The 140,348-nt window shown below is 51.2% G+C and overlaps 3 protein-coding genes across 7 annotated transcripts in view; 2 read left to right on the forward strand and 1 right to left on the reverse strand.

The window, feature by feature from the left end:
* Nucleotides 1-1,843: 1,843 nt before the first annotated feature.
* Nucleotides 1,844-77,491, forward strand: Nkd1 (NKD inhibitor of WNT signaling pathway 1). 3 transcript variants are annotated; one of them, XM_050119825.1, is made up of 10 exons: nt 1,844-2,080; nt 2,197-2,229; nt 2,836-2,969; nt 49,394-49,460; nt 58,389-58,495; nt 60,789-60,884; nt 64,556-64,703; nt 65,180-65,264; nt 66,090-66,217; nt 66,782-77,491. In XM_050119825.1, exons 1-10 carry the CDS (start codon nt 2,056-2,058, stop codon nt 67,372-67,374), a joined length of 1,416 nt encoding a protein of 471 aa, XP_049975782.1. In that variant the 5' UTR covers nt 1,844-2,055; the 3' UTR covers nt 67,375-77,491. The 3 variants fall into 3 exon arrangements, with proteins under 3 accessions (XP_049975782.1, XP_049975783.1, XP_049975785.1); XM_050119826.1 differs by lacking the exons at nt 1,844-2,080; nt 2,197-2,229; nt 2,836-2,969 and adding an exon at nt 5,238-5,264; XM_050119828.1 differs by lacking the exons at nt 1,844-2,080; nt 2,197-2,229; nt 2,836-2,969 and adding an exon at nt 41,860-41,878.
* A 19,673-nt stretch (nt 77,492-97,164) lies between these two features.
* Nucleotides 97,165-110,041, reverse strand: Snx20 (sorting nexin 20). 3 transcript variants are annotated; one of them, XM_050119836.1, is made up of 6 exons: nt 109,788-110,041; nt 106,768-106,905; nt 106,519-106,663; nt 102,618-102,759; nt 100,969-101,120; nt 97,165-99,602 (listed from the first exon to the last, which is right to left on the reverse strand). In XM_050119836.1, the coding sequence occupies exons 4-6, from the start codon at nt 102,745-102,747 to the stop codon at nt 98,934-98,936; spliced, it is 951 nt and encodes a 316-aa protein (XP_049975793.1). In that variant the 5' UTR covers nt 102,748-102,759; nt 106,519-106,663; nt 106,768-106,905; nt 109,788-110,041; the 3' UTR covers nt 97,165-98,933. The 3 variants fall into 3 exon arrangements, with proteins under 3 accessions (XP_049975793.1, XP_049975792.1, XP_049975791.1); XM_050119835.1 differs by lacking the exon at nt 106,768-106,905 and having other exon boundaries at nt 102,618-102,756; XM_050119834.1 differs by lacking the exon at nt 106,768-106,905.
* A 5,190-nt stretch (nt 110,042-115,231) lies between these two features.
* The window catches only part of Nod2 (nucleotide binding oligomerization domain containing 2), a 43,424-nt gene continuing 18,307 nt past the window's right edge, over nt 115,232-140,348 (forward strand). The window contains exons 1-4 of the mRNA XM_050119833.1: nt 115,232-115,361; nt 120,801-121,267; nt 128,926-129,028; nt 132,023-133,838. Coding sequence (XP_049975790.1) covers nt 120,809-121,267; nt 128,926-129,028; nt 132,023-133,838 — 2,378 coding nt within the window. The 5' untranslated portion in view covers nt 115,232-115,361; nt 120,801-120,808. The remainder of the gene's footprint in view (nt 115,362-120,800; nt 121,268-128,925; nt 129,029-132,022; nt 133,839-140,348) is intronic.

Below are 140,348 nucleotides of genomic sequence, written 5' to 3' on the forward strand. Positions count from 1 at the left end.
GGGCTACAGTGTGAGCCCTTGACTCAAAACAAGCTAAAAAACCAAAAAAAATATCAACTGTACTATTTTGCTGTTTTATGAGGTCCCAGCCATGCTTGAAGGAGCACATCCTGCAAGAGATTTAGGTGTGTGCTTAGAGGAGCTTTCATTTCCTCCAAACTGGGTGTGAAAACACGGAGAGGGATGAAGATTCTGGAGGGTCACACCGCTCTGGGTTCTCTTGAGACAGGTAGATGCTAAGAGTTGTATTTCACAGTTATAGTAGGCACGAGCCACATGCAAAGCCACTTGCAGCAGTGTGGCTCTTCTGCTTGAGATGTGTGCAACTGTAAAATGCACACCAGACTTTAAAGACAGTGAAAAAAATGTGACAATTTATTAAATATTGATGCTATTTTGGCTATAGTGGGTCAAACTAATTTCACTTGTTTCTTTTTTAATTTTTAAATCACACTGACTTATTTAGCATGTGAGTATGTATGTGGACACTTAAGTGCCACAGCACTCATGCGGAGGTCAGAGGACAATTTTGCAGCAGCTGGGTCTCTCCTGTGACCATATGATCTCTGGGGATGGGACAGATCCCCAGGCTTGGTGGCAAGCACCTTTACCAGCTGAGCCATCTGGCTGAAACACCTGTTTCTTTTAACTTTTCAAAAATTGTGGTGCCTAGGGCTGAAGACATAGCCCAATAGCTGAGTGCTTGCACATCAAGCATGACCAAAATTTTGGGTTTGAGTCCCAGAGCTTCTTCTACGAGGTGACTACTTGTAAGTCTAAAATGACAAACGTAGCTCACCTGTTTCTATTCAGTAGCGCTGCACAGGGAACAAGCAAAAAAGGGTAGAACTAAGTATCCATTGTACAGATCATAAAACTGAGGCCAGCAGCCTAGTCTAGCTTTAATAGCAGAACTGGTTCTTTCCCACGCTCACACGCCAGATACCAGGATGAGCCTTAGCGCACGGCCCCGGTGTGACCAGAAGAGACAGCATTCTCAGGACCACAAAGGTGGGATGGAAGCCTTCAAGTCGCCCTCCCCTTTGCAGAGACCTCCCCAGACAAAACAAACAGGCCCTTGGGGTCTGGAGAACTGCAGGGGGGAGGGGGAACGGAAACTTAGAAAGATCAAAGACCGGGCGGTTCACCGCTCCCGGCCTCACAGCTTGGCAGCTCGCCCCGACTCCAGTTGGGCACTCACGAGCCCATGGGCGAGGAGTTGCTAGCGACAGGAGGACAGCTCGGGGCATCTGGACACTTGTCGTTAACAGGAGTGGGCTGAACCCGCACTGGCCTGCGAGGTGTCTTGGTGATTTCTACCTGACTCCCAAATGAAAGAAAAACAATAACCTTAAAACCTAGAGGAGTCAAAAAAAGGGGGGGCGGGGGTACGTGGCTGGAAATACGGACCACTTTCTGCAGAAGGCCAGGCACGGGAAGTCTGGGAAGAGACACCGTGGGAGAGAAGCAGAGGCGTGCATCCGTGCAGCTAAGGTCACCGGTCGCGACCTCAGTTTCCCCAACTGTGAACTCGAGCTATCTAGTCTCACTCTAACAGCTCCGAGGAAACGCAGAGAAGAGGGAAGTCGCAGTACCACCAGCGAGGGCAGCGCTGCTCCACCACCCAGCAGGCAGAGCCTCCGCCCGGTCCCCATTCCCGCCCCTGGGTCCGCGTAGGGGGCTTGGGGCTCAGCACATCCAAAGCCCCTCCCCACCAAGGCCCCGCCCCGACCACAGACCACGCCCTCTATGGGCCCGCCCCTCGGCAGGCCCCTACTCGCAGGCCCCGCCTCTACCCGCCCCGCAGCGTCCGCCTCGCCTTTGATGGGCCGCGGCCGGCCAATGGGCGCTTGGGGAGGCGCGGGGCCGCGGCGGCGGGCAGGGGGCTCGGCGCGCCCGGGCGTCAGTCCGGCCGCGGCGACGGCGGCAGGAGTGTGTCCCGGCGCCGCCTGGGGCTGCGCTCGGCGCGCGGACTGTGAGGAGGAGGCGAGCGAGGCTGGCGCGGGATCGGCGGCCGGACGCATGGCTTAGGACGCCCCGCCGCCGCGCCCCAGCATGGGGAAACTTCACTCGAAGCCGGGTCAGTGTCCCCCGCCCGCTCGCCGGCCGCGGCCCCGCGTCCTCCCGCCGGTGCTAACTCTCCCTCTCCTTTCTTTCCGGCTCCCGCCGCCGCCGCCGCGCGCGATGTTCCCGCAGCCGCCGTGTGCAAGCGCAGGGAGAGCCCGGAAGGTAGGAGCGCGGGCCACCGGCCCGGGGTGGGGGGGCAGCTCGAGGGAGGTGGCGCGGCCAGCCCAGCCGCTGGATCTCATTACCAGGACTGCCCCAGCCCCCAGCCCCGCCCCGGGAGCGCTCTTTGGGGCCCCTCTGTCCCTTTACTCGTTCCCCATAGCCCAGTGCTCTCACTACTGACCCTAACCCCATCCACTTTGGTGGCGTCTTCTCTTCAGATCCCCAATATCTTGCACCTTCCTTCTGGCCGCCAGTCCCTTCTCTGGAGAACTTGGCCTCTGCGCCCACTGCACCCCCACTCCTGACCCTCAGCTCTTTTCTCCACAGTCCTGACTCCCGCGCTTCTTCCTCCGATCCCCTAACTCCTTCACTCAGGATACTGCGTACTCCTTTTCACCCTCTGAATCCTTGCACTTAGGATCTCGCCGAGCCCCCTTTCTTGGCTACCTTCCTCTTTTAGATTCTGCTCCGTCCGGCGCTTGACCCTCCTGCCAAGTCTTTACTCTCCGGGTTGTGCCTCTCTGTCTCCTTCCCTTCATTCTCAGGTAACTTTTTGCCAGTTGCGGGGGGCCCAGACTCAGGGTCTTCGTGTTCTTCCCGCCTCAGGTGACAGCTTTGCTGTGAGCGCTGCTTGGGCAAGGAAAGGCATCGAGGAGTGGATCGGGAGGCAGCGCTGTCCAGGCAGCGTCTCAGGACCCCGACAGCTGAGATTGGCAGGCACTGTTGGTCGAGGCACTCGGGTATGGCCCCCACTCTGGTCCACCCTTTCAGTTTTGGAGAGGGTCTGCGAACCGCCTCCCCCCAAAACTTTCAGCATCCTGTTGGCACATTGTCTAGGTCCCCAAATCTCTTCTCAGTGTGTCCCACCAGCCCTACTTGTGCCCCCATACTTTGGAGGATCCTTGTCGATCAATCTGGCACAGAGAGTTGCTTGGGGAGGAAGTGCCAGGGAGGAGGTGATACAGGTCCAGTGGGTGGGGAAGCTGTGCTTTGTTGTGTGTGTGCGCGCGCGCGGGGGGAGGCCTCCTCTGGTTTGCTTTTATGGCCAGCTTTTCCACAGGGAGGGGTTAAGACTAGAGGCAGGCAGGAGTGACTGGGTAGAGGGCAGAGCTGTGCTGGCCCAGGATCTGTGGCCACCTCCAACTGTGTCTGTGGCATTCATCAGTGCCATCTGCCATCCGAGTGTAGAGTTTGGAGGCACTGAGACCTGGCTGTTCCCTTAGTGTGGCCCTTAGAGGCGGGAGGGGCGGAGGGTGGGGGATTTCGTATGGTGGTCTGGGTACACCTCTTTCTACACCCAGGGGTGTCTTGAGGCTAGAGTTGTTCTGAGGGAGCAAGTGGGATGGGGGAGTGAGTGAGTCCAGCCCCTGTGTCTGGCCAGGGACTGGTGTTCACAGATGTCCTGTGAGCTCCAGCACTCTGCACAGCGCTCTCAGATGGTCTGCGTGGAACTCTTGCAAGCCGAGGATCAAAGGATGAATCAACTTTTTGATGTGACATTTAATTTTTTTTTTTTTTAAACTTGGAGAGGGAACAGATCGAGCCTCAGGTCTGGTTAGTTCTTTGGTCTTGTTCTTTGGGTGAGGCTGGTGGAGTCTTTGTGCGTGCGTGCGTGCGTGCGTGTGTGTGTGTGTGTGTGTGTGTGTGTGTGTGCGTGCGTGTGTTTGGGTGGTGGCACCTGGCAGCACCATTGCAGGGAGGTGGCATGCTTGTCACCATGTGCGTGTGCTAGCGTGTGTGCGTGCGTGTGCGTGTTCATGCATGCGTATGTGGTGTGTTAAATGCCCTCTCTCTCTGGGATAAGCTCCCTCTCTACTGTGTAGCTCAGGTTTTCTCTTCCCGGCCCTCCAGTTTGCTGGCTGACTGGGACTGGGGCTGCTACCCTAGTAGAAAGGTCAGAACTGGGCCCAGGGGGTGGAGGCACTGCATTTAGAGCCTTTTAACAGAACCACAAACTTCTCCTTCCCCCACCATTCCTAGTTTTTGATGTACTTATTTATCTAAGGACCAATGAAAACAATCCAGTTTAGACATATGAGCAGATGCATTTGCCGCTCAATACAGGCCAACAGAGAGGATTTCCATTAATCAGGTTTTGTGTTTTTTTTTTCAGCCTGTTTATTTTCATAAAGTATTCTTGCAGAATGACATTTATGTAGGCTCTGTCGCTCTCCTCTTTCTGTCTCTCCTCTCTCTCTCTCTTTTTTTTTTCCCTAAACTGCCAGGCAGCTTTTACTCCATGCTAGAGGGGAAACTTGAAATACAGCGAGGGCTTGCTTCAATTGACTTTTATCTTCAAAGCCATAACAAATGTTACCCGCATGTTTTTGGTGGGTCTCCTTGGCATCCAGGCTGGGAGGATGGGAGGGAGGGGGAAGAAGGAGAGGAAAACAAAAGTCTGTCGTTTTTAATTAAATAGTAGTGTTCCCAGCAAGAGGAATGCAAGCCAGTAAAAGTTGCCATTGGGGGAAATGAAGAAGGGGGAGGGGGCCCCTGCTTAAGCCTGTGGCTTTGCTGAAGTCACGGAATTCGTTGCCTGGTTTCTTCCCCCAGCTGAGGACAGCATGGGATGGATGGTGCTTGCTCGCCTTCCTGGCTCACCCCCCTCTCTGAAAAGGAGGGGTCATTAATATTTGTTCAAAGTCCTTTTGAAGATGTAGGGCATAGAGCCATCAGTGTGACATGTGTTGGATAGTTAAGAGGGTGGGCCCAGCCATCAAAGATGTTGAGTGTGGGGGGGAGGTCTCTGCTTCCTTGAGAGTGGATCTTAATAACAGATCTGGATGCCTGGGTTCCAACCTGTGGTGGTCACCATAGTGGGGCCAGGCATCAGCCCTAGAAAAGGAGCGGGCCGAGCCAAAGTGTGGGGTCGCGTTGGTGGTGGCCTGTGAAGCACTTCAGGTGGTCTTTAGGGGGAATGTCTTTAATCTTTATAGGTGTCTATCTTTTTTAATCAGAGAAAAAATAACCAGGACATCAAACACATGATTTCATGGACGTTATCACTTAAGATGAATCAGAGTTGAAAGAGGGAGGTGAGTTCAAAGCCAATACAGGGAAAAATACCGGGTTCAAGTGGTCGTAGTTGGGGGGGGGTGGTAAGAATGAGTGCTGAAATGGCGGGGACAGTGAGGGTGCTGGGCAGGCCAGTGGTGAGTCCATTTCAGTTCTCTCGCTTCCTTGAGTCCCACTGGCATGGGAGGGGTGGCTGGCAGGTCCTTCCATGATATCATCAGGATGTTGATGGGTGTGGACTCCAGCAGTCTGCAGGCTTCCAGGGCTGGCAGCTTCCTATAGCCAGTACCAGGCCTATCTTGGTGAAGGCCTCTGTGTCCGCTTCTCTACTTGTCCTGCCACCAAAGTGGCTGGGGACACATTACTGACTTATCCAACTGACAACATTATTACTGCTGTGAAGTCTACTGTTGCCTGAGCGCCTGTATGTGCCAAGCACATTGCTTCTATTACCTTAATCTCCCCATAACCCTCTGGAGTTGCAGCCAGCTGGGGTAGACTGAGTTGTCTCCCTTTCTAGAGTCAGTGTGTGTGAAGCCTAGAATTGCCTGATTCCCAGCGAGGGGCATAGACAGTTGCCACCATGTCCACATGAACCAGTTGCAGGGGAAGAAGAAGCAAGAGCCCTACCTGCCCCATATCTGGGGCAGGATCTGGGTTGCATGCATCGCCCTAGGGTGTGAGGGTAGCCACGCAAGTGCTCAGCTCAGCCGACCCCCCAACATATCGAAAAACTGAGGTCAGGCTCTGCACTGTAGCTCGTCACCTTGTGCAAGTCACTTTAACTCTCTTTATCTTGATAAGCACATCTGTAAAATGGGCCCAGTCATGTTCTCCTCCGTGTCAGTGGAAGTAGATAAATCTTGGAAAAGCGTAGAGCCCAGGCTGAGAGGGTGATACTTATGGAGGAGCCCTGATGTTTGTGCTCTTTCCCCCTACATCCTTCCATTCTCGGCTCACCTGGGGAGACCCAGGTTAAGGTCTGGGCTTTTGCCTCTCTGGGGATGTTTGATGAGGTACAAGGGACTATAAACTCAAAGGAGAGAGGTGGTGAATGACAGGAAACATAAAGGCACTGTTAACAAAGAACAGTAGACGGAGCCAGTGCATGCTTGAGACACATGTACTGAGCAGCATTAGAGGCTAAAGCACATTCATCTCCAAGAGACAGCAGGCTACAGTAAGAGGCCAACCAGTGGAAATCCTAGGTGAGCGGTGGCTGGATGATGAAGCTCCCTAGGTACCTCTGTCCATACTGTGAGCGTGGGCACACATGCGTGTGTGCATGTGTGTAACTAGATTCAAAACAACCTTTACTCCGTGCACTATGATCCTTTTGTTCTTTTACAGCAAAACTGCTTGCAGAAATAGGTTGGGGGCTTGGAGCCAAGCCAGCCCCCCTATAGATCAAAGGCGGCTGCCAGGCACTTTGGTAATTTGATTAGGGGGCACCTAGCACATTTTGATATTTAGGGAAGATTAGGAGGGTGCAGGCATGCTGCATGGGGCCCTGGTGGGGTTGGGTGATGAGATTGGGGGCTGATCCAGCTGCTGCCTGAATTCTGGATTCCAGGGGAATTACCTTTGAATGATACCAGTTGGCACAATTAAAAGGCCCCATGTCTTCACCATATGGAAAATGTTAGGCCTCCTTACGTGGTTTCAAAGCTATGTGTTGGGAGGTGGACTTGACATTTGAGGTACAGCATAAATTAAATACTTGGTGTTTAAGAATTAAAAGATGATTTGCTTTGAGGCTGGTCAGGGTTTCAGGGAGGCAGCATTGTGCCTTCTTCACGCACAGGCTTCTTGGAGTGGTCTAGGGGAGGGTCTCCTTAGCTGACCCCGCTTCACAGCCCTGAGAACTACCTGGACCTGGGAGAGCCAGCAAAGAGTAGCCTGGAAGGCCTGAGCTGTCCCAGGTGCCAGACATCACTGCTGGTTGCTTCCGGTCTTGCCAGGCGGTGTCATCTGTGAGATGGGAATTCTTGGAGGCCCTTTAACTAGCACCTTTTCTTCCTTTCAAAGTCTTTAAGAAGGAGTCTGGGTTTCCTTGAGCCAGGCCATATGTGCTGTCTGTTTCCTAGAAGCCAGGGGAACCCGTCTCCATTCACAAGCTAGGCAGCCTCGCCTGCACGTGGTAGGAGTAGAACCGGGGGCTGCTACTTCCTTGCTTAGTGGGAGGAGGAGAGGAGATGGGCTGGTGAGTGCGTGCACCCCTGTTTGTTCCAGGAAGCTCACTTCCCCCATCAGTGACCACCTGTCTTCTTGGACACTTGGTCAGAGTTCAACTGTCAGAAACAACGAAGTCAATGTGACTTCTCTCTTGAGGTACATAGCAGGCACTCACTGTGGATGAATACAGAAAGAAAGTTTGCTCACTGTTTTGTCCTTGCTGCCTCCTTCCTCCAGCCAACTTCTCAGACCATCTTTCCCAGTCCACTGTTCTTAGTGGACTTGTAGAGCCAAGCCTTTCTTATAGGCGCTTAGTTGACTAATCACTGTTGACAATGTATTGTTAATATACATTGTGTCACACATTGGGAAATGGTGGGAAGAGGCATGGTCTTCGCCCTTGGGTAACGTCAGAGTAATGAAGGAAGCAAAAGCCTCTGAGTGAGCAGGCGGAGGACTGGAGGACTGCCGGGATGTGTCACGGAAGGGATGGCCGGCACCCTGGGCAGGACTTCACTGCTGTCGCGGCATGCTTGAACACCTGTCCAGGGACAAGTGTATGAGGCTACTACTTTTTCCTTGGAGTTGATCTGTAGTTTGAGGATGGGACCTTGCCCTGCGGTCAAATGGGTTGGTGGCCTCTGGAGCCAGGTCATAGGTGGAGATCCGTGTAAGAGTCAAAAGCTTAGCTGTGTGGTTAGGGAACTGAGGGATGGATGATATTGGTCGCTGAGAGACAGAGAATGTCAACTCAAGGGCTTTGGGGAAAGAAGCTGCTGACAGCCAACCCCAGAGCGAGTGCACGGTGCCATGAGGTGCAGTGAGGCTGAGCTGTGGGAAGAGCTCCCCTGCCCGCGCTTTCCAGACTCAACAAAAGGCAAAGGGACCCTGGGATCAGGGATGGAGCCCTTGGGGAGGTCTATAATGTTGAAGAGTCAAGTGCTCAGGGCTATAAACTCACATGCTGTACAAACGTTGGGGACTATCTGGCTGCTTGTTGGACCCAGGCACTTCCCGTAGCTGCCTCCAGGCTCCCTCTTTCTGGTTCCCACATTCCTCCTGCAGCTCTTGTCTCTCACATTTCCTCCTGTTTTCTTCCCCTTGTTTTCTCCCTTAGCCCTCTCTTCCCGAGAAAGGAAAGAATCCAGTTCCTCATAAACCAAATATCTGCCCTGTCAGAGGGAAGTGAGGCAGGAGCCCAGAACACCCTGGACGAAAGGCCAGAGAGAGCTGAAGGCTTCACTTGTTGGATCTGGAAGCTGGGCTTTGATGTCACCCTGCTCCGTTTATCCTGGGAAGCTGCCTGCCTCCTTGTGGCCTCAGCCTCTCTGCTGGACAGGGGCAAGCTCTCAGGTTGGAGTAGAAGAGAGGCATGCCCACTCCATGAAGGGTAGCCCTCTCCAAAGGGTAGCCCAAGAGTCCAGCCAGGCCGCACCCTGCCAAGCCCAGGTGGGTGGGGAGCCTTTTCTAAACATGCACTTCCAGAGACATAAGTAATTCTTTGATAGATGCCTGGGCAAGCCGAGAGGGATGTTTATCCATGTGGGCACCAGCCACAAGGCTCAGGAGGAAAGCTGTAGGCCCCTCGGCTGAAGTCATCCTCAGCTTCAGCAGGGCATGCAGGAACCCTGCCCAGCCAGTGTGATTCTGTCCGAGGGGCCTGGCCAGGGCCATGTTTGCTTAGTAGCCTTCAGGAATTAGTTTGGGCGACACTGTTCTGGCTTGCTGAGCCATATTGGCTATGGCATGTGACCTTGTGTGCGGCTGATGGCTATTTGAGGGCCTCCGGGCAGGGTGGGCTTTGCTGGAGTATGACGTCAACGGAAAGGCCTTTCCCTCTTTTGAACTTTGACTTCTCCTGCTGAGAAGTGAGATGATGTCATTCTAATTTAGTGTGCGTCCAAGGCCTTCTGTCCCACTGTCCGTGCATCTGCGGTGGATGTGGGATGCACATCATCTGCTCCATGCACTGACCTGGAATGCACATCTGCTCCATGCACTGGCCATAAGTCATTGTCATGAGGCTTCCAGCCTGGGAGAAGGCAAATGAAGCCCGGAGCTCGTGTGGGTGGTTCTTCATTCCACGCTGGCAGTACTTTCTGCTTAGGCTGCTGTGGAAACTGAGGAACAGATTGGCCTTCCCTCAGAGAATGTTTCCTGAGTTCTGTTGAGTAAGAGGGAGGTGTGTGTTGTTTCTTTTGGCTAACGTAACTTGCTTTGACTCCTGGTTCTCTAATATTGAGTAGGAGTAATCGTTCAGTTTTATCAAATGTTGGAGTGTTGATGGGATGCATCACTTACTGGTGTGATGTACAATTTGGGTTTCTGGTGGTGTTCTGTGACAGGATCTTTCTGTGTAGGTTAGACTGGTCTAGAAATCACCATCCTCCTGCCTCAGCTTCTTGATTACTGAGATTACAGTGAACGCCACCACACCTGGCTGGTGTATTATTATTTGTATACTAATCCATATTACTAAACTCCCTAGTGTTCAACTTCTTTGTACTTCTGAAGTAAGTCCATTTATTGTGACATATTATCAAGTGAGCATATTATCAATGTGGGCTCTGCATCTATGGACTCAGCCAACTGAAAATGGAAAATATTTGAAAAAAATGCATCCAAGCTGATGAGGCTTCATTTCTTGTCACCATCCTTTAGACACGACACCCTGATGACTGCATAGCCTTTTATTATATTAGGTCTGTTAGCTGCTTTTCTGTTGCTCTGATAGGATACCCTCACCAAGGCAACTTGTGATTCGGGCTTACGGTTTCAGAGGATTAGAGTCCATGGTGGCAGAGCAAGGGCGTGTCAGCAGAATCAGCTGAGAGCTCACACCTTGATCCACAAGTAGGAGGCAGAGAGAACTAACTCAAAATGGCATGGGCATTTGAAATCTCAAAGCCTGCTCCCAGTGGCACACCTCTTCCAAAAAGGCCACACCTCCTAATCCTTCCCAAACAGCCCTACCAACTGGGGACCAAGCATTCAAACGTAGGAGCCATTCTCATTCAAACCATCAGTTAGGAATTATAAACAATATGAACTTGAATAGAAGTATACCATGCATGTATCTACCATATATGTATAGTCCTTTGTTATATAAGGGACTTGAGCACTGTAAATTTTGGTATTCATGGGTGAGTATAGGAGTGCCCTATACTGTTCCCTATAATACCAAGAGATACAACTGTATTCTTTTTAAATGCAGTTGTACTTGCTATGCAGATGCTGTACTGTGAGCTTTTGAAAATGCAGCTGGGTTTTCTATGCAGATGCTATGTTCTGGGTCTTTTGTACTGGTGTTTCTAAGTTAGATTGGCTCACGCTTAGAAAGTAGATGTTGAGCAGTGAGGATATTCAAGGAAGGTTAGGGGCAGCCTGGAGGCTCTGAGTCTAGAACAGGAACTACCGGGGTGTGAGCTAAGCACCAGAGGTGAGCTGGGGATAGGAGCAGAGAAGGAATGTCAGAGTGGTTGCACGCTTGCTAAGTGTCAGGTAGGAAGCCACAGAGCAGTGGACCGTTTGTTGGAGCTGTTGATGGAGGTCAGTGCTGCCCTGGTCAGCTTCTGTGTGTGCTAGATTTAAAGCACGAGCCATTATACCCAGCCCTGGCTACCTTCTCCCTGTGTTATGGGTAAGGTCTTTGTGCAGAGGGGGAACATGAGGGAGCCTGTGTGAGGTCAGCGTGATGAAAGGAGTCTGTGATGTATGCGGTGGAGGGGGAAGGATGTGAATCCCCGCTGTAAAAATACTTTGAAGGTGAAGAGGAATCAAGTAACAGAACATTTCACGGGCTCTGTGAGGATCCACAGGTCCACATGGGGGTTGGTACAGCACTTGGTTCTCTGGGGGCTGTCCAGGGGACTCTTGAAGAGGCTGCAGGCAGGCAAGGGGCCAGGAGAAACAGAATAGGATGCAGGGTGAGCAAGAGCTGTGGAGGCCCACAGTCTGGGTTCTGATTCTGCCTGCATGCTTTGTCCTTGAGACTTCGGGTTCTAAGCCAGGCCTCCGGGCCAACCAGTGAATGTGGTGGCAACAGGTGCGGTGTAGATAGTTTAAATAAGAATTCCTGAGGTCCCAGAGTTGCGAGCAAGGATGGGAGATACCTGTTGGCTGTCGAAACAAATGGGGTCTGGCACCCCCTGCTGCTAAGGCACAGGTAATGGTAAAGGTTGTAGGCATGGTGATTAACTGAGGTCAGAGTCATTGTATGGGGTGGTGAAGGGTGGGAGGAGCTACTTCACTTTCTCTCTACCTTCCAGGTCCTTCTCTTGGCTGAATTCAGAGGCCACCAGGCAGGGGAGCCCTAGGGAACTGGTGCCTAGAGGTTGGCTTCCCTAGTATGCCACAGAGAAGGCGGGGAGTATGTGAACATGCTGTAGCAGTAGAGGAAGCATCTCTGGGCCTCAGTTTCCACAACAGGGTCTGGGGCAGTAGTGCTGTGTGTCCCCTAGCATGGTTGGGAAGAATCCCGTTGTATACGGGTCTCTTTAAGGGCAGGGGTCTGACTAGAAGTGTGATTGGAGGAGGAGGCGCATGAAGGGGGCTTTGTGGAATGCTGATACTAAGCTCTCAGGGACCCACGGAGCCGATACTAAGCTCTCAGGGACCCACGGAGCTGGAGAAATCACAGGAGTAGGTCACACAGCAGGCTGGGTAGAAGGCCTTGGTGATTGAGTGAACACACACCCTGCCTGAAGAGGGCAGTGCCACTTAGGGCCAACCAACACTTAGCCTCTGGGGAACTCGGTCCTGAGGCTGTCATCTGGTGGTTTAGAGAATTTAGTATTGGATTTTTATGCAGAACCTTCTGAATTTAAAACATTGTGGGCATGGTGGCACACATTTGTGATGCCAGCACCAAGGAGGCTGAGGCAGAGAGGATTGTAAGCTTGAGGTCATCTTGGTTACATATGAGAGCTTATTTCTAAAAAGCCGGTCAACTAGAGAAAATTTTTGGGAACCCTTCCTGTGGATGAGCAGGTAGCTGGATTTGGCCTGTGTACCGTGCCTGTGATGACTTCCGAATTGGCCCTGTGGATACAGGGAGTAGAGGATAAGATGCTGCGCAGGCTGGATGAAGCTTGGAGTTGAGCTCATTGCTTGCAGCCCCTTGTGAGGTCTTTGTGCCTACACCTTGAAGACACTTTCATCATGTGGACAAGGGACCCACTCCTAAGCTGAAACTGCTGGCCTGACAGGAAAAGCTGGGTTTGGATACAAACAGAACAGAGCAGGTAACCCTCTGAACTGGGAAGCCACGGCTTGTTTCTGTGGCAGGACTGTGGGATGGCAGACAGTGAGTACAGTGGAGATGTGGATTGGCTGTTGTTGCTGAGGGCCAGCAATGGCTTGTCTCAGCTCCTCTGTCTTCACATCTGTGGGCTGTCTACAGTATTGGAGTGTGCTGCAGAACAGGATAGGAAAGTCGGGGGCTAATTCTTCAGGTTAGGGAGTGTTACTGAAGCTACAGAGCTCCAAGGAACAAGTAGGAGGTGGCCAGGTGATGGATGAGGGCTTGATGCAAACTGTCCTTCCAGGTGTGCGGTGGGGGGGGGGGTGTTGGTTGGTCACACAAAGTCCTTAGCCTCCTCCTCGAGTCTGATTCTGGTCTCCTAGATGTTAGGTCAGGAGTATGAACCTACAGTGGGTTCTGTGGGACAATCAGGCTTCTGCTGCCAGACCTTCCTGACTCCAGCGTCTGCCTTGTTCCGGCCACGTGGAAGATCAGGGGAAGACTCTCACTGCAGCCCTCCTGTCTCCTCTTTCTGAGGCTGTGTGAGCATCCACTCAACTGTGGAGTTGGAAGGGCTCTCCTTTGACTAACTTCAGAAGGTTGGGCAGAATGCCTCCTTCAGAGGCCTGTCTTATAGGGGCGCCAACACGTGGATTTGAGGTGTTGGTTAGGGTCCATACCTGTGTCCCACAGCTGTCCTCCACCGGGTGTCTTGTTACAGGCCTGTTTTTGACCTTGAATTTTTGTTGATTTGCCCTCTTTCTCCCTGTGGGTTAGACAGTCGCGAGGGTGAAAAGAGGACGAAAGGAAACTTGGGTTGCCTGGGAGCACAGTTGCCCTGTCTAGGGGTGCTGGGGCCAGCTTCCTGCACCGTCTGTGGTTGTGTGTGTCTGGGGTAGTCCTGAGCAATGCCTCTTCTGATGTTTCATGGCTGCTGCCTACATGCATAGCCTCTTGGTCAGCTCAAGTGCCCACCAAGAGGAGGTGGTTGCAGCTTAACTTCTGCCTACAGAGCCGAGGATGTCAGGCCTTGGGCCATGCCACCCATGTCCCCACTGCTTAGTTCGTGCACCCTGATGAGGTAGGTGCTGCTGTGTCCTCTGCCTTAGTCACTTTTTCTGGTCGCTGTGACAGAATGCTAGAGGAGACTAACAAGGGAGGAAGGTTTATTTCTTTTGCAGTTTCAGAGGGTGCAGGTCCTCAGGGCTGCAGACCGAGGGGCAGAGTAGCTCATGTTGAACAGGAAGCAGAGACAAGATATCCCCAAACACCTTCCCCTTCAGGACCTAGTCCTTGCTAGACCCTTCTTTCTTAAGGTTTCAGTGCCTTCCCAAGATAGAGCCACTTCCTAGAGACCGCGACTGTAGAACGTGAGCCACTGGAGACAGCATCTCATATTCGAACAGTTGCATCCCCCCTTCATCTAGTGCCGCTGTTCTCAACCTGTGGGTCACGACCCTCTAGGTGGGGGTCGTATATCAGACATCTTGCATATCAGATATTAACAATACAATCCATAACAGTAGCAAAATTACAGTTGTGAAGCAGCAATGAAATCACTTTATGGTTGGGGGTCACCACAGCATGAGGAACTGTGTTAGAGGGTCACAGCACTGATCTACTGGAAAGACTGAAGCTGAAAGAGCTGGGCCACTTTGCTGACTTGCTTCCGCTCACCTGTCAGGAAAGTAGGACCTCAACTAGAACAGAGCTCAGAATTAGGCTGGTAAACTGTAGAGTTGTCTTAGAGACGTGTCAGTGGGTTCAAAGCTGTGTTACAACTCCATTCCCGAAATCAACTGGTGGCCAGAAAATGAAATAGAAAATTATAAAAATAAAAAACATACCACTTATAGTAAGACTGCTGTTTTGTGTTACTTTTTGTATTGGTTTAGATAAATATATTTATGCCCATATATACATAAGCCTGTTATAATGTAATTCTTACTGTAGATCGTGACCTAAGTGTTGGAAAAACACTGGTGTTTGGTCATTGCTCTAGATTCTAAACGAGGATACCTAGGTTCAAGCCTCAGCTCAGCTCTTACAAACTGTGTGGCCTTGGGTGAGTTCCTTGACCCCTCTTTGTGCTTCTAGTTTCTTTCTTGGCTTCAGAGCCTTTGATTAGATGGGTTCTTTTTGTCTGAGCTCCTCAGGATTGAGTGAGAGCCTTCATGCTGACCCACTCCCTTTTCACTGGAAATGAAGACAATGAGGGACCCCATGGTCTTGTGTTTGAGAGGTCACCGTCTGAGCCTGAAGACATATCTGCCCGGGGAAGCCAGCCTCCTGTTGCTTAGCAGCCTCAGGTATCCATTGGCAATTATTTGACTTCCCTGAGAGTGCCCTGCCAGGGTCCTTAAGCTCAGGCCTAGAGCTGATGCTCTACCTCAGATTTAAGGGAAGGGACCATGGGGACCTGAACACTGGAAATGAGATCTCTGTCAGGGTGCGTTATGGTCTACCATAGAAGAGTGTGTGAGAGGAAAGCTGCGGATAGGCTACTTTTTAAAGAAGCTTGTGTGTGGAGGGTAATGTCCATGAGATGGGGGGGGGCGGGGGGCGGTGTCCATGAGGTGCAGTGGAGTGGGGCAGTGTCTGTGAGATGTAGGGGGATCAGCGTGTGTGAGGTGTAGTGGTTGTCAGTGTTCATGGAGCAGTGTCCGTGAGGTGCAGTGGGGGTTACTCTCTGTGAGGATGGTGCTTCTGAGCATCCTGGGTGCTGACTAAAGCAGAGTCCAGCTGCTGTGGCACATATATGTGCACTTGGGAGACTGAGGCAGGAGAAGCGTGAGTCCAGAGCTAGCCTGGGCAAGACCAAATGAGGAGAGAGGCTGGTGCTGAGCGTAGGGGACCCAGTGGGTGGTCCTATGGGTCTCTGCCGATGGGTCCATCTTCCTCTCCCTGCTCCTGTGGCAGCCTCTTCAGTTTTGATACTTGGCTACTCTGAAGGGCAGCCAGGTCTCTGAACTGGGATGAAGGGAATGTTAAAAGGGCGAGTCGGCAGTACCATTTATTCTGATGGCTTTCCTTGTGCTTAGCGAGCTCTAGGTTATGTGTGCTGTGTGCGAGTATTGTCCAGCTCCTGAGCTCTAATAAGATGTGCTTGATTTGAGAGAACTGACATGCAAAGTTATAGAGCCCCCAGAAGCTAATGCTGCTGCCTGCATTGCTCAGCTCTGATCTGAGGGGCAAGACCTACACTGTGGTGCATCTGGCTGAACTTCACCTTGCATCTCCCTGCCCCATCTCCCCCTCTCCCCCCTGTAAGATATATTCGCAGCAGAAGGTGGTGGAAGGAACGTTCTCTGCACCATCGAAAGGGAGCCCTGGTCCACTCTTCTGTGGACCATCACAGACATGAGAGGCATGGCTGTGCTGTAGCAGGAGAAGCCAGCCTCATTGGCCAAGGGCAGCCATCGTCATGGTTTTCAGTGATCCTGGGCTTCTTTCTAGAAGGGTAGAAGGGAACACTGTGCCTTACGTACAAACACCTAACTCTGGAGCTCCTACATGCTACTTCTTGTGCAGCTCCGAAGTGAGGCTTCTTCCAAGTGTGGACTGGGGGGGCACCTGGCACAGATTTTGCTGTGGGGTGCTGGATGACAAGCCCCTGTCTGGGCTGGAGCAGCAGCCCCCCCTAACTGGGCGGGCATTTACCGAAGGTTAGCCAGGGCTTTCAGATTCCCAAAGCCTTGCTCACAGTGATATTGCTCACCGTTAATTGGCCAGGATTATTTGCATGGGGAAACTAAGCTCATACTTCAGATTCCATGGGCAGTTCTCTGGGGTCTGGGCACTGCATGGCAGGTGGTGGATACTCAAGAACTTCTGGGGCTTGGAGGATCCCCGTAGCTGGGAGAGGAGGTCAGATGTGCAGGGGGCTAGGACTCAGGCTCTGTGCCCTTCAGTGTCAGCTGCTGCTCTGGGTCTTTGTAGAGAGCTTTTGCTTGCTTCTCCCTTGTGCTGTGAACAGAGCCTCACAGTTCGCCTAAACCATGTCTGTAGCTAAAGAAAATATAAATAAAAAATAAGGAGAAAGAAGAGGCAAACTCCCGGAAAGTGATGCATCTCGAGTTCAGATCGCCCACCCCAGTGAAGGGTGGCAGCGTCTCTCTCTGCCTACTTTGGGCTGTCTTCATTTTTAGATTGTCTCCCTCTGGTCAGTGCAGGTTTCCTTCCCCAGCAGTTCAACCTTCTATCTTCAACTGAAAGGTCTAGGAAATTCCAGGCTAGGATTCTACTTTTTTGACCTGGGCCATCTACTTTCCTGCAGAGTTGAGTCACCCCAACCCTTTGTCTCAGCTGAGCCCCTAGGGTGTGTCCATAAGAGAAGTCACCCATGGGAAGGGCTGCACACACTGGTGGATGGGCAGAAGCCTCACCAAGCAAAGAGATGGCTAGCAGCTGGGGTCGGGGCTATCAGGTAAAGTAGCTGAGCTTTGAGAAGAAATATGGCTGGCCATTGGGTTTCAGAAAAGCCTGAGTGGTTTGCCGTTTCCTCTACACAGCCCACAGGAGCCTCCTTCTTTCCCAGCTCCCTGCCTCCGCGTGGGTTCCCAGGGAGTTCCTCCCACCCTGAGTACTGATAGCAGCACTCTGAGGTCCATGTGTCCTCCTTCTTGGATATGTGCTCTTCGTTTTTACTGTAATGCCAGTGTAGCCAGAGTTCTCAGGTCAGAAACTCCGCCTTGATTTCCATGGGATAGAAAAGGCCAAGGATGCATCTTAGTGGTGGAGGGCTTGCCTGGCGTGTGCTAGTCCTGGATTAGATTCCCGGCACTGCCAGCAACACACCCGAGCAGGAAGTGATTTTAATCATGACATTTTCATATATGCATTTATAATTTTTTGAGCCAGGCATGGTAGCACATGCCTTTAATTCCCGTACTTGGGAGGCCAAGGAAGGTGGATTTATGAGTTGGAGGCCAATCTGGTCCACATAACAAGTTCTAGACCAGCCAAGGCTACATAGTGAGACCCTATCTAAATAAATAAATAGAAAATAAAATATTAATAATAAAATAATGCTTTGAGTATTCCCTTCATTACCCTCTCTGGACACCCCCCTCCCCATTATGTCATTTAACTCTTGCCTCCCTGTGTGTGGATCTGCCAGTTCAAGGGGATACAGAGCTTCGGGTGCCTGCAACTTTGGGCTGGGGTTTACACTGTTTCTTTTGGGTAGTGGGGGCAGCCTCCATTTTGTTTCTAGGATTTAGTTAGGTAATATCTATGTCCACATATACTGGAAAATTTCCAGTAAGCTCACCTCTATCCCTTGGGTCTGAAACAACACTTGCAAGGGTCTTGACTAGTGTGTGATATAGGCTCAGAGACTGAGAGAACCTGTCATCTGGGCTCTGTTTCTCTAGCGTGTGTCTTCCACATTGTGCTCCATGCCTTACCTAGTGTCTTAGCTTGAGTTAGGTTAACTGCTTTTACACTGACCTAAGAACCCCTAACTTATTTTATAAGGTTCACCGCCTCTATGACAAAGGCCAGGCCACAGAGGGCAACTTGCCTGTGTATTATTTCCACCTCAGGGGTTCTCTGCTCTCCAGAATCCTTCCAGGCTCCTGAGCCCAGCCGTGGTTCTGCTGCCCACTTGGCTGCCCTCTGTACTAGGGTGGTGGGTATTGTTCCAGCAGAAATGTGAACTGGTGTTTTGCTTTGGGTGTATTAAGACACAAAGTCCCTGTGGTTAACAGCAAATTAATCACCGTGCCCAGGAGGACTGCCTGGGGTAGACATGACTTCATGAGCTTGTCATAACGTCTGCCTTGGCCGTATTTCATTCTCCAAGGTTTCTGACTTTCAGAAAAGGAGCCGCAGATAGAGTTACCAAGTTTTACAGAAATATTTGTACTGGGCAGAGGATTGCTTTATGGTGAGAGCCAGTTATTTCAGGAGACGAGCAAAGAGCCCTTTATTCTCACGTTCTGTGGGAGGAAAATATTATGTTGGAGAGCTTGCTTCTTGGATGGGCCACTGGGGGTGGGGGCAGGCTGCATTTCTAGAGTGGGAGTGGGTGCCAGGAGATGGCATGGGTTGTGGAAGGAGAAGGAGGGTGAACATGCACCCGTGTTCTCTTCTCCCTTCTGGGGGTTTAGGGCTATGCAACGCAAGGGTGTTGGGCAAGGATGGAGATAGGCAGAGCTGGCAGGTGGAACCAGAAACCTGGGGAGGGTGTAGCAGCAGGGAGGCCCCAGATTGAGATCTGGAGGCCTGGTCAGAGCTGGTGCTGCCTTTGTCGGCCATGGACTCTGACTTATCTGTCATCTGAAGACAGCAGCGGTACCTGCCTTGTGGCGTGTCCGCAGGGCTGAGTGTGGCCATCCTTGTGGGTTGCTTTCTTCTTTATTCCACCCATGATGCTGAGGGCAGTGGTTGGGAGGCAGGGGCTGACTTCAACTACCCACACTCCTGAGCCAGCTCACCCCTCCTCTTTTCATTGCCAGGGCCCAAGCAGTGGGAGATTTGAACTCTGGGCTAGCCACCCTTCGGATGTGGAGGCTCACAGTCCTCATTCTGTTGCTCAAGCTAGTTGGTGTCCTGGTTCCCAAAAGGGGCTTTCTCTGTCAGAAATTTGGGGGAAGATCAGCCTGCCATGTACTCAGGATGGCTTTGAGCCCATGCATGAAGACTGCTTGCTCCCCTTCCGATGCGGAAGAGGGGTGCCTGCCAAGAGTTTTGTTTGTGTCTGGAGCAGCCTTGTGCCTGATAAAGACACGGCATCTTTGCTCCCTCCTTGCCCTGGACCATAATGCCTTTCAAGTTGGGTGGTGGGGAGGCTTGATTTCTTTCCTTCTCCTCCCCACCTCCTCCTCGTTAGTTAGAATGTGAGTGAGAGTTTATCTGCTTTTCCGGGTGATCTGTGTCTTCAGCTCTGGAATCTCATCCAAGTTTACAGAATGGAGTCTGTGCCCAGAGCCTTCTGGTAAATATTTTGGGAAGTTGGATTCAACTGGCATCATGGCTGAGGAGTGGGCAGTGGGTGCTGTTCAGGACGAGGTGGTTGAATTTGGACCCTTCTCACAGTGCCTGTGCATAGGCATCTGTCTCGGCTCCACCATGCCTGCTTGTCTGGCTCCAAGAACCCTGCACTGTACAGGACACGCCTGGTCCGTGTTTTCTGAGCATGTGTGCCCTGCCTTATCCTGGGACCTGCTTCCTTCTTCCTTCCTAGGCCACTGGCAGCGTTCCCTCAGCTGCCCTCTCCACTCCAGGGAGCTTTCTGAATGCTCTGCTCATGCGTTCGTGGGTTGTCCAAGTCAAAGGGATATGTGTGAGATACATACCCTCCCAGCCCTCAGTTTCCCCATCAGGAAAACGAAGAGTCATCAGAACTCATCTCTTAATAGTGAGGATAAAAAAAGAAAAGGGAAGTAGGGAACCTCAGGGCCTGGGGATCAGTAGCTTTTAGTAAATACAGCCTTCCTGTGGCATTGGTCCCTGGGCATCTCCTCAAGTCCCTTATGCAAAATGACAAGATATACCTGTAACTTAGGCACACCCTCCTATTCTTTAGCCAGCCCTGACGGTTTGTTATACTCGAGACAGAGGAAATGCCTGAAGCAGTTGTTGCACCATGTTTAGGGAACAATGATAAAAAGCAGTGTGTACATGCTCTCTGGGAAGCAGTTTCCCCAGCGTCTTCCTGGGTTGGTGTCTGGCCGCATTTCAGTTTATCTCTTCCCTGCAGAGTGACGCTGTACATTGCAGAGATGCCCTGCATCCCCCAAGATGCTCCTCACGTCCCTCCCACGGTGGGAGCTATGGACTAGAGTAGGACATGCCAGTTGGGGTTGATGGAGACTCTGTCCAAGGCTCTTGGGTGGCAAAGGTCCTTTAGAATTTGTGTATGGAGAGTTCTGGGGTAGACACACAGCCTAGCTTCAGTAGAGTGGCTGGAACCTGTGGGCCCTACTCACCACAAAGGCCTCCTCTGTCTCGTAGGGGCTGACAGGCATGGGTATATGACTGGCATGGGGTGCAGAGGTGTCCCAAAGCTTTTTTTTTTTTTTTTTGAGAAAGGAAAGATGAGAATTCCTGGTAACAATTTTAAAAAGATTGACTTTTACTGTTTTAATTGTGTGTGTATTCATATGAAGACAGATGTTCCTGGAGACCCAGTGGCTTCAGAGGGTGCTGGGAACTGAACTCACGTCCTCTGTAAGTAAGAGTTGTATGCTATGTGTCCTTAACCACCGAGCCTTCTCTCTAGCCCCTCTCCTGTAGTAACATTTTTTAAAATCACCTTTTCTATAGAGTGACACTTCTTAAATGCAAATATCTGGGTACACTGGCTTTAATGACATCACCATTAATTCCACTTTAAAAAATGTAGCTTCTAGGGAATCCCCTGTGTTCTACTGGACAGGACTGCTCTCTACTATAAATGACTCTCGAAGGGGCAGTGGAGGTTGGTTCTTTAGACTTTAAAAACCTTACTCTCTTAAACTGTACAACACGGCTCTACATGCCATCAGTAAACAGATAGGCTATTGTCTGTGGCATTGACGTTTTGTTGGGGGCGAGGAGCTGAAAGGTCCTTGCATGGGGGAGTGTGGGCAGGGAAAAGCACTGCTCACCACTGTGCCAGCCACCAGCCTCTGTCCCCTGGAGGGCTCCTCTCTGCCTGTCTACGTTCCATCCCGGCCATGTTTACAGTACAGAAAGGCACCAATCAGGTCCTCCTGTGTCTTGGATCTCTCCATTGACTTGAATGAAGAGATCCAACAGGGCCTGCTGCTGTCCTGCCCCTCCCCCGCAGCTCTGCCCCAGCCATGCTGGTTCCACCTGTGCGCCTTTGCACACGCTCTTGTCTTCTTGAGATGCCTCCTGATTTACTTGCCCTGGCCTTTTCCTAATCATCCTGGGGTTTAGCAAGAGCAGCACCCCCAAAGCCCGAGAGAAGTTCCTCCTCGCTAGATCCTTACCACACCCGCTTCTCTGCTTCTGTGTGATGGTCACCACTGGTCACGGGTGGCTTCTCCATAGGACAGCTCAGTTACTGCTCACCTGCAGGACTGTCCACTGTGGTGCTGACAGGTTATTGCCACAAGGGGCAGGAGAATGCTGGGAGTGTAACAGGCATGGCTTTGAACTCAGGGAATGAACTTGCTTTGTTGTCTTACATAAGCGCCATTCCCTCTCCGTGTTCCTGACTGTGAAATACGATGGGAATAGCTTCTGATATTTCTGTGGAATGCTCTTGGGGCTGGCTGTAGCTGAATGGGGAATTGTTTCCCACACCCCATCTTTTGTGTTCTAGCTGAGTAGGAGATGGGTGTCAAGGATCAGTTGGTTGATCTAGGAGAATGGAGACATTTGGGGGCACCAATGTGCCCACCCTCAAGAAAGTTCCTGGCTCTTCACTGACTTGGATGAATTAGAACCATGCTTTGATAGCTTGGATTGTATTAGAACCATGCTATGATACTGGGAAAGAAGTGGGAAGATGCTGACCTGCCCACACGGAATAAGCAGAGAGGACTCTACATTTGCATGTATTTAAACCCAGAGCTTGCTGCCTACTAATAGTGCAAGCTTAGGCAGCTTTACTGTCTTGAGGTCTCAGTTTTCCCATTTGTGAAATGGGGCTGTCAGTGGACCTCTTACTGTGGACACTGATAATGTAAAGTTACTCAGATGGTCATGTAAGCCCCAGGTGCTCAGCAATGTGCCTTTGCCCTATAAACCGTGTTGTTGGCGCAGAAAGATTGATTCTGATCCATGGCATTATTCTGAGCTTTGTCGGGTCAAACCAGAACTCTGCTGGTTTCTGCCCCAAGCCCTCCTTGACAGCTCCACATGGCCCTGAGCAGGGTTAAGGGCCATCCTGAGGGCTTTACAGATGGGCATTCATGGTGGGGTTCAGTTCATGGTAGCTGGAGGGGGGTGGAGGAGACTACTCACATCAGCATAGACAAGGAGGAGGAACTAGTTGGGAACCAGAATGCTGTAATCTGCGAAGGCCTGGCCCAGTGACCTACTTTCTCTATCCAGGCTCCACTCCTAAAGGTTCCACAGCCTCTTCTAAAGTGCTCCCAGCTGAGGAACAAGTGTTTGCAACATGAGCTATAGGGGAACACTTCAGATTCAAGTTATGACACCCCTCCTGGTGGAGGCAATGGTCCAGGGCCCTTCCTATCCTCTGCTGCTCTGTGGGGGTTCACAGGAAAGGGGGCCCATCCAAAGGAACAGCAGGACACTGTTGCCACCAGGCAGGGTAGGGTGAGCAGACACAAACAATGGCTATATGTGCTGTATGTCTGGAGAGGTCCTGGGAGACAGCCTTAAAACATAGAGACACAGTGCACAGACACATGTGTACAAAGTGTGTGTGTGGCTGGGTGATGGCTGGGTCAATACTGTGCTTTCTAAGCCAGCATGAAGACCCGCATTTGAATCCTCAGCGTCCATGTAAAACAACAAAAGGCTAGAGAGACCCCAGGAGTCTTGCTGAATTGCTGAGGTGTGTCTGAAAATAAAATGGGGAGCAATAGAGGAAGAGACTGGAACTCAGGCCTGCACATGCATGTGTACACATGTGTACCATCCCTACAACAAGCATACACATACCACACGAACAGAGAAGCGAAAGGCATTTATGGTCACCCACCCTTTATTTTGTGTACACATTTATTACACAAAAACGTGTTTTTTCACGCTGTTCTGAAGTAGGCATTCTTACTCCCACTCTGCTCTCTGTGGCAGATGGCCTCCTTCCCGGTCATGCGGTGAGTCAGTGGTAGCCCCTGGTCAGGTGTGAACCCTGGGCTGCCAGTGACCCTTCTGTCTCACTGCTGCTTCCCAAACCCCAGCATTGGGGGTCATCGTTTCCTCAGCTGGCAAATGGGTAGACTTGTCCAGCCTGGGTGGACTGCACCTGGAGATAGAGGTGGAGGATAGGAAAGCCGTGTGAGCCACCTGCAAGTCTCGGCTGGGCCAGAAGTGTCCTGGGCCTCCCTAGCTGGACACACACAGCCATCTTTCCTGAGAGACTACATTTAGGAATCCTCAGGGCCTGGCAGACCTTGTCTTGTTTTTAGAGAGGCTCCATTTTGTTTCTGCTGCTACTGTTGCTGCTGCTGCTGGTCACGGCTCGGTGATAGCCTGGTCTCTGCTCTCCAGAACTGTTGATCTTCTCAGAGCTAATTAGGAGCTGGCCTCGCAGGCCTGGCCTTCCCTGGACGGGAGGAGCTTGAAGAGGTGTGCCAGGAGCCCCCCCCCCCCCCGCCCCATCTCTGCCTCCTCAGCAGAGGCCCTTGGAGGGAGGCGCTAGGGTTTTCTTTGGCACTCAGTGAGCAAATGGCTCCATCTCCCTTTTCTTCTTAGCCCTGTAAAAATAAAAAGTTAAAGACCTAAAGTTTGAACTGTAAAACCAAATACATGAAACCAAGCTGTTTCCATGCGGGAGCCACGGACTACGAACACCCAAGTTTGAAACTTCCTCTCCTCTGGATTTATGGAGGCCTCGGAAACTTTTCCCTTTTTCCTTTAAACATCAGATGGGCTCAGGGTGCACTTGAAAAGCATAACCCGGCGTGTCTCACAGCTTGATTTAATGCAGCTGGGTACTGTGAGGACTTCTGAGGGCTGTGATTCAGAGGCCTGCAAAGCTGCTCCACCACTCGTAAGTGGTGTGTGTGTGTGTGTGTGTGTGTGTGTGTGTATTCCTTAGCCAAGCTGTTCCACCACTCAGTAAGTGGGGTGTGTGTGTGTGTGTGTGTGTGTATTCCTTAGCCAAGCTGTTCCACCACTCAGTAAGTGGGGTGTGTGTGTGTGTTCCTTAGCCAAGAAACGTGTTCTGAGATGTATTAGACTCTCACTGCCCCCCCCCCCCCCCCCCCCCCCCCCCCGCTAGTAACCCAGATTCAGGATCTGCAGCTTAGAGATGAGGAGACGGGTTTTCCTGAAGGAGACCTGTCCACACCAAAACATTCATGTGCTTATGGGCCAGAATCAGTTGCTCTACAGAGTGGCCCTGGCCCATACCTGCTGTGGGACATCAGCAGGAGGAGGTCAAGGTGGAGAAGACCGGAAGCAGGACCAGGCTACTGGCCAGTGAGCCCCAGGAATCCACCTGTCTGCTTTACGAGAACCAGGGTTGCATGCCTGTGCCACAGTGCTAACTTTTTACTTGGCTACTTGGGGTTGAATTTTGGTCCTCATGCTCCTGCAGCAAAGGCTCTACAACTGAGCCATCTCTGCTGCTCCTGGAGGTCACTCTTGATCAAGGCAGGCAGAACTGAGCCCTGGGGTTTGGGAAGGCTGCGTGGAGGAGGTGGGGGCTAATTTTATCTAGCAGATTTTTCTTTGGCTGCTTTTTGCCTTGACGTTGTCTCTCCTGCTGAGGACGTGTCTCTTCGCTGGCGCGGTGTTTCTTTCCCTTTGCTCCTGGTTTAGACGAACTAACTAGCACAAATTAACGTTGGCATTACGTTGGCCCAATACATTAGGGTTTTATCACGCACCAGTCCTAAGCAAGTGTGTGGATTGGAAGGTAGCTTTTGGCCTCGGTGACTTCCATTTTGTGGCTCGTTCTGCCTGCTTTTAGCTGCCTGTGTTCTCCCATCTGCTGGGATTCCTGGCTGCCGGGTGCAGGTCTCACTTCTACCCAGGTTCCCTTAGTAGGAATTAATCCCAGCCTCACTTTGATCCAAGAGCTGCTGGGAGACGATGGCCCATCCGAGCTGTCATTTCACGTGAGGGAGCAGTGGTCTTGGGGATGCAGTTATTTCTTCTCAAGATCCAGCTTGGTACTTTCTCCTTTGAAGATGTCTGGACCTCCTTTGTGGCTTCCTCGGGTGCCTGTCTAGCTCTACATTGTAGGAGATTCTGCCGGTTACCACACGGGGTGACATTGCCACTGAGGCCTGCTGATGCTTTTCTGTGGGACTCAGACTTACACTTTGGACGCCCTTACTGGGCACACCATTAGCACAGTGTTTCAGCGCCCGCGACACGGCAAGCCAGAGCCTCGCCGTTAGTTTGAGCCATTACTTTGGTTATGCCTCATCTTGTTAGGAACCCTGTTGATCTCTGGAAATGTAGATACCACTGTGACTCCCTAGGAGATTCCTTTATATCCATGGCCTCATATTTAAGATTAAACAGCTGGGCACGACAGCACGTGCCTATAATCCCAGCAGTAGGAAGACTGAGCCAGAAAGATGGAGAGTTTGACTCAGGCTGACCTGAGCGACATGGTGATACCCTGTCTCCGAATGGGATGGGACGGAGTAGAGTCTTCTAAACCCTGACCATTCAGAACACTGCCCACTGAGAAGTCCTCCCAGGTCTTCCCTGCTCTCCAACCACCTGACTACAGGCAGTCTGTGTGTGGTGGTGCTGCCAGCCATGGACCCTCCGAATTTTGTGTGTGTTGAGTTGGGAACAAATCTTGTTACAGTGACACCGTGACGCATTGCTGTGATGTACTGGCCATCAGTATGCACCACTCACCTGACTTGCCCCTTCCCATGCGTGCTAGAAGAGAGCATGGTACTGGGGTCACATGCTTAGAGACAGACTAGTGTATGCGGAATCGAAGGAGGATAGCTGTGCATAGGCACATTGTAGCAGCCGAGGGCAGGCATGCCCTGGCTCAGCAGCACTGTTTCCCAGGGCGTCCCCTGGCCAGCAGACTTGATGGCAGCACCCATTACTGAGCATCACTGTGTCCTGTTGGGCAGAGCTTGCAACCTGCTGGGTTTTACTGTCCCTGGGAAGGTTCCGTTTGCTCCACAGTTTAGATTTATTTACTTTATGTGTGAGTGTTTTGCCTACATGTATGTCTGTGTTTTGTGTGCATGTCTGGTACCCACAGAGGTCAGAAGAGGGTATCGGATCCCCAGAAGCTGGAGTTATGGATGGTTGTGAGTCACCATGTGTGTGCTGGGAATCATAGCTTGGTCCTCCGCAAGAGCGACAAGTGCTCTTAGCCACAGAGTCACCTCTCCAGCGCCCTGACCCGCATTTTGAAGTGTGGAGTTTAACTTAGAAGTCTGAATTTCGGACTTCTGTGCAAAAACAGGAAAGCTGGTGTCTCTGGCCTTAACAATGGTTTCCCTACCCTCTCCTTCCTGCTACCTTGCTTGAACAGAACCCAGAGCTTGTGCGTGCTAGCCAAGTATTCTCTCACTGAGCTGTATCCCCAGCCTTAGGTGTCTCAGCACGTAGCCCAGGTTGACCTTGAATTAGTGAGTCTTCTACCTCAGCCTCCTGAGTTTGCACCACACACCCTAATCCCTTAAGCTGGTTAGATTTAACTGGAGCTGAGGGCAGCTATGCCTCTGGGCAGGCCTGTGTCCCCAGAGGCATAGTGCCCAGCAGTGTGCTGTTCCACTATTTCTCTCTCTTTCTCCTCTCTCTTTGCTTTCTTTATTTTCCTTCCTCTTTTTTTGTGAATAGTGATGCTTCACATTGGTTGTTTTCAGAGAAATGAGAATGTCTTTCTCCATGGAGCTGAAGAATGCTCTCATGTGCTTCCTGTACAAACACTGAAAAGCTCCCACCTCGTGTGTTTGCGTAACCTGGCTCCTGTAGGATTCAAAGGGAACTTGTCTCATCTGCCCTGTTCCCTAGACACTCTGTCTTGAATACACGATCCCATTAGTCTCTGTGGAAAAGCAGATTCTGTGTGGAAGTAAGTTGAGAAAGATTAGATACAACAACGAACTCAAGTCTCTACTGCAGGACTTCTCAGGGCCTGTACTGTGCCAGTGTGTGTTGTGAATCTCAGACGTGGGTTTTGGTTCAAACTCAGTGTTGCTTCTGTTTAAGCGACTCATTTTCCAAGCTTATCTGGCCTGAGACCCCCTGAAGTAGTTCTGTAGGGTCAGAGTCCTCTCCCTTGGGCCCTGCGTTACTCAACATGCACCCGTGTACTCCGGAGTGCACCTGCTGTGGTACCAGATGCACCGAGAGCTTTGCACCAGGTTCAGCTCTGCTGACCCTTCACCTTCTGTCATCGTACAACTGAGGTTTCTAGTTCTCATCTTATGGGATCTCTGCCACCAACTCAGAGCAATTGGATTGAGAGCGGGGCAAACAGCAAGTACCTGCTCTCTGAGTTTGTGGCTCTGGGTACTATTAGGCTACACAGAGCTATTGAGTCTTTTCTATTTTTAAAAAGCCTTCTTTATTTTATGTGTCTGAATGCTTGATTGTGTGTACCATGTGCCCACAGAAGTCGGAAGGTGTTGACTCCCTTGGAAATGGAGTGACAGATAGTTATGAACCTCCACGTGGGTGCTGGGAATTGAACCCAGGTCCTCTCAAGAGCAACCAGTGCTCTTAACTACTAAGCCATCTCTCCAGTCGGATGAATCATTTTCTACTTCACGATGATGTGATGGCTCTTAGTGACTGTGAGCCTACAGGGACGAATTGGGACCTGGAAAGACAGATTCATTATGTATTGGTGTGAACTCCTTATCCCACCCACATTAATTTGGAGAGGACTGGGCAGAGCAGAAGGTAGGAGGCATGCCTCTCACTTCCCAGCACTCAGGTGCTGCAGAACCAATGCCCAGGGTGGCGGTGGTAGCGGTGGCAACAGGATTATGCAACATATCTGCCTGGCTATTTGGCCGCATCCTAGCCTTGATGTGCATAGCTCCCTGATATGTTTCTGGAAGGCCGGAGTGCATTGCCTGCCCAAGGACGTCTCAGCTAATTAGCCCATTAGAGCCGATGGGTCTCAGATCTCACACTTGGAGCCGTCTGCTAATTATGCCTTGATTGTGATTATAGTTAACTGATGGTGAGCTCTTCCAGGCTGCTCAGTGTGGCCATTCTCAGCTGTGTCCGGAGCCCAGCCAATAGGCAAGCCATTTTTGTTCTGGTAGAGAGAGCCTTGCCCTAGGTTCTTAAGGAGTCCGGACCTTGAAGTGCCCATTTCCAAATTGAGGTCTTGGCAAAGAGCACAGCGGCACATTGTCTTTAGACACCTGTGTGTGGTCGGGGTGGGGGGCTTTCTGTTATTCATTGTGCACACATTCATTCTGGAGGGTTCTGGCAGCTATGCTGAGGGGCTGAGGCCACTCCCTTCATCTTGGGTCAGATGGAAATGTACCAGTTACTCTCTAAATTGAATATGCTCTGGACTTGGTGCAAGCTTGCTGCCCGGTGAAGATCAGGGGACAGAGTGTCCCACTACTGTGCCTCAGGACCCAGGCTGCAGTGACCTGAGGCTAGGCTAAATGCCTAGGCCAGAGGTTGCGGGTGATGAACTTGCTGTCATGGAAGAGTGTCCTCTCTTACTTTGAAGCTGGGCCTCCTGGAACTACTTTAACCAGTAGCAGAAAGTGGAAAAGGGATGCCTGGGGAGACTTGGCAGCATTCTCTTTCATGATCCTGAAGTTCATATGAGAAGTTGAGTGGCCGTGTGAGGAGTTGAGGCATCTTGCTAGAAGAGCTCTGTGGAGGGACTCCAAGGCTGAATGCATCAGGGTTTCAAAGCCCAATTATCTCAACCTTTTAGCTATCCCTGTAGTGAGCCAGAAGCAGAGCGGACCACTGTGGGGTGCCAGTCAAGCTGAGCTCCCAGTGGCTCTCCTGTAACCTGCAGAATTCCTCAGCAGAGCCCAGTAACCTGGAACATCCAGAGATGGCTGCAGGGTCAGGGGAAGCCTCTGAGTGTGAAGTGGATATTGTACATCAGATCCAAAGAGAGGGTGGCTTCAGGTCAGCAGGGAGAAGATGTGTGTGCTGTCTCCTGTCCTGTGCTACAGCATTGCCTCATGAGTAACTGGGAAGACAAGTGTGATCCATGCTTCTGCAGGGCTGTGCCACATGTGACAGGCAAACAGATGTGTGCCAGGGTTTAAGGTCGCCTTTTCTTGTGGTATACACATAGGCAGGATGCAACGGTCTCTCTGATTCAGTGAGCTTATCTTTTAAGTAGGAGATGCTCTAACATCTGTAATCTGAAGCTCTGAAATTAAAAATGCTTCAAAATCTCTCTGTCTCTGTCTCTCTCTCTCTGTCTCTGTCTCTCTCTGTCTCTCTCTCTCTCTCTCTCTCTCTCTCTGTCTCTCTCTCTCTCTCTCTCTCTCTCTCTCTCTCTCTCTCTCTCTCTCTCTGTGTTTCTGTGGATTGGGTAGAGGGAAGAGAGAGAGAATAGGCCAGAGGTTGACCTCAAGTGCTAGTCCTTGGGTACTGTCCAGGTTCATTTGTTTGTTTATTTATTTCCTGTCTGTCTGTCTGTCTACCTATCTATTGTTTATTTATTTTTAAGACAGGTTATTCCATTGACTTGGAGCTGACCAAGCAAGCCAGCAGTAAGCTCTACGGCCTCTCTCTGTCTCCTGCTCCCCAAAACTGGGACTCCAGGTGTGGACCACCATTCCTGGCTTTTCTTTTTAATGTGGGCTTTAGAGGTTGAACTTGGTTTTCATATTTGTGGGGCAAGTAATTTATTAACCATGCTTTCTCCTTATCCCTGAAACTTTTTGAGCACGAACATAATGCCACAATGGAAAATTTCACACCATGTGGGCAAGTTATACTTAAAACATGGGTACCCTAAGAATTTTGGATTATATTCCCTTTAGACTATGTATAGAGCATGTATAAGACAAATGGGCTTTGTGTTTAGATGTGGACCCCCTTCCCAAAATATCTACCTACGTGGATGTAGATATTGCAAAATAAAGAAACAAAAGAGTAAAAAAATGATAAGTTGAGCTGGAGAGATGGCTCAGCGGTGAAGAGCCCTGGCTGTTCTTAGATCCTGAGTTCAATTCCCAGCAACCATATGGTGCTTACAACCATCACTACCATCTGTGGTGAGATCTGGTGCCCTCTTCAGGCCTGCAGGCTTACATGCAGAACACTGTATACAAAATACATAAATCTTTTTTTTTTTTTTATAAGTCTCTTTGAGCTGGAGAGATGGCCCAGCAGTTAAGAATGCTTGTTGCCCACACTGAGTGGCTGAAAACCACTTGCGACTCCAGCTCCAGGGAATCCTCTTCTGTCCTCTTTGGGCACACAGACACACACAGACACACAGACACACACAGACACACACACACACACACACACACACACACACACACACACACGTACACACACAAATTAAAAATATTTAAGAATAAAAAGGTCTCCAACATGCTGGTTCCACTCATTTCAAGTAAGGGATACGCGTTCTGTAGTGACTGTTTGCCCCATAGCTTTCAGGAAAGTTCTTCCATTGTTTCTTGGCCTTTTGGGTGGGATCAACTGAAAGAGTTTTTCTCTTCTGTCAGAAGAGAATGGTAACTGCAGCTGGTACAGCTCTTAATTGTTATGTGACAGGTTGTCCTATTACCACCATTTGTTCTCCCTCGTGTGTACAGACTGGCTGGGGCAGTGTCATCAATCTAGGTTGTGCTGATGTGGGCTGACTGGGCGGCACAGGTCTGATCCAAACTAGAAGGACAATTGTAGATTGGTCTAAATTGAGCTGGGCCCCTCTGGATTGGGCTAAACTGATTTGGATTGATTAGGGTTGGTCAGATCTAGCTGGGGCTGTACTCGTTGATCTGGTTTGGACTGAGCTGGGTTGGTTAGGTCTGGGTTGAACCCATCTGAGCAGAACTGATCACGCTTGGGCTGATCTGAGCTAAACTAGATTGGATTTATTTCCCTTCTGAGGACAGTTGGTAGGTTGGCTGCCTGCTAGCTGGGTTAGAATAGAACCAACTGACCTAGCAAGTTCCCTCTTCTTCCTGTGTGTTCCATAGCATTTCTCATCGCAGTAAGGTCCCAGGTTCTTTATCAAGTTTGTATTACTTCTGTTCCTGTCCCGATGGCAGGTCATGTATTTAAGCAAAGACCCAGATGTGAGGACCCTGCAAAGCAAGTGGAGTCAAAATGTGAGCAAGTGAGGCCACTGACATAGGAGTCACCCCAGGCCTTGGCGCTGGGCAGAATCTTGTTTTGGCAACTTTCCAAATGTGGCTGTGGAAAGTTTATCTGGTTCTCCGTTTTCTTCTCTCTAAAACTGGTACAGTCGAGGTGGAGAGATGGCTCTGCATTTGAGAGCACTTGTTAATCTCCCACAGGACCAGGGTTCAATTCCCAGCACCTGCATGGCAGCTCACAGCCATCTGTAACTCCAGTTCCGGGGGATCCAGTGCCCTCTTCTAGTCTCCATGAATGCCAGGCATGCATATGTTACACAGATATATATGCTAGGCAGAACATTTATAATATAACATTTAAAACAAAACAGAAAACCCGCACTAGTGTAATCATAGAATCCGGGATGTTGCAAGGGTTTCATAAGAAGGCAGGGGTAAGGCATGCAGCAGTGTCTGGCCAGATGAGCGTGTGGCAGATGGGAGCAATTATTCAAACACCAGCCATTGGAGAAGCCATTGTAGGTCACAGGCACATGGATGCATGGTCTCTTCTGGGGCTGCTTGGTGTCTTTTTCCTTCAAGGATAAGCAAAGGTCTGTACTGTCTTAGGTGACTCTGCTGAGTCCTCTGGGACTGGACAGCAAGGACCATCAGTACCTTCTCTTCTGAACACATTGTGTCATAGCCAAGTATCTGAGGACTGAGCTGGTACTGAGCCCCAAATGCCTCGGGACATAGATGAGTCCAGATGTCTCCCTTCATGGGATTCCTTTTCAGGCCTTGGAGAGAGTCCCAGTGGGTAGATGGTGAGAACAGTCACCAGTAAGATCTCACCAGTGACGCCAAGGACCAATAAGAGTCTCTGAAGTCTAGGTGCTGTTACTGAATATTGGGCAGGGGCTGGGTTGGGCTGGTCTTCTCAGGTTGTCTTCTTAGGAGCTGTGTGGAGGGCGGGAGGAGAAAGGAGTGGTACCCAGCAGCTGGGGTCTGTCAGCGTGGAGAGCTGGCCAAAGAATTCTGGCCTGTGCCTGAGAAGAGGCTGCCTTGGAAGTATATCCAGGCCTGGAAGGAGCTGAGAGCTCTGGCCAGCAGGCCTGCCCGGGGACTTGGGTCTGGAATGCTGGGAATGGAAAGCTGGCCTGACTTCTGAGACTGCAGAGCTGGCTCTCTGGAGGCCTCCCTGCCTCCAGAATCCAGCAGCCAAACGTTTACACAGCCAGGCCTGCCCCTTGCCCTCAAGTGCACACCCTGGGCTCTGTGCTCAGCTGGACCCGGACACTGGGCTTTGTGGTTTAGCCCAGCCTTGATGTGAGATGTTTGGCTCTGCAGCTCTGCCTGCCAGGATGTTGGGGTCTGGGACTATGGAAGTTTTCTTTTGCGTGTTCTCTCTCTCTCTCTCTCTCTCTCTCTCTCTCTCTCTCTCTCTCTCTCTCTCTCTGTGTGTGTGTTTTGTGTTTGAGGCAGGGTTTGCCATGTCCAGGCTGGCCTGTAACCCCCACATGCTGAGGGTCTAGCATGTGCTCTCATGCTGGAAGTATTGCTTCCCTTCATTTAGAACTGGTACTCACAGGAGGATGGTAGCAGCTGCCATCAATGGAGACTTGCTTATGCAGTAGACCTTAACCACCCTTCTTTATTGGAGCACACCCCTATTTGAAACCACCCTTTAGTCCCTTCCAGCTTGGCAGAGGTGAGGCGCCTACAGACTGGCACACACTTCCCGCCACATCCCTACAGTGATGCAGGTCATCTTCGACTGGACAGAAGCTGAGGCTGCCAGGCTACCCTGTAGAGCTAGACTCATCTGTGGCTGGCCCTGCCTCAGCCTTGCTACCTCCATGCAAACCTCACACAGCTGTGTAGAATGTTCCCGCTTCCGACCTCTTCAAAAACTGATTCATGTTGGAGTACCGGAATTGCAGTGAATTGCTGAAGATGCCAGCAAGTGGGGCTGCTCAGCCTTGGCCATTCAGTTTAAGAATAGTAGACCCCTGAACCTTGGGCCTGTAGACTTGCTGGGCCCCAACTCAGGGATCTGGATGTTAAACTCCAGGCTGAACTCAGGGCTGAAGTGTTAAAGATAGACCTGCCATCTGCCGAGACTTCTAAGGCCGTGGATGCTCTTGAGCTGGCGCAGTTCAAAGCCATCTTTTAATCACCTTTGTGTTGCCTCTGGCCTCATCTCAGTGATACAGAGAGGGTTTTCCTGTCTTTGGACTGGAGAGGAAAGCCTAACCCATTAAACTTACTCCTTGATGAGCTAAGAATTGCTTCCCATGTATCCTAAACAGAAGGCCTCCCAGCCTTTGCTTGAATACCTCCTGTGGCAGAGAATTCACCACTTGACCATTCTTTCCTTGTTGGACTTTCCTGGTCCCTAGAGCTAGGGATAGAGAATTTTGGTCCCTCCTCCCACTAATCTTCCTTTGCCTCAAGAGACATTGAAAATTGATCTTCTCCCTCTTTAGAGAGTGACCCTGTCCTGTGGAGAAGCCGACTACTGGCTGTTTCCACTCTGTTCATTGGGTTGTCCAGATGATCCTTGGGTTGTCCAGATGATCCTTGGGTCCCCATCTTCATCTTTCTGCCAGCTCTGTGCTCTGGAGGGAGTTACTTAGCCTCCCGGAGTCTTTGCTTCTTCATCTGTGAGATAGAGATGGCGGCTGGGCATGGTGACATACACTTGTAACCTCAACACTGGAAAGGCAGAGGCAGGAGGATCAGGAGTTTGAAGCCAGCCTCTGCTCCTTAGTTTAAGGCAGCCTGTTGTACAAGAAACAGTGTTTCAGACAATAGTGAATGAGTGAGTGAATGAATGAATGAATGAATGGCGATAGCTACAGTTCCAACCCTACACTTTCTGTGACCGTCAAATAGGCTAAGGCATGTAAAGTGCTTTCATGCATTAAATTAAGATTGACACACACCAAGTGTAAGAATCTCAGCTCTTCCCTAGACCAGGGCTTCCCAAATTAGAGAGTGCTATGAGTCACACGAGGGTTCCAAAAAGAGATTCTGACTTGGTAAGTCAGGTGGAGCTTGACGGGTTCCTAGACTGGAGACTGCTAGGCCTCAGACCACACTGAGAGAACAGTGTGCCTTTCTTTGGTCTGAGGTTTTACTTTCCAGGCGATGTCTCTAATCCCATGATAGGAGAATCACCACCTCCTATGCTAGCGCTGTGATAATCTCTGTGTGTGTGCGTGCTCATGCAAATGTGTGCAAAGTCACATGCATGTGGGTGGATGTGTGTGCAGGTGTGCATGCACATGATTGCATGTGTATGTGGAGGCCCAAAGTTGACATCAGATGTTTGCCCAAATTGCTTTTTATTTATAGAGGATCTTGCTGAACCCAGAGCTCACTATACTTATTTTAATAAAGTTTAGCGTGTATTGCTTAGGGGACTAAATTATTGATATTAAAGTAATTTTTATCCCTTTTCCAAGTTGGAAGCAGTCATTTATAGACAGCTGTTCTGCAGTGTGCATGTCTTGATAGATCTGAAAGAGAGTCTCTATAAGGAGAGACATCTTACCACTTTCCCTGGATCTCCTTAATTGCCACTTGACAGAGCCTAGTTATCTGAGGGGGTCAGCTGAGGAGTCACCTATTTCAGCTTTGTCTGCGGGGGATTGTCTTGATTTTTTAATTAACTGGAGGGGGGAGCTCACTGTCACTAGCACCATTCCTGGGCAAGTGGTCCTGGGCCGCTGAGGAAATGCTCGTTAAACATAAGGCGGAGAGCAAGCCTACGAGCAGCATTTCCCCATGGTCTCTGCTTCCAGCTCCTTCCTCAGGTGTCTGGCTGGCTTACCTCAGTGGAGGATTGTGACCCGGAAGTGTAAGCCAAATAAACCTTTCCCTCCCAGTTTGCTTTTGGCCATAGTGTTTTATCATAGTGGCAGGATCTAACTAGAACTATTTCCTTCTGCAGGACTTGGGATGAGTCATGTGACTTAGAGCAGATGGGATCCCAAGGGTCCTGAAGGGTGGTACACTTTCTCAGGGATGGGAAGGAAAACCTCTGCAGGGGAGAAATTCCTGTGAGTGGGTTAGGCTGAGCACTCCAGCATGGGCTGGGAAAGGCACCCTAATATCAGGGGTTATCCCACCTCCTGGGTACCCTGTCCCAGTGCTGACCCTAGCTCCCCAGTTGTTTCTGGGGTCATGGGGCCGCTTTAGCTATACCGGCACTCAGTTCCCAAGGCAACAGTGCACAGCCTCAGGAAGGCCCTGTGCGACTGCCACTGCTGAGCCACTTGAGGTTTTCAGCTGCTCCCAATCTCGGTTTTCTGCTTCTGGTATCCATGACAAAGTTAAGGACAGATGCTATTAATGCCTACGACCTTTGAGCCTGTCCCCATGTGCTGTGACCTCACTGCCAAAAAGAAATCTAAAACTAGCCACTCAGGCTGAGACAGAAGAATTGTAAGTTCAGGGCTAGCCTGGGGAGCTCTGACCTCAAGCATTTCGGAAGCAGGATTCTCAGCCTTGTCTACTCTCCTCTTCAGTCTGCAGAGGAGTGCAGAGGGGGAGCATCCACCTGACTCGGCTAGGAGCAAGGAGCTGGTCTCAGGCTGTAGCCCTGCCAAGCCAGGAAACAGCCAGAGGCTAGCTCAAAGGACCTTGGAGTGGAACCTAGGCTTGGGATACTGGTCTCCATCAGTGGCCTCTGCACCTGTGTTGTTTGCATTCTGCGCAGTGACTTGGCTGCTGCAAGGGACTGAGCTGCTGGAGGCTGGTGGCATCGCCAGCATCGCTGGCCTGTGTTTTGAGTAGGAGCCAGCTGGTGCCTGTCCCTGGCTTCAGGTTGGTAAAAGCTGTCGGAAGGCCAGTGCCTTGTCTCTGCTGCCCTCCCCTGCTATACCCACCCTGACTCGTGAAGCCCGGTCCCCAATTTTTGCCTCTGTCTAGCGAGTTACTGAGGATGGTTTCCTGAACACATAGAGAAAATTCCGTCTTCTGGAGGAAGAAAAGGGTGCTGTCTCCACTGCGTGCTGTGTGTATGCGTGCCTAGGTGTGTGTTTGTGCATGATGTGACAGGCTTGTGAGTCTTGAGGGCTTTAGGCGCTGGGAGGGAGGGAGTATATAAAGAGACTGGGCTTTCCAGAACAGAGGGCTTCAGGGGGACCATGCCCCGACTTCAGGACGGCTTCTCCAGAAGTCTGCAGGAATAAATCAGGAGGTGGCAAGAGGAGAAAGGAAGCTTTTGCACAGAGGGCGGTGACAGAAGTGAGAAGGACAGGCAGATGAGGTGGCGGTGCCAGCCCAGGAAAGGGCCAGAAGTGGTGGACGACACATCCCTAGGTCAGATACCCTACGTGCCGGTCGCTCTTGTGTTCCTATTCCTGTTCATAGCACCTTTCACTGTTGAAGGTGTTCTGCTTAGGGCAGTATAATCATAGGGACTCCTGCCGTGGCTGGGCTGAGTAAAGAAGACCCATGTGCTGGAGGCTGGATCCCCAGGGCAGCCTAGTTCACTAGCAGGAGTGTGAGAACATGAAGGTCATTGGTAACCATGCTCTAGGAGGGAACCTCAGGACCTTAGCCCCCACCCCAACTCACGAGGCTAATGTATTGTTCCCCACTGTTGCCGTCCGCACCTATCAGTAGCTTCGGAATGATGTGGCCCCCTCACCACAGTCTGGACTCTCTACCAGACACGTCCTGCCTACATGATGTCATTCACAGAGTTCATGCTCAAGAACTGTTCAATCAACTATTCCCCCCCCCCTGAAAAAATATAAAAAGACTGACAATGTTTTAAGAAAGTTTATGACTTTGCTAGGTACCTTTGTGGCTACCCTTGGCTGAATGTCGTCCACGGCAGTGAGCTGGATGCACCTATGAGCCATGAACCCTAATAAGCATCTTGCCTTTGTGCTGGGTTATACTGGGCATTTATGACAGTGATGGGAGGTGATGGGTGTGTGTGTTTACAGCAGTGGAGGCCGAGGCTGAGGCTTCAGGCCCTGAAGTGAGGATAGCCGGGGCTGGATGGGAGCTGAGCCCTTCTGCCTGGAAAGCTGAGGCTTTCTCGCCACCCACAGTGAAGGGAAAACTTGGGAGTTCTGGGGCAGTACATCGTGGGCCTGGCAATGTATTGGGAGGGTACAGAAAAACAGAACTCAGCAACCAGGATGGAAAACAAGCTCAAATTGGTTTAAGCAGGAAGAGGGAGATTAGCGGTTCACATTATTGAGATGTCTAAGGGGACCTAGCTTCAGGCATGGTTTGATCCAGGGGCTCAGATGGTGTTGGAACCTGTTTTTTCTTGCTTCACTGAACCCTGATTTCCTGTGTTCATTTTTTACTCAGTAAGGATCTTCCTGTAAGGAAGCAAGTGTTTCCAGCAGTTGAAAATTCCAAGCTCATTATTGCAGATGTCCTGAGAATGCACTGGGTCTCCTTGGTCTGGCTTGGGATACTGCGCAGTTCTCATTGGTTAGGCCACATCATGGTCAGGGGAAGAAGTCAGCCCTGACCACCAGGTGGACAGGGTGGGGGTGGGGGATTAGGATTTCCCTGTTACATGTGTCCAGATGGAGACACAGAACTCTTGTTTTAAATCTGTTCCAAATCTTGCACGGGAACGCCTTACACTAAGCAGTTACGTGTTGTGTCTGAGATGCCCAGCACACTAGGTGGGATCTGGACAGCCCAGGATAGCCATCCAAAGACCGTCAGTAACTCTGGGGACAGGGTACAGACACTGGGAGAGGCTGGACAGGAGCTTCCGACTCACAGATGCTACAATACGTACAGTTAAAAAGAAAGACAAAGCTATGCTTCAGCCTGGGATCCCCCAAAGAATGGCCTGAAGTCCACCCTAGACTTGCAGATGGATGATCTGAGAGAGAAGCCCTGGGAATGATGTACTCAGGAAGGGATGGCCATGTTTAAATGAGGTCTCTAAAGATGAAGGAGGAAGTGTTCCTTCCCGTCTGCCAGCAGAGACTGAGGCCTGGTTTAAGACCCTGCACTTTGCTGTGTAGACTGCCTTGCTGTGACTTCTGTGCCTGGATGCATTCTGTCTGGTTTGTATGAGCCCCAGCAGCTGGCCTTCCAGTGGCCTGTTCACTGCCTGGGAAGTCACCACATGGGGTTAGAGCTCCCCAACTCCACAGATAATTCAGTGGGAACTCCTCTCAGGCCAGGCATTCCAGAAGCAGAACCTGAGGTGAGGATTGTGTCTCTGGTTTCTTAAGGATGTCCCAAGACAGTCACATGAAGGAAGGAAGAGACAAAGGTGCCATTTCTGGGTAGATTCTGGGCTCTGGCTTGGTCCTGTAAGGACTTCTAGACTGTGACATCTCTCTAGAATTTGCCCAGACTTACCATGGGCAGCAGCCTCCTGCGCCTTTCCCGGGCCACCTAGTTCCAAGCCTTCAGACCAGGTACCAGGGGTGGCTCCTGAGGAAACCTTGCAGGGATGGATGCTGGGAGACCTCAGAGAGTCCCATGTACCAAGCCCTCTAGGGTGGGGGGCCAGTCATCCTACCAAAGGCTCTCTCTCTCTCTAGGCCCTGCTGCAGATGTCAGCAGAGGTGTGAGAAGTTCCAAGCGGGGGACCCCTGGATACTTTACATGATCTTTCTGTTGGCTGGGTCTGAACTGGCTGCACGCAGAACCTGCTCATGCCTGTGGATAAGTTGGGGAACTCTTGCCCCTACTTTGGGTCTTTGGGGTTCTAATGGTGGCTCTACTGCTGGAAAGTTGTCTCTTTGAGGCCTATTTTCTTATCTGCCCTCAGGGTCTCCTCCAAGTCCACAAATAGACTGGTAGTGGGAAGGTCACAAAACCCATGTATGCAGCGCACTACTGTCTGGGGGATCCCTAATGGGTCTCCCATTCTGCCTGCTCTGATGCCAGCCTGTGACAAGAGGCTGTGTGGACCTGTATTGCAGTCTCCCCTAGGTCACTCTGGTCCTCAGGGGCCTGGCCTACACAGAAGGGTATGGTCCTTCCCAGGTGCACCTCTTTCTTGCTTCCCCTTGCAGATCCTTAGCCCTTCGCCTGTAAAGGGGGTCGTACTTGCTTATTGGTCTCTCTAGGTTACTAGGGTTAAGAGGTGATGGCTGAAGCTACAGTTGCAAATCTCTTCTGTCCCTGAACCTAAGCAGCCTCCTTCCTTCTCTGCCAGCCACACAGCCTTTTCCAGACTCAGGCCACCAATGGCATGGGACCCTGAGATCCATACAAGGGCAAACAGTGACCTCTTGTAACCCAGGGTGTTCTTCTGTTTTTGGGTTGCCTAGAATGTGACAATGAAATCTGGTGTGTGGTGGTGACTATGCCCTCCTCTTTCTTCACATGCTCCCAGTGATAGCTCAGTTGACATGCTCCATTGGTCTCCTGCCAACCTCTGGAATCCAAGCGCTAGTATAGCTAATGGACCAGCAGTCAGTCCCTAGATTGCTAAGCAGGCGGGGTCTTCAGGACCTCCAGGTGGTCCAGTGCGCGGAAGCATTCTGCACTATGTGGTAGCTGGAGACCCTGTCACCTTGAGCTCATCACTCTTCCAGTTGATTCCTGTAAACCCCACTAGCCACACAGGGACTAGCCATACAGGTTTCTGGCACAGCGCCTTGCCTTTGCTCTGCCACTGGTGGTGTACATCAGGTGACCTGCGTGCCAACTGGCACAGCCTCAGAAAGCATTTTTGGTGCCATCTCTTTAACCTTGATGTATGGGAACATGTGGATAATTTTAGCAGAGGCACTCATGTTCTCTGGGTTCTTGGGCCACTGCTTTTTTCTTGGAGAAAATGTAAAGAATGTTTTCTCAGCCTGTAAACAGAGCTGCGTGGGTTGCTCAGCACGTGCCTGGTGCATGCCTCCTGTCAGGCCTGGTGTAGTATTGCAGATGGTGGGGAGTCCCAGAGAAGACTAAGGAAGCGAGTGGGTTCATGCTTGGGAGGGGCTGCATTTTAAAATAAATTTAATAGTAAATTAATAGTAAAACACCGGAGAGAAGGGCTTTCTAGAGAAAGAGCAAGCCCAGAAAGAGGATGCTGTAGGTGCAGAGAGGCCCAAGTAGGCAATGTGCCACACACCAGAATAACAAGGAGGGGTGTCTGCCATGACTGCAGCGGACAGCGAATGGGGATCAGTGGATGATGTACCATGGGTGGTGCCTGGATAAAGTAGTGGTGGGGAGCAAAGTGCAGAGAACGGTCTCTGTCGTCCTGGTGTCAGTGCTGGGACACACTGGGGATGTGATGGAGGGGAGAGCGTGTGGTGTCAGCCTGTGGCTGGAGGGTGGAGCCTACAGTCTGTGCTGATGGATGGAAGGAAGGAAAAGCTGTAGAAGCCTCAGCTCACTGCCTGGTCTGACCTGGGCAGCAGTGGAGACTTCTGTATTTGAGCACAGGGAAGACCAGGGAAGATGGGCTTGGAGAAGCTGTGGGTTGGTGTGGAATGCATAGGCTTATGGTGCGTCTGACAGAAGCCACATCTTTGTTAATAATAATGAAACTAAAAAAATTAACATTTTAGTGTAAAGGCAGTGCATGATCAGAGAGTGGGGTGAGGGTAGTAACAGTTCTCACAGTACGGAATGTGGAGATGGAGGCACCAGGTGCTCCTGTCTGCTGGGACACATGGGCAATTGCTGCGCTGCCCACTCGTCCCATAGCAGGAAGGGCTCCAGACTGGGTCTCACGTGGGCTCCCTGGCAGCCGGTCTCTCATGTTCGCCTCTGCGTGATCCTTGTGCACCTGTGTGTCAGGCTGCGTAGGCTCTGGGATTCAGATCAGTCCTCAGGCTGAACCTCTTGATTCTACCCAAATGTGGGAAACTGAGGTATACGCCCCCCACTAGTGGAAGGAGGTGTGAGACAATCTTTACCAAGGGCAGAGAGCTCTGGGTAGCCCAGCACAGATGGGCTGGGCTCATTGGCTTGTGGGGAAGCAAAAAGAATCCCCCCCCCCTGTCTCTGTCTCTCTCTGTCTCTCTGTCTCTGTCTCTCTCTGTTTTTGTGATGAAGTTTTTCTATATAGCCCTGTCTGTCCTGGAACTCACTACGTAGACCAAGCTGGCATCAAACTCATAGAGATCTGCCTGCACTCGCTCCAGCTGTGGGGTGCTCAGAAGTGCTCAAGAGCCCTTGGCCACTCCTGTCGTCAGGTGTCAGCCATGCAGCAGCAGGCCAGTGACTGGCCAGGTGACCAGTGTGACAGGCAGTGGCCTGGCAGTGTCAGTGGAACTTAGGGTTTGGGAAGGCAACAGCCTGACCATGTGCCTTTTGGGACAGCACAGATGCCTGATCCCTGAAGACCTCAGAGAAGAGAGGACAGTGGAGCGACAGTGAAGGCCCCAGCCAGGAACTGAGAGGGACAGTCCGTGCTCCAGATGTGAGTTCATTGCTTTATGCACAACTCATTTGCTCGTTACAGCAGTTGGAAACACGGATGAGCAGGCCGAACCTCAGTATCCACAGGGCTCATGTTGGGACAGCATCAGGCCTCAGACCTGGCACTGTGGAGGGTTTAGCTAGAGAGGTACCAGACTCTGCATATCACTAGACGGCTGTCACACTCAGTTTATGTTAGTTCCTAGCATCACTGTGGTCTTGGTCTTATGGTGCTCGTACCCCCATGCCCCAGTGAGCTCCAGGGCTCTACTGTAGAAATGTCTCTGAACTTTGGCCATGCCCATGCCCTGGCTGTTCTGCACAGCCTCTCCTGCCCCAGGACTCCTGTTTCAAACCCTGGGATTCAACACAAGAAAGCATACACACTACCAGTCCTGTTGGTTTGGGCTTATTTTCCCCCCAGCCTTCTTTTCTCCATCCATAGAAATCATATTCTAAGTGTAACTGCTATTTTATGGGAAGAGCCTGGGAGTCCCTGCTGTTTGCCTTGCTCTGTCCCTTCTCTCCCTCCCCTCCTGTTCGAGTGAGCCTTGCCATAGGGGTGGGACTGCGCCCTGTGCTCTTCACATTCTTCCTCTCTCACAGCCTGCCTGTTACTCTTCTGTGGGGTGGGACTGGAGACGGCAGAGTACTGGACATCTGGCATTTTAATGACTGTGTCTGTTCAATGTGAAATGCCCCTCAAAAGCCTCAACTATAACGAGGACTCACATCCATGTTTTCGCTGATCTCATTGCAAGGCCGAGGAGAGGAGGAGGGGGAGAGGATGAGGATATTTAACATACTTCGAGACGTTTGAGTATTAGCCAGCTGCACACCTGTAACTGCAGCTGTTCAATAGCCAAGGCAGGGGGATCACAAGTTTAAGGCTAGCCTGGCAATTGAGACTCTGTCTCAAAATAAAAGGTATAAATATATAAAGAAGACTGGGGATCTCAGTGGCAGAGTGCTTGCCTAGCATGTAGAAGCCCTAGGTTCTATCTGTAGCACCTCAGTGCTCCACTGGGTAGGAGAAGAATATTAAGAGGCTTAGGTAGGAACTGTCTTGAAGGAAGTTGTGCTGATAGTGGCATATAGATTCCAAGGCACACAGATTCCACAGCTTGCAGAGTGGCAGCCTGGGCAGGAGACTTTGTTGATCTGAGCTATGACTGGCTGATGCCAGAAGTGTGCAGAGCCATCTCTGGGGATCGTTTGTGTCCTGTGGGGTCCTCCCAGATGTCTGATGTCCATCTCCCTAGCAGCAGACTAGGCATCCAGGCTGCATGCTTAGTTGTGGGGGCCAGCTGGGGGCGTCGCAAGGAGCACTCTGATTACATCCTAGGCAGATAAAAATAGGAGCAATGCAAGGAATTTTAATCACTGCTCCGTGTCTTTGGAGCCACGGAGGCTGTTCCTTGTGAGCCTAGGCAGAAGGCCAGACCTGCCAGTGCCTCAGAGCTACCTCCCTCCTCTGAGCAGCACAGTTAGGCCAGCTGGGGAGACTGGAGGGGCCACGGGCAAGAGTGGCACAAGCAAGCCTCCCACGGCTCCTGAGCTTGGCCAGAATCTTGGATTCTAGTTATAGTAGGCTCTGGCTTGGTCCTGGGTCTATAAGAATCAGGATTTTATAACAAGGGACAAGTTTAGCCTGAGTGCTGTTGCAAGAGAAGAGATTAATGTGATGGTGGTGGTCGCCCTCCCAGGTTGTGATGCCTGGAGGTGAGGTAGGGGCAGTGTTCCTGGTGCTAAAGTCTATCCAGAAGACATTTATCACATTTGTTAAGCACGTGATGGATGTGTCCAGCCCATGGCCCACAAGATGTAGGCACCCCAGGAAGCTATGAATGCAACTTAACACAAAATGATAAACTTACCTAGAATGCCTAGTTTTTCGCAGGGTTTTTGTTAATACTGTGTCGAGATGTTCAAAGGTTGGACACATATATAATGAATGTAGCAGGCACTATTCCAAGACCAATCAGCCAGGTCCCATCATGTGGAGTTTGCTTTCAGAGAGATGGTTCACAGCCTTTTGTTCACTGGCCTCTCTCTGTGACCTCTGTTTGGGAGCTGGAGCTGAGGCAAGACACAGCCAGAGAGGCAGGTGTCTTTCCTAGCTCCTGAGAGACCCAGGCACTGCGGGAGGCCTGGGTCTGGCAGACTCCTAGAGAAGCTGAGGGCTCTCTGCCTTGCATTCTTGTCTACTTGAGGAGAGAAGCTGCCAGCCTTTGGGAGCAGCCTGCTGAGATCTTGGTTCTGATACTGTTCTAGGGCCCAGTGAGCTTGTGTTCCTCTTACCCCTGGGGAGAGGGTGCTCCAACTTCCTGTCACGGGAGCCAGTGCTTCTGGGAGCCTCGTCTGTTCCCTCAGTCCTTGGATGGTGACTGACTTTGTATCCTGGCCCCTGTGCGTTGCTCATTGTTGACCTGGGTGGGCAGTTCCCAGCACCTATGGCCTGTGGTGCTCATGAGTAGGATGGGTTGAGACTAGAGAAGTCTGGGGAGCTGAGAGGGCGGAGGTCCAGATTCGTGGTGTGTGCTAGACACAGAGAGAGAGGCCCGGGTGGTGAGCAGCCTTGGTTCCCCATCTCTTGTTCCCTGGACGTGCCACAGAAGAGCAATCAGCTGCTGATGGTGTTGGCAGCTAGATGCCCCATGAGTCCTGTAACCAGGAGGTCATAGACTCCTAAGCCTGGAGGACCCCAGCCTTCTCAGCCGTTCCTTCTCTGTGATCTCTAGGACCCTTCTCTCCATCTGTCTGAACTCCAGGTCCGTCTTCTGTGAAGTGGGCCATCATCTGCGGTCTTGTGAAGTCAGGATCTCATTGCCCGGGCGACACGTGGATGTGCAGCTGGCCCTCTGTGGCTGTGGGTTCTACGCCCACCCATTCATCCTGGAGAAGATACACATGGGAAAAACAACCTTTGTATTGAACAAGTACAGACTCTCTTCTTGGCTGTCACTCTCTAAACAGAGTCGTGTGACAGCTGCTTACACAGCTGCACTTGTTGGAACTGAGAGCCGTCCAGAGATGGCTTAGAGACTTCGAGGGAGGTATGGGGCTCCGCAGATACTGTGCTGCTCTATCTAAGCCCTCAGAGCCCTGGGATGTGGATGCCTTTGGAATCAGTCCCAGTGGAGCCCAAGGGACCACTGTCTCATCTCTGAGCGCTCGAAGGATTTTCTCAAGGCTAGGTATTTGACTGAGGTTCTGTATCTCCTTCCTCTCCCAGTGAGTGGCCAGGGCATCCATTCCATACCCTCTCTGGCCTCTTGTGTGCCACATGGTCCCTTATACTGTGACAGTTTTCTAGATGCACACTAGTGGCATCGTATCCCCTGCATGTGTTCCCGTGCTTCTCTGTGGGCTGTGCTCCACGTGGCAAGCAGAGGAGTCCACCACCCCACAGTGAAGACCCATACTACATATATTGGTGGCATTGGGGAATCTCTTGGCCCTAGATGTCAGTGAACTTAAATGGACTCTCAGAGGGGGTAGAGCTGCTGGGAACTAGGTGATTGATTATCAGGATGGACCATGAGGACATTTGAGAGCACACATGAGAAGAGGCTATGGCAGAAAAATGGGAGAGACTGAGATCCAGGTTCTTAACTTTGTGTCAGATGCCACCCGGACATTTTGACCCCTTCTCCTTGCCTCCTCTTTGACATTAAAAAAAAAAAATCTCCCATTTTACAAAGTAGGAAAATGGAGCTGTCAAGTTCAGTGACACTTTTATTGCCACTCAGCTGTGGGGAGGGCTGAGCCCGAGCTGGGCCCACCTGGGCACTGGAGCATGGACTAGCCCTGCCCTGCCTCTGACAGCAGAAGGTGGGGTGTGCTATTAGTGAGGCTGGGCTGTGTCTGCAGAGTTCGTGGAAGAAAGAGTTTGCTGTGCTTTCCTAACTAGGACAGGCTGCTTGGATCTGAGGGTTCTGGGGTGGCCTGGGCTGTGCCCCTCTTCCTGGAATGTCTCAGTCCTGTGCATTCCTGAGTCTACATGGTACCGAGTTCTGTGGGCACCAAGAGTTTGCTTAAAAAATGTGTGGCACCCACATCTGTTACCTCTTAGAGAACAGAAAGATTGACAGAGACCTGCTGGGGCCTTGCGTGGGGGAGACTGAGTTCAGGAGCATGAAGCCCCAACGACAAAGAGGAAAATCCCTAGCCTGCGCCAACACTCCCCAAGGCCCCACTTTGATGTGGTTTTCCGTCCTGGAGGCCTTATAAGGCAGTGTGCCTGTGCCTCTTAGCTCAGGACTAGGCGGGCTGTACACCAGTGACCGGAGAAGTTGCTCTTCCTGGGGCCCAGGGAGGGGTAGAGGCTGGGCTCCCAGGGGCAACAGAGGGACAGAACTGGGACTTTAAAGGCCACGTGTCCTGACAAAATACCAAGCCAGGCCTCTAGTCTTAGTCAGAACTTGGAGTAAGTCTGAGGCCCACAGTCCTGGACCAGAGGAGATGGGGCCTAGGCCCTGGGTCCTAGGAATTAGATAGTCCTTTGTCTAAGCCCCAGATACAGGCCTCCTGCAAGGAGGTGCAGTGGTAAGGGTCGGCCTCTCTCTGGCGTGTAAGAGCTATAGCCTTCATAAGTCTCGAGACTGCTCTGCCTTGGTTTTCTCATCTATAGAGTGGGTACAATAACAGCATACCTCACAGTGGTTGCTGAGGCTGGTCAGTCCCAGCATTTCCAGCACGTACTGACAGTTGTTTGTTGGTGAATACAGAGGAAGCAATGAACAGTCACTGCTGGTTGATCTTCAGCATGGAGGTGAACCCTCCCTTGCTCCTCAAAGTCACTCTGAAACTGCCCTGTGTGCTGTGTGCAAGGCACATGGGAGGCTGAGCTGCACCTTCTAGACTTAGCTTGTGCAGCGAGCTGTGTTTGCACCACCCCTGACTGCCCGAGCCCAGTTCTGTGTCCTCTGTGCCGCATGCCCCATGGGGCTCACTACAGCTGTGAGGTCTGAGTGCGCAGCTTCCCTTCCATAGCACCTATCTGCCCCCTGCAGGAGGAGGCTCCAGGCCCGTGGCCGTGTGGAATGAGCTTATGGCCAGGCTGGACCCAGGACCAAGCCCAAACCACAGAGAAGGAGGAGCTAGCTGCGCTGCTCTGAGTCCCACTGGGTAGATCAGAACCCTTAATCTCTGAGCCACCAGGGCTGATGGCCAGACCCTGTTTTATGCATTGTTTGTTTGAGATAAGGTGTAGCCCAGGCTGGCCTCAAACTTACAGTAGAGAGGGTTCCACTCCCTTCCTTTCTCCTTCCCTTCCAATCCCCTCCCTTTTTGCATTGCTGTGATTGGAGCCCAGGGCCTTGCACAGGCTGGACATGCCGGACAAGCACTCTGAGTACTCTCACTGCTTGCGAGATGGGCAGAGCAGGACTGTTGTGATGGCCAGAGGAGGCTCTCTACCACATGGCAGCACTGCCTGCCGTGAAGAAAGTGTCCAGTGAGTGTTCGCTGTCTCTCCATAGTGTAAGTCCACCCGAGTCCAAATGCTAGGAGAGCCCAGAAGCCAGGGCATGACCCAGGGCTAGCTCCCCATGTTGCATTTCCTGGGTCGAAAGACCATGAACAGTTTATGCCGAGACCCTGGGGTGGCCCAGGGAACACTGCAGTGTGTTGCAGAGCATAGACTGGGTGTGAGCTCACCCTCTGCGGGTGTGCAGGACCCGTCATTCGCAGTGCTGATGGTGGGTGTGCAGTATCAGCAGATAGCTTCCGTGGCTGCACTGTTGGGGTGATATGGTAGTAGCACCAGTAGAAAGTCACAGGACCTCAAAGACCCGTCATTGCCAGCATCCTGGCTGTGGTGCTGTCAGGGCTACTGGGGTCAGTGCCGAGCCCACTCTCTCCTAGAGGACCCAGCGTGAAGGCCTTTGTCCCCTTCAGGCCTGCTGCTGCTCCTGTCACAAGCACTGCCTGCTAGCTTTTCAGGGCTGAAGAGATGGCAGCATTCTTTGTCGCATGAAAGTGGGGCTTTAATTGGCTGCTGGGGTGTCCCCGCCATCTGATGATGCCACCTGTGTGTGTACCTTGCCTGTCACTGCCTCCAGACTCCCTGTCAACTCTGACTCTGTTAACACAAACAGCCAGGTTACAAGCCTGGGAAATGTTCAGTGATTACGATAATTGGCAAGAAGGGGAGTGAAGGAAGCCACCGGGGTTTGAAGTAAATGGGACACAAGAGCAGGAACAGTCACGTTTCAGCCACCTTGAAGGAGTGCCTAGAAAGGTCTAGGCTGCATGCACACAGAGAGCTGTTTGTCTCTAAAGTAAAAGATTAGAAGCCCCACTGTGGCTCTATCCAGTGAGCACCCACGCTACGCAGCATCCTTTGCTATGCCGCGTCGAGGCAGGCCTGGGTGTTCTTTAAGCATCTGAAGTGCCGAGTTTGGGTGGTTGGTATTCTCTGCTGGTGTTGCCAAGGCAAAGGTTTTTGTGGTCACAATGAGGCATCGGTAGCAGCTGGTGTGTTTGGGCTTTTCCAATGTTTGTCATTTGCTGGACTTTAGAGGTGTCATCAGACCAACCATTGTGACTTTAGGAGAGGGAATATGGTGTACCCCTCCCTGACCTCCTCTTTCTTCAAGAGGAGTATTTTCCAGACTGGGCCCTTGGGATGTGTGCCCCACACTGCAATGTATAGAGCAGAGATTCCTATGTTGATAACTGTGGTGAAGGCCCTGAGAAGTCTCACATTAAAAGCTCTTGTTTAACTTTATCTAAATAATCTTAGGTTTCAAAATTCCTGGCTGAGTACCAATAAATAGAGAAGCCATTTTGCAAGATACAGTCTAATCTTTCTGTATCTCTCGCCTGCTGGGGTGAGTCAGACATCTGGGGCTTTAGTCTCTCGACATCTCAGACTTTTCCTAGCCTGTAGGACAGCGAAATTCCCTTTGCCAATATGACAGTCTGCAAACGGCAGCTCGAAAAGGCTGCTAGGAAGGACCCCTGCCACAGTGGTTCCAGACATCATCAGCTTATGGAGGGGGCAGATCAGGCATGCGCCAAGGCCAGGCTAGTGGGAAAACAGGACCATGGGCAAGACGTGGAAGCCCCAGCGAGGATCGCTGGAGTCATGGCATACAAGCCCAGGGCATTAGCCAATGTGTTGGCACTGCGTTTGGCTTTGAGGGCAACAGGGATTTACCAGAGAAGAAGGCAGAGAGGGCCCCACGTTGTCTGGAGGAAGAATCTAGACTGAATGCTTTCTGAGTCTGGCTGTGAAGCTGGCTAGACGGGGAGGGGGCCGCGCAAGGGACGTTGACCTTACCTGACATTCCAGTGGGAGAGTGGGCTTGGTCTCTAGGAGAGGTGGGTCCTATGGGTCCTGGGCAGTTTTCCCCAGGGTGCCGTACACTGAGAAGCCACTTGTGCTATCACATGACTAGGTCTATCCAGTCGGGTTGGTACTTTGTGCTCAGTGTTACCTGTCCAGTCTAGCCAGGTGGTTTCCTGCTGGGCCCTACTGTCTGGTAACCCATTGCTCTGTCTTCCCCAGGAGCTCGTGGGTGACACTTCCAGAGAGGCACTTGGTGAGGAGGACGAGGACGACTTCCAGCTAGAAGGTATGTGGGTCTTAGTAGGCTATCTGTGGTACTAGGGTGGGGCAAAGGCCCACAGAACCCAGAAGGGGTGGGCAGTGAATATGAAAACCTTCCCAGTACCCAGCTCCTGTACTCAGGAGCTACCAGGCTTCTGGCAGGCCATCGCAGGCCTACCCGCCTATGGCGGTGTCAGTGATAATGAGTGAGTGTCCGTTTGGATTCTGCACATAACAGCTCTTTCCCCAAGTCCATCTATGTGGTGCTCTAGCATAGTCATACCCAGCCTGCCTCTGGCCTCTTGCCTCTCTCCTCTGGTCCCTTATGCAAGACCCCTCCTTCCTCCAGTAGAAGTGCCATGCTGTTGAGCTAATGACAGTGGCATGGACCCAGCCTCTAGCCTGCTGGTTTTATTTATTTATTTATTTATTTTTGGCAATGCCCGTGTCCCTATCTGTAAGAGTGGGAGCTAATGCCTGTTGCTGTGGACTGCCCACATGGCTCAGCTGACTTCCCATGACTATGGCAGGCAAAAGCAGAGAAGGCTTCCCTCTGTCTGTCACTCCTTATGGGAAGAGCGCCTTGCCAGTGTTGAGCAGCCCAGGAAAACAAAGACCCTGTCTGATTTTTGAGACCCTTGGAAGAATCCTGGACCCGTTGCCCACTTGGGGCTCTCTGGCTACTCCTGTTGTAGTGGCCCAAGCCCGCCCTAGGGCAGGGATGTGACTGGGCATGGCACACTGTCAAGGACAGAGGCCCCTGAGCCCTGGCCACACAGCCATACACCTGCTGGATCTGGGGCCATGGTATCCCTCTGTGCTCCTGGCTAGGGGAGAAAACTGGTTCCTGAATGTCGTCTTTGTTTTTCTGTTGGCCAAGCTCATTGCCTCTTGGCTGCTAGAGAGCTGTTTAAGGGAGAAAAAGGGCCATGTGAGGCGTGAAGATGAAAAGGAGTCTCTGGCCATCCCCGGAGAGGAGGGCTTTGGCTCCTGGGTTGTTCTGTAAAGCTGCCCCTAATCCTGAGTCTTAGCCGCCTTAACTGGCCAGCTGGGAGCGAAGCAGGAGATTAAGGCTGGCTTGGTGTGCAGGGCTGTGAGCTCCTTTTGAACTTGGGAAAGAACAAAGTAAACATCAGAGGTTCCAAGCTGACTGCAGGCCTGTGTGGCAGGGTGTGGAAAGGAGAGGGACCCTCCTTCTGGGGCTCCAGCAGCAGCCTGGGACGTGAGGGGCAGCCCCTCATTCACTTCCAGCACCCACATGGCCTCTCAGGCTTGTGCCCCGGGTGCAGGTCAGTGCTGGCCTGGTAGGCAGGCCCATGATGCTTCCAAGGGTGGTCTGTCCATCTTGTGCTCCCCCTGATTTACATATGTCTCCTATCCCCAGGATCTTCCTGTTGCCTCTCACCTGAAGCTGCCCCTACCCATCCCAGCCTGCTGGCTCACTTCTGTCTCTGGGCTCCAAGCAGTTTTTCTACCAACCCAGTGCCCACTTGGCATCTGCTGTAGAAAATTAGTCTTGCAGAACCTGAAAGTCCATTGGTTCTTTACCACCTAGTGAGGCGGTCAAGGCTACTAAAGTCTGTGACCCCCCCCCCCAAAACAGAACCCACAGGAGCTTGGTATCTGGGTAAAGATAAAGAGAAGCCTGGGTGATGGGGAGACACTGGGTGCAAGGCGTTTGGTTAGGGATGCCAAATTGAAAACCCTGCTGGCCATCCAAGTGGAGGTGCTGAGGTGGTCAAGCCACCTGGCTGCTGGGGCCTGGAGTTAGGGGACAGTGTACTAGAAGGTACGGGTAAGGGCTTCTCAAGAGGCAGTTCCACTCACCCGTTCAGGGCAGGTCCATCTACAAGGCTGGCTGACAGTGCCTGACGTCTGAGGAGGCCTCTGGGGAGCAACAGGCAGCCACCCTGGCTCCTCTTCCTGCTTGAGTTTCGCCGTAGGCTCAGCAGTCACTCTCCAGCCCCAGCATCTCTAAGCTGTTTCCACGGAGTGAACCTGACCTGGTGTCTTCCCATCTGCTCTCCGTGAAAGTGTGGCATGGACAGTGGAGCGTCTGCCTCTGCTGTGCCAGGGAGGTTTAGCTGTATCTCCAGGGACCGGGTTTGAAAGCTAATCTCCTTCATGGACTTACACATGGGGGAAGGGGTGACGGGCAGCACAAATGGACCATAGCAGCCTCTTACCACTCTCGTTGTACAGTGTCCCTGCCTGTACCCATGATGTCCCCTCAGTTCTGTTCAGGCCTCAGAGCGTGAAGACCCCACAGTACTTGCAGACAGTTGCCTGCTTTCCCCATTGCCTTTCCCCTCAGTCACAAGTATCTCTAAAGTGGAATCAGTGCTGGCATATGGGCCCAGCGGTGGCATGTAGGAGGGGAGTATGCACGTTTGGAGGGAAGCCAGGGAGCGCTTGGGGCTCTGCTGGGCAGATCACTGCTGCTGGGAGGTGGTAGTGGTTCCCTGAAAAGTAAAGGTTCGCAGTGAAGCTCCTCAATCCAGAACCCTAGGCTCTTTGGAAAGCTCAACCAAACTTGCTTGAACTTGAAGCTTTTAAAAATAAAAAAATTCCCAGGATAGGACTGCATAAAAATCTAAACGCTAAAAACCTAAAAGCTGGACTTAGGAATGCAGACAGCACCAGCCGCATGAGGAAATACACACACACACACACACACACACACACACACACACACCCTCTTCTCTGTCCCTCCAAGTCTGAGATGGGTTTTAGGGGAGCATCAGGAACATCTATTCATAAAAGGCTAAGTTAGGGACACCCCCAGTTTCTTTCCCTCAGTTCCTAAACGGTTTTCAGAGAGAGAGGACCACTTGGCCCAACGTTCCTCCTATCCAAATTTGAGCAGTGACACAAAACTCCATCTGTAAGCTCTCTACCCTATGATTGTGGAATGTGCAGTGCTTTCTCAAGTAAGTCATGGCTTCTGAGTCACGGAATCCTGTGTAGAAACACTCATTTTCCTAACCCAGGGAAGCTCCAGGTGTGTGAGATTTAGCTCTAGTTCCGTGGTGGGGGTAGGAAGAGGCTATCAAGAGCGCTCTCTCCTCTCCTCTCCTCTCCTCTCCTCTCCTCTCCTCTCCTCTCCTCTCCTCTCCTCTCCTCTCCTCTCCTCTCCTCTCCTCTCCTCTCCTCTCCTCTCCTCTCCTCTCCTCTCCTCTCCTCTCCCCTCCCCTCCCCTCCCCTCCCCTCCCCTCCCCTCCCCTCCTCTCCTCTCCTGTACAGGGTCCTGCTCCAGTAGCCTGGCGGGGTGGGGGTGGGAGAGCTCAAACTCAGAATCCTGCCATAGCCTCCCGAGACAGGCATTGCCGCCTTGCCCAGCTTTCAGTTCTGCTTTTTAAGCTTCACTCCCAGTGTTGTGAAATGCAAATGGGGACACTCCTACATTGTGTTAGTAAGGACTTAATGAGACAACATGTGTACCCGCCAACCTGACCAGCAGTGCCAGGCTGGCACATCTGTGCATCTCTAGAGCCCTTTCCCTCGTGAGGCCTGTGCCAGTCATCCAAGAAACCATTTGGCCTGGAATGCACACACGATCTTTCTCCTCACGACCGCAGATTTACCCTCCTAATTATTTTTGGCATAGGCTAATATTAAAATCCATGTGCATTCCCCCTGACAGCTGCTGCTGGAGGTTTGGAGGCCCAGAAACATCCTGGCAAAGCCACCCTTAGAGCAGAATATTTGTCACAGATATCTTTGTGCGGACAATCGCAGGGGGTCACGAGCACGGCAGGGCGCGTGTCCAAACTTCAGCACGGAAGCTCCAGCTTGTGCTCAGTCTTCTGTTGTGTCTGCCTGAAAATGTGTTCTCTGTCCAGGTGGAGAGACGCGTGCCACACTCTTGATGGTCATCTCCACTCTTTCCTTACCGAGGTTGGGTCTTTACTGCCTTGCTCATAACCTACTTTCCAATTTGTCACTTTTATCCAAGCTTGCTGTTAACTGGGCTTTTGTGGACTGTGTTCAAATAAACTAGCACTGTCACCTGAGTTTGGATTTGTGCCCATTTTTCAACCATCTCTTTCCACACCAAGCCTCCATGTTTCTCAAGCCAGGATGGACAGCACCTGTCTGTCCTTACCTGTGCCTATGTATAGGACACGGCACAGCTGGTCTCAAGCCTATGAAGACTCCCTCCTCTGCAAGGGTGCATAGATGCACCAGCTCCTGTGGGCAATACAGAGGCAGCAGCTACCAGGACCAGCCTCCAGGAAGTTAGTGTTCTGTCTGTGCAGATACAGAGCCTGCTGCGAGGTTGTCAGAGGGCCCCATATGGGACTCTATAGAATAAATTGCCAGATTGAATCGAAGCAGACCACGCCCTGTCGGCTCCGATGCATTTGTACCAATTAAGAGACAGCGCTCAGCGCTCCTCCTTCCACACCTGCCTGCCTTTTGCTTGAGAAATGTCAGAAGTAGTACGCTGTGTACGTCTCTGGTGTCATGTGCCCGACACTTCTGGAATGGAGCAATACACAGCCTGCTTCTCCAAGTGTCTCCCAGCAACCCCAGATGACCCCTGTAGCCCCGCCACAGGGCAGGAGCCCTAGGTAAACATGCCCCCATGCAGCTTAGGAGGGAGCTACTGCACAAGGAGGGCCCACTTGGTGTCCTAGCCCTTGTCTCCCCCTGCTGTTTGGGTGGCGCCAGCTGTCAGCGCTCAGGCTGGGTGGGCTGTGCCAGGCTGCTCTCTGGGTCACTGCTGTTTGCCAGGGTAAACAGTCCCCAGAAAGTGATGGGGAACTCTCCCAGCATGTGATCCCAGGGGTGCCTCCTGTTGGCCCTGGGGAAGGCCCTAATCACAGCTGCCACCTTTCCCTGGTTCCTAAGTCTCTTCCCTTTCTCTTCTTCCTCCTCCTTCCCTCTTTTAAACTGGGGGAGGGGAGAGGGAAAGAGGCTGTCTTTGATCTCAGTGGAGGAAAGAAGTCTGTTCTGTTCAGGCTTTTGGCTAACACAACAAACAGTGTTTAAAATTTAACTTTGCTTAATTAATTAGTAATTCTGTTTAATGCTGTCTGATCTCCCTCCAAAAGGTATTTTGAAGCTTGAGAAGGGAACTTCAAAGGGAGCCGGGTGAAGATGGTCAAGTAATGCATTTAATCTGGCAGTTGCTGGGGGTGGAGTGCGGCCAGGCTGGAGCTGATGCGTAGAGAGAACGAACCATCGTCTGCAGAATCAGCCAGCCAGCTCTGGTGGCCATGGCCTCCATGTGAGAAGGACAGAAAGCAGCTTCCAAAGAGAAGGAGCCCCACAAACAGCCCCCATGTCCTTCTGGGCTGAGAAGCAATTTTAAGAAAGTAGAAATGTCATTTTTTTTCTCTCTTCTGTGGCCACAATGAATGATTGAGCAGGTTGGGTACCACACAGGGTTTCTAGTTGGCCAAACAGTAAGTCACAGGTAACTCCAGGCTGTGTCCTATTTAACAAGCATATGCCCTGGAAGATATGGAGAACCGCCTTCACCTAAAGCAGTAATACCCAAAGTTCCAAAGAGGACCAGACAGCTCCTATCTTAAGCTGTGTGGAGCATGAGGACTCTTAGGATGTGATTCAGCTCTCGTGTGTGCAGAGAAGCAGCCAGAGACTAGTGAGTGTGGTCTATCTCATTAAGCTTTGCCTAGAAAGCCAGGCTCAGGCCCAGTGGCTTACAAGACACAGTTGGCACCCTGCTCCTTATCACCCAAACATGCTGTTTTTGCCCACCTTTCTCCTGCCGCATTGACAGTGTACCCTGCTGTGACTCTCCCTGGCAGTCGGAATATGCCCAGAGTGCCTCTAAGAGATGTGTCTGGAGCAAGAGGCAGAGAGAGGTCTTGGGCATTAGAGTCCTTTTTGGCAGCTTAGTATCATCCCTGTGTATGTGACTTGGGTGGCCTGTTGTGAGCAGAGTTTGCTGCTGCCTGGCACTTGTGGCAGTGGCCGTAGCCAAGTAGAGATGCTCTGATTAGCTACCTGGTCACAATACCCTTTGCCTTGGTTTGGTTTCAGAGGGGTCATTTGCGAATCCCATGCCAGTTGTCAAAATCCTAGCCCCTCCCTCTGACCCCAGGCCTGCATGGTTTTCTGTGGGTTCTCTGCCTCCTCTTCTGGCACTTGATCAGGGGACAATAGAGGTGAGAGGTCTTCTTTGGTAGGGCACAGAGTGTCGAGGAGTCTTACTGGCCTCACAACCCTGGGGCAGTATGTCTCCAGGGCCTGCTGTTCATTTCTGCCTTGCCCAGGCTGGGAGGCTCTGCATGTTCACTGACATGACCACCTGGGGCTACCCTGGAGGCTTGTTGGGCTAGGACAGCATGAGGGACCTGTGGGGAAGAGAGGACAGCCTACGCCTCTCTGGTCTCTAGGGAGGACACATGAGGATAAAAGGGGGTGCTTTCCACTCCAGGTGGGGAAAAAGGAAGGGGCAGGGAGGTCCCAAAGGAAGACATGCTTTCTAGCATGGCAGCAAGAGCACTCCAGAGAGAACGGAACAGCGGTTCCTTGTCTTTGGGCTTATCAAGTGGAACATGAAAGGCGACATTGAACCTGGAGGTGCTTGTCTGATAACTTCCCTTTGAACTTGAAGTCGGGTTTCGATAAGCCTGGCCAGCTCGCATCAGCGGGACCTCTGCAGAGCCAGGCAGTGGCTTTGAAGATGGAACTCGGCTTTGTTTTGCTTTCTGCTTCCTCTTCTCTCTCTGGGAGGGGGAGGAGCAGGGTTCTGCAGGCTGTGATGTCTCTATAGTTCCTGCAAAGGGGCAGGTTGGGGCAAAGGAGACAGTTCGGACCTGAGCTACCAGCTGGGACTAGGCACAGTCAGCGCTTACCGAGCACCTACCATGGTGTCTGACCAACAGTGTCCTCACAGTTCTCTCCTGGAACTGGCTTGAGGATGCTGTCTGCTGAGGACCAGCATCCCTGGCTCACCAGGAAGGGTGAGGAGACACCACCCTTCCCCCACTGTACAGACTTTCTTAAAGCTGTCTGGGTCGGAAAAGGAGGAGCACCAAATGCCACTCACCTGAGGTGTTCCTGCACAGCCCAGCGGTGTCTGCTGGAGACGTTGGTAGCATCTGAAGCTAAGGCTCAGCAGAGCTCCCTTCTTCAAGGGGTATCAAGAGGGCCACCTGCCCAGGTGCCTGAATGGCATGGCCATACTGCATGCCCTGCCTGGACTCGGGATAGCATCTGTGGCCCAGTGGGCACTGGATAGACTGAGTAGCTGGTGCTTGACTGTCTTTGAGTCCCTGGTGAGTCTCCAGCCTGGTCTTCCTGGATTCAGGGTCCTCTGGAGGAGAATATCTGACCAATAAGATCAGGATGGGACTATTAAGGATGGAATCCAAAGTAGTGGGCCAGTGGCCTGCCTAGCATACAGGAAGCATGCTGGGCCCCTGGAGCCTCTGAGGAGGTGGTCATTCTAGTTTTGTGCTCCTTTGGCTTTACTCTGCGGTAACAGAGCATTTCCACAGTCAGCAGTTGTGATGGCGTTAGAGGGTTGTTGGCTCTCAGGACACTAACGGCTGGAGGCCCCTGTGGATAGTGGCTGCGCCAAGGCAGGGAGAGAGAAAAGAGAGGTTCCCAGGGGACACAACCACTGCTGCAGGCCAGTTTGTAGTTGGCTGTGGTGTCTGAGAGCCTGGAGTATTCTTATGCCGTGGTTTTCCTATCTGGTAAATGGAGCTAATAACAGTAACCGCCTCACAAGGTCCCAGTGAAGATAGAGTCAATGAATGGCCAGTGCCGAGGGCGGTGGGGCCCGGTTACTATGAGAGTCCGTCGCCCATGCGTTGATTGCCGGTTCTGTGGTGCCGTGTGGACTGCTGCAAATAGATACCAGGAAGAGAGCCCTGACTTGGCAAGTAGGAGCAAAGCAAGGGTTGCATGCCCCTCCCCACTGCACCCCCTTCTCGCTGTTGTGCTTAGGTGCTCATTGCAACACTGGGATATGAGAATTGAGCGGGGTGGGGGCAGAGCCCCAGTTTCCTGCCCTGTACCTCATTTTGCCATGATCATGACATTCCCCCAAAAGGTTCAACTGGAACCATCAGCCTAGCTGAGCCATCTCAGCTGCCCTCTGGCAACCTAGCCTTCTTAGGTCAGGAGCTGTACTCAGTTTGTTCCCTTCAAAGTAGTACAGCAGTCACTGTATCAGGACGTTGGGGGACTTTGGGGAGGGAAAAGATGGGAGCATCTTCTAGAAAAGTAAACTGAAGCCCCCTGTGTTACATGGAAAGGGTCAGAGGACTCCTGTGGGGCATTCGGTTACATGGTGAAACCTGTAGTCTGGGTTCTGGGTCTAGGGTGGTAGTGGTGCCAGTGGGCCACAAATTTTACATTCCCTCTCTGCTCCTGAGAGTCAGACGCACAGAAGACCATGCCCTTTTGCAGACGGAAGGACCCCAGGTGAGCAGAGGCCAAGGGCAAGGGTCAGAGTGAGTGCAATCCCTGAAGAGGCCATTGTGTGGTACATGGTATCCTTCACCACATATACATATCCTTCTTCAAACTGTGTTAACTCAGTTCCCATCTCTCTGCCCTGCCCACTATAGCATCTTTGAGGATCCCATGGTCTCAGTATAGGAAGCAGTGAATACAGAAGGCTAAGGTCCCACACCTTGTCCAGTCCCCTAAACACCTCTCCAGGCCCAGCCCTGCTAAGTGGCCGGTTGTCTCTACCAGGTACTCAGTCTGCGGGCTGCTTATCCAGGCTGTAAAGTTGGGACGGAGTAGGAGTCTGAGAGGCTACAGGGAAACCTGAGTAACTGGTGTGGCTACACCAGAGAGGCGTTCTCTGGGGCAGCCTGTGGCATCATCAGGGCCAAAGAATCAAAGGACGTGGAACACAGCCGAGAGGCAGGGCAGGAGGAGCCCGGCACTCTTGGCCTGAGGACAGGGCACAGCCACCCTGATGTCGATTTTCCTCCCCTTTCCCTCTGCCGCCCCACAGTGGCCCTGCCACCCGAGAAGACCGACAGCCTGGGCAGTGGAGATGAGAAGAGGATGGAGAAAGTGAATGACCCTAGTCCCGGCTCCAAGAAGCAGCTGAAGTTTGAAGTAAGTTTGCTTTGGAGGGTTGTGAGTCATGGCGGTGCTCTAGAAGGGGTAAACCGCGGCCCATCTAGAAGGGATGACCTCTTAACTCTTATGTGGGTAGTTGCTTCTGTGGAAGATCCTTGCTGCTGCCTCTGGGCCATAGTATCTCAGTGATGGCCTCCCCACGTGGGTGGTGGCAAGCATACAGTAATAGGACCCTACGACAAGGCGGGGTTGTACATGGGGAGACAGGGCTCTGGTCCTTGGGCCTGTTGCCCTCTTACAGGATCCTCAGATTCTTCAAACCTTCCACTTCACCCCCAGAGGTTGACCTGAGACATATGGGGGCCTCCTCTGGTATAGAGGAATCTTAGACTGGAGGCTCTGGGCAGGGCCCTAATTCTATCTGGACTTCGGTTTCTAAACCACATGGACAACACAAAGGATACCCCCCTCCCATATTGCCCATCCTCCTGCCCTTCTCTGACCCCAGCAGTGCAACAGAATGGGCAGCTGAGTTCCAGGCACCAAGCACAGAGCGAGAGCTCACATTGAGGCTGCGATCGGTGGAGGTTGCTGGCATCCCTCACATCAACGCCTCACTGCTTCCCTGTCCCTCCCTTCCTGAGACCACAGGGCACAGCTCTACTGTTGGCACGAAGCTGTGAGTTCAGGCCAAGACTCTTTACGTTTCAGGCTCCCTGGACTGTGGGGTTAATGAGGATCTGCAGGGTTCTGGAAGCTTTAGGTGCTTCCACCCCACAGAATGTTCCTTGCTCAGAATACTGGGGCCTCCTTCTTTACCCTAGGGCTCATGGAGCCCTGTTGCTCACCAGGAGACCAACAGTGAAATGGGTATGGTTTCTGGTTCCTGCCCTTGCTGATCAAGCAGTGTGGTCAAGGTGACATGCTGGTCACTCTGACAAGTGGCATAGCTAGCGAACCAGTGTGGCACATATGTGCAGGTGTGTATGTGTGCCATGTGTTGTATCACATCAAGTAATTCCTCAGGAGTAGAATGGGCACTTGGCAGGTGTCCAATTAGCATGTCGTGGATGAGGGAAGGCTGGCTTTCGACTCAGCGTGACCTACTTGAGAACCAGAGAGGGAAGCCAGCTTCAGGCAGCAGTGGCTGCAAGTAGAACACCTTGCCTGCCACGCACATTCCAGTTAGCAGGCATTTCCCCTGGTGGTTGTGAGGCCACGCACACTCCAGTTAGCAGGCATTTCCCCTGTGGTGAGGCCACGCACACTCCAGATAGTAGGCATTTCCCCTGGTGGTGGTGAGGCCACGCACACTCCAGTTAGCAGGCATTTCCCCTGGTGGTGGTGAGGCCACGCACACTCCAGTTAGCAGGCATTTCCCCTGGTGGTGAGGCCACACACACTCCAGTTAGCAGGCATTTCTCCTGTGGTGAGGCCACGCACACTCCAGTTAGCGGCATTTCGTCTTGTGGTGAGGCCAAACACACTCCAGTTAGCAGGCATTTCCCCTGGTGGTGGTGAGGCCACGCACACTCCAGTTAGCGGCATTTCTCCTGTGGTGAGGCCACGCACACTCCAGTTAGCGGCATTTCGTCTTGTGGTGAGGCCTGTCTCCGTGCTCTCTGAGCTGGGGCACGGAGTCTGCCATCCTATTGATCAGGTCACCTCTGGGTCTTTGAAGCCTGGCCCTGTAGAGCTGCTCTTGGCAGAGAAGCAGGATAGTTGAGGTGGAAGTATGACAACTGTCCCCATAGCGGCAGGGGACCTGGGAACTCTGAGCTGATGGAGGGCCACATGGGAAGGGACTTAGTGATCTGACAAACTTACAGAACAGAGGACAGATACAATCATTTTCTATATTTTATATGAAAGGAAAATGAAGCCTCAGAAACATAGCGACCTGTCCAGGCTGGTACAACTGTTGGGGCTGTGCCAGGAGGAGTCTGGGCAGACTGGAGTTTCACCTCTTCATGTCCAGCCTGCTGCTGCCCAGTTCAGTAGCCCGTCCTGGGCTCTTGCCTGGCTTCCCATTGGTCACTATTTCCTTCCAGAAACTTCTCTCACCTTTGGTTGAAGTTTAGCCTTGTAAGGCCACAGTCAGACTCCTTGTGTTTCCTTTGTCTTCGAACATTAGAGGTTGTTGGTGCCCTGAGACCTGTATGCCCTGCTTAGGCTCCGGCCTCTTTCCCTGTCTGTCATGTCTTAGCCATTGTTCTTCTGCCTTTCCCAGTGTCGGGGGAATAGCCAGGTGCCCAAGGCCTTAACCACTGGACCCAAGGTAAGGTGATTATGTAGTTGATAAGTAAACAAGCCACTTGTCTTTCTGTAGGAGCTTCAGTGTGATGTTTCTGTGGAGGAGGACAGCCGACAGGAATGGACTTTTACTCTGTATGACTTTGACAACAATGGCAAAGTCACCCGTGAGGTGAGTGTGCTTGCTGCCACTTGGCAGCCCTCAGGCATAGGAGCTGGACTCAGCCTGAGTCTGCTGCCCCCTCCTCCTGCCTGGTGGGGGTAGGGCTAGGGAAGGCTGCTGGGAGTATCCTGAAGGGTGTGCTGGCATCTGTCTGTGAGGATAAGGGCCAGAACGAGTACAGCTGAGCACCTCACAATCCAGGGTTGGGGGCACCCCACTGGGGAGAGGTGGGAGACAGCGGCACAGTTCAAGGCTTTCCCAGAGAGGAATCCCAGGTTCCAACAATCTGTCCCTACTTCCTTCCTCTTGCCGTCCCCAAGCTCTAGCAGCTACCCTTGATTGCTTCAGTGAGCCTCAAAGGCCACACAGGACAAGAGCAAGCAGCGGCTGTGGCTGGTCTCAGTCCTGCCACCATTCAGAGCCTCCTACAACTCCTCCCAAGTTCTTCTCACCTTCTCCATGCCTCTGTCTCTGCAACAGCTGTGTACCAGGCTAAGCACTCAGCAGAGGAGACATAGTCTCAGTTCCCCGTGTGTTGCTCTGACAACCCGATGAAGCAGAACACACCAACAGGACAGGAGGGAGCAGCTTCTTGGAGGGACATCCCAGTGCTAAGCTGGCTCAGCCATGCAGCACGCTGGCCTGGGAGTGTGCCTGCCTAGCTGATCTCTGGTTAAGAACTGAAGGAGATTGGCCCGTGGCCCCTTTGCAGAGTAGTGGGTCGTAGGCCCTGCAAGCAACCCAGATTTCATTCCAGGGGCCAGGAAAGCCAAGGTGGGCTCAGGCTCAGCATGCTTTCCTCTTCCTCCCAGGCCTGCCTACATTGAGGAGGGGTCTGTTAGAGATGGTGCTTGGCACCTGTGTGGAGATGTAAGACCAGGTGGGTGGGCTTTGTGTGGGCCTGCAGTGTCTCCAGAGTAATGAAAGCTTGGCCTCCATATCTCCTTATCCCAGTCAGGTTGGGACAAGTATTGGCTTCTTCACAGCATCTGCAGGAAGTCACCTTTAAGCTCTCTGAGGGGTATGTGGCTTTACAAAGCCCGCCTCTATCCCAAACTGTACCTTGGAGGCCTGAGAACCAGGTGGGAGGAGGAGGCTAACTAATGTTTAACTGTGCATGCAGGATCCTAGCTCATCCTGTTGCAGCTAACAGCAACAGGAATGCATTGACTCATTCACCTGTAATTCAGTTCTGGGGGCTTACTTTAAGTATGCATAGTACAGGCCTTACTCATATCATAGCTGTTCTTCTCTTACTGTACACTCTCTCCATGGCACTGAATGCTCCCCGTTCTAGCCTGGATCTCTTCCTCTCAGGAATTTGTCCCATTCAAAATTTCCATACCCAGCCTAGAGTCAAATCTCACTGGCTTCTCAACCAGCCTAGATGACTAGGCCACCTTTGTCACACACGCCACGGTGAAGGTGGCCAGCTCTTGGTGACTGCCGTCTTCCTTTCTCTCTGTTGTATACATGCTGAGGCACCTCCTGTTCATAGACCCTCCTGCAGAGTCCTTGCAAGAAGCAACAGGGACAGATGCTCCTTTCTCCTTCCTTACTCATGTCCTTGGTGATGAGAGGAAGAAGCCACAAGGAAGGCAGGTGGCCCAGCATAGCCTGAAGCAAGCCTCTGGGCTGTGTCTTCTGAGGAGCCAGGATGCTGACTTTGGGTCGAGAACCCTGCCTGGTGCCTCTCCCGTCTCTAGGCACAAAGCTCCCTTTTGAACCTGCTGTACAAAGCTCTCCCACTCTTCCTCCTAGTGCGAGCACATGGATTTTGGTGTGTCCCGGAAAACAGGCTCCTGCCTCGCTGCGTCTGCTGCCTGGAGCCTGGGTGTGGGCTGAACATGGGAACCTTTGGGCTCTTAATCATAGGAAGCAGTTAGGTCACCTGTGTCAGCAGCCTTCTGCCACTGTACCAAATACTGAGCTACTCGGCTTTAAAAGGCAACAGGCATACTCCAGTGCACAGTCTGTGGTTCTGTTGTTTTGGGCCTGTGGCAAGGCAGCATATTCTGGCAGGTGTGCATGGAAAAACAAAACTGCTCACTTCAGGGCCTGAAAGGAAGAGGAGAGAGAGAGAGAGAGAGAGAGAGAGAGAGAGAGAGAGAGAGAGAGAGAGAGAGAGAGAGAGAAGAAAGGGCCAGGTCCCCCTTAGGAGCATGTCTTCAATGGCCTGAAGGCTCTCCTCAAGGTCTTATCCCCTAAAAACTCTGCCAGCTCCCCATATGCCACCCTGAGACCGCACATTTACTATAATGTCTTTATATAGTATAGTAGCAGCCTGTTCCTGTGTGTCATACCCTGGCTCTTAAGATGGTGGCAAAGCAGCTTCTTCAGTTCAGTGCTGAAGGCACCAAACAGGACCTCCATCATGGCTTTGGAAGATGGTGTAGCTCTAAAGCATGTAGCAGAGCTGTGCAGGGAGCCATGGGAAGGACAGGAAGAGGGGTTCTGTGTGACTTCACCAGAGGGGGACAGCTGAGCATGCCAGGAGGGAGCAGCTGGAATCTGAGTCTCAACCCCCCTCCCCAACCCCCAGTCTGTCTGGTCTTTCCGAAACTTTTGTTAAGAATTAAGTTAGTTGTCGATGTTGACGATTTGGGATATTTCTCAGAAGATTCTGGATTTCTGGCTTCTCTGAGTGGCCTCAGAGTCAGCCTAGCGGCATGTCCACCATGTTTCACGGGGATGCCTATGCCACGATAGACCATTCATGCCTGGCTACAGCATCACTAGGGTCATTCGTTTCTGCCTCAGCCTAAGGGAAGAGAGGAGAAGGCCAAGTCTCTCAGAAGTCATGAAGAATTGCTGGGCAGTAGCTGAGTGTGTCTGGTGGAGAGTGTTTTTAAAGCAAGCGGCTGTCCCCCAGACAGCTGACCACAGATACCCAGAGCACAGAAGTCCCAGTAAGGGGTACTTTTCCCGACTCCAGTCAGAAGTCTCTGAGATCCTCCTCATAGAACCGCTGGAACCTCCATTCAGGCCAGAAATATTTGGTCAGGTTTCTCACCGATCAGTTTGTCTCCGGGGACACTTACCTCATGCTTCAGCAACAGAAACTGATCTTCCTCCATCCTGGAGGCGGGAGTTTAGGGCTCAGGCAGCAGTCCCCATGGCTCTGGTGAACACTCCCTTCCTAGTCTGTGGACAGCTGCCTTCTTCCAGGCAGAGGACAAGTGAGCTGCAAGAGCCACAGAACAGCAGCATCTGTTCCCACACACCTCCCTTCCATCACCTCCATCACTCACTGATCCAGCACAGTGTCCATGGGGATGACTTCAGCAGAGGAATGGTGGGGCCATAATCCAGTCCAGTGTATGGACAGAATCACATTTCTGGGTTTTTCTCTAAGAACAGGGGTGTGTAGCATCACTAGGTGCCTGTTACCAAGGAGGGTTGAGATCTGGCTTTTAAACTCTTCTGCTACCCAGATGAGGCTACTCTGAGAGGTTCCATATCCTGCTGAGGACCCCAGTGGCTCACAGTCACTCTGAGCTCTGAACTCCCTTCCATTTGCTCTCTTACTCCTTATTCTCTCCCTGAATCCACCATTCTGCCTCCAGCTCTGTGGGAAGGAGCTGGGGGCCCTCAGCATAGTGGCGGCCACCAACTCCCAGGTTGCTGGTGGCTGTACATTGCGGCTGAAGTACATGGGGTGTCTGCTTCCTCTCAAACAGGACATCACCAGCTTGCTGCACACCATCTATGAGGTGGTTGACTCCTCTGTGAACCATTCCCCCACAGCAAGCAAGACACTGCGGGTGAAGCTCACTGTGGCCCCCGATGGGAGCCAGAGCAAGAGGAGTGTCCTTTTCAACCATACTGGTGAGAGGTGACAGAGTGGGTACCCGCTTTGGGAAAGACAGGAAGGACCCAAGTCAGCCTGGGAGGGTAGGAGGAGAGGGTGGGAGGAGTCCCAGCTTCCCTGGACAGTTGCTTAGTGTACTTAAGGCCTCGGTGGGTCCTTGAAGGAGAAGGCCCCGGACTGGGCTGGGAGGGTTGCAGATGGAAGGCCCTGGGTGAGCAAAGGCATAGAGATGTAGCAAGAAGCTACAGGGACATGTTGTGCAGAAGATGGCGGTCCAGGCCTTGGAGGGAAGCTTATGAATCTGGAGAGGCCAGTGGGACAGGCACCTAGCCTGATCTTCACTGGGCAAGCCCACCCAAAGTTCACCACAAAGCTATGGTGAAGCATGATGGGTATTTGTTGTTGTTGTTTTGTTTGAGGGCATAGTGCCAGGCAGTCCCAGGCAGAGCAGGAGTAGGTACTGACTAGTATTTCTTGGGCTTCTGGGATTCAGACCTGCAGAGCACGAGGCCCCGAGCAGACACCAAGCCTGCTGAGGAACTTCGTGGCTGGGAGAAGAAGCAGCGAGCCCCTCTCAGGTATGACTTGCACAGGCAGAGGCGGCAGCCTCAGGCCCACGAACATATATTGAGCACCATCTGGATACATACATCTGAAGGACTTTGAGTAGCAGGCTCTATTTTGGGTCTTTTGCAGGGGCCCTGGATCTATTTCAGAAGCACAGATTTACAAATCAGACTCTAAATTTAAAAACAAAACACAGGAAAACAAACAACAACAACAAACAAACCCCTAGCTATAGTCCTTCACTGTATTCCATATAAAAATCCTTCAGATTTTCTGCATGTGATTTGGATTAGCATATATTGGCTGTTCCTGACATGTTATGTACTCTAGATGGGGTTAGGACAGCACCTCGGGACCTAGCACAACTGGTGTTTCTACCAGGTACTATATACACATTCCTTCACAACAGTGAGACAAAAACCTCCCATCCCTTAGGATGGCCTGGCTCTTCAGTGGGCTATGAAAACCTTTCAGAATCGTAGGTAAGGGCTTATAGATCTGCAGCTATCTGTCCTTTTGTCATGTCTGCATGAACAGAGGGAAGGCAGGCTGTTCAGGCAAGTGTGGGGATCGTTCACATCTGGCACTAAAGGATGTAGTTGGAGAAGGACCGGTCCTTGATGTGAACTTGGAACAGACAGAACATTCTAGGATGCTGTTGGGTGGGCAGTGGACTGAGTGGAAGGCTGGCTTGAGATGGGTGGGACTGGGGTACAGATGGGGCAGGTGGTGGGCATCAGGGAAACGAAGGCATAGACCCCTTCTCCCAAGTCACAGAGCTGAGTGAGCTGTGTGTTGGACCTGTGCCTTCCCAGTCAACATACTTTTTGTCACAGGTTCCAGGGTGACAGCCACCTGGAGCAGCCGGGCTGCTACCACCATTGCGTGGATGAGAACATTGAGAGGAGAAACCACTACCTAGACCTGGCGGGGATAGAGAACTACGCGTCTCAGTTTGGGCCTGGTAAGGGACCGCTGGGCGGGGTGTCCACTGAAAACACAGTGCTGGGTAGCGCCTTTGTTCCCTGAGGACTGGGGAGATGTGGAACTTTTTACTGGACATATCAGAGGCTCTTCTCAGAGACAGTTGCATTAAAGATGTTTCCAAAATGAAAGTAGTACTTGGACAAAGTTGGGCTAAACCCAGGAGAATGAGGGGGCTTCAAATCCAGCCAAAGCAGTGGTCCCACCTAGGCCATTCCCGCTCTGGCCCCACATCAGCCACAGCTCCGGTTCCCACTTGGTCCACGACAGTGCTGCACTGCCAGCCTCTGTGCCCCTGGACCTTGTTTCACCCCTGCTCCCTCTGTGTGGAGTGCTTTCTCTGTTCCCTACGCACTTCCCTTTATACACGTAGAATGTATTTGTCCCATCTGTCATCATCTGGCCTCACCTCAGCAGATGGGAAGGTTCCCTTTCCTGTGGAGGGTCGATAGCTCAGACAGAGAGGTGGTGGCACCTGGGGACCCCGGGGCAGCCCAGTGCACACAGTGGGCACTCATGAAGTATCTGTTGGATTGGTTCCTAGGCTCCCCTTCGGTGGCCCAGAAGTCAGAGCTGCCCCCTCGAATCTCCAACCCCACTCGCTCTCGCTCCCACGAGCCAGAAGCTGCCCACATCCCACACCGGAGGCCCCAAGGTGTGGACCCCGGCTCTTTCCACCTCCTTGATACCCCATTTGCCAAGGCATCAGAGCTCCAGCAACGGCTTCGGGGTACTCAGGATGGGAGCAAGCACTTTGTGAGATCCCCCAAGGCCCAGGGCAAGAACATGGGAATGGGCCACGGGGCCAGAGGTGCAAGAAGCAAGCCCCCACTTGTGCCCACCACCCACACTGTGTCCCCCTCTGCCCACTTGGCCACCAGCCCAGCCCTCCTCCCCTCCCTGGCACCCCTGGGGCACAAGAAGCACAAGCATCGACCCAAGGAGAACCAGGCCAGCTGCCGGGGCCTGCAGGCCCCACTGGCTGCAGGAGGCGCCACGGTCATGGGTCGGGAGCAGGTCAGGGAGCTACCTGCTGTGGTGGTGTATGAGAGCCAGGCTGGGCAGGCCGTCCAGAGACATGAGCACCACCACCATCACGAACATCACCACCACTACCACCACTTCTACCAGCCCTAAGCCCCAGCAGGCCACCACATGAAGGACCCACCCCCACGCCTTGAGGCATTATTATTCTATTAATTATTGTTATTATGACAATTATTGTTATTAATAATTATTGTTACTCCACTAATATTTAGCTAGCCTTCATGTAGAAGATATATGGAAACACAGAACTAAACTTTTATTTATATGTTGTGGGGATTATATAGCTCACCCAAGAAGTGACTCTGGGTTTGGAAGGGTCCCTGGGCTACCCCAGCTGCAGGGTCCACGCAGATCTTCCCAAACCACAGGAGCCCTCGGCCCAGCTGCCCCACTTCTGCTCTTCCGGGAGCGCACCCTTGCCTGGCCAAGCTTCAGAGACCCTCAAGAGTTCCGGAGGACAACAGCTGCTACCTCTCAGTGTTATTCCGGTCTGACTTTACCCTTAACCGACTGTCACTTGCTCCGGGGGCTTTTGGTGGACTGCATCGCAGTGCCCTCCCTGCCCTCGTGTTTCCACACCTCAGCCTAGACCCTTAGCTGTGCTCTCTGGAGTTGCTGCCTCACCTTGGCCCACGCCAGCCCCATCCTTTTTTTTTTCTGCCATGCACAATGTGGAAGCGCCCCTCTCCCCCCGTGCGCCCCCCTTTGCTTTTAAAGGATGCACCTGTATTTAAGGATTGTCCTTGGAGCCAGCCTTCTCCTTTTGGAAACTGCTACAGAGAGAAGCAGCCACATAAAGAAGCATGGTTTCCCAAGATGGCACCATTGTATGACGGAGGGTGTGAAACCTGAGTTTGCCATCAGCAGATACACTTTGTGGCTCTCTGGCAACCTTTGTAACTATAGGTAGATGCTGCCTGTCCGTGTCTCTGTATCTTTCTATAAATACACTCTCAGGTATCTTTGCTGGTGTGCAGAAATCACTGTGCTGCTCTGTGGAAGCTCCTGCAACCCAGATGTGCCCCGTGTGCTTCGTGTAAGGTCGCTCGTCCATCAGACTCAGGCAGCCGCCTCCCTCTTATAAGAGGTCATTTATTTGGGTTTGAAGTCTGCAGTTTTGGAGAAACCTGCTTGGGTGTAGAAGCTTAGAGTAGAATAAGGATATCAGATGAGACTGTGGGACAGCATCCTTCACAGAGCAGGATTTTATCAAACAAGAGCTAGAGAAACCAGGAAAGGACCACTGTCAACACTGGAGCAAAGGCTGAGGGGCAGTGGAACCCAGAATGGCACTAAGCTACCCCTACACCTGAAAGGTGAGGGTTGAAAGGCACCTGGAAGCTGTGACCTTCCTTCAGGGAATGTAAGGGGATGTGTGGAACCCCCAGGGGTGAAGTCCTGACTCTCTCCCCTGCCTCTTCCACATCCTTCTGTAGTGGCATCTGGTGACGGTCTTGGGAGCAGGGAGGAGTCTGGGTATGGTCCCTGAGAGAGTCTGACCCCAGAAGGAAATGATCGCAGCTGTCTGCCCTGCCCCTTCGTCTCCCGGGTTTAGCATGGTTGGTAAGCATGGACTTCTGGGGGTAGTCAGCATTAGTTGTTTTTAAGGTGTTCATTTTCCTGGTTGCTGGTCTAAGTCCAGGGCCTGCATCTGAGGCTCAGAGAGGCCGAGAACCTGCGGGAGTCACATGGTAGGTGGCAGCGTTGCGTCCTAGTCGTCAGCATCCCTAACACCGTGAAGGGTGTGAGCCCTGGCTTTTGCTCACGTGTAGTTGTGAGTTTCTGTTTGATTAGAATCCAGCTCACAGGAAGTGACTGTATCCAAACCAAATGGGCAAGGCATTGTGGGAGCTGGCTTTGAGATGACAGGCTCCAATATGAATGAACCAGGGTTTTTGTTCCTGAGTTACTCCGTGTCAGTAGGCCTGAGCTACTGACATTCTGGGTCCAGGACCAGGAGAAAAGAATTTCTAGGAAACAAAAGCCTGATGAGGAGTTGTGAAAGGCTGGGTTTGGATCAGGTAGTCACCCCTGGACCAATCACCATGCCCCACCTGGTATGTGACCACTTGCCACAGGAGGCAGGGTCAGCACTGATAACAGCTGGGGCAGGGAGGAGGGAGAGACAGCCAGAAAACAAAACAAGGAAAAAATAAAAACCCAGTGGACTCCAGGTCCAAAGTTGCCATGAGCAACTGCCTAGGGAGTGGGAGCTGCTGGCTTTAGAACATGGATCCTCAGCCTAGGGAGGGAGAGCCCCCCTTCCTACTAACTTAAAAGTCATCTTATAAAAATAGTACCGTGTTCACCTGTAAAAGCCCATACAAGCTTAGAGTAAAAGGGAACTCACTAGGCTCCATGCCAGCATCCAGATCCAGATGCCCTGCAGGACCGTGGGTGCAGTGTAGTGGTTGGGGCAGAGACTGGCCAGGCTGCAGGGACTCAAGGCCCGACTCCCTTTCCTCAGCACGCATTGTAAGTGAAATACTCCCTCGTGAGCACTATCCAGATGCTGGCTGTCTTCATTACTAGAATAAATGCATTCTATAGAATATATCAAATTTAAATTTTGTTAATTTAAAAAAAAATTCAGAGTTTGAAGCAGTTGTGTAACGGTAACCTTGAACTCCCCATCCAGAAGTTTCAAATACTGACATTTTGCACTATTTCTTTCTGATCTATTTTTAAGAGAGAAAACCCGGCAGTTATGTTCAGTCCCCTCCCCACCTTGTTCTTTTATTTTTATCCAAGGACCAGCATAGCGTTCATTCTTAGGCTCTTTTCTCTGCAGCCCAGTGCGCTTGGGGACCTCCCCCTGAGTCACTGAACTCTCTTCCCCCTAACAGCTGCTCAGCCCTCTCTTGCTCAGGGGCACTGTCACCTCCCGGCAGGCCTGTGGGTTGTCTCTCATCCTTCGCCGTGACATACTGCACAGAGGGTCCTTGTACGTAACTTGTCTCACTGCCTACTCTCGAGACAGAAAGTGGCAGAAGGTGTCAATACAGAGCTGCTGGTTTCAATAGCAAGTGTGGTGTCCGTTTTGAAGCTATTGTAGGTGACCCCTTAAAAGTGGTTATAGCAAATAATTAGGAGGCGCCAGAAGGAGAAAGGAGAGAGGGAGGAAGGTAGAGGAGATGAAGTTGGATCCTTTGTGTGGATGTGACCCAGTTCCCCGGACAGAGCTGCTGCTTCTCTGTCCCCTGAGCTCTGAGCACCCAGCATCCCTGGAGCCTAGAGAAGTATCTCGGTTTGTTTGTTTGATTGATTGATTGATTCAAGGCATCATGGCCTTGAAGCTTTGAGCAGACTGCACTAGCTGTTTGGTGGGAGGGTGGATAGCCACTGTGCTCTCACCTCCCCTTCTTGGGAACACCGCACACCCAGCCATGCCAATTAGGCATTCTGGCAAAGGGCATAGCCAGGACCTGTTTGACCTTCTCCTTTGCCCTGCATTCACATCTCAGATTTCTCAGGTTGCTGCTGGGCCTGAGGATCAAAAGCCAGAGAGGAGAAGAGGGGGGCTACCTGTCAAAAGTCATTCTAACGAGCAGCTCCTGTGTCCCCTGACCTGGGCTATAGATGCCACCCAGCAGCCTCAGCTCTGTGTGAAGGTGCGGGCTGCCAGCCACACCCTAGGGGATTGCACACTCCAAATTCTCCAAAGCAACCTTGCCGTTTACCCAGGTTCACTCTAGCAACCAATTTCCTGGTGTTGGCCTTGGTTTCCTACCATTCCCAGTGCGGCAGCAGGGCTGTGTCTGTAGAGACGGTGGAGATGCATCAGTTACCTGCCTTACTGATACTAGACGCAGGCACAGGCCACCCTTCCCATCATTAAACTCCCCCCACCTCACCTCAGATTTCCCCTTCATTTGGGGCTCTGATCTGCTCTGAGGCAGCAGAACCTTGAAGCCAACCCCCATTTTTCCCACTATATTTTCTTTTGGAGGGATCCCAGTGTCCAGTATGTGGTCCCAGGGAGTGACAGGGTTTAACTTAAACACCCGGCTTCCAGCTGACCCAGTCGGCCCTTTGCTCTCTCCCAGCCTTCCAAGCAATCCTGCAACATGGAGCTAAGAGTTAACTCACTGAGGCCCAGGCCCCTCCTGGTGTGACTTGAGAACAGGCTAGCCTTTCAGTGGATGGAAGCTGCATTCAGAACCACCTGGAGGAAGTTACAGAGGCCAGATGCTGATTTTGGAAGTCTGGGATGTAGCCTGATCATTAAGAGCTCAGGATCCCAGATAGTATCCTATACAGCCAAGGTGATACTCTGGAGTCTTGCAACATCCCCTAGATAACTTCTGGCGGCCTTTTGAGAGAAATATTTGAATCCTAGGACTGAAGAAGCATGTTAAATATAGACTCCCAGGCCCAATCCTCTGGATTAGGGGGGATAGGTGAATTAGGGTTAAGGTACAGGGACCGTGGTTTTTCAGAAGCTCCCACCCCTAGAAGTGGTGTTTCTGGCCCACAGGCCATCCTGAGAATTCTGAGAGCCCGTGTTTTGGCCCTGCCTCAAGGAGTATGTGTATTGGGTGAGATAGGAGGGAGATAAGGAGAGACACCCCCTCCTGTGCTGTAACAGGGACCCCAAAACTCCACAGAACTTAGAATAAGTGACCATAACCTAGGCAAAGGACCAGGCTGGAGGGCTCAGTACCTCTATTTGTACGGGTAAAGTTTCCCTCCTAGCTGTGCTGCCATTGCTTCTGACGAGCCCATCTACACCATTGCCACAAAGCCACAAACCTTCCAGAGAGCGGGACTTACTGAGATCTAGTGGCCCCATTGGCGTGGATCACGTGACACTGGCATGGACACAGACTTCACCCTCCACTTAAGAGGAGATCTGGCCTTAATAAGATAGGCATACACGTTTTAAAACGCCTCTTCCTGATTCCTGCACTTGGCCTTGGAGCCCTGGGCCAAGGTTGACTTGGCAGCGTAGAGCTCAGTGTGGCCACCACTTTGTTTACAAGGTGCCAGGTCACGGTGAGAGCCAGCTTTGGCAGACCCCTCTCCCTAGGTAGAAAGGTGGATGGGGAAACCATTTGGGGCTTAGCTCTCAGAGTGAGAAGCAGAGACGGCCAAAGATCTTAAAGGTTCCCAGGTTGACAGGGTTATTCCTCACCTCCACCAGCGGTTTGATGCCCTGTGTTAACTAGTGTTTCTCTGCTCGATATTTCTGAAAACAAAATTCTGGACGCATTCATCAAAGCAGACCACAAAATCTGTTCATCCTTTTCCAACCAGGCTGTTCTTCCTGGAGCCTTAGCAAGTCCAGCAGAGGGCAGCAAGCAATGCATGCCTTCAAACCTGGTCCCGAGTTTCTGTCTTGTCTGCAACCCCCAAGTGGGGTTCTTTAGGGGGCCCCGTGTGTCTGTAGGTGGTTAGTGAATAGGAGAGAGAGCATGTTGGTGAAAGAGATAAGGCACCCGCTGCAAGACAACAGGGAAGTTTATGGCCTCATGTCAATCATTGCATCCTCCCTGCTGGTGTCCTAGGGATAAAAGTGTGTCTAGCAATGGCACTGCTATCTTTTGATTTTGTTTTGAAAAACATACTTAAGATGTAGCTCAGTGCTAGAGCTCTTGCGTAGCTTATGTTTGGCCTTGGGTTTGCCCTCTAGAACAACAGCAACAACAAAAAGCCAATAAAACAGCACAGCAAAAGCAATAATTTAGTTTATTTGAAAAGAAACAAACCATTACTGTGTTGTCTTTGCTTTTTTTCTGGCTGGTTGATTGGTTGGTTCCCGCCTTCCCCCAGAACCAGTGACAATTTAGTCAAATGTTCTTTGTGGTTTTGAACAATTGATTGTGATTGGACGAGAAGGATCTTTCAACCATAGACACAGGAGAATCGAGAGACTTCAGTAGGCAAACTTGTTCAGACACTTGTCCCCAGAAGTCAACCCCAGACCAACTCAAGGCCTTTTTCCTACCTGAGGCACTTGCTGTCTACACAAAGGCACAGATTCCTTCCAGATACCCAGTACCTGGAACCTGGAGAGGGGCCGGACAATTCAGTAGTAAGCCCTGGACCATGTGCCCATCTGTGGGAGAGGGCAGATAGAGCAGGGATAAGCCCAAGTTTCCCAGAGCTCTGGCCCACTCTCCCCCTTCCACTCAGTCTTCTTAGCTCCTATGCTAACCCCCAACAGCTGGGGCAGTCCTAGAAAGGCCCAGCATGTCTTGTTTGACTCATTTCAGAGTTTCAAAGACTTTGAATGAATGTCCAAAATCTAAAGCTTTCACTTAAAAAAAAAAAATCAAGGCTTGTTTTTTCATGAGAATGAGAAACTCAAAATCACCCTCCTCCATACAGCAATCTGTGGGAGCTGAGTAGTGTCTGACCCTTCAAGTAATGTACAAGTCTCCCAGGGCCTGGGACCCATCCCTGGCCAAGGCTTCCCATCCTGGCCTAGCTGCCTTAGGGCTCATGGTCTCATACTGCCCCTCTCGCGGGGAGCTGAGCTGGATCCAGGTGAGGGTGTGTTCCAGGCATGAGATGTCATTCACAGGAAGGTGTCAGGGAGCTCTGGTGACCTTCACCACATAACACATTACTCAAGTGAACAAGGCTGGCCATGGCAAAGCCCCAGAGGTGCAATTGCCCCAAAGCAAGATTGCTTTGTCAAGTAGCCTGACGAAATCCACTCAGCTTTAAGCTCCTGGATCTGTGAAGCTTCCAGCAAAATAGGAGATGGGAAAGGGGTGCCTGGACTGATGCCACCCAGCTGCCCAGAAATGGGAGCAGAAAGACTGCTGGCTGGTCTGGAGCGCTCAGCGCGGGCAGAGGACCCCAATGCTGCCTGTCCTGCTGCAGCTTCTGTAGGTTCAGGAGACCGCCCCAGTTGGCATGATTGACGGTACACTGCTCAGTGACACTGAGCAAGTGACCTGGCTACTGGTAGATACCTTGGTTTCCTGCTTTCTAATGGGCTCATCAGTTCCCACCTCACAGAACTCCTGTGAAGATAGATGGACCCACGGCTGTAAAGCTTCAGCACAGAGCATTGCATGTACGAGGCCTATCATAAACAGAAGCTTCTGTTAGGAGAATATGGCCCCCAGGAGACTGTGGGTGCTATCCTGCCCTCGCCCCAACTGCAGAGGTCCTTCTGCCACATTCTTGAGGGTCACCCTACCTGGCCTGTTGCTTTTCTTGACCAAATCCCATGGGGTTGTTCTTTTCCTCTCTACCTGGCTTGTGGGGACTCGGAAGAGCCACCATGCATCACCATGAGTCTGCCCCAACCCTGGTCTCAGAGAGTGACAACTCTGAGCCTACAGAGGTGGATAGGACTGGACGCTGGCAGCCTGTGGGGCCCTTCTTCAGAGAAATAGCAGCCTTCTAAAGCTTTTGACTGAATGGCCAGCAGGCATTGACCGAGACTAGCCAGGACCACACCTTCTCCACGGGCCACCGTCACTGTCACTAGTTCAGGTAGTTTAAAGAGAAAGAGTTCTGGAGACCTTCCAGGCTTACCAACGGCCCTGAAGCTTGTGGATCCTGCAGAACCCTTCCTTCTCAGTGTTGATCAGTGTTTGTGGCTAGTTTGTGCTCATTCATCTCTGCAGTTGGTCTGCCAGGTTGCCTTGGACACTCCATGTATGAGTACTTACCTGCTGTTGCTGGGGACGTAGAGAGTGAGGTTCCCGCCAGCCTGTCATGACACTGCCGTCAGCCAGCCAGTGCACATTGCCCCGTGCAGTCACTTAGTTCCAGGATACTGATACTCACATTGAGTGTGGCTATAGGACCACATCTCCAGCCTGGCATTGACTCCTCGAGACAATCCCAGCTTCCCCATGCTCTAGGCCCAGGGACCATTTTAAACAGTGAAATCCCCAACACAGAGCAAAGCCCAGAAGGAAATTGTGACAAAGACATGTGTTTATAAGAGGAGAGCTAGAACCGGAGACCAGGGTATTGTCCTGTTCTTCCCAAGCTGGGCGTGAGCAGCCAGGCAGCCAGCAGCCAGCCATTTCAATGCTTTTCCATGTTCGCGAATGACCATGAAAATGCCCTAGATAATAACTTTGGAGTTGCACTCGAAGATAGACAGGTTGCTAAAAGCACAGTACAGCACCTGTCAAGGATGGAACCCTCTTTTCAGATCTGTTTATGTCAGTTATGTGGTTTCCACCAAGTCTCTGTTCACCAGAGTCCAAGGACCCTGATGAGTGCTAGTGAGAGGCCTGTACAGTGACTAAAGGATTCATACTCCTAGGCTCTTGCACAGCCTCTAGCCAGACCCAGCTGTGCCCGATACCAGCCTGAGAAGCATCTCTGGTGATTGGCTTAGAAGCACAAGTAGGTAGTGGCATTGCTGTGCCAGGATCCTGCTGTCCAGCTCCTGTAGCATGCTTGTTCTGTGTCCAGGAAGTTGGCACAGGCTGAAAACTGGGAGTAGTGTGGATGTTTTGGGGGTGCAGAAGAGAGGAACAGTGGTGTTGATGTTATCTTGTGGGGTCTTAGCAGGGTACATGTTACAGGGGCCCTGAGTGACCTGAGAGCCTGGGTGTGGTGTCCTAACTGAGGTCACTTGATCCGACATCCCCTGACTCTGACCACAAAGTGCAGCATCTGGTTGTAATGTGGTTGGTCTTGAGATTCCATGCCCAACCTTTCCAAGGCTGGCTTTCTTCCTTTTCCCTGAGCATTGGCCTGTGCATGCTACAGATGTCTTACTATGGTTTCCTTATAACTCATCAGTCTGTGGTTACAAGGAGCTGCCAAACTTGAGCAGGGTTTGAGAAGGATTTTGGGCAGAGCACAGAGTTGGGCCTCACTGCTCAGAGATGACCATCTCAGACTCAGCTGGCCATTCCCTGGACCACACCCACTCCATGTTTATCTCCAGAGTTCTCTGTCCATGCTTTTCTAGTATGTAGTAATCAACAACTATGTCAGGAAGTGTTCAAGTCCATCAAAAGTGCTCACGAGAGGCAAAGCAGGCCCCATCTTGATAGGCTTTCACAGAACTCACAGGCCAGTGGGGTGGGGGCAGCTGTCACACAGTGGCATCGCTACAGACTGGGATGCCTTCTGTGGGGACATGGAGGTCTAACGGCGCATAACAGACTGAGGGTGTGAGAGAGTTAGAACCATGCGTAGGTGAGACTGCAAGATTGATGAGGAATTGGCCAGCTAGTAATCCAGCCAAGACTCTGAGGCACTGGGTGAATGGCTGGAGGCCAGTGTGGGTGAGTGGCGAGGGAACCAGCCAGGGTTGGTAGGGTCTGGAAGAGAGCCTGGTGGATGGTGTCCTCTGGAACCTAAGAGACATCAAAAAGTTGGAAGCTCAGCAGTGTAAGATAGCATACGCCATTGGCTAGGGCATGGTGAAAGGATTGGAAACCACCCTGGACCGGGAGCTTCGTTGTAAGGCACATGGTGACTCAGCACCACCTACTGTGGGTGTCTGGCGTGCTTCCCCACCAAGGTGCTCAGGATACACTAGTCTGTCTCCATCCTGGATGGGAACTACTGCTCCTGGTGTGCAGGGGCGCGCTGCTCCAGATCTATCTGGTTGCTGCTGCTCCAGATGGGCAGGGGCACGCTGCTCCAGATGTGCAGGGGTGCGGCTGCTCCAGATGTGCAGGGGTGCTGCAGCTCCAGATGTGCAGGGGCACTGTCGCTCCAGATTGCAGGGGCACTGTCGCTCCAGATGTGCAGGGGCGCTGCTGCTCCTGATGTGCAGGGGGCGCTGCTGCTCCAGATGTGCAGGGGCACTGCTGGTCCTGGTATGCAGGGGGCGCTGCTGCTCCTGATATGCAGGGGGCGCTGCTGCTCCAGATGTGCAGGGGCACTGCTGCTCCTGATGTGCAGGGGTGCGGCTGCTCCAGATGTGCAGGGGTGCTGCAGCTCCAGATGTGCAGGGGCACTGTCGCTCCAGATTGCAGGGGCGCTGTCGCTCCAGATGTGCAGGGGCGCTGCTGCTCCTGATGTGCAGGGGGCGCTGCTGCTCCAGATGTGCAGGGGCACTGCTGGTCCTGGTATGCAGAGGGCGCTGCTGCTCCAGATGTGCAGGGACAGTCTTTAAGTGCAGGAAGGAACATAAAGCAAGGATAGAGGCAGAAGAGGTAAAGAGAGGAGGGAGAGTGGGGAAGGTTAAGCAAAACTAGAGGTGTATGGAGAAGCTCATGAAAACCCATTGCTTTGTAAGATAATTCAAAATAAATGTTTTGAAAAAGAAGTTTGAGCAGAGGTACAATGTATGGGTGGAGAATGCCATTCCCAGAAGACATAATTTAACCAAAGATCCCAGTGCCAGGCTTGGGATACCTTCATCCATTGTTAGTCAGGGAGGCCCCGGAGATGCCCTCAAATACAGCTATGGCTATTGCGTTTGACCACCACCATACCTGGATAGTTAAGACCCTACTCCTGAAGAGACAAGACACTTTAAATTCGAGACACAGAGAAGTCAAGCTAGAACTGACCTGAAAACTTCCTTCCTAAAGACTAGCTTTCATAGTGCCTATTCAGACTGCTGGGGGAAGAGGAGTCATCGTATTACCGAGCAGTGAACAGGATGCTTCATCGCTGACCTTCCAGGAAGATGTGCCCACCGCTACAACAGCGACACGAAGTTACAAGGATAACCAAGCATTTTCAGATGGCATCTAAGGTCTGCTCTACAGGAGAGAATGCATGCCTGGTACTGTAAATCCAGTCAAAAGCCCTGGAGGTCATAGCCTGGAGGGGGCTACTGTTGTCTTGCTAAATGGATATACTGTCAAGCTACCTTGTAGACTGTCATGTTTAGACCGGCGGGTTACTGCTGCTCTCATCCCTGGTCAGGGAGCTCCGTTTTGCAGTGGTCAGTGGTTAATGCAGACTCGTAACTGGTCAGTACTCTGAGAATAAGTGGCTGTTGAGTGTTCCATCCCTATCAAGTTCCTGCCCCCGAGGCTCCAGAAACATTTCAGAAGAGGGGGCAGGAAAAAAATGCTAAGAGCCAGAGAATGGGGACAAGTGTCTTCTGGACACGATGTGGCCACTGCTCCTACAAACACCGAGCGAGCGGCTGTGGTGGCGTGCATGAGACTGAGCACATTGTGGAGCAGGTTAGGAAACCCCGTGCCTACACAAGGAGTTGTTGGAAGTTAACGATTGCTGGGGGAGGGGAAGTGATTTTTCTTCGAGGACATAGCAGGTGGTAAGTCGCCCATGGTCCAGTGAACAGCTCATATCCATGCAACCATCCAAATCAAGTTCAGTGGTTTATCAGGAAGAAGAGGTCCAAGGGGAGTGGGAGAGGAAAAGAATTGGGAGATGGAGCTGAATCCGGTGAAAATACATTATATACATATATGAAATTGTCAAAACAAACTCTTTTTAAAAGAAGAGGGTGTGAGGCATGCAAGGATAGACATCTGGAGCCTGCGTGTCCCTCTGGTAATTGCTGAACTGGTGGCGGGAGGCAAGAAGGGAAGAACGGACTTGCGCCCCTCTGCCGGCAAAGTGGGGGGAGGGGGGAGGGACAATATTGACTTTAACGTGGGGGATTTTAAAAGCCCCCGTGTTCCCACTTTGTGCTTTGCTTCTCACAGGCAACCCAGGACCTTTGAAGTCGGCCTGGCCCAGTGGGGAGCAGCTTCTGCAGAGCGAGATGCGGGAGGGGGGAGGGCTTCTGAGGAGAGGAGATGTGGGAGGGGCGGGGTCCAGCTTTTGTGGAAAGGAGCTGCTGAGAAAGGCCAAAGGGGCGGGCTTCTGTGAAGAAGAGATGCGGGGAGGAGCTGGGGGCGGGGTTCCGTGCGGGGGTGGGTGCAGGAGGGCTGAGGGGCAGGCGGGATTCTATGAAGAGGCAGTGCTCATGGGGGTGGGAAAGGGGCCAGGGGCGGCGGAAACTATTAGGCACGCTCCAGCAAAAAGGCCGCAAATCCAATGATAATGTACATCTGTTCTAGGACTTTATAAGCTTTGAACATTTTTTATGGGCAGATAAGTGGGTCGTTTTCTTACCATAACTTAGAACTTCAAAGCGGAATGTGTGGATGATGCAAATTGCTGAAATATGAGATTTTCCTACAAAGAGGCTTCCAGAAAAGACAGGAGGAAAGGATGGGAGGGACCGGAGGCTAATTGATGCCACCGCCTTTTATGTACACCGCGAAAACGAGACAGAAATTGATTTTTATGAAAAGTTGATGGGAGATGTGTGTGTGTGTGGGGGGGGTGACTTTACCCCTCCTGTGGGGTCTGAGGTGGCAGTCCGAGGCTGCCCAGGCTGAGGTCAGCCCTGCTGACATAGCCTCTTCTTCCAGGTGTCACAGCAATGGGGACAACTAGGACATTTCTAGGCCAGCCAAGGATGTGTCAACACAAGTCCTAGAACACCCACGGGGCTCACAGGCGGGAAGCATTTGGGGGAGCCTTGGAAGAGGCACTTTGTGGGAGCAGCATGATCCTGCACCCCCCATATAGTTGTGTTGTTTTTGTCTGCCCCCCCTTCTGCTCTAGCGTTTGGGGATGGCTCGTAGGAGGAGCTCAGTACCAGTGAATGAACCAGATGAGAAAGAGGAGCTTCTTGGCAGGGAGGGTCAACCAGCTGCTTTTTTTTTTTGTAATTATGAACCCACCGTGGACAGCTCATTCTGGAAAAGATGATAAGTCTGGCTTATAAGGTTGATTCCGACACCCTTTCTGTCCATAAGTGTGTAGCCTGAACTAGCCTGGACAAAGCCATCAGTTTTGCCAAGGGTCGGTTTGGGTGAAGTCATGTGGCTGGAGTGTGGCCTACAAGATGGAAAGGTGCAACCCATGAGGAACTCGTAAAATGTTAAGGCTGCAGCCTTCTGGCCAGCTGCCAGAGACTAGTAGGGTGTGGGGCCCAGAGGCCACCACGGAGTTACCGCTCTCCTAGTACCTGGCAACCATCCAGTTATGTGGCTTTTCTCCGGAGAGGATTTCAAGACAATAATTTGGATACATGTTTATTTTGAAGTAAAACACCGGGAGGGGAGGGAGGAATCCAAACCGATGGGAGGGAGCAGCGAAGGGACACAGACTATCATAATCTTGTTCTCCGGGAGAGTGCGGGGAGCTTCCAGTAGGCACATGCCCCTCTGCTGCCCGCCCTCACAGAGCCAAGGAGCTGAGAGATTATCCACTCACTCCTGTCACTCACTTGTTGAGGGCAGCTTAGCTCACCAGGCGCAGGAAGAGCTGTGCTGACACAGAGAGGCTTAAACAGAGCAGCAGGTGCAGGCTGGGCCGTGGAAATGGTTCTACCGTTCAGATGATTCCTGCACGGGCAGAGCCTATGACTTCGGCTTGCTGAAGGATCCCAATCTTTGCTTCCTAGAGGGCTGGTGGGTGGGGAGCTCAGAGGACCAGGTGAGGTTGGGTAAGGGAAAGTCTGTCTCCTGGGAGCCCGTCCAGGTCTAGGAGAGGCAGGCGTCATAATAACCCTGAGAAGGATAAAGTGTATTCAGCGGTAGCTGGATTGCTGGGGTGAGCTGGAGAATCTTGTCCCCCACCCATCGACATCCTGGACCTCAGGTCTCAGTTTTGTGACATATGCCCCTTCTCTCTTTCTGTCACCACCCACTCCTGGGCCCCACTCTGGAGCCACCAACGAAGACAGGAAGTCCTCCATCTCCCACAGCTCTTGTTAAATCTCCTGACTGCTAACCTGTGCTGGCCACCTTCCTTTTTGTCTGTTTGCTGTCTTCTCCTGGAGTCTTGGGGTCTACATTCTCTAAGAATTCTCACCTCCACGACACCTCCCCTAAAGAATAAGGCACTCACAGTCCAGGGCTCTCAGATCAGATAGACAATGGTCATTGTCTCTGCCACCTTGCTATGGATTTTCTTGTCTCGGAACCCGTGAGACTGTTCTGTTACAGGTTTCCTGGTTGGTCTCATGGAAGTTTGTCAGGGTGCAGAGCGCAGCTCTCCTTAGGCCCCACAAAGGTGCCCACCTGCTCCCTGTCTCCCTTCTCCCCTTTTCCTTGGGAATGCAGCCTTTGGTTCTGAGTTCAAGAATGAAACCAGTTCTCGGCCTATCTCACATTAAATGTTCTGACTAACTTCTGGTCAATATGTAGCTCCTGGGACCCTTCCTTAGAAATGGCTTACTATATGCTTATCAGCTTTCTACCCTGCCTCTCCCTCCTCCGTTTAGCGATATGGAAAGCAGAAGTTATGGCTACAGTTTTAGGTACCAAAATGGATTGTGAAGACAAAGTCTATACCCTAGAGATGCTGGAGTGGGAGGAAGAAGGTTGTGTCCCTAAGGACGTGGAGGAGCAAGGTCTCTATGCCGGAGTAGATGTCTGTGTTGACTATTCTGTGAAAAGACATCAACTCTGCTCTTGTTTGACCGCTCTCACTTGCAGCCAGACCCAGTCTCAACTGAGATTGCTTTTCTGATGTCATAACCTGTTCCGTCTCGTCCAGCCTGGGGTTTGTAGCTTTCAGCTTTACCTAACCTTCCTTATAAAATGGTGTCATACACAATGCGTGGAACCTGTCTGAGATATCTTTGCTGGTTCCTGTACCCATATAATTATTTACAGATAAAAAAAACTACTAGAATAGGATATTATTCAGACTTCAGTCCTGGCCCCCTTCTCTTCCCCTCAGACTCCCTGGGTCTTGTCTGTTCCATGGCTTCAGGGACCATCTTTATATTTAGACTAACAGAGTTCTAATGACATCTGCCTTGAACTCAGTCTCTCGCCCTAAAACTTGTTCTCTGTTTAGCAAACGACAAAGACAGAGCTCCCAATAGCCCATCTGCGATTCCTCCCTTGTCTCCCCGCCTTGGTACAGCTACTTTAGAGGCTCGCTCCCCTTCTGTTGGTTCCTAACCGCAGACAGAAAGCATGCTCACACACCAGTATGATCAAGTTTTCCCACACAGACTCATCCCATGGCTATAGGGACAAGGGCTCAGCTATGCACATGACACTCTGGCCCTCAGAGTGATTCCCTTGCCCATTTCCGGCATCAGTTGTTCCACTTGCACCTTCTGGCTGCCTGTGGTACTGTTCCTCCTGTAGGCATGTGCTAGGTAACACCCCGCCTGCATGGAGGCCCTGTGTGGCCATCCATTTGCTCTGTCGTCCTGGGTGGACCCTTTTCATCTTCTGCAAATCTCAGCATGTTTCTCTCGACCATGCATTGGTGATAGCACCTAAGCCACTGGCCAGCCCGAGCAGGGAGGGCCTTCTTCACACTGCCAGCAGCAAGAATGGGAGTATCCACCATCCACACTGATGCCAGAGGCCACGCATGACCTCGGGGGTTCCTCCCTGTCTTCTAACACACGTTGACCTAGATCCACTTCTTTCTGACCTGGGGACCAGACTGGCCTGGACTAGGCATAGCAGCCGCCAGCTCTTTTCTGAAGAAAGTAAGTGTGGGGAGGGGGCGTGGGGCGATGGCAGGACAGACAAGCACCCCCTAAACTGTCTGCAAGCATCCCATACTAGCAGCTGGCAGCATCAGATATGGGGATTAGGAACTGAGAATCACAGTTTACTGATAAAATAGAAGAGGCAATTAAGCTAATGAAGGATCACTTGGTTGATTTGCATGCTGTAATTAATGCGCATTCATTGTCTGTCTTGAAGGCTAGCATGGCACAGGGTCAGACGCCAGCGTCAAACACAGTGACAGTCTAAGGGCTGCCCAACAGCTGCCCAGATGTTGCCCAGAGCCCGAGAGGAGCCTGGCGAGGGACTGATGCTACACGGAGAGACACCACTTGTTGCTCCCCTCATCCTTTCGAGACACCCCTTGGGAGATGGAACACTTGGTGTCTGTGTTTGCATCCTTGCTTAGATAGATGCAGCCCCTCCTCATTTTAACCAGCAACCCGGCTGGACTTTCTCATGGTGCCTGTGGTGGCCTTGCTTGTCCCGTGGTAGGTTTTGTAACCACATCTGTGTATGAACAGACAGATCTAGCCCTTTATGAGTCCGGGGGTACAAGATTCCTTAGGTGGCTCTCCTGGGACCAAGTGAACTGGGAGGGCAGGCCCGAGTTGCCTCCCTAGTTACCACCTAGTTATCTAGTTACCTGGATGGAAGCAAGGCAGCTAAGCTTTGTGGTCCTAAGGCTTCTTGCTTGTGGAAACCTTGAAAGTCTGAAGAAGGGCTTGGAGAGATGGCTTAGACATTAAGAGCACCGGCTGTTTTCCCAGAGCTCCTGAGTTCAGTTCCCAGCAACCACATGGTAACTCACAACCGCCTGTAATGAGATCTAATGCCCTCTTATGACCTGCAGGCAAAACACTGTATATGTAATAAATAAATCTTAAAAGGAAGAGAGACAGACAGACAGACAGACAGACAGACAGACAGACAAATGGAAAGTCTGAAGGAAACACTGCAGAGTTCACCTCTCCAGGGAGGGGGAGGAGGAGCCATTGTCTAGCTAAATGCAGAAATAACTGTGCTCAGATCCCACGGCCCCTACCTACGTAAGAGTCTCTTGTCTCTGTCAGCTGTACTCTGTGAGCCTCTTACTGTTCCCATTATACAGACAAGAACATTGAGGCTGTTTTGATGAGTGAGAGCTGACTGTGTGGCAGGAGGAATGAAGGGGCTGTTAACAAAAGTCAGGGGACCACCTGTGGCATTTCAGTGAGGATCTGCCTGGCCCTCTCCCTCCCCACTGTGAGTTCCTTGGGACCATGAGGTGTGGTGACTCAGACTTGTAATCCCAGCCCTTGGTGGGAGGCTGAGGCAAGAGGATCAAGAGTTTGAGGCTAGCTTGCTCAACAGAACAAGAGCCTGCTCCCCCCTCCCCCATGTAAACACAAGCCCACAATAGCAGCAAGGGCCCTGGCTTCCCGGAGAATGGACTGCCTCTGAAAAGCGGTAAACTGAGACCCTTGCCTCCCACAGGCTGCTCGGGTTAGTGTTTACTCGCAGCCGTAGAGAAGCATGCTGCAACAGTAAGTGCTCATTTGGTCGTGGGCCCAGTTTTCAAATATGGTGTCTCAGTTGATTCCAGACCCTGTCAAGCTGACAACCAAGACTTACCATCATACCTGATATAGTTGGCTTTAATGTCACAACCTGCCATAAATTACAATCACCTGAGTAGGCAGCTGCACCTGAAGAATTGAACTGTCCTGATTGCTTTTGGTGCTGTGGGAACACACACACACACACACACACACACACACACACACACCACATACACACACATTGTAGGTGGCCCCTTCTGGTAGCAATCCAGACAAAAAAGCAGAAGGAAGCTACAGCCAGGCCTCCCTCTTGCCCTGGAGCTGACTTACCCCATTGCTGTTGCTGTTGCTGATTTCGTCACTGACATTGGGTTTCCACCATGGAGTAGGGACCAGTGGCTCTCCAGAAACTTCCAGGTTTCTAACTCCAGCATGGGACTGCTGAGGCACCCAGTCCTATAGCCTGAGCTACTAACTGATTGTCAGCCTCCCCAGGGAGAGACAGCCGCTATAGAACCCTGACACACCTCGGGATAGGCCTATGAGGAAAGGCTCAGGAAGGGTTTTCTGAAGAAACCCCCTACACACACACACACACCTCCAGTGGCTGTCACCCTCCCACAGGTCACATGGACAGAAAAGTCTGTGGGACAATGTGGTGCTGCCTGACTTTACCTTTTCCTGAGAGCCACACATTGTCACCACCGCTCAGGCGGCTGCCATCCTTTGCTGACGTCAGAACTCAGTGAAGGCCAGCTGCTTTCTGGGACTCCTCCCCACCAGACTGGGGCTACGGAAGCAATCCAGCTTTGTGGATCAGACAGCTAGCTTGCTTTCAGCCTCTCCAGTGTGCAGACGGTTGTGGGACTTCTCAGACCCTATTCGTGTAAGCCAAGTGGAGGTCCCTTTTAGTATATATGCATTGAATTTAATGTTTATATGATATGTAATAATGAAAATAATATCACACATGATATGCCTCTGTCTCTCCCTTTCTCTCTCTCTCACACACATATATACACACAAACACACATACTGAGTTCTTTTTGTCTAGGGAAACTTGCTTAAAATAGCAGGGGCATCAAATGTCTCTGCTACCTCTGTATCTGCACCTGCAAAATAGGACTGTCACATTCAAGAGAGACAGAAGCAGTCATCTGGCTTCAAGGACTTCCGGTCTACTCCCCGGGGCTCATTCTGAGGGAAGACTTCAAGACTGAAGAAACTGCACGGGGTGGCCCCTGCCAGGAGCTTACCCTGTGGCACCAACTTGAGCAGGCCTCAGATTCCCTCTCTAGACATGCCCTTGCCATCAGAGATTTGTGAAAGTCACTTTTATTTATTTGTGTGTTTATGTGCACACACACCCGCACGTGAGCCGCAGCCCCTGTGGAGGTCAGAGGACAATTTACTGGAGTTATGTCTTTCTACCCTACGGATTCTGGGGCATGAACTCAGGTTTCAAGTTTTCTCAACCACACCCTTGCCCTCTGAGTTGTCTTGATAGTCTTTGGGGGAGAGAGGGCAAGTCTTACTGTGTAGTCCAGGCTGGCCCTAAATGCACGATTCTTCTGCTTTAGCTTTCCTTGCGATAGGAATACAGGCTTGTACCACCGTGTCCAGCTACACAGGCTCTACCGTGTGGGTGTGTGACACACCCAGAGGGGCTGAAGATGATGGTGTCTGGAAATGTAGATCAATGGATGGAACCATTTGCTAAGTTCTTAGGGAACTTACAGAATGCAGATGATGTAGGGGTGTGGCACCTTGGATGCTCACGAGATAAAAGATCATGAAATGGCTGTTGTTGTTTTACAACCGCAAACAGGAGAAATCACAACGGCCTAAGCAAACAAACAAATGAGGAAACTTGCAATCAGGTGCAGCTTGATCTAGGTGCTAAAATCAACAGAACTCATTGTCTGTCTCGCACCGTTTGGGGCTCTGTTTCCTTAGTTCTTCCTGGACAAGCTCCCAGGGAGCTCCAATCTTGCCTTATCATGCCAAGATCAGCAAGAAGCATCGTCCAGTAGTCTGTGTAAAAGATCCCCAAGACCACTTCTCTTTGGTTCTGATGAGGTCACATGCTCACTCCAAAATTAATCATTATGGTCAGAAGTATGCAATGACAGGCAGGTCCTGAATTACACAGTCTCAGAGCTACAGTAGAATCTACAGTGCTTGAGGCTGCGTTCCATACAACCCACTAAGATGCTTTGCCTGGAGGATGCAAGATACTGGTAGCTCAGCCACCTGATGTCAGCTCCTGGAGCCTGCCAGGTTGGGATACCCCTTCTCTGTATCTGTGGCAGCCTCCACCCTTACATTCACACCACTCCCCAAGTCCTAAATGCCACCCAGTCCCTGTCTCTCTCCTCCAGGCAAAAGGAAAGGGGCAGTGCCCCTGGTATCTCATTAGTCTCTCTGACATCTTTTGTCACCTATCAGGGGAACAAGCAACCCCTTTGATCACAGCAAAAGGAGAGAACATTTAACACGCAAAAAGAAGATTCCCCTGGCAGAGGCAGTCACTGGCAGGCCCTGGGTGGAAAGAGGATTTTGTAACTGCAGACTTGCTTATCTGAGCTCTGATATCAAAAGTGGGTCCCTCACCTGCCAACCCTGGTTAATCAGACCAGGGATGGCTTCCAGCCAAAGGGATTTCCGTAATGACAGAAGTCACAGCCTTTGATGCACCAGGGATGACAGCCTGGAAAGGCTGCATCCCATGGGAATAGAACCCTGAGCTGGGAGTCGGAGATCTCAAGTGCTGTGGAACAATCCTTCTGTACACTGTGAATATGTATTACTCTCATTGGTTAATAAAGAAGCTGATCGGCCTATAGCAAGGCAGGATAAAGTTAGGTGAGACAATCAAACTGAGGATACTAGAATGAAGAAGGGCAGAGTGAGAAAGTTCCTGGAAGATGCAGAGAGAGCAAGATGGACACGCTGTAGTGAGAAAAGGTACCAAGTCACATGGCAAAGCACAGATTTAAAAATATGGGTTAATTTAAGTGTAAGAGTTAGCTAGTAAGAAGCCTGAACAATTGGCTGAGCATTTGTAATTAGTATTGAGTCACCATGTTGGAGAAAGGATGCAGCAACAGATCTTCAGCAAACTTTAGTTCACTCAAGAATAAGAATAGGAGCTGGAGAGAGGGCTCATAAGAGCACTGGTTGCTCTTCCAGAGGTCCTGGGTTCAACTCCCCGCACCTATATGGCAGCCCGCAACTGTCTGTAACTCCAGTTCTGGTGGATCTGACACCTTCACATCAATGCACATAAAATAAAGTTAAATAAATTATAAAAAACGGATTAAGAATAGAGGGCCACTCTTCCTCCTGGCAGCTCCTTTGAGGGAGCCCAACAGATCTCTAATGCTAAGAGTTCACAGCTGCGCATTAGCTCTTTCATAACAACCCTACAAATCTGTGGCTGGAAACACGTCACCTTTGGCTTAGGGAACTTGGGAATGAGGGGTCAGCGCGTGTGACTGAAAGGGTGTCACACATGCTGTGGCGATTTGAATGAGATGCCCCCAGTCTCCCGCATTTGAATACTCGCTCCACAGTTGGCACTATTTCTGGGAGACTTAGGAGGTGTGGCCTTGCTGGAGGAACTGTGTCACTGGGAATCAGCTTTGGGGTCTCCAAAGCCACAGTTAGCTCTCAGCTGGCTGCTCCACTCACCTGCTTGCTGTCATTCCCTACCGTGATGGTGGCGGACTCTTGCCCAATGCCGCCTTAAGCCCAAATAAACCCTTTCTTCTATAAGTTGCTTTGACCATGGTGTTTTATCGCAACAGAAAAGTGACTATCATATACTCTGGCCTGGATTGGTCCCTTGGCAGAGTCTTCATGCGCATCCAGGCAGCCTTCTTCCTCATCACCATCTTGGTCCTGAGACATCTTAGACAGAGAGGAGCCTCAGGGTCAAACTCCAGCTCTGATCACCAGGGTACCCAAAGCCTCTGTCATTAGCGTTCCGTTTCTGTAAGAAATCCTTCAGATAATCAGCTTACAAAGAGGGCAGGAGTTAGGCATGATAGCACAAACCACATTACTCAGGAGACAGAGGAAGGGGGACCACTGGCTAGGAGTCAGCTTCTTCAACATAGCAAGGTCATGTTTCAAGGGGAAAAATAGACAAAAAAAGAAGTAACAACAAAAGGAAAAATTTATTTATTTTGTCTCATAATTTTGGAGGTTTCAGCCTGTGGTTTATTTCCTCTGGTACTTTGAGGTCCATCATGGTGACTGTGGCAAAACCCTTCACCTCATGGATGAAATGAAAGAGGATGGCTGAAGTCCCAGTATTCTCTCCAGAGGCACACCCCAGTGACCTTATTTCTTTCCCCTAGGCCCCAACCTTTTATTTTAAGTTTCATTTACTTTTATTTTATATGTATGCGTATGTGCCTGCATATACCAGAAGAGGGTGGCAGGTCCCCTAGAACTTGAGTTACAGATGGGTGTGAGCCACACCTTGCCGATGCTGGGAACTGAACCTGGGTCCTCTGCAAAAATCAGCAGGCACTCTTAACCACTGAGCCATCTCTCAAGGCCTAGGCCCCACCAATTAAAGCTTCTACCATCTCCCAGGTGTGCTGGAGACCACGAAGCCCTTGGGAGGTGCTTTTCTGAACAAAAGCATATTCTCTGCATCCATCTGTGCACCCAGAGGAAAGTGCACAAAACCCAAAAGCACATCTTGGCAAACTGTTACTGCACAGATACTCCTTGGACGGATCTCCTAAGACTAAGAGGCAGAACATCCCTTCAGCAGATTATCTGGGACCCCCCCCACACACCATGTCTTCTTGAGAAGCACCCCACTCCCCAGAACAGAAAACCATCACCTGGACTTCAAATGTTAGGCTTTTCTCATTTCTCCTTAGAATTTGCGGTGGCTGACTTTATAGGTCTGCTTGCTCAAGACATGGTGTGCCCAGATAGCTAGCTAATCTGTGTCTCTGAGGGTCATCTTAGAAGAAACAGCAGAGTTTTGTGGATTATGGGAAGAAGGCGGTGGCATTATCCAATCCTGCTAGAGACTAACAGCAAAGGGCAGAGAAGACTGGACTGGTCTCCCTCTGCCTGACTGCTGAGCAGTGCACCTATCTTCCCCTGCCTTGAGTGTGTCCTGTTTCCAGGCCTTCGCTTTGCTGCAGAGGCTGTGGGACATCTTAGCCACCAAAAGCTCATGAATTCAATGCCTTTGGATAAATCTCTTTACAGAACTTTGTCCCTGTACCCTGTTCCTTGGGTTCGCCCGCTGGCTCCACTGTGTTTACCTCTGTACAGCCCCCCTGCAGCTGGGTCTCAGAGTAGTTGCCTCAGAAAGCTTCGCTTGCCCTCTTGAGTTCCTGCCCTGGGGGTGACAAAGACTGAATGTCTAGAGATGTGAGACTTGTCAGTTGTATTTTATCAAGATGTCTATCTGCATGGCTGTGAAATATATCGGTGACAAATAGGGTGCCCTTTACTTGGCTGTTGGCTCTGAATGGTCATCTGGGTGCTCTCCAGGGGGACATGGCTGGAGACTGTCCTGCTAGACAGTTCCAGTTGGTCTCCTGGAGAGTCCCTTGGACTTTCCTTACTGTCTGCCCCTCCAGTAGGATTTTGGTCCTTGCCACACATTGTGTTCATCCTTACAGGGGAAAGGTATGAGTGCATTTTTAAAAGTTGCCTAACCAGTGAGGAAGGCCCCCCCCCATCCTTCTTCTCTCTCTGTTTTTTTTTTTTTTCTCTGTATTTTGAGACAGGGTTTCTCTGTGTAACAGTCCTGGCTGTGCTGAAACTCACTCTGTAGACCAGACTGGCCTCGAACTCACAGAGATTCGCTTACCTCTGCCTCCCACGTGCTGGGATTAAAGGTGTGCACCACCATAGCCTGGCTTCCCATTTCTTTTTCTTTAACGTCCTTTGTGTCTTTTAAATCATGCATGTTCATCCCATTCATTTCCTGTCCCTGCATATCCACTCTCTACCCTTGCAGCCCCATAAATTTAAGAGAAGAAAGAAAAAAGGAAAGAAAAAAAGGGGGGGGGGAATCTCTCATCATGGAAGCTGTAGCGTCACGTAGTGAACGCTTTGTCCAGATGTCTTTACTTGCAAGTGTTCATTGCAGAGTCACTGGTCTGTTTCAGGCCTCTGGTTTCTGCTACGCTATCGATGCTGGGCCCTCACTGGAACTCCTCTTGGTTATCCTGCTGTTGCTCTGTGTTGTGGAGATCCTGCAGCTTTGGGTCTGCAGGACCGAGCCCTTCGTGTGTTCCAGCAGATCACAGATGGAGGAGATATTGGGATGGGCCAACTCATAATCCTGGTTCTGGGCTGGGGCAGCTGCAGGGTTGGTCAGCTCTCCCTTGTCCTCACCATCAGGTGAGCTCTCTCTCTCTCGCCTTTGCAGTACAGGGATGAGCAAGAGGTGGGGCCAGTTCTCCTGCTTTCCTGTCCTCAGGGTCAGATCTCCCACACCGACACCTTCAGGGCCAGCTCTACTGTGACACCCAGGCATACACAGGGTCTGCTCTCCAGAGAGTGGCAGCAGATGAGGGGCGGGGCTAGCTCTCCTGTTCTTATGACCTCAGGGCCAGCTGTCCCACCCACCTCAGGTATTGATGGGCAGGACACTCTCTCTCTCTCTCTCTCTCTCTCTCTCTCTCTCTCTCTCTCTCTCTCTCTCTCACACACACACACACACACACACACACTTCTGTTTCATTCACGTTCATGCCACCACACAACAGGCGAACTCTTCCATGGTCACAATATCGGTGCTGGCTCACCCACACTTCTGCCAGTGGGGTTGGCTCTGTTGTGCTGCCCAAGCGAGGTGCAGGGTCTGCTCACCCGGGGGTTGCAGCTGGACAGGGCCAGCTCTCCCATCTGCTTCAGGCATTGGTGGGCGTGTTGGGGAGGGCATCTCACCCTACCCATGACTCCACATGACAGATAAGGAATTGGGGACAGCTCTCCCATGCTCACAACTTCGGGGCTGGCTCACCCACACCTCTGCCGACAGGATTGTCTCTATTGTGTTGCCCAGGGGAGGTGCAGAGTGTTGCAGCTGGTGGCGGGCAGGGCAGCTCTCCCGCCCTGCTGATCTCAGGCCCTCTTTCCATTTCTGAGTGGAGGGGACAGTGTCTGGAGTGGGCCCTGAGAAGTCAGGTGTACCTTCCTGGGAGCACAAACTCTTTCCTTTCCCCAAGGCAGAGCCACGGGTGGGAGGAGTACGTGGCAGGAGGAGCCTGCACCCAGTCCTTCCTCTTGGAATGGGCATGAGCTGACTCCTGGTTGTGTAGAATCAGGAAAGGGTTTTCTGACATAGGAATGGGGGGGGGGGTGTTGAACAGGCAATTGGGCATTAGGCCTCCAGGAAAACATCCTGTAACTGCCTTTCTGTAGGAAGATGCAGGTTCCCCTTGTGGGAGGGGAAGATGGAGAACCGAAAGAGTTCTGAAGTCCTAATCACAAATGGAATTCCCCTGGGGAACCCCAAAAAACTCAGGCGATAGTGACGGAGGCAGCACAGCAACCTTTTTTGTCTCTTCTGAAAGCGTTGCCAAGTCGCGTTTTCCTGGAGAAATGCTGGTTTTTAGCTTGGTCTCCTTCAGCGCCGAGTGCTGGGTGTTGAGCGCCCTCTGCTGACCATCTTGTGAATGGCCGGATCAAGTCTGTGAGCTCCCTAATGGAGAGTCCCAGGAAAGGAACCTAGTTTGAACTTAAGGCTAGCTCGACAGTGCCATAGCAGGTACAGGAATAGAGAGCTCTCACGTTTACCAGGTGGAAGACTATTAGCACTGCCTTTCTGAGGAGAAATAAAAACATTGCAAGCGTGAATGCTTCACAAACAGAAACTTTGGTCTACGGAAAATAAAAGGCAATGTCTAAATTCTAGAGAAGTGTTTAGAAACTCAGAAATACCGCTGTGAGAGAGCGATGGGAGGGTGCCCCAGTCTACTAAAGGAATATGAACCATAGTAAACATGGCAAAATGTGGCAGCTACATCAGCATGTAGGAAACCACGAGAACCAGAGCATGAGGATGTTATACACTGCAGACAAAGGCGAGTTAAGCACAATTGTGTTTTACAAAGTCGATCACAAAACAGTATGCTCGAGAACTCTCTGCTCAAGCCTGCCCAGGTGGATGCCCATGCTAGCTGTTGTTGTACACCGCATGTGTGAGATGTCCCCTCCAGGTCCATCGGGAAGGGACAGGTGTGTGCTTTCCACAGATCCCGAGTGCGAAGACCACACAAGAAGCCTGCAAGAGAGAGTCGTCTGGAGTTGCCAAGAAAAGAACATGTGATCTTGGAGGGTTGTCTGTCCTCTTGTCACTGAGAGAGAAAGCAAAGCAGAGGAAGCAGAACAGAGTGGCATGTGTGTGTGTGTGTGTGTGTGCAAGTGCACACATGCGCATGTGCCTGTCTATGTGCATGCGTGTGTCTGTGTCTGTGTGTGTCAGCGTCTGTTGTGTGGTGTGTGTGTCTGTGTGTGTTTCTGTGTGTGTGTGTGTGCAAGTGCACGCATGTGCATGTGCCTGTCTATGTGCATGCGTGTGTCTGTGTGTGTCTCTCTGTGTGTCAGCGTCTGTTGTGTGTGTCTGTGTGTATTTGTATGTGTGTGTGCGCATGTTTATGTCCATGTGTGCGTGCATGCGTGGTGAGATCGGATCCAGTTTGGCCAGCAGCCAGTCCACTGCTGGGATCGTCAGACAGTAGGTTCTTTCCGTGTCAGGGTAACTTGTGGTTTTGTGTGTGGAACTCATGAAGGGCTCCACACGCACCAAGCACAAGCTCCTCAGCTCATTGGCTTTCACTGAGCCGGCCACTAGCAATGTCTTTCTATCTGCTGGTACCTGATGTCAGGTTCTGGCCTGACACTGACATTCTGCTTTCCCTCACTTGGGCTCCATGCTGGCTCCTTTGCACCCTCAGAGACGCAACGCTTCCTCTGAGAACTCTTCCCCAGCCACCTGGCTGAGGGACCCTGTAGGCCCACATTTCCTACGAGATATTTGCAGCCAGGTTCTCTGGCCTTGCTTAGTTTCCAAGGGCAGCTGCTATCCGGCCAGACACCTGTAGCCGCCTAACAAAAGGCTCAGGATGGACCCTCCTTCCCTTTGTTATTATGTAGATCGCCTGGGAAGAGGTGTGGATTCCAAGCTGGTGTCTGAGTTGCTGGTGTGACAGAACTCCCGCGTCCCCCCCTGAAAGAGAATATTAATGAGTTTCCACCTTGTTTTACCTGGGGGGAATAAAAGGTGTTTGTATAATAAACGCAGGTGATCTTCAGGAATGAATGAAGCCTGAGATGCCCTTTCCGATATTGCTGTGTGAACCGGGTCTCATTATTTCCTGCGCCTCCGTATCGGTCCAGTTAAGGAAAAGTAGTTATATGTTGGGACATCGGACCCGACAGGACACCATGCTGTCAGAGCTTCTGTTTGCTGAGGGCTTGTCATGCTGGCATAAGCAAGTCCCAGCCTCCAGCTTGTCATTCTTTTCTTAGGCTCCAAGACATAAAAGTGCCTTGACTTTCCCTCTTCTGAGAAGACAGGCACAGGTACAGGGCAGGCAAGATGGCCCGTGTGGGTCCGATGGAGGCTGGTCCCTGGGGCAGAGGGCGTTTTGTCTCATTGTTTTTCCTCTCAGCATGGCTAGCTGCACCAAGATCTCCTTCAGAGGACACACTGCAGGGTCAGGCTTTGGCCAGCCCAGATCCCTTCCTCCAAGAATGGGTGCTGTTATCTGGAATTAGCTTGAAGTCGGGCACTAAAGCTTGAATACCAGCTTCCAATGCGACTTTGCTGCTCAAGATCAGGCAATCAAAGTCAAAGCGGACACAGGCCTTTGGAGACAGTAAACAGGGCTGAGACCAGTGCTCAGGAATGAACAGTAGGTGATGAAGTCTATGGCTTGCTTGGACCAGACAGGTGACTTGGGGTAATGTGGGTCAGACCCAGATGGCTTAGGACAGCGCTGGCAGGAGGGGACCACACGGTGGACACTCTTCCCCACTGAGCAGTGCTCGCCAGTCCCCAGAGTCCATCAGCACAGATGGGACTTAGCAGTGGAGGCCTGCCACCTGCCTCAGGGCAAGGCCTGTTGGTCGCAATGAGGGCGGCAGGTGTCACTATGTTTATTGTTAGAGTCACCTTCTAATGAGGGCAAGGGATTCTGACTTTCCACTTGGAGTTGTAGTTACATTTTGCAAATAGATTTGCATAAATAAAACAGACCGCTAAAAGAAAATAGCACATGGCAAGTGATTAAAACCTACAGTGGCCTAACAGGACCCAAGAGGAAAGGCTGAGAGCGACCATCCGTGCAGCCCAGCTCTTGTCCAGGCCATTTCCAGCAGGGATGGATGGGCCTTTGGGACATGCTGGCTTAACAGGGGAAACCGGCCCTAGGAGCTCCAAAGCAGAGAGCCACAGGAACCTCATGAGAGGTGGGGGAGCACAGCTGAGCAAACCCTCTATCCCCCGCTGTAGCCTGAAGCCCAGAAGCTAGGCGTCCTTGACCCTGAGCCCCCCAAGTCCAGCTAGGTGACCACCAAGTGCATCTAGAATCTGAAACAAGGATTCCTCCATCTGCCTTACCCGTGGGAGCATCTCGCCATGCGGTGGGCAGCCCAGGTCTGGTCCAGACATCTTACAGTGCCCCTGCGCACTTTCCACATCTGTAAACAGAGGGGTGGCACGGCCTTGAAGAGCTCTTCGGGATAAGGGGTCCTGGACCAGCCACTGTTGTTCCTTCTGGAAACTACAGCTCCCAACAATCCCCTGGATTACCGCGATGACATGTGCAGGACACTTCTCCCAGATACCCTTGCGTTCCCCGTTAAAAGCAAGTCTCCACGAGTCCCAGCCCTCTTTTTCCCCTTCCACCCTCTTGTGTCAGCACACCTGTACCTTACCTGTGGTTACCCCTCCCCCATTAAAGTGCACCCACGTGGGACCGCCGCGTGTCTGCGTCTCCTTTCCACCCCGCTCCGCCGTACGTGTTTCATCTGTCTCGTGTTTGTCTCTACCCTTCACACTCACCCGCTTTAAAAAGAATAATAGCCACCCTCCATCCTCCAGTGATGGAGGTGAGGACGTGGGGTCACACAGCCTGAGTTCCACTTCCTGCTCTACTGAATAGGAGTCATGTGACCCTGGGAAAGTCACTTTAACACCCCAGGGTGCTTGTTCTCAGCTGTAAGTGGTGTCAGAGTGTGGCCTGGACAGGGTTGGGCTGGCAGTACCAGGAGAAAAGCCTGGTACGTAGCCATCTGTGGACTTAGGGGTGTAACGGGGTTGCCCGTCTCTACCTAGACTGCTAACATGGAAGCCTAGTCCCCAGGCTTTGGGGCTAACATCCAGAGCAAGCTCAAGGGCATGGCTGTGAGCCTCGTGCTGCTGCTGTGACTGTCTCACTGATGAACACCCGAGAGAAACAAATTAAGGAAGGAAAAACTGGTTTGGGCTCGGGGTTTCAGAGGCCAGGGTCTGTGTGTCTCTTTGGGTGAGGGTGGGCATCCCATTGGGCCCCGTGTCCATGGATGTTGTGTGGCGGGTCTCTCTCCTGGCACTGCCGGTCTATGGCATTCCGGTTCTACTTCTGGGCTGTGGTAAGGATGCCATGGTGGAGAGGGTGTGGCAGAGCAAACCGCTCTACTCATATGTTGCTATGTCCCTCTTTGAGCGCCAAGGGCAGACACACTGTCCCCCTCCTTGGGAGCCAGTTTGGGAAAGGGAGGTCCAGTCCTGGCTGCCACTATTCTCAATGTCCTGTGGAGCAAGGAACAAGGCATTGTGGTGGGAGGTGCTCTGGGAATCAGGGAAGTGGAGTACTACATGGGGTCACGGGGTCATGGCTGGAGTAGGCCAAGAGGAAGCTCCCTGGAGGGGTCTCCTACAAACTCGAGGGCCTCTTCCAGGAGTGCAGGAAACAAGGAGGTCTCTGACTCCAGGTGCTGGGAGGGGGTGGCCGGTGTGGCAGTTATCACAGGCCCTTGAACTATCATCATGGCTGAACACAGTGCGTGTGAGCAGCAGACACTACAGTGGCCGAGGAGAAGGCTGTTGGGAGACCCAAGCAGGTGCTGCAGATCACTGTCCTCCGAGCAGAAAGGCCATTCCCACCATTGTCAGAGCAGCTGTGACCACAGCAACAGCCCCTCTCGAGCTGCCTGTGGGCCTTCCTTCGTAGAACGAGGGTAGGAAGGGTGTAGAGATGCTCACCTGGGGTTCCAGCCACTCCTCCCTAAGCCTCCCTCCCAGCTGTATGTAATTCTGCTCAGGGTTGCGCATGGTCTTGTGGGCCCAGGAGGTGCCAGAGCTTACAGACCGTGAGAGGTTAAGTGAAGGGGGATTCCATCTGTGCAGCCATGGGGAAGCCAGCATCTCTGCTAGAGCAAGGCCTTCCGTGGTGCCGGTGCTTTGGGGTCACACATGCACACACCCTATAAGCAACACCCCACCTGTGTGCTGCACGCAAGCTCAGTAGATGGATGTTTTACTGGACCGAACTCAGGTGGCACCAAACTTGGTTCTGTCGCTGAAGCGCCAGGTGGGACAGATGTTATTCAAATTTCTCCAGATGAAAAGTTCACCACGCAACAGGAGAGCAGCATAGGGCACTGTCAGGGAGAGGTGTGCAGGGGTTCTGCAGCTGCTTTGGCCTCTCTCAGGCCAACAGGACAAGTCCTTGCCTGCACGCTGTGTAGGACGACGGGTCCTTCTTCAGGTGCACTGAGGGAGACCCTGTTACACGATGCTGTAGCTACTCCCAGTGTGCACACGGGATATCCCTCTACACTCTCACATCCACACAGCCACACACATTTACTCACACTCGTTCCCAACACACGGCCCGTTCATAGTCTGGAGACACACATTTTAGTGTCGAACACCCTTCTCTTTTTAAATAAGATTCCTTTTATTTCCCTTACAATGCCAAGGGTATGTCCATCAGAGAGCACCGAGGCCCAGCCTCTTTGCTTAAGCTATGTTAGCCCAAACTGTGATTAATCAGCCCCAGGTGTGGGTGAGTGCTAGTTGGAGTCCAGATTCCCAGATGTTTTCCACCTTGGTCACATCACCATTGTCCTTAGTCACAGGTTGGAACACATAGGAGTCTTGGTCCATTTTCTGTTCAGCAGCCAGGTACCATAGACTGCATAGTTCATAAAGAACAGAGGCTTCTTCAGCTCTTTGTTCTGGAGGTCCAAAGTCAAGAGGGCTGCTTCTGATAAGAGACTTCTAAATGGTGGACTCCGCAGAGTCCCAAGGCTGTGTGGGGAATCACAAGGAAAGACAGAACAGGCAGGCACCTTTGATGAGGTCACCCGTGCTATTGCAGGGGCCTGCCCTTATGCTCCGGTCTAGTATCAATTACTTTCCAAAATTGCCACCTCCAGACGCCATATTTGCATAAGTTTCCAATCCCTTCTTTATTTAGACAGGCACCCCCGGCTGGCCTGGAACATAAAAGCTCAAGCCAAGGTGGAATTTACTACATCTCCCAGGCTGCCCTGGAACACACAATCTTCCTGTGTTAGCCTCCTCCTGAGTGGTGGGATTACAGGCATGCACTGCCACGTCAATTTCTACCCTCTTACTATTTCACAGTTAGAGTTCAAAGTGGGGGCATTCAAACCATGGCAGAAGTTTGGCTCAACATTGGTTGAGCCTTACAATGAGAATCCGGTTCTTTGGCTACTCAGTTTTTTCCCCTAGAATTTCCTGTTAATTCTGTATACAGGGCGCTGTATTCTCTGTTGTATTTTATTGAGTACATTTTAGACTTGAAGAAATAGCTTACAGAATCACCAGGACAAACAGACACAGCTTTTATTTTGCCACTGAGTCCATTAATTTCCCCCAAGACCAGTTTTTGAAGAAGCCCAGTATTTCCACTTGCAGTGTCTTCCTGGAAAAAGTGCTTGAAGGAAGACTCTCTCTGCTTCATTCTAACGGCCTGCACGGGCCTATTATGGTAGTTGCCATAAGGCATCGATGTTGAACAAGATTTGGGTGCAGTTTCGTGAATCCTATCTTGGAAGAACTAACTCCTCCTACATCAGTATGGTGCCTTGGTCTCTTGGCTCATTCACTCTGAATGCAGCAGCTGGTTAAGGCTTCAAGCCAGACTGTTCCATCAGCTCAGCTCATTAGTCCCATGAGGTCCGAGGTCGTCATGCAAACTTCTTCCCTGGCTGCTTACAAAAAAAAAAAAACAAAAAAAAAACAAACAAACAAAAAAAAAACCCGAGTGCTTCTTTTTCTTTTATTGTAGTATTGCGGATTGAAATGAAGGCGTCTCATATGTTCCGCAAGCATTCAGCTATTGAGCTACATCCTCAGAACTCTGTATTTTGAGACAGTCTCACCAAATTGCCTAGGCTGGCCTTGAACTCATTCTCTGCGGAAGGCAGTTCATCCCATTCCCAGATGGTAAGGCCCACAGTACTTGCAAAGTTTTGACAGCTAAGCCTGTGAGCTCTGGGTTCAAAAAACCTTGCACCCAAGGGGCACAAGATGACTCTTCCAGGGATCTCAGGAGACCCTCTGCTTAGCAGACATAGTAAAGAGGTTCTTGTCTAAAGTTGTCCAGCAAAACCCACCCGTGACAGCCCCAAGCAGCTCGCCAGTGATAGTGACCCAGGTCTTTGTCCGCAGTCTGGATGCCAGGGCACCAGCCAGGCCGGCTCAGCACAGATACTCTCGCACCGTGAGCTCCTTCAGGGTAAAGCCCCTGTGCGTGGGACTCCGGAGCTGGCTGTCATCCAGCCTGCCCTGCAGCGACGCGAAGTCCTTGCCCAGCGCGTAGGCCAAGCGCACCATGGCGTCCAGCAGCGGCGCATAATAGCGGTGGCTCTCGCGGGCCCGCAGGCGCTGCAGCGCGCGCTCGCCCACTGCGAAAGCCTCGGCCGGCCGCTCCAGGTCGCGCAGACAGACGAGCGTGGCGCAGAGCGCGGGCACGGCGGCGGTCGGGCAGTGCGCCGTCAGCTTCTCCTGCAGCGGCAGCACGCGGCCCAGCAGGTCGAGCGCGCGTGCGTACTGGCCGGCGCGCAGGCAGCCGAAGGCCTCGCGCAGCTCGGGCCGTGTCAGGAAGTCGACGAACTCGCGCGAGCGGCGCACGGCGCGCACGGCGTACAGCAGTCGCAGGTAGTCGCGCAGCTCCAGGCGGCGCTCGCAGATGGTCTCGGCCGACAGGTTCCCCGTCAGGCGCTTCCGCGGGAAGGCCACGTCCTCCAGCTCCGGCCCGAAGCGCTTCAGGAGGGCCTTCTGCAGCCTCTCGAAGTCTGAGTAGCGCCGCTCCACCACCGCCATGTCGCTGTCGAAGCTCCCTGTCTGAACGACCACGACCTGATACATCTGCAGGAAGAGGGAGAGGCTAGGCTCGGGACACCCCCAATGCACGCAATATGTGTGTGTGTGTGTGTGTGTGTGTGTGTGTGTAGCCTCGGGACACCCCGCAATGCATGCAGCGTGTGTGTAGCCTTGGGACACTCCGAATGCACATGCTATGTACCTGTTCAACGGGACACCCCTAATGCACCCAGTTTGTGTGTATGTACACGTACGGAGAGGCTAGCCTCGGGACACTCTGAGTGCACACGCTGTGTGCGTGTGCATGTGTGTGTATAAAGGACAACTTGTGGGAATTGGTTCTCACCTTCCACCTTGTCTTTCTGGGTGGTCAAGCTGGGCAGCAAGTGCTTTTACTGGCTGAGCCATGTGGCGGGCCCTCTGCCATTTTGTGTATGCATATAATACACTTGGAGACTCGTATACACACACATACACACACACACACCCATGCTGTATTCACTATCAGTAAAGGTTGCGTGGCAAATGTTGGTCCTAGATTAACAGTGCTTAGAAGCTTCGTGGAAGAAAAAGAGCGCAGGAACTTGGTCGTGGACCTGAGGTCTCTTCTTGGCTTTTTATCATAAAAATGAGGGCTCAAAGTTCTGAATTGGGAAGCTTGGGCTGGAATTGGGAGGGCTTGTGTGGACCACCTGGGCATTTGTTAGTCTTTGGTAATTTAACCTCTTTGAGCTTCCCCTTCGCTAACTTGAGTATAGGAATAGTCCCTGTTTTCTCCATGGGGATTAAACCAGTGAGGGAACTGACTGATATCAGGGAGAGCCGTGCCCAGCAACCCTGGTGGCTATTGTAACTGTGCTGGACCCAGTGAGAAGGAGGGACGGGGCGGCCTGCTCCTGGAGAGGTGGGAATTACTGAGGTTGGTGTGACTCTTCTATCTTCTAGAACATGCTGATCTCCCAGTCTCACAAAGATGGCAGCTCCCAGCAGGGCACTTCCCACAACCACGACCAGCAGCTAGAATTTAATAAGAGTTCAGCTTTCTTTTGTGTTTGCTTTTGCAATTGGTTTTCCTTCGTGTCGTGGGAAACCGATCTTTTACTGAAATGTAGTTGTATTTTTTTAAGCCATTTGAATAAAAACCAAGCACGTAGTTTGGATGATAGCACAGAGTCAGTGGAGAAGGGCTACAGATAACTGACACCTGACATCACGGGATCAGTCACGTGATCACACATCTCTAATCTTCATGGGACCCTGCATGCGGAGCCATGCATGAAACCTCCATTTCTCGGAAGACCGTGAGTTAGTGTGTCACATCCTGGCTGGAAAGTTGAAGTCTCCCGAGACCTCCCTGGGAGCATGCGGGAGGTGACTGACAGGGGCTTCCTCACATCTACGCTCTGCTTACCACAAACTTGGAGACTCTCCTCTCCTCGATGCGGGCTGAAGCGATCTCAAAGAGCAGCTTGACGTGTCGCCAGCGGCTCTTCTCCTTCTGCCAGTGTTCCTGTAGCTCCCTGGTGGTCATGCTGGAGTTGGAGCTAGGACCGTCCTGGGTTTCTGGAAGGACAGTGCCGTTAAGGAGTCTGCAGTAGGCAGTGCCCTCTAGGCGGGGGCTGGGGGAAGATGACTGGGTCTGCTTGGCTTAGGCTGTCAGTGTTCTGGAAGGGCCTACCCTTCCTCTCACCCTCACAGCTGGGGCATCAGCCAGGCCCCTGTCAATCACGTAGTGCACTGACCTCAAATAATGCAGCACTCGACTGCTTCTTGTGAGGAAATGCACTGTGGGAGAGTTGCATCACCCACTTCCAGCCCGCTGATGGACTATTCTGTAACCACGTGCCCTGGTAAACAGGGACGTGTCCATGTTTGCTTCTGAACTCCCTACAGCATCGACTCCAGGGAGCCATGGAGCCCATGAGTGCACATCAGTGTGGTGAGGAAGCCCTGAGGGGGTCATTTCAGCCTCAACTGGGGGTGGGGGTGGGGAGGGACTTACTAGACTAACACTTTCAGGGTACACCTGCCACTCTCTGCTTTGAAACCAGTCCTCCTGTTCGTTGCCTGGAAACCAATAGTGTTTTGTATTTTTTATTGTTGTTTCAAGACAGGATTTTTTTTGTGTAACTCTGACTATCCTGGAACTCTGTAGACCAGGCTAGGCTCCAACTCACAGTGATCTGTGCGCCTTTGCCTACCAACTGCTGGGGTTAAAGATATGTGCCCCCACCGTCCAGCTTTTGACAGTGTTTCTTAAGCCTCACTTGAACCACACACCCTTTTTAGAGTCTGTGTAGTTTCTTCCAACACTACTGCATAAATAAATGTGCAGTTATTGCAAGAGGTGCAGGCTGGGAAATCCTTATGTTGTGTCACGTGACTCACGTGTCACTATCTCCCCTCCATACTGGAGTAAGTGCCTCCTCTTTGGTTCCAGTAGCTTCTTTGTGACGTTTCTAATTATTTTTCACTAATGGAGACTGAGCTTGAAGGCTAGGAGGGAGATCAGTTTTCCTTTCCAAGCACGACACACATCAGGCTTCTGCAGATCCATCTTGAATGGGTGTAAAGAGAGATTGGTCCAGGAGATGGCACTATTGCAGGTATCGTCAGTGCCAGGCTAGGACCCATTGGCAGCCACTATTCTGGGAAGCCTCTCAACTTAGAATCCTGGGGCCTCTCTAGGACGACAGCAACATGCTCATGCCAGCGTTTGCAGGAAGGGATGGTGGACAATCACTGACTTCTTTGTCCCTTGGATGCACAACTTAGTTATGTTCCTTACACCTTCCCATGGACCCTCATCCAGACTGAGTTCCAGGCACCCGCCCCAGTCATGGGATCATCCATCCCCTATACAGGATGCTGCTCTTGTTTCCAGTCCCTGCTCTGCCTCCGACATAAGGAGCCTGCACCAAATCCTTGTCTTGGGGCTTCTCAGGGGTGACCCCAGTTAAGACAGTTACCCAGCTTCTTGGTGCAGTCACTGAAGAGCTTCAGATGTCTTTGAACTAACTTCTGCCCCCCTGGCACTGAACCCCAAGATCTCAAGTTTACCTAAGTGTTCTTCTGGTCCTGAACATGGGAGGTCTGGGCCAGAGGGCATTACGTCTTGTCTGGTTGTTGGTGTGCACTGGTGTATGGGTCCTGTCCAGCCAGGGCTCCCAGGATGCTCCAGACTTGCCATGGTCCAAGGCTGCTAGAGGTGCAAAAGAGAGTAGTGAGAGCCAACTCGTGTTGGGGCTCCTGCAAGATCCTGGGGTGCTTGGGATTCTGGTTGTGATCTGTGCTGACAGGCATGGAGGAATATCAGTGATCACTGTCCTTGATTCTCTGCTGCCCACCCAGCTAGATCAAACCTAGCCTTCCCCTCTGATGGACAGACAGACCCTGAGCTGGGTTGTGATCCATGGAGTGTACAGTTGCTTTGGATTCCACATGGAGTCGTGTCAAGTGACAGCAGTAACTTTGGAAATTACTTGGGAGAAAGATGCTATCTAGTCAAGATAAATGTCCCGCCACCCAGTTTTATATTACAGTGCACCCCATGTATCTACTTTTAAGCAAATATTCAATATGCCTAGTTCATCTCAACTGGTTCTTCAGACTTCCTTTTTTTTTCTTTTTTTTTGAGACAGGGTTTCTCTGCATAGCCCAGGCTAGCCTACAGCTCACAGAGATCTGCCTGCCTCTGCGTCCTGAGTGCTGGGATTAAAGATGTACGCCACCACCGCCTGGCTCACCTTCCTTTTTAATACAACACCCACAAAACTTTGCCACTCCTGCCAAATAACAGATACGGAAACAGGTCTAACCCAAGGTCTGTGGTTGGTGAGTGTACGAAGGAGCAAGATGGAACTGCCTCCACAGACGCACTGTGACTTTGTCTTCAGGGTCTCAGTCTCACTTCCCTCCTCCACAGGGAGTGTTTGTGTTTTCATTTTGTGCTGAGGCTCTGAGATGCAGGGCTGCCTGACAGCAAAGGCTGAGGTGTGGGCTGGGACAGAAGCCCAAGTTGGCTGACGACATGATCTTTGCTCTTACCGAAGTGGACAGGAGGCAGACAGCAGGCCGGCAGGCTTCTAGTGTCCAGTGTGTGCACATACGGATGGATGACTTGGCAGCTGTCAGCCACCTAGCTGCCCTGTGCCCTGGTGTCTTATAAAATGGGTACAGTATCAGAACCCACCTTCACAGGCTGGATTGAGGGTCAAGCTAGGTCTACCCCATAGAGCTTAGACTCAGCGTCCTTCACACACCAGGGACGGCACAGTCCTTTCTGTTACTAGGATCTGATGTGCATTAGGTGTGTGAGAAATAGTAATGAAACGGCTCTAGAAGTGTACGCTTTTGACAGATAGCTAGCTGCAAATTAGAAGAGTCATAAAAGCCTCCTCTTAGATGCACAGATGGCCGGGCACCCTTTTAGGCACATGTAGATTTTCTTCTCATCACTGACAACGCCTGAGATGAACAACTGACAGAGGAAGGGCTTCCTATGCTCAGTTTCAGATTCCAGCTCCTCATAGCAGGGAGGGCATGGGCAGAACACAGCCGCTCACCTCCTGGTGTCCAGGAAGCAGAGAGGAGGGAGGAAGGGGAGAGAAAGGGAAAGGGGGAGACTATGCCTACATTAATAGAGGCTTTTCCCACTTCTTTTTAAAACATGTATGTACGTGTGTACCTGTGTGTGTACATGTGCATGCATGTGAGTACATACACGTGTGTGCTCACACATGCACATGAAGAGTATGGAGGTCATATGACAACTTGCAAGGGTGGGTTCTCTCCTTCTACCACGTGGGTCATGGGGCTTGAGTTCAGGTCATCAGTCTTAGCAGCAAACACCTTTACCCGCTAAGCCACCTCACTGAACCACACTTCCCTCTTTTCCTCCTAGTCTTTGGGATAGTGCTACCCACATTCAGTGTGGGTCCTTCCCCCTTACTTAGTCATCTGTGGAAACACCCCACAGACACACCTAGAGGTGCACTTCTCTTGGCTCCCAGGGGATGGTAAATCCAGCTAAGTTGGCAAGATTAACCACCATAGTACAGGAATTCAAGGCCGGGGTGTAACGATGACATCACCTCTCCAGGACTCTTGGCCTGGCCTATGGGAGGCTAGCTGGGCTTGAGTCTATGCCTCAGGGGGGCTATTCTTGATAGGACATGGAAGGAACCCTGAGCTGTTTTCTAAGCAGTGCTCTAATAAGTGCCTTCAAGGACCCTCCATCAGGCCTGACATTTATAGGTGGGCAAACTGAGGCACAGAGCAGGGGTCTAACTGACCCAGGGCTGTAAATGCTTGTGTACTCGACAGACTGTGTGCCTTGCCAAACTCTCAGCCCTATGGAGGAGTCAGGAAATGGCCTCCATCTCAATTATATAACAGCCCTGGGGCAAGTTATTCACTACCTTCTGTTTTCCCTTTTCCCTCTGGGAAGAAAAGACAGCCTTGTCCCACTGTTAGGACATGGTGATGGGCTGGGTCCCTCTTGTTCTGCTAAGTCAGCGGTTCTCAACCTTCCTAATGCTGTCACCCCTTAATATAGTTTCTCATATTGTGGGGACCCCAGCCATAAAATTATTTCATTGCTACTTCTTATCTGTAATTTTCTACTGTTGCTAATCATCTGATATGCAGAGTCTGTGACTCACGGGTTGAGAAGCACTGTTTTAAGTGCTAGCTATAGGTGGTCCACATGCTGTCATTTGTAACGGAAGTTTTTGGAGACAGTGCCACACTATTTAGCCCAGACTGCCTGGAACTCATAATCTCCCTGCCTCTGCCCCCCAAGTGTTGGGACTGCAGGTGTGGTCACCACACCTGACTTATCTAATGGGGACTTAGTGTGTTCTGTGGCCACTCTGCGCTTTTCTCTATCATTTTGTCTGTGAGTGAATGGGGGTGTGTGGAACTGGCCTTAGTGGTCAGTGAATGGGGGCATGTGCAGCTGGCCTTAGTGGTCAGTGATGGGTGCGTGTGCAGCTGGCCTTAGTGGTCAGTGATGGGTGCGTGTGCTGCTGGCCTTAGTGGTCAGTGAATGGGGGCGTGTGGAACTGGCCTTAGTGGTCCAGGTCTTTCCAGATCTGTTTTCTTGATTTGAGGCCTTGGAAGACCTCAGAAATGTGCCTCCCTCTCCACCCCAGCTCCTGTGCATGACAATCATTCTTTCCATGTTCTGCGTGCCCTGCTTCCCACTTTTAGGGCTCCTGCCTCTTCAGTCCTCCTGGGGTACAGAGGCCACCTTTCTTGGGGGTTCCAGAGGGGACGAGCATCTAATAGAATGTACTAAAAGCCCTCGCTATTCCCCGCAAGAAAGAAGAATTGAGAAGCACCCGTTCAAAGAGAAGAAGGAAGGAAATGCCAGGAGTGGCAGTTGAGTTTTATTCTAAGCCCCTTTCTTTCTTGGGCAGGTTTCCCAGGTCTTCCTTGGAGTGTCATCTGCGGCATTCCCACATGCCCTGCCAGGGAAGGGTGAGCGCCATGGGACCCCTGGTGCCTTCTTGTGAAGCCCATTGCAAGAAGGGAAGAGCTCTCAAACGTGGGTGTGCATTAGAATCCCCATTGGGGTCGGGGAGAGGAAGTGCTCAGGGCTCTAAAAAACAGGCAGGCTGTCAACCTTACAACACCCAGACAGCCTTGGGGTGGGCTCTGGATTCTGTGCTCTGTTTCAGGGTCATTAGTTCCAGTCTTTGAGAAACACAAGTCTAGACCTGTTCCCCTGAACAGGAATGGTGCCTGGCATTTCAAAAGGAACCAGGACTAGAGATTGAAGGGGGTATGCCCAGTTTGCCCCCCCCCCCCGTTTCTAAGGAAAGCCCTTCTGGTAGAGGCTCTCACCAGCCTCCATTCCTCCCGCTCTGTCCCCAGCAAGTTCCCAGAGGATCTCTCAATGAGGTCAGAGTCTCAGTGGGCAGAAGCCAGCTGAGCTTGGGGTCAAACACTGACTGACCTGGGATCTTCAGGCTCTGTGGGTCCAGGGTTCCGGGAGAGTCACATGCCCCACTCCGATCTCTGTTCTAAGGCCCAACGAGACTAAGGCCCAATGAGACGAGAGGAGACGAGATGGTTGAGTGTCCGCTGCTCCACTGAGTTCTCTGTTTGAAAACAGGAAATAGGCTGAGCAATCTGCCTCAGAGGCCCCAGCTTATTGGCTGCTGAAAGATGTTCACGGAACCCCATAGACGGGTGTTTGCAGTACCTCAGACAGGCCACCCACAGGAGTGCAGTTTGACCTCACTTCCTAGCAGCCTTCAGACACCTGAACCATCTCTGGCATGTGGAGCGTCAATCCCACAGTTCTTAGTTCTTTTCCGTGGCAATGACTAAAGACCACAGACTGGAAAAAATTACACACAAACATTTTATTTAGCTCATAGTTCTGGACATGGAAGAGCACAGTGGCAGTGTCTGGTGGGGCTCTCCTGCTACCCATGACATGACGTGGCAGAAGGACAGGCAAGAGGGAGCCTCCCTTATATATACCCCAGTTTCACTGTTATGGCATGAACCTTTTATGAAGACTGCCTTCATGAAGTCACCCTCAGTAGGTCCACCTCCCAAACCCATGGTGTTGGGGTTCACAGTCTAACACAAGGATTTGGAGACACATCTTTTTAGTAGTTATTGTCCTAGCTATGAGCTAGGCATAACGGGGACCCTCATGTTGTATTGACAGACCAGAGGACTGAGGTCTGGAACACTGGATCGGTAGAGTGCAGAGCCAGTGCCCGGCATGGAAGGGCATACAGTGGCCTCCGTGCTCCCATTTGGTGTTAAGCTGTGTCCGTGATTAGTTGATAGAAAGTTCCAGGGAAGACAGACCTTAGCATAGGGATGTCACTTATGACCACCAGTGTGTGTGGCCTTAGGAGCAAGAGGCTAGAGGAGGACGAGAATTAGAACTTTTTTGTCTAGCCCCAAAAGGCCTCTGGTGTCATTCTAGCCATGCTCTTCTCTCCTGGGCACAAGTGGCTATGGCCCTTCTGTCCCTCCTTCTTCATAAACTTGACCCTAGGAATAGGTCCGTGACCCTTGAGTCTCATTTTTCTTCCCTTTGAATTTTATATGCATTGATCCATGTACACTGCTTGAGCTCTTTGGTGTCTTGTTTCTTTCCTTCAGTATTCATGTGTGTAGGAGTAAAATGGTGTGTGTGTGTGTGTGTGTGTGTGTGTGTGTGTGTGTGTGTTTGTGTTTGTTCCTGAGTTTTATATTTTCCTATTGCTCCATTGTCACCTTATTTGAGCATGTCACTATTTTTCCTTTCTGGAGCTGTGATGCCCCATTTTCACTGTTTCTAAAGTGTCGCCATAATTGCTGCGTTAGTTCCATTCTTAGGCGTTTAACCAAATCTATGTGACTGTCCGAGGGTACTCTTGGGGTCTTTGAGGAAGAGGGTCTCGACAGGACTGGGCCAGGCCACTGCCGGGGGTAGTCATCTCGCACCTTCCCAGCTGCTAATAGGCCAGGCTGCACCTTCTCCATCCTTGACATGGTTAGTACTTCTTGTAGCCATACTACAGTGGTGTCAATGGTGTCTCCTCATAGCTTACACCGTGCCGCCCAGAGATTAATCTTTTGGACATCTTTTCACGGGCACGTTTCCCACCTGTCTCCTCTCTAAGTCCATTGTCTGTCTTTTATTGAATGACTTTAATGGCCGGAGAGAGACCGTTCATGTTCCTTTGGGTACACGCGCTTCTTAATACCCTCGCCCTCCTGAGGCTCGCAGTTGCACTTAATGGATCGTGTGATAAATAGACACCGTCAGCCGTGCTCGACTAGATCAATCTTGCTTTCCGCAGTCACGGAGGTTTCTCCCTTATTTGCATCTGCTTCAGCACCATAGGCCCTCAGGAAGCTTCAGATGAGTCAGGATGTGCTGAGCATTCGATGGTGTCGTGCTGAGCGAGTGAGGGCTGGCAATCGATGCCATGCTGGAATCTTCAGTTTGCCTTTCTTCTCGGGGCTCTTACTGCACCTCCTCACCTGTCGGTTTGCTTGTGAAAGTGCCACCCAACCCCGTCTCTCTGCACTGCCGTCACCATCATAGCAAGAACACCCATATCCATTAGAATTCGTTCCTGGCATGGGCTCGAGAGAACTACCGTGCATGCCGTGTCTCTGGTTTGCTAGTCCTGGCGGAAAGGGCCATGTCTCGTTTGCCTCTGCCTCACATTGCCTGGAAGAAGGCCCAGTGTGGCAAGGAGACATGGGGTTGCAGAGAGGCGGTGTTACTCGGCCCCTCCTCTTCCCACCGTGCAGCTGTCCAGTTTCTTGCCCAATCTCTGCCCAGGCTTGAAATCTGTGAGATGCCTCAGCAGGCTCCGCATCCTTTTCCACACCCTATGAGCTCATTGTAGCAGTTAACAGCCACGGGGGACTAGTGCGACAGTCTCTGCTTCCTCTTTTGGGGCCGGGAGCCCATTTTTTGGAAACCACCTGACATGGAGGTTCTATTGGAGGAACACAACTGGGCGGGTGTGACCAGAAGACTTGGTCACTTGCTGGGTGTTGATTGTTCTCTGCAGCCCGGAGCCTGATGTGGGAGGGGAGAGACAGACAAGGGCTATGTCTTGTCCACTTGGACTGCTCTAACAGAAGGCCCTATGCTATGTGGTTTAACCAACAAATGTGTGTCCTACAGCTCTGGGGCCTGGGAAAGTTCAAGATCCTGGCGATGGCAGATTCAGTGTCTGGTGAGAGCCTGATTCCTGGTTTGTGGATGGCTATCTTCTTGTTGTGACCATATTCAGCAGAGGGCTAGAGAGTTCTCAGGGGTCTCCTTTTTAAGGGACATAGTCCCAGAAGGTCTTCACCCCATGACATGGTCGCCTCCTAAGGCTCCACTTCTCAGGGCCATCAGATTAGGTGTTAGAATTTTAATACCAAAGTCTGAGACATATTCAGTCTGTAAGAGAGACGATCGTGGTGGGCCAGGACAGAACAGCGGGCATTCCTTGTGGCATTATCAGGGCCAGATGAAGGGAAAGGGGCACTATGGAGTCAAGAAGGGGAGATTCTGGTATCTAGGAGTCAGATGCCAAAGTCAGAGGGTGTCTCCCCTGCTCTGACCTTTTGGTACTGTCCCACCACATTCAGAACCAATCCAGACTCTATCCACCCTCCTCCCTTCCCATTGGCACTGCTATGTTCCCAGCATTCCTTGATGCCCTTAGCAGAGCCAAGCTGGAGCATGGTGGAGGTGCAAAGACTCACCTATCCAGGAGTTTCCTTTCTGGAAATACCCTTCTTTAGGTTCTTTCCATGTGGGCTTTTCCTTCCCCCGGCTTGTAGCTTCCCGTCTGTCTTCCTGCCGCTCCTGTGGGCAGCCTGCTCTCGACCTCATGCCATCTACCACTGTTGGCATAGCTGTTGACTTACTGTCTCAAACACCGCACCAACAGGGAGCCACGCCCATGTTGGTGGGCTGCCCCCAGCCGGCACTCAGCACAGTGCTGTACTTACTGGCTGCTCAGTGGGTCACTGCTGTGTGACAGGGCTCACGAGCAAGCGAGTGAATGGTGAGGAAATGCGGAAAAGGAACTGGGCTGTGGCTCCAGCTCAGGGTCAACCATCGCGCCTCTCTGGATGCCAAGGAGATTAAGCCAGTCCCTTTTATGTGCAGGCACTCTCCCTGATGCCTCAAAAATAGATAACGAATAAATAAATTGCTGCTCACCACCACTCCAGAGATCGAGCGTACTTGAGACTACAATACTGAAACTTCCTTTTGAGAAATTAAAAGGAATGATCCCGGGGAGGATCTCTCCAGGTCTGCAAAGAAACCTGAGCTGGCAAGGTGCTTTGCAAGTGACCCCAGACCTGGTAATGTCGCTCTCATCTTTTTGCAGCTGTGCATACACGATGAGCCTTTTTTGACGATTTCAAAGACTGTTATTTCTGCAGGACTCCAAATTGGGGCCACAGACCAAGTGTGCTGCTGACTGATTTTGTGACTGCATCGAGATAATGGGAAGGATGAGGGTGCTGGCCTCATTTCCACACTGCAGACTTGCCCGTCGCTGTGCTGAGCCTCCTAATCTCCCCTCAACCTCAGGACGGTCAGGCTTCTGGTCTATGTCAGGATTTACTGTGGAGTGGAGACAATAGAGCTTTTCTCGTGGGGCCTGTTATGTGATGAGGACATGGTGCGTGCTTGGGGGCAGGCAGAAGTGGTCTGAGATCTGGGTGCTCGGCTGTTTTTCTAGGCCACACAGATACAGGGACACTACCTCCTGAGGAAAGTTGTGCAAGGTAGAGGCTGAGGAACTATTCTTTTTCCTTTTTTTTTTTTTTTTTTTTTTTTTGTTTTTGAGACAGGGTCTCGCTATGTAGTCTTGACTGTCCTAAAACTTGTTCTGTAGACCAGGCTGGCTTTGAACTTGCAGAGATCTGTCCGCCTCTGCCTCCCAAGGACTAGGATTAAAAGTGTGCACTATCATGCCTGGCAAGGAACTATTTTTTATCAAACACTCTGTTGGGTGGTGGAATATTTACTTTGCCAAAATTGGATTTGTAAACAGAGCTGGTTCCAGAAGCATTATGGGACAATGAAGAAGGAGGCTCTCATCAAGGAGTCAGTGGGGAAATGTGGGTGGGAGAGCTGTCTTTTATTTGGTGTCTGATGTTCTTAGGCTAACCCTTGTAGGTGGAGGCTGTTCGTTCCTGGCCTCTCAGACTTGAATCACACAAAAACTATATTATTTGCAATACTGTTTAACCAATAGCTTAAGCGATTTTCTAGCTAGCTCTCATATTCTAAACTAACCCATCTCTATTAATCTGTGCATCACCATGAGGTAGTGGCTTACCTGCAAAGTTTTGGCGGGTTTCTGCAGAGGCATCAGTATCCTATAGTGTCTACATGGCTTCTCATTGACTCTGCCTTCTTTCCTCTTTTATCTGCTTGGAATTCCCGCCTTGTTCTATTCTGCTAAGCCACTGGCTGAAACAGCTTTTATCATTAACCAATAGAAACAACACATATACAGAAGGACTTCCCATACCAATCCCTGTTGCTATAACAAAATACCACAGACCATCTGGCTTATTTAAGTTTATTTCTTATGGTTCTAGAGGCTGGGGAGTCTAAAATCAGTGCTCCTGCAGATTGGGTGTGTGCTGAGGGCCCATGGCAGATGGCTGTACTCCATGGCTATCTTGCCATCATGGGATCCCTGGGTCTGCTTCATAGGGGCGCTAATCCATTCCTGAGGGTCTGACCTCCCAAGGGCTCAGGGGTTAGGATTTCACTGTGTAAAACTGAGGAGAATTCAGACATTCAGACCAGGTCACATCTGCTCAGCAAAACCTTCCCAGTTCACTGATGACCTCAGGGATGGCTTAGGCGGGGAGATGGGGTGCTATCAGGATGCTGGCTCTTATTCTGAGGTAGAAATGGAGTGCGGACAGAGGCCAGGGACACCCAGACATACTGGGCCCTCCAGGTTTGAGGCAGCTCAGTGGCATTTGCCTGGCTGAACTTGTCCATCTTTTAATAAGTCACTCAACACCAAGCTTGGGTCATGCCTGTGCCAAAGGCAGAGGTCAGCAATGGCCACTGGGAGCTTTGATCCTCCAGAACCCTCAGTCGGGTAGGAGAGGAGGACATGCAGTGATAGAAAGCCAGCTAGGCTGATGGTGTATGACATGCTCGTATCTGCTCCTCACAGCTTAGAGTGTGAGGAGAGTCCAACGGGGGACTGTAGGCTGTGGCCACTGAAGGACAGGTAAGGCCCCCGTTAAAGGGGCAGAGAAGGGTAGGGACTTAATCAGTGGCACCTGCTGTGGGTAGCCGGCCCACTGTAGGAAGCCAGTGGCCTCTGGGAACCCCTGTTTCTTTGTCTTAAGAATGCGAGCTGGAGCAAGAGACCACGAAGGACCCATCTCCAATGATCATCTGGTTGCTATGGTTCTACTTAGTTGGCGATACTGCCCCTATTTAGGGCAGGTCTTTCCCGCTCTATTCCCCAAGCTTCTCTGGAAACCCCCTCAAAGACCCCCAGAATTGTGCTTGGTCCATTTTCTGGGCGATCTTAGTTCAGTCGAGTTGACGGCCAACATTAGCCATCACAAACTGGTTATGAGACACTGGGCATGTCGGCTGCTACTTTAGTGCAATAAGCACCCTCATTTGAAAATCGGCATCATTTGACATCCTGAAGGAGACTCACTAGGGCTGTGCTGTGAAGGAAATGCTGCTGGCAATACGGAGAATGGTCAGCAGTGCCTGCCTAACCTAGGTCAGTGATCAAGATCTGGGCTCAGATAGCCAGGGTGGCTCTCCTTGTGTGACGCTATTTGGGGGAGATGTGAACAAACATCTCCTCTGCAGTGATATTTTTGTTTTAACAGATAAAGCCTACTTGAAGATCAGAGTGCAGAGCTAAGCCACTAGAGGTCAGCCCGTGGTGGCACACACCTTTAATCCCAGGACTTGGGGACAGATGAATCCCTGTCAGTTCAAGGCTACCCTGGGCTATAGAAAATTAATCCAGTCTAAAAGGGAAACAGAGCTCACACAAAGGTGATCCCAACATTTGGGATCACCCGCCTTTAATCCCAGCACTAGGGAGGTAGAGACAGGAGTTACATGGCTGGGCAGAGAGAGAAATATAAGTGGGAGGAGACAGGAGTTCAATGCACTCCGAGGAGGCATCCGAAGACAGGACCACCCCTTTGGTCTGAGCATTGGTAGAGGTAAGAACTCTCTGGTGGCCGGCTGTTCCACTTCTCTGATCCTCCCACTTTCATCCCCTGATAACTGACTCTGAGTTTTTATTATTAAGACCAATTAGAACTCATGCTACACTCCTTACTCAGAGAATCAATGACAGAAAGTAAGGATACCACCAAAATTCAATTTAATGAACCCGTAAATTTATGTGGCTGCTTATAGCAGCAGAAATGGCCCACAGACAGCTGCATCACCAAAGCCCACTCCAGCATGGGTGACAGCTCAGGAAAGCCAACGCAGATGTGGAAGATGGAGGATCGGGTCTTCATACTCATCCTCAGCGTTAGCACCTGCTGGTCCACCCAGGCTAGACTGTATGCCATCTCCAAACAATGTAAGAAACGCTGAGGCAGATGCAGTGGCTCGGTGGCTAGAAGTGCTTGCTGCCAAGTCCAACAACCTGAGTTTGGTCCTCAGGGACCCACATGGTGAAACGAGAGAACTGGACTCCTGCAAAGTCCTGTGATCTCCACTCATGTGTCACACATATGTGCACCATACAAAATGCAGACAACAAGTCAATGAATAAATGTAAACATTTTAAATTAAAAAAATTGCGAAAAAAAAAACCCCACAACCATTCCCCATTCAAAGAAGTTTGCTATTGCTGCCTGCTCAGGCTTCAGTCAGTATCATGTTGAACGCCCCATAGACAGCACAGAGCACCACTGGGACCTCTCCCTAGTGATGGCCACCTCTTTCAATGAAGCAGATGCCACCTCAGCTGCCGGGCATTTATTTGGAAGCAGTGTAAAGTAGTGGTTAGCGCACAGTCTTTGGTACTTGAGGCCTGGGACATATCCTGAGGACACTTTCACTGTGTGGACAGGCCAGTGAACTGCCCTGTGTTTCACTTTCTTCATGCATAAGTTAGGGACAGGAACAGTACTCTGCGGGGGTGGGAGTTGGGGGGGGGGGGAAAGGAGCTACTGTGAGTACAGGCCAGCACACACTGTCAGGTTAAAAAAAAACTCCAGGCAAATGGCTGGCTATCTGCCCTAACTACCAGAGACCATGCTGGCCTCCAGACTCACTCGGTATCTGTAGGTCTCCTCACCCCACCCTCTACCCTAAACTCCTCCAGCTCCCGGGCTTCCCTCCCCCAACTTCTCATTCCTGTGTAACCCTGCCATTTAGGCCATGTCCTCTCTTGGCTCATCTTCTTTTGTCTTCCTCTCTTGGTCCCTTCTCTCTTGGTTGTCTCTTTCTCTTCCTCTCTTGCTCCACCCCACCCCCAGCCCCCCAATGACCCAGGTCCCATCTGCTGGCCATGTTCAAGCTACTACTTTCTCACCCCCTGCTCTGAACTCTTCCAGATGCCTCTGGTTGTACTCTTCCTCCTATGGACAACAAAAACCACACCTCAACCACACCTTGGCGCAGCACGTCCTCATTTTATACACAAACCTCCTGTGTCAATGTCAATTATTCTCTTTATTTATTTTTGAGGCTTCACATTCAAGCGTTTAAAAAATAACATTAAGAACAGGAAGTTACAAAATCCAATGAATGCAATAGAAACATCACAGTGCAATTGAATGCTGATTGGGATGGTGGCAGCGCCCAGGCTCGGGGGCTGTGTGGGAGGCACCCTGTGACTTCTCTCCTTAGCTTGCGTGGGACCGACAGCCAAGGGGGAAAGAGTAACTTTAAAAGTCTTAACAAGTCTCCACCAGCACAGTCATCTGGGAAAGCAGCCATTAAGACTGTGGCTAAGGGTTTACAACTCCTGGGAGGGGGGCATCGGTTCCTGCTGGCAGCGAAGGCTTTCCTAGCTCTTGTTCCCGGAACTCTATGGTTCCCTCCTGATTGGAGGGTGGCCCAGAAAGCGGGCCACACAAAGGCAGGACTCAGAGCACTGCGGGCAGGCCTCTTCTTCCGCAGAACCGGTCTCACCGAGCCCTGGGGGGAAATCAGGAGGGGTGTGGCCGCCCTTCGGAGTCCGCCAGAGTGGGCGGTGTCTCCAGCTAAGTGGGCGGGGCGACGGGCGGGGCGAGATCACTGAGGGAGTCCTGGAGCCTCCCCGGCGGAGGAACCCCGCGCTGCAGCTGGCGGTGAGTGCTTGCCTGCTGGTTCTGTGGTCTGCGGGTGCTTGGGGGGTGGGTGGGTGTGTGGAAAGAGGGTTTTCTGGGGCAGACTGAGGGCTCCGAGCGACTGACTGCACTCGCTGTGGTGGAGACCACGAGCGCCTAACGTCCCATCCTCGGAACGCTGGTCACTGCCTCTGGAGCTGGCCTGGCTACGCTTCTGGAAGGCACCCTGTTTCCCCGGGAAGCATCAGCAGAGTAGATAGGCTGTAGAAGGAAAGGGGGTGTCAAGGGACAGACTGTGGTCACTGGGGATGAAGAGGTCTAGGATATGGGAAGCACATCGAATCCCCCAAGATACTTTGAAGTCTGAGGGGAGGCTGCGATTTGGAGGTGACTGGGCCAGTGGAGGGAAAACTTGCAGGTGAGGACCTCACCTAGAAGGAGGAAATCTTGCTTTGGGTCACAGCAGGAGCTATTCCTGGCCCAGTTGACCCTTCTCTGTGTGCCTCAGTTTCTCTGTCTTTAGTCTTCAGAAATACTCTTTAACCCCAGCTGCTGCTCCGTGGTCCTTGCCGGTGTCTCCTGCTGGTCCTTACTCATTTGTGAAGGTGGGAGCTGGGGTCAAACTCTATTTCTGCCCAATGCCAGCCCAGCACTCAGCCTTCAGGCTTGGCCCTCTCCTTTGCTTCCCAAGCCATTGGTGCCGTCTATGTCTGGACAAGCTAGCTCCCAAGCCTCTGGGTAGGTTGGTAGCTGGCTGAACTCTGATATCCGTGTCTCTCTCAGAGCCTGCAGGGTCCTGGCTTGGAACAGGAGTGTTAGCTTTCCTGTGGGGTATGATCTCCCCCAGGGTTGATGTTCTGTAGGGGAAAAGCTGGCCCTATCAGCCCCCTCTGCCCTCTTGGCCAAAAGACCAAAGTGACAGCTCAGTTGCCTCTCTTCTGGTCAGTCTGCTATGAGGCTATTGGAGCCCCTGCTCTCTTGGCCATTCCACGTCAGTTGGCCTCCACGGGCAGCACCGCACCGGCACTGGCTCCATCTTGCCCCTCTCACCCAGGTCAACACTCGGTGTGGCTCAGTAAACAGGTTCTTACTACTAGCAAGGTGGCTTCTATGCCCATTTAGTTAAAGTCTGCGCCTTGCAATGGCCACTCTTTGGTTCCACACGGCTACCTCCCCAAGTTGTGTGGAATATGCAGATTCTCATTCATCCAAACCCCGTCTATGCACTGGGCAAAGCACAGGGTCTAGAGAGGAGCTCCAGCAGAGTGTTATGCTAAGATGACAGGAAGGACTGGGGGAGAAAAAGCTGGGACATGGCTTGGGGACCACAGTTTCATATAGCCTAGATAGACCCCTCTGAGACAGTGACCACTGAACAAAGTATTAAGGAGGCATGTGGCAAGTCATGTGACTATCTGTGGGACAGAGTGCCCTGTGAGCAAAAAGCTTATGCAAAGGCAGGAGCATGGCAGACCGGACAGGCTCCCCCTGTTCTGAGAATGAGGAGGTAGGCAAGGGGCTAGCTAGAGCAGGGTGGGAAGGAAGGAGCAGTTGGGGGCTAGAAGGAAGAGGGCAGGAGTTGAAGTCTCTTGTATTGGGCTTGAGGTTGCTATAAAGGCTTTTGGCTTTCGCTTTGACTACGGTGAGAGCCACTGGTGGGCTGGGCTGTGAACCGATAAGGCCTCAGCTCTGACTTAGGGTCTGGCAGGTTCATCTAGTTGTGAGGCTGAGATTGGCCTACCGAGGGGGGGGGGTCATGGCAGATGAGGGAACCATGAGGAGGCTTTAGGGCTTACATCATGGTATATAGAGAGGTGGAGAACCTGTGGCTTTCAGATGTGGGGTCTGTGGAAGGTTGGGTGGATAGTCTGTGGCACTCGAGGGTGGCAGAGTCAAGGATGACTCTGGAGTGTGTGGCCACTTTCACTTGAGCGAGGAGCTGTTCAGAGGAAGGCCTCGCAATGGCTTTTGTCTGTTTGGAAATGCTGGTGGGCACCACGTGATGTTGAATGGTGTCCCGAGCTGGCAGTGAATTTCAGGCACCACCAGCACACAGTTGGGAATTAAGTCTGAGGGGAGGTGGGCTTATGCGGGGAGAGAGTGACTCAGAGAAGAAGTGGCAGTGGTTCAGATCTGGGGAGGGGGTGCTGGCCTTGGAGTTAGAATGGATAGAAAGAGCAGCTCGTACCTGGGGAGGAAGATCAGAGAAATTCCTCACGGCCTTGAAAGAAGTGCTCTCAGGAGGAGAGTGAACAGGTAGAGCAAATGCCATTGACAGAAAGAGAGGCCAAGAACAGAAGGCCAAGAACTGGAAACCAGGGTTTGTATTCTCCTTGGTTGTGGGTGTGGGCGGGGGAGAAGGAGACCGGCAGGACTTGGGGGTGGCCGTTCAGGCCTGCACTAGGGAGGCTAGAAATAAGGGACACATTAGTCTGTTCTATGATAGGAACTGGTCTCCTGGGGAGCAACTCAGAGGGCGAGGGAGGGTGAGGTTAGTGTCCCAGGGAAAGCCTGGCCAGCCAGGACTGGACAGCTCAGAAGCTGTATTCTGCACTCCTCTGGGTACCTCCCTTTTTCTCCTATCTGCAGAGGCCTGGGGGCACTTCAGGGAGAGCTCAGCCCTCAAAGAACTTCAGGAAAACCAGGCTCCCCATGATCCTGGGAAGGAAGGAGGTGCTAGGCATGTGTATGTGGCAGGAGGGTGGGGGGTTGGGATGAGAGGCCTTCGTAGATGCCCTTGACCCTCTGTTTCAGTGAGGAGCTGCCCCCTTTGTTTGGGTTTCATCTTTCAGAGCCTAAGAGTGATTCTAAGGTGGCACCAGCTGGATAGCAAAGACAAAGCAGGGCAGACAGAGCAGCGTGTTTAACCTGGAGAGGGTGAGTCTGACTGGGTAGGAAGAAGGTGCAGGAACAGGATTCTAGGACCAGCTTTTATGAAGTGGTGACAAGAGCAATGACCCTTTTGCTTTCCTCTTCCAATCTTAGCTGAACGAGATAAATTATCGAAGATAAACTAAGATAAACAGTCGGTCAGGAGAACAGTAGCAAACCCAGGTTTGGATCTTTTCCAATTGCTTAAGAGGAGATGGGAAGATGGCCTACTCAGAGGCAGGGGACTGGCAGAATTGGCCTTCGGGGCTATGCCTTGCTTTATGGTCTGCAGGAGACTGGCAAGATGGGACTTTCCAACTGCAGGTGGGAGGCAGAGCACCAAGCCACAGGCTTTCCTGCCTCACCCTGCCTGTGTCCACATGGTTGACGTCATTCTTTGGGCATGTATGGTTCGGGCATCCGGCTGGCTCTTGGCACATCTGGAGAGAGCTTCTGCTCTCTCCCAGTTGTTTCTCTCTGGGCAAGCACATTTGTTGGAGACATCTCTCATCCCCAGGATCTTTGAGTGAAAGCCAGTGTAGATGTCCCAGGCTGTGTGCCAGGACTGCCAAGAACCAGCAAGTTCTGGGGCTGGCCCGCCAGCTCAGGCTTCCTGCTCAGCTTCTGGGATTTCCCCTAGGGTGGGTCTGCTGGATCGGGGACTGCCTGTGCAATGTCTCTGGGCTTTTGACTCATGTGCTCTGCCCAGAATCCTGTGGGTAAAGTGAGCCAGTCATCCTCCCCTGTTAGCCTCACGACCCTCCAGACTTCCCAGCTGCACTTGGGGCCTCAGGCCAGAGTGCTGCCCTGGCCTCTGTGCTGTTCTCAGAGTAGGAAGGGTCAGGGGCTCTTTCCTCAGGACCCGAGCAAGGCTGGCAGGATAGCTGGTGCCCCAACTCTGGGTGGTTTGCACAGTTGAGAGGCACCCCACGACTTAGTCGCCGCTCACACTGCCCCTTGCTGTTGTTCCCCTCTCCCTGTTCTCGGCTCCTCTGCTTGGACTGAGCACAGGGCACAGTTGATCGGCTTGGCCAGTGAGAACGCTCAGCTCCTGGCTAACAGTAGCCTCCATAGTAGGGATACTGTCTGTCCTAAGCTGCTGGATGCTCAGGTAGCTTCCCTATCTCACTTTCCCTGTCTGGCCAGCCGGAGGCTGCCGGGCTGCACGTTAGTAATGTGGTGCTGAGTTAGAGATTGAAGAGAGACCCATAGCATTCCCCCCCACCAGGCTTCCCTGGGTGCACTTAGAGTCAGCATCCCCACGGCTTCTGTCGAGCACAGTGCCGGCAAAGCTCTGGGGTGTCAGAATGAGGGAGGTCTAGCCTGCAGTGGGAGCCTGCCATAGAGTGAAGATAATCACTATCTAACAGAAAAGGCCGGGACTCCCCAGACCATTTCCAGCTGCCCCCTCTGCGCTCCAGGAGTGTCTTAGAGTGTCCTGGATTGCGAAAGGAAGCCTTCCTTCCTCTTCCTCCTCTTCTGTACTCTTTCACTTTCGTTTTCTCTCTGGGCACTGCCCCAGCCCTTATCTTGGACAGTGGCAATGATAAATTGGCCCACTGAAGCTTTCTGATTTTTCTCTGCGGTCCAGCGCTCTCTGTGCTTGGAGCTCCTGGTGGTCCCTTCCTCGCAGAGCCCCAGCGCTTGGGACTGAAGGCTGAACTCAGTACCAACTCCTGAGAAGAGCGATAGCAAGGCAGCAAGTAGTGTGTGCTGCTGAGTGCACAGCAGGGAGCAAGGGCCTTAGAGGTGTGTGTGTGTGTTTGTGTTTGTGTGTGTGTGCGTACATGTGTGTGTATTGTTGTCGGGGTAGCATACCAGTAGGCTTCAAGATACCCCATTTCACCAGACACCCTGTTGCACCTGACTCGGCATCTTTGCAGCCAACCCCAGCTCTGCCCATGGAGCTGTAATGGGTTATGTGCAGTCGGCAGGGCTGGGGACCTGTAGGGATACCAAAGGTAAGAGAAAAAGGTTTTCACCAGCAAGAGACCCACTGCTTGGGTTCCCGTCCCAGCCCTGTCTTTCCCAGCTATGACAAATACTACACAAAATCCCTTGCCTGTGTGCCTCAGTTTCCCTCTCTGTAGATGGGGTTGGCCACAGCCCCCGCTTTCTAGAAGCTGAGAGTGGGAAATGAAATATTTCGTTAAGGCCCTTAGGATGTACTTGACTGATCCAGTGGTTCCAAAGCTGTAGGACTGAGTGTGGCCTGCGTAGAAGGGAGCTGATCCGCAGGGGGCTACTTCTCCTGCCATCTCTGCTTTGTGAAACTTGCTAAGGTGGAGAGAGCAAGCATGGTTATGGTAACCAAGGGCTCCCATGTCTGGCTGCTTTAAACTCATGGGACCTGCAGCTAGTTTCTTGATATCCTGGGGCCTCACCTTGGGGGAACTTAAGACTGGAGAATGTCCAAGTACACCTGTAGCCCACTTGGACTTGAGGTAGGTTGCTGCCTAATAGCCTGGCTTCTAGAGAAGTATTCCCTGACCTCTGACCTCTACAACTTGACTTCTCAAGAAACCGTTTCCTAACCTCTGAGCACCCCAGCCTGACTCCTGACCTCTGACCTTCCCTGCTCTCTTACAGGCTGTGACATGTGCTCACAGGAAGACTTCCAGGCACGGAGGAGCCAGCTGGTGGCACTGTTGGTCTCGGGGTCCTTGGAGGGCTTTGAGAGCATCTTGGACTGGTTGCTGTCCTGGGATGTGCTGTCCTGGGAGGACTATGAGGGCCTCCATCTCCCTGGCCAACCTCTCTCCCATTCTGCCAGGCGCCTACTGGACACAGTATGGAACAAGGGTGATTGGGGCTGTCAGAAGCTTCTTGAAGCTATCCAGGAGGCCCAGGCCAACAGTCATACCCTTGAACTACATGACAGCTGGGACACTCACTCCCTTCATCCCACCAGAGACCTGCAGAGTCACCGGCCAGCCATTGTCAGGGAACTCTACAACCATGTAGAAGCCGTGCTGGAGCTGGCAAGGGAGAAGGGATTCCTGAGTCAGTACGAATGTGACGAGATCAGGCTGCCAATCTTCACGTCATCGCAGAGGGTAAGCCGTGGCCTGTGCCAGCAGGACCCGCAGGAGCATGCTGCTCAGTCACCAAGACTGTTGCTCTTGTGCATTCAAGCCCACAAGATAGCACGGTTGGTGGGATTTGCCATGCAGAGGTGGCCAGGCAGGTCAAAGTCGCTCTTGGTTGTGCCAGCATGTCAGTTTTGGTGGGGGCAGCTGTGGCATGGCAGTGCAGGGCTTGGACTCAGCAGCCAGAATGATGCAAGTTCCAGAGCATCACTGTGTGACTGGATGGTTCCATATAGAAGCTCTCCAGCTACTCCTCCCCCTTTTTTCCTTTCTCTTCTTCTTGTTTGCAGTGCTGGGGCCTTTCACTCCGCCCCAGCCTTAGCCTCTACCCTTCATTTATCCCATTTCCGTCTCCTCATCCGCAGGATACTCTTAACTCAGGGATGTGTAGGGATTCGGGGCAAACTCACTGAGTTAACCCATGCATCAATTAGAGATGTGTCTGGGAAGCCCATTAACATAGTCCCTGGCTGCTGTCATTTCTGCGGAGTGGCTCTCTGTACTTGCAGACTTTTATTTGCTATCTGCTTCAAAGCAACAGCTCAATGGAGAATAATTCTGCATTATGCTAAATCTGAATTTAATAGTATAGGTCTCTGTGTGCCAATATCGTTTAAAGGCGCACCTAGGGTTTTAGATATGAAATTGCGTTAGAACTGGAGATAACTGCCCCCGAAATGCAATGATTCAACAGAAACCACAAGGGCAGCAAAGTATCATTGAGTATTTCTGAAGCGTCTATTATCCTATAAATCGTGGTCTTCAGGCTGCCTGGGAAGCATGAAAATAGAAATACTCTACAGTGTCGAGAAGTCTGCAGTAGTGAAGGAGAAGTCAGGGGTGGACTCTGGCCTTGACCCATTCATTCAGCTGGAATCTATGAGGCTTACCGCATGCCTGGCTGTATTAGAGCTGGCCGGGCTGAGAGCTTTGCATGTGATAGGTGTTTGGTCAGTACTTGTTAAGTTATTAGGACTACATTTCAGTGCGAGGACGGGCGAGCTGGACTTCAGGTGAGTTTGGCTAAGCGAAGGCTGAGGTGGATGAAGCAAGTGTCTCTGTTTCCGGTGTCGCTTTCAAGCTGCTCAGGGTGGCTAAATCTTCACAAAACACACATGGCCTGGGCCTTCTCACTACTGCGCACAGGGCCTGAAGGCATGCCCCAGTGTGCCTTTCATTGGCATTCAAAAGCACCTATTTCTTGTCCTTCCTTGGTGCCTCCTGTGACGGGTTGTGGGGACAGAATCAGTTCATGTAGAAGTTACCAGATTTGACCTAGTGCTCAGTGGTGTAACCAGGGAGAGAGTCTCTGAAGGGTTTAAAGAATACCACCGGATCTTAGGCCCCAGAGGAGATGGGAGCAGGAATACCAAAAGCATGGAGACTATGCAAGAAAAGAAAATGGGAAAACTTCCAGGCCAAAGAAGCGATCCGTGGATGCCTATAGATACCCAGAGAGAAACAGAAAGGAGCGCATGGTCTTACCTAAATCCATGGGATGCAGCAGGACAGAGGGACCTTTAACCTACTAAACGGGAGAAAGGCAGGATTTCAGTGAGCAAAGACTCCATCCCAAGAAAAAAGGTAAGTGGGGCCAGCCACCATGGATTCCAGCCCTCAGTGAGTTTCAGGCCAGCTAATGGTTAGATCCTGTGTCAAAAGAAAGGAAGGAAGGAATGACTAAGTGGACCCCAAAAGCCAACACCGAGGACGAGGGAGTTGGCTGAGGGATGTGACAGTGGAAAGAACAGTGAATAGCAGATCTGAGGATTTGGAGGCGGCAAAGAGGGTCCCACAGTCTGAAGTTAAATGATTAGTTTCCTTCAGTGCTGGCATTCTGGAATCTCTGGCTTTCTTTTCCTCCGTGGCGCAATTTCTGACGGTATTTCCAGCTAACATGTGTCCAGCATTAACCCCTTCATTTCTTTAGAGAGGTGGCTGTCATTGGTTGAAGGTTGAGAACAGAAAATGCGTTGTGGAATAAAGCAGAATGCCCTGTTTCCCCGAGCAGGTGCAGAGAGAGAGTGCACCAGGCACAGGACCAGCCTTCTTTCTAGCGGTCCACTTAAGCCCTGGTCCACCGGCAACGGAGGGTGTGTTTGTTGAGAACGAAGAACAAGTTGCCCGTTCGCGAAGGGCTAACTAGAAATGGAGCCCAGGCCTGCCTCTTTCCAGGGAGTGCACACTTCCCTTTGTGTCGGAAGATGTGAAAGCGTTCTGGAGTTTTGCTCAGCTGGGGATAACAGTTGTTGGGGAACCTCAGGCTGGCAATGCCAACTGTGATACCAGCTGTCTGCGTGACTCATACAGATGCTAAAGCCGACGGGGCTGAGGTGACAGACTGAGGTATAACTTGCTTGCTCCTGTCACAGTACCTACTTCCACAGTTGCAAATTGGGAAATGTGCCATACCTACAAAATAGTACGTTTCATATGTTCACCTCCAGATGAAGAAGCTGCATGCTTTTGGGACCTTGCCCTTCAGGTGCAACCAGTAGAGGCAATCAGAGATCTGATTTGTCTGTTAATTGTTCCTTTGCTTTTTTTTTCTTCTTCTTCAGTTTCTGTGTCTTTTGTTAGAAATTTCCAAACTGTATGTTTTATTTTAAAAAACAAAGTGGCAAGCTACACATATGATGTCAGGAAACAGCAACATTGCCTTTTCTTCTTAGATGAAGGCTCCCAAGTCAGAGTAACTTACCAGGGTCTTTGTATGCAGCCTGGCCCCTGCTTCCTTGGTAGTCTACTAGGGACCCTCTAGTAGGTCAGTGACAAGGTCATTGGTGAGTACGTTAATCCTGAGCTCCTTCAAGCTGGAGTATCTGGTAGAGGAGGTAGGAGGCATGTGGGAAGGATCCGGGGAATGTGGTCCGAGGAAGTGGGCTGTGCTGCCCAGTCTGCTCTGAGCTCATTAAAGCCCGTTCTGACTTCCAGGAACAAGTTGGCACGTCTGTTGATGACACCATTGTCCTCAGCTGCCATCGCCTGGTTTCCTCCATTTTGGTAGACGATATATCCCCTAGTCTATTTTTTTCTAGCAGACTGTTTAGAAATAGAACTTTCCGAGTGTCTAGAGCTTCCCTCATAGTTGATTGACGGCACGACTAGGGATGAAGTCCCTAGTGGCACCTCTGTAGTCCCAGCGACTTGGGAGGCTGGCAGGAGAGGAGCCTCTGTAAGGACTGTGTGCACTGCAGAGTGGGCCGGTTTAAGGATGGGCTGGTCAATTTGGTGAGACCCTGTCTCAGAGTTAAAAGAGCTCGGGAGCTACGCCTGAGTAGAAGAAAGTTACCGTGTGGCACCCCAGGTAATCCCCAGCACGCAAGCAAACAAACATTCTGGCCATCGCTTTCCTTTGGAATTTTGATGGCATTCCTTCACTATCTTCCCTGTTTAGTGCTGTCATGAAAACTTCAGAGACCATTTTCTCTTTCTTAAACTAGTCCCCAAAAAGCCAGTACGAGAAGAAGAGATGAATCCTGGTGCCGCTGCCAGTGGCCCTGCAGTCTGCCCAGCCATGCAACTGTCAGCCACATCCAGAGGGACTAGTTTGTTCCTATGCTGTTCCTTCCCAGTCCGGCTGGAGTTGGTGAGCTCGGAGGCATCACCATCCCTGACATCAAGGTCTATTTTAGAGCTACAGTAATGAAAACAGCTTGGTATTGGCATAAAAACAGAATGGAATTGATTCAAAGACCTCTATATTAATCCACACACCTATGAACCCAATTTTGACAAAGAAGCTAAAATTATACAATGGAAAAAAGAAAGCATCTTTAACAAATGGTGCTGGCATAACTGGATGTCAATATATAGAAAAATGAAAATAGATCCATATCTATCCCCATGCACAAAACTCAAGTCCAAATGGATCAAAGACCTCAATATAAATCCACCCACACTGAACCTGATGGAATAGAAAGTGGAAAGTAGCCTTTAATGCATGAGCACAGCAGACCACTTCCTAAATATATGTAACTTCCTAAATATATATATGTCGGTAGCACAGACACTGAGAGCAACAATAAATACATGGGACCTTCGGAAATTTAGAAGCTGTAAAACAAAAGACACAGTCAATGAGACAAAAAGGCAGCTTACTGAATGGGAACAGGTCTTCACCAACCCCACATTAGACAGAGGACTGATCTACAAAACACATAAAGAATTCAAGAAATTTGATATCAAAATTCCAAACAACCCAATTAAAAATGGGGTACAGAACTAAACAGGGAGTTCTCAACAGAAGAATCTCAAATGGCCAAAAGACACTTAAGAAAATGTTCAACATCCTTAGCCATCAGGGAAATGCAAATCAAAACAACTCTGAGATACCATCTTACACCAGTTAGATTAAAAAAAAAACACCAGTGATAGCTTATGCTGGAGAAGATGTGGAATAAAGGGAACACTCATCTATTGCTGGTGGAATGCAAACTTGTACAAGCACTTTGGAAACCAGTATGGTGGTTTTTCAGAAAATTAGGAATCAACCTGCCTTAGGACCTAGCAATAACACTCTTGGGCATATACCCAAGAGCAGCTAAATCATACTACAAGAACATTTGTTCAACTATGTTCATAGAAGCATTATTTGTAATAGCCAGAACCTGGAAACAACCTAGATGCCTTTCAACCGAAGAATGGATGAAGAAAATGTGACACATTTACACATTAGAGTACCACTCAGTGGTAAAAAAAAAAAAAAGTGACACCTTGAAATTTGCATACAAATGAATGGAACTAGAAAAAAACCATTCTGAGTGAGGTAACCTAGACCTAGAAAGATGAACATGGTATGTACTCTCTCATAAGTGGATACTAGCTGTAAAGCAAAGGATAATGAACCTGTAGTTCATGATCCTAGAGAAGCTAAGTAACAAGGTGAACCCTAAGAAAAACATACATAGATCCACCTGGAAGGGGGAAATAGACAAGATCGCCTGACAAAATTGGAAACATGGGGGTCGAGGGAGAAGAGAGGGCAGAGGGGAAAAGAGAGGAGAAGGGGAAGGGCAAGGAGAACTTGAGGGAACGGGATAGTAGAGATGGAAGAAGGACAGAGATGTGAGAGCAAGGAAAGAGATATTTTGATTGAGGGAGCCATTATGGGTGTAGCAAGAAACCTGGAACTAGAGAAATTTCCAGAAATTCACAAGGGTGGCTCCAGCTAAGACCCTAAGCGATAGAGGAGAGGGTGTCAGAACTGGCCTTGCCCTGTAGTCAGATTGATGAATATCCTAAATATCACCATAGAACCTTCTTCCAGCAGCTGATGGAAACAGAGGCAGAGACCTGCAGTGGAGCACTGGGCTGAGCTCCCAAAGAGTGGGAGGAGTGAGAATACGAGCAAAGAGGTGGAGATCATGATGGGGACACCTTACCTGAGCTTTTCTTCTCTTTTTATGCAACTGCAGCTGCTTGAATGCTGGAATTTCTAGATGAATCCTCCAGTTTTCTTCTGCTTTTCATTGCTGTGGTTTTTTTTTTTTTCCTGTTATTTTTGAGAAAGGATCTTACACTATAGCCCAGGCTGGCCTGGAACTCTTACATAGCACAGGTTGGCCTCAAATTTGGGGCAATCCTCATTCTTTCGCGGCCCAAGTACTGGGATTACAGGCACGAGCCATCACAGCCAGCTCTGTGCTGTTTTCTGCATGGCACTTTCAACTGCAGACTCTCGAGTTCCCATCTTCTCATTTGCAGTGTGGGGGGCTCTTTTTACTGTTCCCTTATTACAGTGTCTTGCTCTTGTTTTAGGGATGTAATCTTTTATACAGACATAATGATATTAATAGTTGGGTCTTTTGTTTGTTTGTATGGTTGGTGGGATTGTTTTTATTCATGCTACACACATTTCTGTGTTAGGGATGGGACCCAGAGCTTTGCACAGGCTAAGCAATTGCTCTACCGCTGTGTGACATTGTTCATTCCCTGCATAAACCTTTGAACCTTCGAGCTGTTTTCCCTTCCTCACTAATGTGGCTCTGACCTCCCATATTTGACACTTTCTCTGGGTATGGGCAAACCTTGACTGTCTGTCTTCTTATTAAAATAACAGATTTTTGAAAGTCACCGAGCAAGCAGGTGAAACCTCCCTGCTGTGACTTCTACAATAGGCGGTCAGGAAATGGCAGTTTCTATCCATAGACCTTTCCTCCTGAGTTTACTGAGTTCCTCAAATAGAAAGCCTTCTATCTGGGGTAAAGGTCTGTTTGTAGAGGCCTGGGAACCTTGGCATTCATTTTGCACGTGGTCGTTTGAACCCTGGCTGTGGCGCTGGGGATGGGCTGCAGGCAGGGGCAGAGCAGTCATAGGCAGCTATGCAGGTTTTCAGGTGAGCCACAGCATGTCTCAGAGCCGGACAGCAGTAGGGCCACGTGTGCAGGGCTCAGTAGCTTGGGGACATCAGCTTCTGGGTGGCTGCTGAGCACTGCCACACAGCTGGGCCACACCATGAGTCTAATGTTGCAGCTGTGGAGGATGTAGCAGAAAAGAAAAGCAACACACTTAACTATTTTTTTTTCACATTGATGATATGTTGAAATGGCAATATCTTGGATGTTGTGGTTAAGTATGAACTGTGGCTAAGCTTGAGTGCGCCTACTGTCACTGAAGAATGTGGGTGTCTGAAGGCTCCGTTGCACACACATAACTTCCTGGTATGCCACGGGCCCTGTTTCTGTTGGACGACCTGATTCCGGTCCTTCGAAGGTGGAGGTTGCAGGATGTGCTGATGGAAGTCAGAGAAGGGCCTTCAAGGCGACTTCAAACATTGGGCTGGAAAGCCAGGAGGATGGCGGAGACTTGAGCAGGGATGGGGAAGGCTGTGGTCCGGACATACGTGCCTAGTGTGTGTGCCAGTGTAAGTGTGCAATTATGACACAAGTAAGTGGAGGAGACAAATGGGCAGTTGGGTGTGCAGGCCCCAAACTCAGGGGCAGCTGAGGTTGGAGGAGTGGGTTCTGTGCAGAGAGAGAGCTCAAACATTCAGGCCCCAGGACTTGGTGAGGCTCTGCCTTCCAAGTGCTCTATAGCGTCCAGAGTCATTTTCTGATTTTGTAGGTTGGTGGGCTTATGTATTTATTTATTTGGTCTTGTTTTATTTTGTTTTTAGCTACTTATTATTTCAGTGGGTTTTGGGAAGGAGCCAGGCTCCCTGTGTGCATGTTTCTCCAACCATGACTACATATCTTTGTCTGCTGAATGCAGGCTGTGCTGCAATTGTTCTTGTGGGCTCTCATTATGATAGAAGAGGACCTTGTATAAAATTGTATTACTGGTGAAGTTTCTTTTGTCTTAAATGCTTGATACCAGAAATGTTTCGGATATTTTTGGGATTTTAGAATATTTCCATAAACAATGAATACGTTGGCAGTTTGACCCATGTCTAAGCACAGAAGGTATTTATATTTCATAGGGATGTGGCCTGAAGGCCCTTTCCCACAACGCTTCAATTTTCCATTTGTGACATCATGTTGGCACTCAAAAGGTTTTGGATTTAGGAGCATTTGGAGGTCTTCTGATGTCTAACTTTTAATAGAAACCTTCCCACACGCCTCCTCCCCCCTCCATCAGTATTCTTGAAAAAAGTGATAATGGCCTTTTCTTTTCTTGGTCTGTAGGCAAGAAGGCTGCTTGATCTTGCTACAGTGAAGGCAAATGGACTGGCTGCCTTCCTTCTGCAGCACATCAAGAAATTACCTTCGCTGCCCCTGACTTCCGAAGGTAAGTATTTGTCCCTTTAGGGTAACAGAAAAGAAAAAGGAAGTCAGCTGAGATTCCTGGTTAAAGAGCAAAGCACACGTCAGTGAACGCCCATGCATTGGTGCGTTATTCCCTCAGGCTCAGCTCCTCCATTTGAAGCCTAGGGGTTACCTGAGTCCCTGGGCAGCAGGGGAGAGGGAAAGCGGGACAGCACAGTGACCCCCCCCTTTCATTACTCCCTGAACTACCGTGCTCACTGCAGCCATGGCTTGTGGAGGGCTAGCTGTGGGTATACCTTGCTGTCTAAACTGCATTCCACATCAGGCAGAGATAGGCCTGGGATCTCTTGATCCACAAAACGTAGTTTCTCATGATCTGGAACACGTCACAGGAAAGTTTAGGGAATATAGTCGCACCCATGTCTATGCTCAGCAGCTGAGTAGTGCGAGAGGCCTGGGTGGCACGGCCGAGACACGCATCTATGGGGCATTCTCTACCATCTACCCACAGTCCTGAGACGTGAATGTTGCTATGTCCCAGTCTCCAGATGGGAAAAGTGAGACTTGAGTGGCAGGGAACAGGAAGTGGGGCTGACTGTAGTGTCCCTACCTTCCCTCCTTGGGAGAAGAAAGCATGAGTTTCAGAGAGGATCCAAGCCCCGTAGTCGCCCAGTCTTGTTCCCATGCAACTGAGAAGAAAGCTCATGTGGGCTGAAAGTCCATGAACTATGTGCCTGGAGCTAACCGATGGGCTCAGCCTTCTGGCCTTGCCCTCTGGGCAGGAGAAAGCTGTGGGCAGGATGGCCGGAGGCCTGTGCTTGGTACTCAGGTATAGACTACTTTGTACAGGAGCAGGAGGTGGGCATCGCTGTATGGGAGCCAGTATGGCCCTTCGCGAGCAATTGCTGACAATGTTATCAAGTGTAGTGGCCATAGAGGCATCATACGGTTCCCTGATATGAGATGCTTCTAAAGATGACAGTTGAGCAGGTGGACATGGTTGCAGACACCTGTGTGTAGAGGCAGAAAGATCAGGAGTTCAAGGTTGCGTGTGTGTGTGTGTGTGTGTGTGTGTGTGTGTGTGTGTAGAGGGAAAGATCAGGAGTTCAAGGTCATCTTCCATTATGGAAACAAGTTAGAAGCTATGAGACCCTACCCTGTCTTAAAAAAAAAAAGTAAAAATTGTGTTTATTTTCTTTAAAATGAAAACAAGAGACATTCTTTAACTTACTTTATTTTTACTTCGCATTTATTTATCTACTCATTTCTATTTCTCTCTCTCTCTCTCTCTCTCTCTCTCTCTCTCTCTCACACTCTGTGTGTGTGTGTGTGTGTGTGTATACACATGTATGTGAATGCCCCATGGCATGCAGGTGGAGGTCAGAAGACAACCTGCTGGGCTTGGCTGTCTCCCTCCACTCAGTGGGTTTTGGGGATCAAACTCAGGTCGTCAGGCTTGGGGACAGGTGCTTTTGCCCCACATTGGGCCATCTTTGCCAGACCTAGGTTTGCTTTAAGCTTTTAGACGCTAGAGACCGGCGTTGTCAGTCAGGAAATTGGAAAGGAGGCTGTGTATCTTTTGGTATCTGGGCAGTGCTCCTGATATAGCCGAAGAGTAGAAAGAGCTACAAGGATCCTCACCTTGGGGAACAAGAGGCTTTGAATACTGGGTGTGGAGGCCCAACCTCTAATCCCAGATCCCAGGGAGGCTTAGGCAGAAAGATTGCTAGTTTGAGGCTAGTCTGGGCTCCATAGCGAGGCCCGTATCAAAGAAGAAAATAGAGAGAAGGGATATCAGCATGGGGCGCCTGTGTGGCTCTGCAGGTACTTCTATGGGCTAAGAGCGCTCCAACAAGAATCTGCTTGCTTCTGAGCTAAGGATAAATGAGCTGGTGCTCTCCTGGGGCCATTGAGGCCATAGTGGGTGAAGATGCTGACGTCCTATGACGTCCTGCCAGTCTGGGCCTCTGATCAGCTCTTCCCTATTTCCTGAAAGAGGAACTACGCTCTCGGGAGGAAGTAGGGCCCTGGGTACAGAGGGGCAGAAGGAGGGATAGATCTTGTTGATGACTTGGCACAGGCGCCAGTGACCCTGAGTTCTCAGAGTCAGCTTCCGGCCAGTCCATTTGTCATATAAGGTAACAGAGGCGTGGGTTTCAGGAATCGGATCCCGACACTGCCTGTGGCCACTTTTCTTGCCGTGGTATGGAATACCTGACTGAATTAACTCATCGCTTTAGGACTGTCTGTTGTGGCCAGGAGGACTGGTGGCGGGTGCAGCTTGGCCCAAGGAGTGGTAACAGGAGAGGCGGATTCCATTACAGCCACAGACAGGAGGCAGAGAGCTCAGGTGGAAGTGGGCCGGGCTGTAACCTTTGAGCCCCACCCCCCAAGGGACTGTGTCAGCTGGCTAGCCCTGTGTCCTAAGTGTTCCACACCTACCAAAACAGTACTGACAGCTGGGGACCAAACATGCAAACACATAAGCTGGTGGGGACATTTCACAGTAAGAAAAAAACTGGATCTAGCAAGGCCAAGTAGCTTGCCAAGCAGGTGGTGGGCCCAGGTGTCAGACCTCGTAAGTTGGACACCTAAGCCCTATCCCCTATTTTCCTTCAGAAACTGGCAGCGGAGACTGAATGGTAGCTCAGGTCACACAACAGGGACAGACCAACAGGATGCGGATCCTGCAAGTCATACCTTCCCTGGCATGTTCAGGTGTGCATATTTAGTATGACAGTGGCCAATGTCTTGTGTTGGATGCTATACTTACCAGGTGGCATGCATCATCCATGTTTGTCCATGTCTGACATTTTCCTGCTTTGCCGGGAAGAGCCAGGCTTAGGAAGCTTCTGTGGCCGCCCCCAAATCCCACAGCTTATAAGTGGCCAAGGCAGGATAGTTGCCCACTAGCTCTCTGAGCCATGTATCACACCCCCTCCCCCCGTAGGTGACTCTCTGAGTAGGTCCCGTTATGACCATGATCCCAGCCTCATTTTCCTATTGTGTACCCCAGCTGCTGAGTGCCAGAGGTTCATCTCAAAGCTGAGGACCATGGTGTCAGCTCAGTCTCGCTTCCTCAGTACTTACGACGGGTCGGAGAATCTTTGCCTGGAGGATATATACACAGAGAACATCTTGGAGCTGCGGACAGAGGTGGGCACGGCTGGGGCCCTGCAGAAGAGTCCTGCCATCCTGGGCCTGGAGGAACTCTTTGGTACCCATGACCATCTGAACAAGGATGCAGACACCATACTGGTGGTAGGTGAAGCAGGCAGCGGCAAGAGCACTCTCTTGCAGCGGCTGCACTTGTTGTGGGCAACAGGGCAGAACTTCCAGCAGTTTCTCTTCGTTTTCCCGTTCAGCTGCCGGCAGCTGCAATGCATGGCCAAACCGCTGTCTCTAAGGACGCTGCTCTTTGAGCACTGCTGTTGGCCCGATGTTGCCCAGCAGGATGTCTTCCAGTTCCTCCTTGACCATCCTGACCGTGTCCTGTTGACCTTCGACGGTTTGGATGAGTTCAAGTTCCGGTTCACCGACCGGGAGCGTCACTGCTCCCCAACTGACCCCACCTCAGTCCAGACCCTGCTCTTCAACCTCCTTCAGGGGAACCTGTTGAAGAACGCCTGCAAGGTGCTGACCAGCCGTCCAGACGCCGTGTCAGCGCTCCTCAGGAAGTTCGTCCGGACCGAATGCCACCTCAAGGGCTTCTCCGAAGAAGGCATCGAACTATACCTGAGGAAGCACCACCGGGAACCCGGAGTGGCAGACCGCCTCATCCGCCTGCTCCAAGCCACATCAGCCCTGCACGGTTTGTGCCACCTCCCTGTCTTCTCATGGATGGTGTCCAGATGCCACCAGGAACTGTTGCTGCAGAATGGGGAGTTCCCAACGACCAGCACAGACATGTACCTCCTGATCCTACAGCATTTCCTGCTGCACGCCTCCCCCCCAGATTCCTACCCCCTCGGTCTGGGTCCTCGGCTCCTTCAAAGCCGGCTCTCCACCCTGCTGCACCTCGGCCACCTGGCTCTCCGGGGCCTGGCCCTGAGCTGCTATGTGTTCTCAGTCCAGCAGCTCCAGGCAGCACAGGTTGACTCTGAAGACATTGCTCTTGGCTTCCTGGTACGCGCCCAAAGCGTTTTGCCTGGGAGCAAGGCACCCCTGGAATTCCTGCACATTACCTTCCAGTGCTTTTTCGCCGCGTTCTACCTGGCAGTCAGTGCGGACACAGCAGCAGCCTCCCTCAGGCACCTCTTCGGCTGTGGCCGGCTGGGCAGCTCACTGCTGGTTAGGCTGCTGCCCACTCTGTGTATCCAGGGCTCCAGAGTCAAGAAGGGCAGCGAAGTGGCTCTCCTACAGAAAGCTGAGCCACACAACTTGCAGATCACAGCAGCCTTCCTAGCGGGCCTGTTGTCCAAGGAGCATCGGGACCTGCTGGTCACATGCCAGATCCCTAAGAGGGTGCTACTCCAGCGCCACGCATGTGCCCGCTCATGTCTGGCCCAAAGCCTTCGGGAACACTTCCACAACATCCCACCTGCTGTGCCCGGTGAGGCCAAAAGCATGCATGCCATGCCTGGCTTCATTTGGCTTATCCGGTGCTTGTACGAGATGCAGGAGGAGCAGTTGGCACAGGAGGCTGTGCGTCGCTTGGACATTGGGCACCTGAAGTTAACATTTTGCAGAGTGGGCCCTGCAGAGTGTGCTGCTCTGGCCTTTGTGCTGCGGCACCTCCAGCAGCCTGTGGCCCTGCAGCTGGACCACAACTCTGTTGGAGATGTTGGCGTGGAGCAGCTGCTGCCCTGCCTTGGTGTTTGCACAGCGCTGTAGTGAGTGTGACAAGTGTTATCATTTTATAAAACTGGGTGACCCAAGGCCAAGGTGGGTCCCATCCCATTGCAGATAGGAGACCAGGAGACCGACCTCGGTGGGTGAGAGACAGATACGCCATACAGAGAGAGCTTGGGTATAGAGTTTATTTAGTGGGTTATGGAGGGAGAGGGGAAGGGGAGAAGAGGAAAAAGGGAGAAGAGAGAGATGCAGAAACCTCTTCTCTAGAAGAGGGGACAGAGAGAGAACCCACTGGAGAGGAGGTGGGAAGGGGGAGATTGGGAGTGGGTGGGGCTTGTCTCTGAAAGGGACAGGGTGCCCAGGTGACAGGCCCTGCCAGCAAATTACAACATTCCTGCCTTTCTCTTACAATAAAAAGGCTGGGAGTTAGGGATGCATGGCAGGTTGAGGGAAATGGGACAGCGGGTTCTCAAGACAGCTTCCTGCTTATTTGTGGGCACTGAATTTTACTTGGGGGGCGGCTGAGAAAGCTGGGTGCTGGTTATATCCTGGGGTAGCTGGTTGCATCACTCCTGTCCAGGATTTATGGTGTGAAACTGTCCAGTGTCTCTTGGACCTGGCAAGGTGTTGGCAGAGCAGAGGATAAGGTTAGGTTTAGGAAGAAAAAAATTTCAGGATTTGAGAGAGGTGTATCTGACCTGTTTAAGGCGAATCCTTCGATTTGTCTCCCTGGAACTCGCAAGAATTTTTTGAGTTTGTAAAACATAAATTTTAGACCCATGCATTGTTTAAACAGCAGCATATTTATGTCAGAATGACTGTGACAGATGTTTTTGCACGATGAAAAATATCTTTAGAGTAGTACTCTGCCAGAGTTAGATTAATAGATTAAGGCTATAAAAGGCAGCTTGAGAGAGAAATTTGATAACTTTCATTTGTCCTCACTCCTTAATAACCTGCATTTGTGTATCTTAAAGCACCTTTTATTTAGAACATGTTAAGAAGTTGTACTGAAATTTGTCTGGTGAGGTTGTCCTTTTAAACTGACGAAACTTCTCAGCTGTCAAATTGCATCAGAGATCTTTGAGAAGGATAAAATACTTGAGTTATTGATTAAAAAAATGACAGATAACTTACTCGATTGGCCTACAGCCATTCCTCAGTGTCTTCCATGATCATTGAGGGCAGGGACATGAAGACTGTGTTTGCCTTCTGCTGTTTAGCTCAGGGCCTGCCAGGTTTTAGAAGATTCCGTGGATTAAGGAATCCATAGGAAGACAAACCTACCTTGCACTGAGCAGCGTCGATTCTAATTTTCCTTTATCCACTGTCTGGAGATCTTCAGGAGTTTAGTTGAAAGGTAGTTTTTCCCAGTGGTCAGCGCTTGATGCAAATTGCAGATGGACGTTGTTCTGTGCCCATTTGTCTTCTGTCTTCTTTGGAGGAAACAGAGTGCTGCTGCTAGGAGCCAACCTGTCTCTTTGTTATGGAAAGCCTTTTAATAATTAAATATTTAAATGCCATTTTCCCTAGATCTCTGAGCACTTGAGGGCTGTTTGTGGGGTATAGATAAGTTCTGACTACCGTGTAGGATTTGCCTGGAGAGCTGAGTCCAAGCTTGATGGTACTGGTCTCTAACGTAACAGGTGAGACTTATACTGGTGAGAGACGAAGAAGAGAAAACTGTTTGCAATAAAAACTTAGCGGTAGAACTGACAATAGTGGAGAACGGCTCACAGGAAAGGCTGTAGGCTAGCTTCGAAAACATCTTTTCACAGTAAGTACATGTGCAGATAGACATAGTTGAATTTAAGTTTTATACACATACACACGGAGTTAAAGCTAACTTTATGTTCATACATAAAGTTAACTCTAAAGCCACATGCACACACACACACACACACACACACACATATTAAATAGGAGCTGGGTGAAGTGGATGCTTTGGCGGGCCCTACCAAAAGCATGGCACTGCAAAGACACACATGTAACAGAGTCAGTAAGAGGAATTTAGAGACAGAAACGTAAGTAAACCGCAAGACTAGGCAAGGAATACCTCAGTAAAGATGGCGACTTAGTTACCTAACCTGCCCTTAGTTGAACCCGTGGCAAATGCTACTGTCAAGTTAAGATGTAGAAGCCTAACACAGTGTTGAAATCCAGGTCTGCCACCCTCCGTACATCAGCCAGACCCTTTCCTCTTCCGGACCTTAGTTTCAGAACAGACAATGACAGCCGCTGCCCTAGCTTGCTTTCTGTTGCTGTGGTCTGATATTCTAACCGAAAGCAACTCAAGGAGGAAAGGGTTTATTTCATCATCTCTGGAGCCAGGGCAGGTGGGTGAAGAAGCAACTATGGAGGAATGCAGCTTATTGACTTGCTTCTTCTGGCTTGCTCGACTAGCTTCTTTATACACCCCAGGTCCACCTGCCTAGAAACGGCATCACCCACAGTGGGCTGGGTCCACCTACGTCAACGAGCCATCAAGAAAATGACCCGTAGACATGCCCCCAGGCCCATCTGATGGAGGCGGTTCCTCAGTGGTTCCCTTTCCCACGTGTGTCAAGTTGACAATCAAGACTGCCCATCACAGCCATACTCGAAGTTTTGTACTAAACACTGTGCCACACTTTCCAGAAATCACCTCGTCTATTCCCACAACTGCGCTGGGCTCCGCCGGGCTATTAGCACCCCCATGACCCTTTACTTGAGGGTCACAGAAGTCAAGTAACTCATCCAAGTCAAGCTCCCCCCCCCCCCGCCTTCTCTCTGCCCCTTTGCCTTTCTAGCATTGTGTCTCTGCCAGCTGAGCCTACCAGGGAGGCTGAGGCCGCCTGATGCCATCTTAGGGTATCTGCTTCCCAGCATCAAGAGCTAAGAGAGGAACATGGTTCTGACTAGGAAAATCATAGAGAGAACAAGTATGGCTTTCACAAGTCAAGTCTTTCTGGTTCCAAATTTCCTAGTCCGTGCCTGTGGGTGCACTTCTAATGCACTGGGAAAGTCTTGAGGGCCCATGGAAAGTTTTATGTCTTTGTTGGGGACCACTTCAAAGCAGAAAGGATTTGAACCCCATTAGAGTCTTTAAAATCTCACCAAGATGGGAATTTCAGGTCTTGAGAGAAAGCGGGTGGAGGACTTTCCATTACCCGTGTTGCTTTCTGTTCCATGGCTGAACGTCTTTGCTCTTGGCCTGGGGTCAGACAAAGGCAGAGAGTCCGCCCAGGCCTGCCAACCAGTGTGGGCTGCAGCTCCCAGCTCTTTTGTCCTTTGTCGTGAGAGGGGCCTTCTGCTATTTTTTTTTAAGAGCCTATCAGAAAGAGGAAGTTGTACATTACAGTTAAGATCTAGAAACAGCCTCCCGGGGCGTTGGTTCTCCTCGTAGATAACCTTAGTTGAACCGAGCAAAAGGCAAGATTTCCCTGTGTATTAGGATGGCTTATCTGCCCTGAGACAAAGTCACAATATACAGACACCGGTGTGAGGCTGTGGGGACTTGACTAACCCTTATACGGGGACCATGGCTGCATGTTTAGAACACATGTATAGCATATGGAGTTAATATTACTGCTCTAGTGTGTACAATAACTATATGCTAGAAATATGAATAGTTCCATCTGGGTCTTGAGGAAACAGATGTTGCCCTTAAGTTGGGAAGCAGGAAGAAAGTCTACGGAAGCAACTGCAGAATTGTGGATGGGAATTAGGAAGGGCGCTAGGCAAGGGAGGATTTACTGGCTGAGAGGAGACCTGGAGAGGGTCTTTAGGAAGGGATGCATATGAGGTTAGAAAGCGCCCCCTTCTCTCTGCCCCTTTGCCTTTCTAGTATTGTGTCTCTGCCAGCTGAGCCTAGCAGGGAGGCTGCGGCCGCCTGATGCCATCTTAGGGTATCTGCTTCCCAGCAGCAAGAGCTAAGAGACGAGCATGGTTCTGACCAGGAAAATGAGTGGACATGGCCTGAACTTAATGTGCCATTTCCTCGGGAAGGGAGCAGCATGGTTCCTTGACTGGGAATTTGCACACCTGGGTGCTGAAGCTGCTCTGGTAGAAATCTGAGTGTGTACCTTCCTTGACAGTGGGACCATACTTTTAAACCATGAACCTCAGAAGATCAGCAACACTGGCCTGGATAATCCTCAGAGCAAGTCATCTCTGAATTTTTTTTTTAAAATGAGGCCTCAGCCAATCCAGGCTGATCTCAAATCTATATCTTTTTGCCCCTAACTTCTCTGTACCAGAGTTACAGTCTACTAGGCTCAGCCCCTATCTCCGGAATGTTTAAATGATCCTCTCTCCATGATTAAGAATGATCATGTTATTCATGTGGCGTGCCGATGGGTCTGGGAGGCTATTGTATCATGAAAAGATACTTGTTGAATAGGAGATTCCCAGGCCATGGTAATTCCTATCTGGGAGGCTTAGGCTTGGGGCCTGGCAAACTGTAACAAGCATCCTCAGATGCCAGAAGCACCACAGATACCCTGTGAGAATATGCAGGAGTCAGCTTCTTTTACTTTGAGCTCTTGCCGTGTATGGATGTATGCTTCTGGGGGATCCATGTGTTGGGAAGTGTAATCTTTAAGGAGTGGGGCATTGTGGGACGTCTAGGTTATCGGAGGTGTGTCCTCGTAGGGTTACAGGAGTCCAGTTCATTCCTTTACACTTTATTCCCTGGCTGGAGATGTATGCTCTTTCCCTCCTTCACCTTCCAGTCATGATACGATGCCTTGACACAGGCCCCAAAGCAATAAGGCTATCTAATGGACTGACATCTCCGAAGTGTGTGTCCAAATGAACCTTCTCACTTTATGCGTCAATCACCTTGGGGATTTACGTTAGGAAGAGAAGGAGGATTTGCACACAGCAGTTAAGGCCCTTGACCAAGCTCTACCGTTCTTAACCTACGTACAACTGAGAAGTGGTTGGCATTTTGTGTGTGTGTGTGTGTGTGTGTGTGTGTGTAACGCAGCCACAAAGAGGGAGGAAAGAAAGTGGAAGGGAAGAAGGGGCAGGCTTCTTTCTCTCCCACAGTGTGAGTCTGCATCTTCTTCACTGGAAGGGTTTCCATGCCAACTGAAATCCTCGTCTCTAAGAAACCCTACATGCAAAGTGCTCCTAGGCAGGTTTCTGCAGACTCTGCTCTCTCTGCCTTGAGGCTGATGGTTTCGGTTTTCTGTTTCACTCAGAGAGAACGCACAGGCACATAGAACCGAAACAAGAGCTTGGGGAAACGACTTCCCTTATTAGCTCTGACTGACTCCGCTTTTTAAAAAAATAATTTATTTTTATTTTGTGTAATGTACATTGGTGCTTTCGCCTGTGTATATATCTGTGTGAAAGTGTTGGGGTCCCTGGAACTAGAGTTATAGATAGTTGTGAGCTGCTGTGTGGGTGTTGGGAATTGAACCCCAGTCCTCTGGAAGGGCAGCCAGTACTCTTAACTGCTGATCCACCTCTCCAGCCCCTCACTCTACTTTCTTTCATTTGTTCTACTTCAGCTCTTAAATCTTGCTCAGGACCTTCAGAATTGTCTGTGGGACTCACTAAGAGGTCATAAGACCTGCAGCTCAAAAACCATTTCTCGCCGGGCCGTGGTGGCGCACGCCTTTAAAACCAGCACTTGGGAGGCAGAGGCAGGCAGATCTCTGTGAGTTCGAGATCAGGCTGGTCTACAAGAGCTAGTTCCAGGACAGGCTCCAAAACCATAGAGAAACCCTGTCTCAAAAAACCAAAAAAAAAAAAAAAAAAAAAAAAAAAACCATTTCTCTGAGAGCCTGAGACAAGCCTTGGGGGAACCCTAAGCACTGTGCAACCTCAGCAAAGTCAGGTCACTTATTTGTGCCTCATGTTCTCTCTGTTGAGGACATAACAGTATGATCTATTGCGTGGGCTTGGGGTGAGCACAGTGTTACTGTTGGGGCGTATATAGAGCAATGCCTGGCACATGGGTGTACTTGTGATTCCAGGTGGCTCTTGCCAGGTATGGTGCTCAGGGAGCTATATGGGCACAGTTTACTGAGGGTGGTCTTTTCTTTTTTGCAGATGAAGGGAACTGCAGCTAGCAATTCTAATTGGTCCCCAGGTAGCAGTGAAGTTTGGAGAAGTTAGGCTGGCAGGGATGGTGGCCTTTGAGAGTTTAAAGACTCTTGCCACTTGGATATCACTCTCTCTTTGTTCTTACCATTGACGATATTAGCTCTCATGCTCTGGCCTTCGTGCCTACCCGATGCTGGGCCTGCCTGCCATGATAGACTCCTATCCTTCTAGAACCATAAGGCAAAATAAATTAGTGCTTCCATTAAGTTGTTCCTGGTTCATGGTGTTTTATCATAGCCATAGAAAGCAAGCTAGGACAGTTGATGAACAGCTGATCAAGGTCGGGACATCCCACCGAGGGGGATTAGCACCTGGGCTTGTAGCCATCCAGGCAGGACCACCTAAGTTTGCCTGAAGGTGAAGAATAATGGGCATGGTTGTTAACATACACAGGTGTCTGATTTCACCTAGCACAGATTCCTGGGCTGCCAGTTCCATGCAGGGAACTTTCA

Source organism: Alexandromys fortis, unplaced genomic scaffold (genome assembly GCF_014885135.2).
Source record: "Alexandromys fortis isolate MF-2015 unplaced genomic scaffold, M_Fortis_MF-2015_v1.1 scaffold_178, whole genome shotgun sequence".
Lineage (NCBI taxonomy): Eukaryota > Metazoa > Chordata > Mammalia > Rodentia > Cricetidae > Alexandromys > Alexandromys fortis.

Bases quoted from the DNA above. Each gene is read 5' to 3' on its own strand.
- Snx20 (XM_050119835.1), bottom strand. From the start codon at position 102,747: ATGGCAAGTCTGGAGCATCCTGGGAGCCCTGGCTGGACAGGACCCATA. The intron at 101,121-102,617 runs GTAAACTTGAGA...CTGTCCTTCCAG, and splicing joins AGGACCAGAAGAACACTTAG to AAACCCAGGACGGTCCTAGC. The intron at 99,603-100,968 runs GTAAGCAGAGCG...CTCTTCCTGCAG, and splicing joins GGAGAGTCTCCAAGTTTGTG to ATGTATCAGGTCGTGGTCGT.
- Nkd1 (XM_050119825.1), top strand. From the start codon at position 2,056: ATGGGGAAACTTCACTCGAAGCCGG. The intron at 2,230-2,835 runs GTAGGAGCGCGG...TTCCCGCCTCAG, and splicing joins GCGCAGGGAGAGCCCGGAAG to GTGACAGCTTTGCTGTGAGC. The intron at 2,970-49,393 runs GTATGGCCCCCA...TGTCTTCCCCAG, and splicing joins CTGTTGGTCGAGGCACTCGG to GAGCTCGTGGGTGACACTTC.